Genomic DNA, 117,954 nt, shown 5'->3' with positions numbered 1-117,954 from the left:
CCCCCCCCCCCCACCCCCCCCCCCCCCCCCCCCCCCCCCCCCTGGCTAGGACCCCTCCTAGCCGCGATGCACCCCACATCGTACTCTCGAGAGTCAGCTGGTCTCCGCTGACCCGGCTGCTCCTGCCACATTCCGACTCCTCCCGGTTCACCCCATCTGCGCCCGTGAAAGATCCCCTTAAAACCCCCGAGAAAGACCCGCATAATCAACCCGCTCCCCCCCGTCCCGTCTCCCCAACTTAACGATATAAATACCCAATGGCAACTAAATACATAAATACTTAACTACATACTTAAATAACAAAATAATTAACTAGCTATCAACTAACAGTGTGCCCAACCATCACCCTCCATCAAACAGTATAAATAACCGCAGATAACCATAACCCGAAAAGGAAAAAAAAAGAACAAAACCCCCCCCCCCCAGCACCCAAAGAAAAAGGGTAAGAGGGGTAAATAACTAAGGGAAATTGGAAACGGGAAGAAACACCCCATAAGAAGTCAACGACCCACAATAGAGATTTCAACAGTACAAATATACAGAAACACCCAACAACTCGAAACCTTCAAGATATTCAGAAAAGTCAACCGTTCGAGAAAAAACACCCCAAACAATCCACGAAACTGTTACCCAGTTCCGACCTGGCCTGAAAAAGAAAAGGGCCACTTGCTCAATCAAGAGTCCCCCGGCGGCTACGACCGCCGGTGCTCCCAGGTTTTAGTTCGTGTCCAACTTTTCCTCTTGTACAAAGGTCCAGGCCTCCTCTGGGGACTCGAAATAATGATGTTGGTCCTTGTAGGTGACCCACAAGCGCGCCGGTTGCAGCATTCCAAATTTGATCTTTTTCGCGTGTAGCACCGCCTTTGTCCGGTTGTACCGGGCCCGCCGCTTTGCCACCTCCGCACTCCAGTCCTGGTACACCCTTACCGTCGAGTTCTGCCACTTGCTGCTTTTCTCCCTTTTTGCCCACCTCAGGACTTTCTCTCGATCACTTAGCCGCTGGAACCGCACCAGCACCGCCCTCGGGGGCTCGTTTGCCCTAGGCCTCCTGGCCATGACCCGGTATGCCTCTTCCAATTCCAGGGGCGCCGGACCGGCCCCTTCCCCCATCAGGGAGCTCAACATCTCCGCCACATATCCCGGGAGATCCGACCCCTCCAGGCCTTCTTCCAGGCCCAGGATCCTCAAATTTTTCCTCCTCATCCGAGTGTCCAGCTCCTCGAAGCGGCTCTGCCACTTCATGTGGAGTGCCTCGTGCACCTCCACCTTTGCCCCGATGACTGTGGCCTCCTCCTCCCTCGCGGTCATCTCCTGCTGCAGATCTTTAATCGACGCCTCTTGGATCGCCTGGGCTCCCACCAACCTGGTGGCCGTCGCGTTCATGGACTCTAAGAGCTCCACTTTCATCTCCGTGAAAAAACGGAGGAGAGCGGCCTGCTGCTCCTCCGCCCATTTCTTCCACTCCTCCGATGCACCGCCGGCCGCCATTTTGATTTTCTTCCCCCGCTTTTTTTGGGGAGCTGCTGCCGTTTTTCTTGCCGCTCCACTCCGGGTACCGACCATAAAATCGGTCTAGTTCTCCTCAGGGGACCTTCCCCCACCGGGATTCGTTTTTTCAGCGCCGTTGGGGCCCTCCAATTGGCCCAAAAACACCTTTGTTGCTGGAGCATCCAAATGTGCGGCTTAGCTAGTCATAGCCGCAACCGGAAGTCGAGATGCTCACCATTAAGTGACACAGAAGCCTGCTTGCTCGTTAATCCCACCAAGGTGTGAGTATCTGTGCAGTTGCAGGATGCGAGTGACAACTGTGAGACTTCCTTGATGCTTGTGTCTGAGATGTCTCCATCAGGGCTTCTCAGGTCTGTGGTGTGAGGATGGCTGGTCGACTGATTGACCTGCAGGGGAAGTGAGATGGCATTAGTGCAGGACAGGCAGAGTGATGAAGGAAAGATAACTCGCCTGAAGCCTACACCAAGGCTGCAGTTATTGAAGGTTCTCACTTTTGTCTGCTGCCCCTTCCTCACCCTCTGCACAGGAGTGCTCAGCTTCTCACTGGCCACCTCAAAGGCTATCTCCTCAAAGGGCATCAAGGGTTATCAGCTCCGGCATGACTCTGGCAGATTGTACCCCCTCACCCCAGTTGTGCTTGAGTTTGTCCTGCAATGTGACAGATGGGAGCGCGTGTAGGTGGGAGACCTGCCAGGTCAGATGGCGATGAAAGCCGGCATACATGGGAGCTGAGTGGGCACAGGGCTATGAGGAGCAGATTATTCACTGGGGGTGGGGGTGGGGGAGGGGGGGGGGGGGGGGGGAAGCATGGAGAGGCCGCCATCTTGGACCACTCCGCAACCTCCCGAGAGCCCTGCTCACCCGACCGTACGCTGGCCGCCACTACCTCCGACCGACCCACCGACCGCCTTCCGACACTCGCCTCCGTCACACTCGATCAGTCCCGGCCGCACCACCTCGCGAAGTCCACGATGACCGTCTGGGGGGGAGCATGGGGAGTTGAGGTTGGGAGGAGGATGCCATTAGGACCCCGTGTGAAGGGGAGTTTGTGGGACATGAAGAGACAGACTTACCCTGGTTGCACAAAGAAGGTCATTTGTCTTCTTTTGGTTCTATAGCCTCATCGTCTTCTGGAGCAAGCTGGCACTCATTATCATGGGGAAGAGTTTAAAATGAGCGCCCCACTGATTACAGAGATTAACTTTCCAGGGGCCAGCTTTTCAGAGGCAATTCCGCCACAATTCAAGATGTTCAAGATGGAGCCGGAGCGAGGCGACTCTCTGCAAGCTCTCCCCAACAGATCCACTTTTAACTTAACTTATACTCGTTCTAACCTTTTAAAAATTAATTCTAAATCTAATATTATTACTAACCTCTCTCTTTTATCTTCTCTTGCAGGCTTGAAGATCCTCCGAGGCCCTTGGAGACCTTTTGACCCGACCCGACCTGACCTCCGTGATCTGGAAGAAGATCGGGCCCAAACCGGAAGTGAAGCCCCGACCTCGATTTGGAACCGACCCGGGCCTCGGAGCTCCAAACCCGGCCTAACAACCGACGCAAGCCCCCGGATCGCCCGGCCCAGTCCCCGGAGCTCCCGACCCGACCCCCGACGGCAAGACCCGGCCCAACGCGACCCCGAGAGACCCGCCCAGTGACCCGACCCGGAGAGGCCCGCCCAGCAACCCGACCTACCTGGTGATGGAAGAAAGAAAAATCCACATGGAGGCCTCACCGTGCCGACTTCAAGATCCGACCCCAGGAGAGCCCAGGGAGGGAACAGACCATGGGACCTCGCCCAATCTGCCCCAGGAAGCCCCTGCCCACGACCCAGGACCCTAGAAACAACAGAGACCGCGCGCGAGGACCCGAACGCGCTGCAAGGTATTCCCGCGCCCGCAGAACGCCGGGACCCATCCGGATCGCAAACTCAACCCCCCAGCAACCCCACTGCCTCAATCAGCACCCGGGACCCTGCCAGACGCGACCCCAGAAATGTAAAGAGCGCCCTGGACCTCGCTAGCACCCTGGACCCCGCCAGATGCAACCACCTACCTTCCACAAGGGCTGACATCTCCCATCGGATCCCAGGATCATCCAGCAGCAGCCGCCGACCGAGAAAGCGAGGGAAACGCAGCGGTCTGCAGGTTAGACTGAAGCAACGTGGTTTCAAGACCCCTCTTCCCAGCATACTCCTGGCAAACGTCCATGCGATCGAAAACAAGCTGGATGAACTTAACGCCAGACTTACCTCTCAGAGGAAAGTAAGAGATTGCTGTGTGCTCTGTTTCACAGAGACATGGCTCACCCCCGCCTCACCAGACTGTGCCATACAACCTGAAGGCTACTCTATTCACCGGGCGGACCGCACGGCATCTTCAGGCAAAGCGAAGGGTGGAGGGGTTTGCCTCCTCATCAACTCCTCCTGGTGCTTGGATGTGGTGACCCTGGCGACATACTGCTCCCCAGACCTGGAATACCTGACCGTAAAGTGCCGCCCATACTATCTTCCACGTGAGTTCACTTCAGCCATTATCACAGCGGTCTACATCCCACCCCAGGCAGAAGTGAGGAAGGCGCTGGATGAACTGTACACAGTCATAAACAACTATGAAACAGAACACCCGGAGGCCTTGTTCATTGTGGCCGGAGACTTCAACAAAGCCAACCTCAAGAGCGTACTGCCAAAATTCCACCAGCACATCTCCTGTCCCACCAGGGGCGACAACACTCTTGACCTCTGTTACTCAAAAGTGAAGGGAGCCTACCGTTCCATCCCCCAACCACACTTTGGGAAATCAGACCATAAGACGGTGCTCCTTCTCCCGGCTTACAAGCAGAAACTCAAGCGGGAGAATCCAGCTAAGAAGGTTGTGCAGTGCTGGTCCGAGGAGACAGAAGAGCTCTTACGTGACTGCTTAGAGACAGTGGATTGGTCCATATTTAAGAACTCAGCGACTAACTTAAATGAGTAGGCCACTACCGTCACAGACTTCATCAGCAAATGTGTGGACGACTGCGTGCCAAAGAAAGCAGTACGTACGTTCCCCAACTGGAAACCATGGCTCAACCGCGAGATTGACTCCCTACTGAAGGACAGATCTGAGGCGTTCAAGGCAGACGACCCTGTCCTATACAAGAAATCCAGGTACGACCTCCACAAAGCCATCCAAGATGCCAAGAGAGGATATCAAACTAAGCTAGAGTCACAGACAGACTCTCGGCAGTTGTGGCAAGGACTAAACAACATAACGGGCTACAAAGCGAAGCCGAGCAGTATCTCTGGCAGCAGTGCACCCCTCCCCGATGAACTTAATGCATTCTATGCTCGGTTTGAGCAGGTAACCAACAATCCGCTGTCGAGTGCCCCAGCAGCCCATAATTCACCCATACCCACCATCACAGTTTCCGAAGTCAGATCGGCCTTCCTGAAAGTGAACCCACGGAAGGTGATGGGCCCGGACGGGATCCCTGGTCATGCACTCAGAGCCTGCGCATACCAGCTGGCAGAGGTATTCACAGACATCTATAACCTATCCCTACTCCACTCCGAGGTCCCCACCTGCTTCAAGAAGACCACCATCATACCGGTACCAAAGAAGAACCAGGCAACGTGCCTCAATGACTACCGCCCGGTGGCCCTGACGTCAGTTGTAATGAAGTGCTTCGAGAGGCTGATCATGAAGCGCATCACCTCCATACTCCCGGAGCGCCTTGACCCACTTGAATTCGCATACCGTCGCAACCGGTCCACATCAGACGCCATTTCCCTGGCCCTACACTCATCCCTAGAGCATCTCGAAAACAAGGACTCCTACATCAGACTCCTATTTATTGACTACAGCTCCGCCTTCAACACCATAATCCCAGCCAAGCTCATATCAAAGCTCCAAAACCTAGGACTTGGCTCTCCACTCTGCAACTGGATCCTTGACTTTCTGACCAACAGACCACAGTCAGTAAGAATGAACACCAACACCTCCTCCACAATAGTCCTCAATACCGGTGCCCCGCAAGGCTGCGTACTTAGCCCCCTACTCTACTCCCTGGACACACACGACTGTGTGGCAAAACTTGGTTCCAACTCCATCTACAAGTTTGCTGACGATGCGACCATAGTGGGCCGGATCTCGAATAACGAGGAGTCCGAATACAGGAGGGAGATAGAGAACCTAGTGGAGTGGTGTAACGACAACAATCTCTCCCTCAATGCCAGCAAAACTAAAGAGCTGGTCATTGACTTCAGGAAGCAAAGTACTGTACACACCCCTGTCAGCCAGTTTCAAATTCCTAGGGGTGCACATCACCAAAAATCTATCCTGGTCCACTCACGTCGACGCTATCACCAAGAAAGCACAACAGCGCCTATACTTCCTCAGGAAACTAAGGAAATTCGGCATGTCCACATTAACCCTTACCAACTTTTACAGATGCACTATAGAAAGCATCCTATCGGGCTGCATCACAGCCTTGTATGGCAACTGCTCGGCCCAGGACCGCAAGGAACTTCAGAGAGTCGTGAATACCGCCCAATCCATCACACGAACCTGCCTCCCATCCATTGATTCCATCTACACCTCCCGCTGCCGGGGGAAAGCGGGCAGCATAATCAAGGATCCCTCCCACCCGGCTTACTCATTTTTCCAACTTCTTCCATCGGGCAGGAGATTCAGAAGTCTGAGAACACGCACGATCAGACTCAAAAACAGCTTCTTCCCCACTGTCACCAGACTCCTAAATGACCCTCTTATTGACTGACCTCATTAACACTACACCCTGTATGCTTCAACCGATGCCAATGCTTATGTAGTTACATTGTATATCTTGTGTTGCCCTATTATGTATTCTCATTTATTTTCTTGAATTTTGTTTAATTCCCTTTTCTAATGATCTGTTGAGCTGCTTGCAGAAAAATACTTTTCACTGTACCTCGGTACACGTGACAATAAACAAATCCAATCCAATTCTCCACGGGACCCGACTGTTACACCATTAATAATACACGACGAGTGATAAACATAACTGAGGCTTTAATACACTACACAGCAAGCCTCCTGCCGCTGGACCCGAACTGGGTCTGGAGGCGGAGACTTGCCACTTTTATACAGAAGCCCGAGGGGAGGAGCCACAGGCGGAGCCAGCCTGGACAAGCCCAGGCATGTATGATACAGTACAATACATATAACACAATAATGTGGTTTACCACATCCACCCCCTGTTTAAAACAAAGAGTCTGGCGGGGGTGAAGTGGTCTTAAAGGTCAGGTCTGTCGGGGGCCTTGACCTACCGCCGTGATCGCCTCAGTCTCGGCTGCGGTGTGGGCGCCAGTGTCGAGGCATGCGCGTCCGGGAGCATGTTGTCATCTTCTTCTCCACTCAGATGTTGAGTCGGCGAAGGAGGGGGCGGTGTACGGGTGGGGGTGGTGGTGATGGTCTCCGGGGAGCCTGCAGGAGTCAAATCCCGTGGGGAGGCCTTGTCCAGCCGCCTGTCCTTGCGTGCCACGTAGGCATATTGGGGGTTTGCATGGAGCAGCAGAACCTTCTCGACGAGGGGGTCAGTTTTATGGCTCCTCGCACGCTGCTGGAGAAGGACGGGCCCTGGGACTGTCAGCCAGGACGGAAGCGAGACCCCGGAGGTGGAATTCCTGGGGAAGGCAAACATATGTTCATGAGGAGTCTCGTTAGTAGCTGTACAGAGGAGCGACCAGATGGAGTGAAGTGCATCGGGGAGGACCTCCTGCCAGCGGGAGACTGGGAGACGTTTTGACCGTAGGGCCAGAAGGACGGCCTTCCAGACCGTCGCATTCTCCCTCTCCACCTGTCCGTTGTCCCGGGGGTTGTAGCTGGTCGTCCTGCTGGAGCAATGCCTTTTCTGAGCAAGAACTGACGCAACTCATCGCTCATAAAGGAGGAGCCCCGATCACTGTGGATGTAGGCGGTGAACCCGAACAGGGTGAAAAGGCTGTGCAGGGCCTTGATGACGGTGGCAGAGGTCATGCCAGAGCACGGGATGGTGAAGGGGAATCTGGAGCACTCGTCAATGATGTTGAGGAAGTACACGTTACGGTCAGTGGAGGGGAGGGGCCCTTTGAAGTCCATGCTGAGGCGTTCAAAAGGGAGGGAGGCCTTTACCAGATGTGCTCTGTCTGGCCGATAGAAGTGCGGTTTGCACTCCGCGCAGACCTGGCAGTCCCTGGTCACGGACCTGACCTCCTCGATGGAGTACGGCAGGTTGCAAGCCTTGATAAAGTGGAAAAAGCAGGTGACCACCGGGTGACGGAGGTCGTTGTGGAGGGTCCGGAGTCGGCCTACTTGTGCACTGGTACATGTACTGCGGGAGAGGGCACCTGAGGGCTCATTGAGCTTCCCAGGTCGATACAAGATATCATAGATGTAGGTGGAAAGAATCTTGTCATTTTAAATCTTGCCCCGCTGTGTGTTATTGAACATGACGGCAACCGACTGTTGGACAGTGAGGAGTGTGAATTGCCTGCCGGCCAGGTAATGCCTCGTCTCACAGATTCTACGATGGCTTAGGCCTCCTTTTCGACGGAGGCGTGTGGCATTTCAGAGGCATGGAGAGTACGGGAGAAGAAAGTCACAGGCCTGCCCGCCTGGTTCAGTATAGCAGCCAGAACAAAGTCCGACAGATCGCTCTCCACTTGGAAAGGGATGGACTCGTCCACAGCGTACATCGCGGCTTTGGCGATGTCTAATTTGATGCGATCGAAGGCCAGACAGGCCTCAGCCGTCAGGGGAAAAGTGATGGACTTGCTCAGTGGGCAGGTCTTGTCCGCATAGTTGGGGACCCACTGGGCATAGTAAGAGAAGAACCCCTGGCATCTCTTCAGGGCCTTGGTGGAATGGGGGAGGGGAAGTTCCAGGAAGAGGCGCATGCGGTCGGGGTCGGGCCCTTGAACTCCGTGTTCCACGACATAGCCGAGGACGGCTAGGCGGGTTGTGCGAAAGACGCATTTCTCTCTATTATAAGTTAGGTTCAGGAGCTTCGCGGCGAGGAGGAAGTGCCGGAGGTTCTCGTCATGATCCTGCTGGTCACAGCCACAGATGGTGATGTTGTCTAGATACGGGAACATGGCCTGCAGCCTGTAGTTGTCAACCATTCAGTCCATTTCCCTTTGGAAGACCGAGAACCCCGTTGGTGACGCCGAAGGGAACCTTGAGGAAGTGATAGAGGCGGCCATCTGCCACGAAGGCAGTGTATTGGCGGTCCTACGGGCGGATAGGGAGCTGGTGGTACGCAGAATTCAAGTTGATTATAGGGAAGACTCGATATTGGGCAATCTGATTGACCATGTCAGATATGCGGGGGTGGGGTGGGTGGGTAGGAATCGAGCTGCGTGTACCGGTTGATGATCTGGCTATAATCGATGACCATCCGGTGCTTCTCACCAGTCTTGACGACCACCACTTGGGCTCTCCAGGGGCTCTTACTAGCCTCAATGATCCCCTCTTGCAGGAGTCGCTGGACCTCTGCCCTGATGAAGGCCCTGTCCTGGGCACTGTAGCATCTGCTTCTGGTAGCGACAGGCTTACAGTCCGGGGTGAGGTTTGCGAAGAGGCAGGGTGGGGCGACCTTAAGGGTCGTGAGGTGAGGGGGGCAGTGGTCCGTTGAACTTTAAGTTAAGGCTCTGGAGATGACACTGGAAGTTGAGCCCCAGTAATAGCGCAGCGCAGAGATGGAGGGAGGATGTAGAGCCTAAAGTTGGTGTACTCTATGCCTTGCAGTGAGGGTTGTGACAGAGTATTTCCACTGAATGGGATCCGGAAGCCAGGGAGAATTTCTGGATCGTGGGTAGGATGGGGAGGGAGCAGCGCCTTACCGTATCTGGGTGTATGAAGCTGTCTGTGTTCCCGGAGTCGAAAAGGCAGGCCGTCTCGTCCCCGTTGATCCGGATGGCCATGGTGGACTTCGCGAGGTGATGCGGCCAGGACTGGTCGAGTATGACGGAGGCGAGTGTCGGAAGGCGGTCAGTAGGCCAGTCGGAGGTAGTGGCGGCCAGCGTACGCTCGGATGAGCAGGGCTCCCGTGAGGCAGCGGAGTGGTCCCAAGATGGCGGCCTACATGAGTCACACGTGGCGGGTGAGGTGTAAGATTGCTCCAAGATGGCGGCCCCCGTGGGTCGCACGTGTTGGCCAAAATTAAAGATGGCGGCGCCCACGGGTCACACATGGCGGGTGGCGCGACAGCTGGGGGTGGCCCCGGCAGGCAGCGCTGCTCGGCCGAGAAGATTTAGGGGGGGTCGGGCCTGGAAGGCTTTTACGAAGTGGCCCTTCTTCCCACAGCCGTTACAGGTTGCGTTCCGTGCTGGGCAGCGTTGTCAGGGGTGAATACTCTGGCCGCAGAAGTAGCACTTCGGGCCTCCGCCATTGGCATGCCGCTGCATGGCGCAGGCTTGCGTCGCACCCGGCTCGGTTGATGGCTGTGCCCACGAGGCCCACGAGGGTGCCGCGCGGTCGGAGGTGTAGGCCCCATAGTCTAGGAGGCCACCTCCAGTGAGTTGGAGAGTTGTACTGTCTCTGGGAGGCCGAGTGTCCGCCCTTCTAATAATCGCTGGCGGATATAGTTAGAGTGCATACCCGCGACATAGGCGTCCCTGATCAGCAACTCCACGTGCTGGGTAGCCGATATCACCCGGCAGTCACAGTTCCGGCAGAGGATGCGCAAGGCAAGCAGGAATTCCGCGAGTGATTCCCCAGGGTGTTGGCGTCCCGTGGCGAGGAGGTGCCTAGCATATACCTGGTTAACGGATTTCACGTAATGTCCTTTTAGCAGCGTTATTGCCTCCGCATACGAGTGGGCATTCCTGATGAGGTTAAAGACTTTTGGGCTCACCCGTGCGTGAAGGACCTGCTTCTCCTGGAGGTCTGTAAAGTCTTTGTTGAAAGATGCGAGGTACGCTTCGAAGCAGTTTAGCCAGTGTTCAAATGTCTCTGTAGCGTCGGCTGCTTGTGGGTCCAGTTGCATGCGATCAGGCTTGAGTAGTTCATCTTGAGTGAAGAGTCCATCTTTAGAAGTTTAGTGTATTAAATTGATACACCATCAATAATACACAATGAGTGATAAACGTAACTGAGGCTTTAATACACTAAACCGCAAGCCTCCTGCCTCTGGACCTGAACTGGGTACGGAGGCGGAGACTTGCCAATTTTATACAGAAGCCCGAGGGGAGGAGCCACAGGCGGAGCCAGCCTGGACAAGCCCAGGCATGTACGATACAGTACAATGCATATAATACAATAATGTGGTTTACCACACTGACATTTTGAAAAAACATGGGGAAATTCCGTCCTTCGGTTTATTGCTAACAGCACACAGGACAGTTAACTGGCATACCCAATGAAAGACCAAACAATTAAATGATTGAATACTGCAGATGCTGAAAATCTCAGAAATAACTAATGAAAGGTTTTCAGATTCAAAAACCAATTCATGTTTCTCTGCTCCAATGCTGGCTGACTTGCCCAGTATTTTCAGTTTCTTTCATGTTAAGAATGACTTCCCATCCGCCGATGTCCCCGAATAATCATGACCAAGAAAATTATTGCAGTACAAATAGAGATGATATAACACAGAACACTGGAGCTCTGTCAGTGTCTGAGCTTTGGCGGTGCTGCTAAATATATTGTGGCCGCCGTTAAACAGCTGGCAGAATAGACCGCGCAGAAATTAAAAGAGTTTAAAATAAATAGTCCAGTTTCTGCACCCCGGCCCTCCCCAAGTGAATTGTCACAATTGTTAGGAAACGCGATTGGGATTAGTATTGCAATTCGGAGTGCAACTACAATTTAGATCTAGAACATACATTGTGGCAGAAAATGTTTGTTAGTAACAGACAAAAGTCAGATTTAGGGCGCAGCGAATTGGTGCAAAGCGAGCTGGTGCACTGTGTAATAGGGGTTACCACTGCTGGAGGCTCTTCATTGACCCACTGGCTTCCCAGAACCCAGCACGGGGATGGAACCCGAGCCTGGGGATGACGTCACGTTGCCCAGCAACACCTTCCAAACAAAGATGGCTGCAGCGGCGGATGAGGTGAGACAATCTCCCGGCTGAGCTAGCGGCCAGGACACAGCGACCATTCCGCTCCCCCCGACCCATTACTGCCCTCTCGCCCTACTGTCCCCCACACCCATACACTCCCCGCCCCCCATTGTCCTTCCCCAATCCACTCTCCCATTGTCCCCCACACCCATTAACTCCACTCCCTATCCCCCACTGTGCCCCAGATCCCGATCCACACTGTCCCCCAGACCCCATCCTCACACTGTCCCCAGACCCCATCCCCACACTGTCCCCCAGACCCCATCCCCACACTGTCCCCCAGACCCCGTCCCCCCACTGTGCCCCAGACCCCATCCCCACACTGTCCCCCAGACCCCATCCCCACACTGTCCCCCAGACCCCATCCCCACACTGTCCCCCAGATCCCATCCCCACACTGTCACCAGACCCCATCCCCACACTGTCCCCCAGACCCCATCCTCACACTGTCCCCCAGACCCCCTCCCCAAACTGTCCCCAGACCCCATCCCCACACTGTACCCCAGGCCCCATCCCCACACTGTCCCCCAGACCCCATCCCCCACTGTCCCCCAGACCCCATCCTCACACTGTCCCCCAGACCCCATCCCCACACTGTCCCCAGACCCCATCCCCCACTGTGCCCCAGACCTCGACCCACACTGCCCCCAGACCCCATCCCCACACTGTCCCACAGACCCCATCCCCGCACTGTCCCCCAGACCCCGACCCACACTGTCCCCCAGACCCCATCCCCACACTGTGCCCCAGACCCCATCCCCACACTGTCCCCCAGACCCTGTCCCCCAGACCCCATCCCCACACTGTCCCCCAGACCCCGACCCACACTGTCCCCCAGACCCCATCCCCACACTGTCCCCCAGACCCCATCCCCACACTGTCCCCCAGACCCCATCCCCACACTGTCCCCAGACCCATCCCCCACTGTGCCCCAGACCCCGACCCACACTGTCCCCCAGACCCTATCCCCCAGACCCCATCCCCACACTGTCCCCCAGACCCCATCCCCACACTGTCCCCCAGACCCCGACCCACACTGTCCCCCAGACCCCATCCCCACACTGTCCCCCAGACCCCGACCCACACTGTCCCCCAGACCTCATCCCCACACTGTCCCCAGACTCCATCCCCACACTGTCCCCCAGACCCCATCCACACTGTCCCCCAGACCCCGACACACACTGTCCCCCAGACCCCATCCCCACACTGTCCCCCAGACCCCATCCCCACACTGTCCCCCAGACTCCGACCCACACTGTCCCCCAGACCCCATCCCCACACTGTGCCCCAGACCCCGACCCACACTGACCCCCAGACCCCATCCCCACACTGTGCACCAGACCCCGACCCACACTGTCCCCCAGATCCCATCCCCACACTGTCCCCAGACCCCGACCCACACTGTCCCCAGACCCCATCCCCACACTGTCCCCCAGACCCCATCCCCACACTGTCCCCCAGACCCCATCCCGACACTGTCCCCCAGACCCCATCCCCACACTGTCCCCCAGACCCCATCCCCACACTGTCCCCCGGACTCCGACCCACACTGTCCCCCAGACCCTGACCCACACTGTCCCCCAGACCCCATCCCCACACTGTGCCCCAGACCCCGACCCACACTGACCCCCAGACCCCATCCCCACACTGTGCACCAGACCCCGACCCACACTGTCCCCCAGATCCCATCCCCACACTGTCCCCAGACCCCGACCCACACTGTCCCCCAGACCCCGTCCCCACACTGTCCCCCAGACCCCGTCCCCACACTGTCCCCAGACCCCATCCCCACACTGTCCCCCAGACCCCATCCCCACACTGTCCCCCAGACCCCATCCCGACACTGTCCCCCAGACCCCATCCCCACACTGTCCCCCAGACCCCATCCCCACACTGTCCCCCAGATCCCATCCCCACACTGTCCCCCAGACCCCATCCTCACACTGTCCCCAGACCCCATTCCCACACTGTCCCCAGACCCCATCCCCACACTGTCCCCCAGACCCCATCCCCACACTGTCCCCCAGACCCCATCCCCACACTGTCCCCCAGACCCCGACCCACACTGTCCCCCAGACCCCATTCCCACACTGTCCCCCAGACCCCGACCCACACTGTCCCCCAGACCCCATTCCCACACTGTCCCCAGACCCCATCCCCACACTGTCCCCCAGACCCCGACCCACACTGTTCCCCAGACCCCGACCCACACTGTCCCCCAGACCCCATTCCCACACTGTCCCCCAGACCCCGACCCACAGTGTCCCCCAGACCCCATTCCCACACTGCCCCAGACCCCGACCCACACTGTCCCCCAGACCCCATCCCCCACTGTCCCCCAGATCCCGACCCACACTGTCCCCCAGACCCCATCCCCACACTGTCCCCCAGACCCCATCCCCCACTGTCCCCCAGATCCCGACCCACACTGTCCCCCAGACCCCATCCCCACACTGTCCCCCCGACCCCCTTCCCCCCACTCCCCTGTCCCCCACACCCAATCCCCCCATTGTCCCCCACACCCATTCATTACACCCCATTTCCTCATTGGCCCCCAAATTGTCCTCCCCACTCCACTCCACCGTCCCTCCATTGTCCCCCTCACACATTCATTCCACTCCTCCGTCTCCCCACTGTCCCCCACATTGCCCACCCCATTCCACTCCCCATCTGCTCATTGCACTCCCCCGTTCCCCCACCCCACTCCCCCGTTCCCCCACCCCACTCCCCCGTTCCCCCACCCCACTCCCCCGTTCCCCCACCCCACTCCCCCGTTCCCCCACCCCACTCCCCCGTTCCCCCACCCCACTCCCCCGTTCCCCCACCCCACTCCCCCGTTCCCCCACCCCACTCCCCCGTTCCCCCACACCACTCCCCCGTTCCCCCACCCCCCACTCCCCCGTTCTCCCACAACCCACTCCCCGTTCCCCCACCCCACTCCCCCGTTCCCCCACCCCACTCCCCCGTTCCCCCACCCCACTCCCCCGTTCCCCCACTCCACTCCCCCGTTCCCCCACTCCACTCGCTCCTCCCCTACTCCACTTGCTCCTCCCGAACTCCACTCGCTCCTCCCCTACTCCACTCCCCCATCCCCAATGCTTTCCACACCCCTTCCCTATTCCACTCCCCCTCCCCCCCAATTTCACTCCCACTCCCCCACACTGTCCCCCAGATCCCATCCCCACACTGTCCCCAGACCCCGACCCACACTGTCCCCAGACCCCATCCCCACACTGTCCCCCAGACCCCATCCCCACACTGTCCCCCAGACCCCATCCCGACACTGTCCCCAGACCCCATCCCCACACTGTCCCCCAGACCCCATCCCCACACTGTCCCCCAGACTCCGACCCACACTGTCCCCCAGATCCTGACCCACACTGTCCCCCAGACCCCATCCCCACACTGTGCCCCAGACCCCGACCCACACTGACCCCCAGACCCCATCCCCACACTGTGCACCAGACCCCGACCCACACTGTCCCCCAGATCCCATCCCCACACTGTCCCCAGACCCCGACCCACACTGTCCCCCAGACCCCGTCCCCACACTGTCCCCAGACCCCATCCCCACACTGTCCCCCAGACCCCATCCCCACACTGTCCCCCAGACCCCATCCCGACACTGTCCCCCAGACCCCATCCCCACACTGTCCCCCAGACCCCATCCCCACACTGTCCCCCAGATCCCATCCCCACACTGTCCCCCAGACCCCATCCTCACACTGTCCCCAGACCCCATCCCCACACTGTCCCCAGACCCCATCCCCACACTGTCCCCCAGACCCCATCCCCACACTGTCCCCCAGACCCCATCCCCACACTGTCCCCCAGACCCCGACCCACACTGTGCCCCAGACCCCATTCCCACACTGTCCCCCAGACCCCGACCCACACTGTCCCCCAGACCCCATTCCCACACTGTCCCCAGACCCCATCCCCACACTGTCCCCCAGACCCCGACCCACACTGTTCCCCAGACCCCGACCCACACTGTCCCCCAAACCCCATTCCCACACTGTCCCCCAGACCCCGACCCACACTGTCCCCCAGACCCCATTCCCACACTGCCCCAGACCCCGACCCACACTGTCCCCCAGACCCCATCCCCCACTGTCCCCCAGATCCCGACCCACACTGTCCCCCAGACCCCATCCCCCACTGTCCCCCAGATCCCGACCCACACTGTCCCCCAGACCCCATCCCCACACTGTCCCCCAGACCCCTTCCCCCCACTCCCCTGTCCCCCACACCCAATCCCCCCATTGTCCCCCCACACCCATTCATTACACCCCCATTTCCTCATTGGCCCCCAAATTGTCCCTCCCCACTCCACTCCACCGTCCCTCCATTGTCCCCCTCACACATTCATTCCACTCCTCCGTCTCCCCACTGTCCCCCACATTGCCCACCCCATTCCACTCCCCGTCTGCTCATTGCACTCCCCCGTTCCCCCACCCCACTCCCCCGTTCCCCCACCCCACTCCCCCGTTCCCCCACCCCACTCCCCCGTTCCCCCACCCCACTCCCCCGTTCCCCCACCCCACTCCCCCGTTCTCCCACACCACTCCCCCCGTTCCCCCACCCCACTCCCCCGTTCCCCCACCCCACTCCCCCACCCCACTCCCCCGTTCCCCCACTCCACTCCCCCGTTCCCCCACTCCACTCCCCCGTTCCCCCACTCCACTCGCTCCTCCCCTACTCCACTTGCTCCTCCCGAACTCCACTCGCTCCTCCCCTACTCCAATCCCCCATCCCCAATGCTTTCCACACCCCTTCCCTATTCCACTCCCCCTCCCCCCAATTTCACTCCCACTCCCCATTGCACTCCCCCGTCCCAAAGCGCTTACCCTTCCCTCGTTCTGCTCCCCATTCCATTCCTCCCTCCCTCATCCTGCTCTCCCCTATTTAGCCCCCACCTCTTCCTATTCCACAGCCATCAGATAAGCTTTGCAACATCCAGCCTTGAATGGTGGTGGATATTTTTTTTTCCATAAATTTAGATTACCCAATTCATTTTTTCCAATTAAGGAGCAATTTCAGCGTGGCCAATCCACCTAGCCTGCATATTTTTGGGTTGTGGGAGTGAAACCCACGCAAACATGGGGAGAATGTGCAAACTCCACACGGACAGTGACCCAGAACCGGGATCGAACCTGGGACCTCAGTGCCGTGAGACAGCAGTGCTATCTACTGCGCCATCGAGCTGCCCCCAGTGGTGGACAATTAAACAATTCATGGGAGGAGGAGACTCCTCAATGATGGAGGAGCCCAGCACATCAGTGCAAAAGATAGGTTGAATCATTCGCAACAATCTTCAGCCAGAAGTGACCAGTGGAAGATCCATCTCGGTCTCCTCTGGAGGTCTGCAGTATCACAGATGTAATAATAATAATAGCGTCAGTCTTCAGCCAATTAGATTCACTACACATGACATTAAATAACGGCTGAAGGATACCGGATACTGCACTGGCTTTGGATCCTGACAATACCCCGGTAATGGTACTGAAGGCTTGTGCTCCAAACTTGTCATGTCTCTGGGCAAGTTTTTCCAGTAGAGCTAGAACACTGGCATCTACTCGGCAATGTGGAAAATTGCCCAGTTGTGTCCTGTACACAAGGATCATAGAACCTCTACACTACAGAAAGAGGCCATTCGCCCCATCGAGTCTGCTATGACCCTTTGAAAAACCACCCTTCCTATGCCCAATCCCCCACCCTGTAACCTCACCCGAAGGGGAAATTTAGCATGTCCAATCCATCTAATCGAGCACGGTGCAACCGGTGAATGCTGGGAGAGGCCTAGAAGTCATAGAATTTACAGTGCAGAAGGAGGCTATTCGGCTCGTTGAGTTTACACCGGCCTCTGAAAGAGCACCATACCTTAGCCCACACCTCCATCTTATCCCTGTAACCCAACTTAACTTTTGGACACTAAGGGGCAATTTAGTGTGACCAATCGACCTAACCCGACCTAATTTCTGGACTGTGGTAGGAAACCGGAGCACCCGGAAGAAACAGACGCAGACACGGGGAGAAAGTGCAAACTCTACACAGACAGGGAATCAAACCCAAGTCTCTTGCTCTGTAAGGCAGCAGTGCTAACCACTGCACCAACTGTGCCGCCCCAAGGAAACAAGACCAATCCAACATAGCCAATTACTGCCCCATCAGTCTCCTTTTGAGCATCAGTAAAGTTTAGGGTAAAAGGATCATTTGGGAAAGAGTAGGGCCCATTGAGGACCACAGTGGTAAGTTGTGTGTGGAGCTGGAGGACATAGGTAGGGTTCTGAATGAATACTTTGTGTCAGTGAAAGTGCCGGTATGGGTATAGAAATCAGGAAGAAGAACTGCGATAGAATTAAATAAATTCACTTAGAGAAAGAGGAGGTTCTGAGTGGTTTGTCATGCTCAAAAGTAGACAAATCTTCAGGACAAGAGGGAATTATCCCAGGCTGTTGAACGAGGCAAGGGAGGAAATAGCAGGGTCAATTATTGCCAGAGGACTGGAGGATAGCTAATGTGACACTATTATTCAAGAAGGCAGGAAGGGATAAACCAGGAAACTACAGGCCAGTCTGTCTAACCTCAGTGATAGGGAAACTGTTGGAAGTAATTCTGAGAGACCGGATTAATCTGCACTTGGGTAGGCAGGGATTAATCAAGAACAGGCAGCATAGTTGACTGGATTTTTCGAAGCGGTGACTGTCACAATATACATCCAGGTATATGATGGAGTGCAGACAGGCAGTGATTGACACACAGGATAACCAGTGAGCACACAGAACACAGCAGCCAATCACCAGACAGGACACGACCACTATAAAGCCAGAGGGCACCAGTTTTCCCGCTCTCTCGGGATCCAGCCACTGAGACAGTCAGAGCTCGTGAGCAGTAGCCAGTGCAAACACCATGTGGTAGTCAGTTAGTCTGGTCAGGCTAGCCTCAGGTCTCCAGTCAAGTCAGCATAGTGTCAACCCACAGTTAAGCATGTAATATAGTTAGATGTTAAATAAAATCGTGTTGCATCTCATCAAGTGTTGGAAGCCTGTCTCTCTCTACACTGCATCAAACGCACACATAGACCCAGCTTACCCAACACATCATGGTACCAGGTCTGGATGCTGAGAATTGATGGACTCACCTTGACGTAATCAGCATTGACCAGCAATCAGCCATCCGGTAACATGGACAGCATCCGCCCTCCTCCGCAGCTCCGCATCACCGGCAACCTTGGTGCAAACTGGAAGATTTTCAAACAGGTTTGCAATGACCGAGGGGACGGCGAGACCGACGACCAGCCTGCGCAGGTGCGTACGTCATTCGACCGCACTGCGCATGCGCGTTAGCGCACGGAACGCGCTGACGTCGGCATCATGACACGTCCGAATTGTGGCTCCACCCATTGAAAGTGGCAATGTCCGGCAAAATCACGTCGCTGTCTCCAGTGTGGCAAGCTTGGCCACTACGCAGCCCTTTGCAGATCTGCTCCACTGCCCAACATCCAGCGATCCCAGTCACAGCGCAGAAGCGTCCGTTCGATACAGCAGGCCATGACAGACTCTGACCCCGACAGCCCACCAGATCCTGACGCCGAGTGCCTCAAATCCCCATTCCGGGTGGGCATCATTACTAAGCATGCGCTGCCCTTCTCAATGATGGTTAAACACCTTCCAATCCTGAGCGTTGATCCAGACGACGAGTGGTGTGCTATCCTTACAGTTAACAAGGCTCGCACCCGTTTCAAGCTGGACACCGGCGCTTCAGCGAACCTCATTTCAAAATCCGACCTTGACATCATCCGCGTCAGACCAAGCATTCTTCCACCGGCCTGCCAGCTCCTCAACTACAATGGCAATGCCATTGCTGCTAGTGGCTCATGCCAACTTGGAGTATCCAATAGGTCATTGAAAGCGACGCTGCGATTTGAGATCGTAGGACCTGACAGAGCTTCCCTGCTCAGTGCTCGGGCCTGCAAACTCCTGAACCTGGTTCAACGAGTCCACACCATGTCATCCTCACAGGCGACGGCCTCACCTGATGAAAACTTCCAGGCTCAAATTGATGACATCATAGCGCAATACCATAGCGGGTTCGAAGGTATGGGCACACTCCCATACCGATACGAAATCCTGCTGAAACCAAACGGCACCCCTGTGGTTCACGCACCACGTCGGGTGCCGGCACCCCTCAAGGACCGCCTGCAGCAGCAGTTGCAAGACCTCCAGGACCAGGGTGTCATTTCAAAGGTCACAGAACCCATGGACTGGGTTAGCTCCATGGTTTGCGTCAAGAAGCCATCAGGGGAGCTTCGAATCTATCGACCCCAAAGACTTAAACCGCAACATCATGAGGGAACATTACCGATACCAAAAGGAGAGGAGTTAACCAGCGAGATGGCTCATGCCAAATTCTTTACGAAGCTGGACGCCTCCAAGGGGTTCTGGCAAATACAGCTGGACGCATCCAGTCGCAAGCTGTGCACATTCAATACCCCATTCAGTCGCTGCTGCTACAATCGAATGCCTTTGGCATCATCTCTGCCTCAGAGGTATTTCACCGCATAATGAAACAAATGATGGAGGGCATCGAGGGGGTGCGAGTGTACCTCGACGATGTCATAATCTGGTCCACAACTCCTCAAGAACACATCGATCACCTCAAGCGGGTGTTCCACAGGATCTATGAGCATGGCTTCCGACTCAACAGGGCCAAATGCTCATTCGGTCAATCAGAAATCAAATTCCTCGGCGATCACATCTCGCAGCAAGGCGTGCAGCAGGATGCTGTCAAAGTTTCGGCGATCAACGCCATGAAGACCCCAAAGGACAAGAAGGCGGTACTCAGCTTTCTAGGGATGGTCACTTCCTTGGGAAGTTCGTTCCCATCATGGCGTCCCACACCACAGCCCTCCGCCATCTTGTCAGAAAATATACGGATTTCCAGTGGCTACCCGCTCATGAGAAAGAATGGCGTGAGCTAAGGGCAAAACTCGCCAAAGCCCCGGTGCTAGTGTTTTTCGACCCCGCCAAGGAGACAAAAATATCCACTGACGCGAGCCAGGATGGTATTGGGCCGGTGCTCCTCCAACGGGATGACTCCTCCTCCTGGGCTCCAGTTGGGTATGCCTCTAGAGCCATGACGCCCACTGAGCAACGGTACGCTCAGATTGAGAAGGAATGCCTGGGCCTCCTAACGGGAATCAACAAGTTCCACGACTATGTGTACGGCCTCCCAAAATTCACGGTTGAGACGGATCACAGGCCATTGGTTCACATCATCCAAAAAAACCTCAATGCCATGTCGCCACGGTTGCAACGCATCCTTCTCAAGCTACGCCGCTACGATTTTGACCTGGTTTACACCCCGGGCAAAGAGCTCGTTGTTGCAGATGCACTCTCCAGGTCTATCACCACACCGTGTGAGCAGACTGACCTAGTATGTCAAATAGATGCGCAGGTGCAATTCTGTGCCTCCAACATCCCGGCCTCTGATGAGAGGGTCATTCAAATTCATGAGGAAATGGCCAGGGATCCTCTGCTCCAGCGGGTGATGCAGCACCTCGCGAATGGCTGGCAGAAGGGACAGTGTCCCCAGTAGGCGGCATCCTCATGAAGCTTGACAGAATTGTGATCCCACAGAGCATGCGAGATATGGTGCTCGGCTAAATCCACGAGGGCCACCTGGGGGTCGAGAAATGTCGATGTCGAGCTCGGGAGGCAGTCTACTGGCCGGGCATCAGCCAGGACGTTGCCAACATGGTCCTAAATTGCCCTACATGTCAAAAATGTCAGCCGGTTCAGCCTGAGGAGACTCTACAGCAACATGAGATGGTGACCTCCCCATGGTCCAAAGTCAGTGTTGACCTGTTCCATGCCAAGGGGCGTGACTATGTCCCCCTGGTCGACTACTTTTCCAATTACCCCAAAGTGGTCAGACTGTCTGACCTCACGTCGGCGGCGGTGATCAAGGCATGCAAGGAAACTTTTGCCAGACATGGGATACCACTCCCAGTGATGAGTGACAATGGCCCCTGTTTTTTCAGCCAGAAGTGGTCAGATTTTGCCCAGCTATACAACTTTCGGCACGTCACATTCAGCCCCCACTACCCACAGTCAAATGGGAAGGCCGAAAAAGGGGTCCACATCATCAAAAGATTATTATGTAAGGCTGCAGACTCAGGCTCCGATTTCAACCTGGCGCTGTTGGCATACAGAGCGACCCCACTGTCCAATGGGTTGTCTCCAGCGCAGCTTCTCATGAAGCGCACACTGCGGACGGCGGTACCAGCCATCCACATTCCAGACCTTGACAACTTCCCGGTCATACAGAAGATGCAGCAGTCTCGGGCCCAATATAAATCAGCATACGACACTCATGCCACAGATCTCCCCGATCTCCTCATGACCCGCCTTGCCACGAGGCCACCGATCTACCAGCAATCCTGCCGACCTCTGCAACCACCGCATTGGCGGCGGTCCCGCCCGTCCAAGTGCAGGCGGCCCCTGATCCATCCTTGAGGCAGTCAACCAGAATTCGTCGCCTGCCACAGAGACTAAACTTATAGACTGAATGTTGCATAACCTTGTTACCTCATCGTTTTGACATCTGTACATATCGTTTTTTTACTGTTTTATCTTCCCTATATCTGCATTAGTGACACCTTCCCATGTATATAAATTAGCATATTACGTATATAGTCAAGTACATGTACACATCTTCACGCACACGCACCTCAATATTTATTACCTGACCACAAACTTTTAAAACAAAAAGGGGGGAGATGTCATAATACACATCCAGGTATATGATGGTGCACAGACAGGCAGTGATTGACACACAGGATGACCAGTGAGCACACAGAACACAGTAGCCAATCATCAGACAGGACACAACCACTATAAAGCCAGAGGGTACTAGTTTTCCCGCTCTCTCGGGATCCAGCCTCTGCGACAGTCAGAGCTCGTGAGCAGCAGCTAGAACATCCACCATGTGGTAGTCAGTTAGTCTGGTCAGGTTAGCCTCAGGTCTCCAGTCAAGTCAGCATAGTGTCAACCCACAGTTCAGCATGTAATATAGTTAGACGTTAAATAAAATCGTGTTGCATCTCATCAAGTGTTGGAAGCCTGTCTCTCTCTACACTGCATCAAACGCAGTCCACATAGACCCAGCTTACCCAACACATCAGTGACCAGGTGTGTAGATGAAGGTAATGCATTTGATGTAGTCTACTTGGACTTAAGCAAGGCTTCTAATGAGGTCCCACATGTGAGACTGATAGTGAAGGTAAGAGCCCATGGGATTCAAGGAAATTTGGCAAAACTGGATCCAGAATTGGCTGAGTGGCAGGAAGCAGTGGGTGATGGTCGAGGGGTGTTTATCTGACTGGAAGCCTGAATCCAGTGGGGACACAGGGATTAGTGTTAGAGCCCTTGCTGTTTGTGGGTTATATAAATTAATTGGACATGAATGTAGGAGGGTAGGTCAGTAAGTTCGCAGATGAAATGAAAATTGGTGGGGTGGTAAATAGTGAAGAGGAGAGCCTTCAATTACAGGAGGATATAGACAGACTGGTCGGATGGACTGATAAGTGGCAAATCAAATTCAATCCAGATAATTCTGAGGTGATGCACATGGCCGGGACAAACAAGGCAAGGGAATACTTGATAAACATCAGGACCCTGGGAAGCATCGAGGATCAAAGGGATCTTGGTGTGCATGTACACTGATCCCTGAAGGTAGCAGGGCAGGTGGACACAGTGATTAAGAAGCCATATGGTATACTTTTTTTTTTTTAAATTTAGATTACCCAATTATTTTTTCCAATTAAGGGGCAATTTAGTGTGGCCAATCCACCTACTCTGCACATTTTTGGGTTGTGGGGGCGAAACCCACGCAGACACGGGGAGAATGTGCAAACTCCACACGGACAGTGACCCAGAGTCGGGATCGAACCTGGGACCTCAGCGCCGTGAGGCGGTTGTGCTACCACTAGGCCACCGTGCTGCCCTTCCATATGGTATACTTGCCTTAATTAGCCAAGGCATAGAGTTTAAGAGCAGGGAAGTTATGCTGGAATTGTATAAAATGTTGGTTAGGCCACAGCTAGAGTATGCTTTGCAGTTCCAAAATCCACATTATGGGAAGGATGTGACAGCACTGGAAAGGGTGCAGAGGGGATTTACCAAGATGTTGCCTGGGCTGGAGAGTTTTAGGTTTGAAGAGAGATTGGATAGACTGGGGTTGTTTTCCTTGGAGCTGAGAAGACTGAGGATGAATATGATTGAAATGTATAAAATTATGAGGGGAATAGAGTAGACAGGAAGAATGTTTTCCGCTTGGTGGAGGAATCAATGACCAGGGCCATAGATTTAAGGTAAGGGGCAGGAGGTTTAGAGAGAGTGTGAGGAAAAACCTTTTCACTAAGAGGGTGACGGGAGTCTGGAACTCGCTGTCTGAAAGGGTGGTGAGGCAGAGACCCTCATAACATTTAAGAAGTATTTAGATGTGCATTTGGGATGCCAAGGCATACAAGGCTGTGGGCTAAGTGCTGGAAAATGGGATTTGAAGACTTAGATGGTTGTTTTTGACCGGTGCAGACATGATGGGCTGAAAGGCTTTTTCTGGGCTGAATGACCTTTGCTGTGCTGTGGACCCTTGTGACTCCATAAAGTGATGGACAACAGGACGACCAAGTGGCATTTACTCAGCAATAACCTGCTCACTGACGCTCAGTTTGGGTTCTGCCAGGGTCACTCAGCTCCTGAACTCATCATAGCCTTGGTTCAAACATGGACAAACGAGCTGAATGCCAGAGGTGAGATGAGAGTGACTGCCTTTGACATCAAGGTAGCATTTGACCAAGTAAGATATCAAGGAGCTGTAGCAAAACTGGTGCCAATGGGAATCGGGGAAAACTCTCCGCTAGTTGAGTCATACCTGGCAGAAAGGAAGATGGTTGTGGTGGTTGGAGGTCAATCACCTCAGCTCAAGGATATTACTGCAGGAGTTTCTCAGGGTAGTGTCCAAGACCCAACAATCTTGGATCAATGACCAGGGGCATAGATTTAAGGCAAGGGGCAGGAGGGGATGTGAGGAAAAACCTTTTCACCAAAAGGATGGTGGGAGTCTAGAACTCGCTGTCTGAAAGGGTGATGGAGCAGAGACCCTCATAACATTTAAGAAGTATTTAGATGTACACTTGCGATACTAAGGCACACAAGGCCAAGTGCTGGAACTCCTTCATCAATGACCTTCCTTCCATCATAAGGTCAGAAGTGGGGATGTTTACTGATGACTACACAATGTGACTCCTCAGACACTGAAGCAGTTCATGTCCGAATGCTGCAAGACCTGGACAATATCCAGGTTTGGACTGACAAGTGGCAAGTATCATTTGCACCACACAAGTGCCAAGCAATGACCATCTCCAATAAGAGAGAATCAAACCATAGTCCCTTAACATTCTTTTTTTGACATTTGTTATCCCATCATTAAAGTTACAATGCCAATGCGCACAGTGGACAGGGCAAATCCTTTATGCATCTCATTGCTTGCTCCATAAACCAATTCAAATTCAAATTGAAACCAATTCATGGTCTCCATAAGGGAGACATACAAGATCCAAACTGACAAGAAAAGACGTTGCACCTCATCTTGAGCTTGATCTGACACATGATCTTGGCCAAAAGGCCGAGAAGCAGTGCCGCTTGACATTCAATGGCAATACCTTAGCTGAATCCCTTAGTATCAACATTCTGGGTTTACCATTGACCAGAAACTGAACTGGACTAGCCATAAAAATGTTGTGGCTGGAAGAGCAGGTCAGAGCCTCAGAAACCTGCACAAATAATTCACCTCCTAACATTGCAATGCTTGTCCACAAGCCCAGTGATGATGGAATATTCCCCACTTGATTACTATAGTGCAACTCCAACAAATCTCAAGGAGCTTGACACCATGCAGGAGAAACTACCGTACCTCTGCCCCCAGCTCTTCTCCCGCCCCCAACTCACCAGTCTGCCCCTTGCTCATCTCCCCCCCGCTCCTCTCCCACCCCCAACCCACCAATCTGCCCCTTGCTCATCTCCCCCCGCTCATCTCCTCCCCCAAGACACCAATCTGCCCCTCACTCATCTCCCCCCGCTCATTTCCTCATGCTCATCTCCTCCCCCTCATCTCCCCCCTCTGCTCATCTAACCCCTCCTCCGCTCATCTCCCCTGCCATCTCCCCCCACCTCACCCCCCTGCCATTTCCCACCCTCCCGCTCATCTCCTTACTGCTCATCTCCTCCCACTCATCTCCCCCCTCCACTCACTCCCCCTGCCATCCTCCCCCTCATTCATCTCCTCCCACTCATCTCCCCCACTCATCTTCATTTCTACTTCCCCGCGCATCTCCCCCCGCTGATCACCTCCCGCTCATTCATCTCCCCCCCACTCACAGCTCCGCCACTCATCCCCCCCCACTGACTTCCTAGCTCCTCCACCCTCCCTCCTCTCCTCCCCACTTCTCAAAATCCCCCCCAAACTCATCTTAGCTATCTCCACTCCCCTGCTGATCTTCCTCCCACTCATCTCCCCTACACCTCCACTATCTCCACTCCCTCGCACTCACATGTCCACTATCTCCACTCCCCTTCTCATCTCACCCCTGCTCATCTCACCCCCGCTCATCTCACCCCCGCTCATCTCCCCCCTACTCCCTCTCACCCGAGTACTTTCCTACCCCTCAACTCGCTACTCCCCTTCATCTCCTTCCCTTCCTAATACCTCTCCTCCCTCTCACCACCCCTCCCACCCTCTCAGCCCAGTCCTTTCCTTCCCTCTATCTGGTTATCCCTCCCTCCGTCTCACTACTCAATTTTAGTTCAAATCAAAATCTATGGCAGTTTGCGCATCAGCAGGTCGATTAGCTGGAGCGTAGAAATGTTTCTGCAATGCCAAAATAATTTGTATATTTTATAAAATATTCTTCATGTGTCAAATGTCTCAAAGCAATCCACAGCCCACAAATTAATTTGAAAGTAACATCGGAGTCAGAGGAGAACATTGCAACCACACTGTGCACAACAAGATTGTATGGACAGCAGTGAGACATGTTACCAGACAATCTGTTTCAGTGATGCTGCTGACCAGGTCCCTCGAAAAATTTCCCTCCTCTCCTTCACAACACTGGGCCTTTTACACCCATGTGAGAGGGCAGATGGTACCTCGCTTTGGTAACTGAATTGTGGCACCTCGGACCTTCCTCAATACTGCACTGAAATGTAAATCTATATTATGTAATGAAGCATGTGGAGTGGGATTTGAACCCAAGAGCTTTGGATTCAAGGATGAGAATTTTTCCAAATGAGCTACAATTACAGTCCCTCAGCACCAACACTAAAGGGAGATTGTAATTATTATATAAGACATTCTTATCAGTAGTTTCTATTAGAGATACAGATGCGTGTATTTATAATTGAAAGAAATTGATGCAACAACTGACAAAAAAGTGTCAGTCGTAAGTAAAGTTTGTAGACAGGAGGTCCATTTAGATGTGCAACATGGTAACACAGTGGTTAGCACTGTTGTTTCACAGCTCCAGGGTCCCAGGTTTGATTCATGCTTGGGTCACTGTCTATGCGGAGTCAGCACGTTCTCTCCGTGTCTGCGTGGGTTTCCTCCTGGTGCTCCGGTTTCCTCCCACAAGTCCCGAAAGACGTGCTGTTAGGTGAATTGGACATTCTGAATTCTCCCTCTGGGTACCCAAACAGGCGCCGGAATGTGGCAACTAGGGGCTTTTCACTGTAACTTCATTGCAGCGTTAATGTAAGCCTACTTGTGACAATAAAGATTAATATTATTAGTTAAGGTATTTAATGTATTCCTGGATAATATCTGTGGCATTGCGCATGGGGAGTCAAAATCTTGATGGTCTTTAGGTTAAATTTCTTTATCAACCTCTCCAAGACAATCAAAATGATTGTCTATATAGCAGATAAACTGTAACCCCCACAGCACTTTAGAACTTCAGCACTCTATTTAAATAGCAGTTTTTATGTGATGGTCTTTTCTTTTTAAAAATAAATTTAGAGTACCCAATTCTTTTTTCTTCCAATTAAAAGGCAATTTAGCAAGGCCAATGCACCTACGATGCACATCTTTGGGTTGTGGAGGTGAGATCCACACAGACACAGGGAGGATATGCAAACTCCACATGGACAGTGACCCGGGGCTGGGATCGAACCCAGGTCCTTGGCACCGTGAGGCAGCAGTGCTAACCACTGGGGCCACCTGCCGCCTCTGATAGGCTTTTACCTGATAAGCTCGAAAATTAAATGTAAATATAAGTTTTGTGAAGTTTTTGTAACCCAAGATACTGGCAAAAATCATTTTGCTATTGTGATGTATTGTAATTTGTTACTATTTCTGTGCATGTGTTGTGTAATTTCATCGAAATTCAGAAATTGATACCAATGTTTAAGTTAATTTTATTGCAACATTTTGATTTAAACAAAGCGGAACTAGGAGGGGTGGTAGGCATAAAGTAAAATGTGCTAACAGCAAAATGATTGGATTTAAAATTAAATGCAAATAATATCCTATTGCTTAAATTAAAAACAGGTTATACAAAATCAATTAAAGACCTATAAAATCAAGACAAAAAATGATCTCGATGAACTGTATCTGGCTAACAAGTAAGTATTGTTAACTATTTATCACTAAACAATCAAACATGAAATGTTAACTTCTGTAGGATTATTATGGACTACTCAGAAACACAGAATTGTTATGTCGCAAAAGAAGGCCAATCAGCCCATATAAAATTTTTAAATAGTGCACTGAGCCTGAATGAGTAGTGAGCAGATGAGCGGGGGAGAGATGAGCAGGGGAGTGGAGATGAGCGGGGGGGGAGGGGGGGGGGGGATTAGATGAGCGGGGCGAGATGGAGAATATCTCCCCTCAGCTTTCATACATTATGACAAAATTTGCAGACAACTCAAAACTAAAAAGTATGGTTAACTGACGAGGTCAGCATGCAAGATATAATAGATTAGAAGTTTGGGGATTTACTGGCCTCGTCGCATCCCGAGTCGCGTGCAACAAGGCTTATGGGTCACACTCTGGCTGTTTAAGTACAGAAGATCGGATAGGGAAGATAAATATCAGAGATGGAGATGGTGGGGTGGAAAGCAACAGGTCAGTGGTCACACATCTGCAGCTTATTGATTGTGCCAAATAGCAGGATGAGGGTGAACTTTCAATTGAGAAGTGACATAAGACAGGAACATAATGTCATTGTCAATGTCCTCAGCAGTGCTGGATGCCTCTGGCTTTGTCACAGCCATCGCTAAAATAGAGAAAACAGAAATGCAGACATTCACATTCCCTTCTGATTCAGCTTTTCTCCTTTCACTTGTGTGTACCTTGTCTTGCAAGAGAGAAGGAAGCATATCTGATTGTGTTACATTGTGTTTGAGTGATGATTCTGTCTTATCTGAATAGCTGGAGATATGTGGAGCCAGCGCAAGGTGGGTGTCAAACTGGCAGCATTGGTAAATGGTTGGGACTGAAGTGAAATATCTGAGTGTTTGGTGTGGTTCATGAGTGTTGGGAGGAGCTATGGGGTGGTTGATGGGGCTATGTTCCTTTGAGCAGCATTGGAGGCTGGTGGAGCAGTGGGGAAGAAAAATCACATGTAGATGCACTCACTGACCTTGAACACACGTGAGACAACATTTGACTTCTTGTGGGACTACAGCAGATCCTCAGGTTCCAACACAGTAGTTGACCTTTCCAGGGGCCGATGCGTACTCAAGTGGCCTCTTTCTGCACTGTAAATTCTATGATGACCTCCCTGATCACTACTCCCAATCCCTTCTGATGGTGCCTCTTTAAAGTCTCATTGTTTTCTTGTTTTCTACAGAACCAAGGCATCTTTCCTCTTATCCGCTCCACCACTAAGGCCTCCAACACTGCATCTGTAATGATGGTGCTCCCTCTCTGTCCTGATGTTCCTTTTTCCTTGTGTAGAATTGTAGTGATATTACCTAGCAACAACCTCTTGTCATTCAATGAAACCTCCCTTTAAAAAGAGACAGATCTCCGTTAAGAACAGAAGGCTGGCTGCGACATGTACTATCAGCACAATGGCTGGAATGTTCCGGCCATTCTCGCCAGCGGGATCTTCCAGTTCCTCTGACGGTGAATCCCTGCCACAGTTTGGCGGCAGCAGGGGTTACATAGAATGAGAAATCCCATTGACAGCAGTGGGATGGTGATGATCCCGCTGCCGGCTAATGGTGGGTCACAGCAGGGGGCGGGGGGGGGGGGGGGGGGGGGGGGTGCGCGGGGACAATCCCGCCCAAATGTCTCTTCTCCCCCTGCTGAGTGGCAGAGGAGCTACTCGACCTACAATACAGTAATAGACATGAGGTGGACACACCAGATTTGCCTGCCGCTCTCCCCTAATGCAACTAGCTTCGGCAGGTTTTAAATCCTGATCCTCTACATCCAATAAGTGATACAGATGAATCTTTAGAACCAAATCTTTCAAAGTTTTGAAGCAGGAAACGTGATAAAACTGGTTTTAAAAGAATATTTATATTTTCTCTGGCATTATGATGTTATTAGATTTCTGTAACGATTGAGGAATTATGAAGATTGCAAGATTATTCATTGGCATAATGTCCTCACTTTTTAGATGCTGTTATCAATTTGGCCTCACGGTGACTAAGCCTGTTTTATCATCAGAATAGACTGTGATCGTATGTACAGCTCAATGGGTTTTTTTGAAAATTCCTAAAGACATAGGGGTGGCACAGCACAGTGGTTAGTATTGCTGCCTCACAGCACCAGGGACCGGGTTCATTCCTTGCCTTGGGGGACTGCCTGTGTGCAGTTTGCACGTTCACCTGCTGTCTGTGTGCATTTCCTCCGGGTGCTCCCGTTTCATCCCACAATCCAAAAATGTTCAGGTTAGGTCGATTGGCCATGATAAATTGCCTCTTAGTGTCCAAAGATGTGCAGGTTAGGCGGGGTTACAAGGATAGGGCACGAGGGAGTGGATCTGGATGGAGTGCTCTTTCAGAGGGTTTGTGCAGACTCGATGGGCCAAATGACCTCCTTCTGGACTGTCGGAATTCTATAGTGCTGGATTCTCTGTCGCATCAGGAACTTCGTTACCGGGGGAATTCCAGACAGGTGTCTCTCTTCTGAGGGGCTTCCAGGCAGCGGGGTCCTTGTAATTAGGGGTTCTCTGTGGGGCTCTCTTTAATTAGGGATTCTCTGGTGGAGAGTCTCTTTAATTATAGGGCCTCAGGTGGGGGACTCGTCAATTAGGGGATCTCTGGTGGGAGTCTCTTTAATTAAGGGTCTCTAATTGGCTGTGCTAATTAGGGGGTCTCTGGTGGGTGTTTCTTCAATTTGGTGTCTCTAATGGGGCACTCTTTAATTTGGGTGATCTCTGATGGGGGTCTCGTTAATTATGAGATCTCTGGTGGGAGTCTCTTTAGTCAGGGGTCTTTGCTGGGGGTCTCTTTAATTAGGAGTCTCTGGTACGGGGGGGGAGGTTCGGGTCACTCTCATACTGCTGGGAGGTGGCAGTGGAGGGAGGGGCAGTTCCCAAAAAATCCCGAGGAGGGGGCTGAATTGCATTCGGGGAGAAGGGAGACCCAGTCCCAGATCTCACTGTCTGGCCTCCCATTCAAAATGCTGGCCCGATAATGGGATTCCCTAGGGAATCACTTGCAATACTCGTCATGTAAAAATTAGCTTTAGAAGGATTTGGAATTGTTTCCTAATTTGTGCTCCGAAGCTCTTTTCAAGCATTCATGTAATTCTTTTTGAAAGTCATTATTGAATCGCTTCCACTTTCCTTTCAGGCAATGCATTCCAGATTATTGCAACTCATTTACATAGAACATCCAGCGCAGAAGGAGGCCATTTGGCCCATCGAGTCTGCCCTCACTTCCACGCTATCCCCGTAACCCAATAACCCCACCAAACCTTTTTGGACACTAAGGGCAATTTATCATGGCCAATCCACCTAACCTGCACGTCTTTGGACTGTGGGAGGAAACCGGAGCACCCGGGGGAAACCCACGCAGACAAGGGGAGAACTTGCAGACTCTGCACAGACAGTGACCCAAGCTGGGAATCGAACCTGGGACCCTGGCACTGTGAAGCCACAGCGCGAGCCACTTGTGCTACCGTTTAATAGGAGGTTTTTCCTCATGTTGATTCTGGTCCTTTTGCCAACTCCCTAAAATTTGTGTTCTCTTGTTATTCACCTTTCTGCTTGTCTCCTTAGCCCAGGCTTCAGTTTTGCTCACAATTTTATTGTGTGGCATATAATGGAAAGTGCTGGAAAAGCTCATTAGGTTTGGCAACATCTGTGAAGAAAGAAGAGTTAATGCTTCGAGTCGAATGTGACTCTTCGAAGATGAAGTGTCAAATTGGACTCGATGTTAACTCTGTTTCTCTCTCCACGCATGCTGCTGTATTTTCTTTGACATTTTTAAAATTCAGCATTCCAGTAATATTTTCCTTCCATTATATGGTACTTTATCAAACACCTTTGAAAATCCAAGTTCACAATGCCAACTTTCACCCACCCTCATCTTTACTTCAACAAAGGACTTGATCAAGTTCATCAGACATGATTTACCTTAATGGTTTCCGGAGAGCCGAGGGAAAGCAAAAGGGAAACGTCTGAAAAGCCAAGATCAATTATGAAAGACAGGTATAGCTTTAAATCAATTAGCACACCAAATGTTTGGGAAGATACTGGAATAAGGCTGGAGTATTACTTTTAAAAGTATTCTAAAGTGTCTGTTTATGTTAATATTATGGCACTTTTTAACCAATAAGGTAAAATACATGTTTGTTATCTATCTGCTTTTTAGAGGGCTAACCGAAATGCCAGATCTGTCAAGATACAAAATGTTAAAATATTTGTGGGTGAATCAAAATAAGGTGAGTGGCCATTTTTGTAGTTGTTACATAGTTTACAGATTATGCTAATTTATAGAAGTATTTCAGAATAACAATTACAAGCTCTTCTGGTTGTTTTAGTCAGCCTGACAGCTGATGGCTGACATCAGTGATGAGAACTATTAGAAACCAGAAACACAGTTGAACCATCTTTCCTGTCTCCAGCGTCAAAAACTGCCTGAGTTAGCAAACTTCACTGCTGACGTTATACTTGCTATGCATTATTTCCATGAAATTGTCTATAGCTGACAGCATTTAATTAGCATTTTGCTAGGTTTGCAGGTTGAAACTGGTGAGATTATAATGGGCTAAAGTTATATATAGGCTGAATGGAATGAACGTCTCCTCCTATTTCTTACTTTTATTTTTAAAGTGTAAAACAATGTACCAAGAAGGGTAAGCCATCTTGCTAGTTGTGATATTGTCCACTACGTGATGCTAGTGTGTAAACTCCTTCAGAAGACTGGATTAACGGCATAGTTTTTTATAAATCAAGGGGCCGGATTTTCCGTTCTTGAGAGTAAGTGTGGACGCCGGGGCAAGATTAGTGGACTTGTACGACATCAAAACTGGTGCTGCACCTGGGCCAATTCACCAACCGTTAAGGGGCTAGCACCTGCACCACGTAGAACATGCTTGCCTCCAATGAGAAACAGTTGGATTCGGCTGTTTGTGATTGACACTCAGGAGACTGACAAGCTGCAGCCACATATACACACTTCACTCACCTCACACACCATCCCAGCCAACAAGATGGCCGTGAGGAGAGCGGCACCCCGTTTCACCGATGCTGAACTGGCCACCCTGCTAGATGCAATGGAGGAGAGGTGGGCGACCCTGTACCCTGGGGTGGGAAGGAGGCCACCAGTCACTGCCATTTGCCGTGCTTGGATGCAGGTGCCAGAGGTCATGAGCACCGTGGACATCACCGTCCGGACTGGCCAGCAGTGCCGTAAAAATGGCAGAACATCCTCAGAGCGACCAGGGTGAGTAGACAGCACTGTGCCCCTGGCACCAACCTCCATTCAATACACCCATAAACCCTCCCCCCCCCCCAACCCGGAGGGTGGCCGAACCTGCCCCACATGCTGGCACCAATACCGGCAACCATAACCATGTGCCCTGGCTACTGAAGCCACCAGCCCCCCCCACCCCTGGGCTGTATGTGGTGGACTGTCTAACACTGTGCATTCCCCCCCCCCCACCAAGGGAGAAAACTGGAGGGGGCTTGCTGGACCTATGGCCCCTCACAGACGGCACTTGACATAGTTGGTGGGCCTGGAGAGAAGGCAGTCGCCCAGGCGGAGGTCGACATTGGGCGAGGAAGTGAGATCCCACTGAGTTGTGGTTCCGCATGGCATGTGTGTCACCCTCCCAACACCATAGCTTGCCCACAGTCCCACTCCACCACCACCATTACCTCACAAATCCCTCCCCCTCCCAGTCCCTGACGCAGTCACAAGTCCTGTCTTGTGTCTTGTAGGAGTTCCTGGTGTCCCCCCCGACCCCAACCGGAACCACAAGAGGGGAGCAGCGAGGTCAAGGACATGGACAGCGACTAGAGCCCTCAACCCTCATCCCATAACACCCCGGAGCTCGTGTCCAAGGAAGACACTGACTTTCCATCACAACTGTCTCCAACACCCTCCACGATCCCAGAGACACTGACCTTGATTGGGCATTATAGTGAAGAGGCTCCTGGGGCACTATCTGGTGCGCACCACACATGGGCTGCTGGTACTGACACTGGTAGGACTGGCTGGAGGAGGGGGTTGGGTGACAGGGGGTGATGGGGGGTGACCAGGGGATGAGCTATGGGGCCATGGTGACCCACAACGAGACAAGGGTGTCCAGGCACAGCCCACCATTGACGCGGCCTGCAAGGAAGCCATCTTGCTGCGCACTCAAAGATCAACCACCATGGCCCATGGTTCTGCAGAGTGAGACTGGTCGTATGGGTGCCTCCACCCCACCACCTCTGGGACTGGGCCACCTCGCTCTGTCCCTGTGACATGTCGGTCAGCACCCGGGCAATGCCACCGATGCACCGCCTGCACAAATTTATCCAGGCGTTGGACATCTTGACTCATGGCCAAAATCTTCACCCCGAAGGCCACCACCATAGACCCACCTTTGCGATGTTAGTCTGCACGGCATACATGGTTGGCACCATCTCTGCCCTGCAGGCGGTTGGACTCCTCCAACTGCACCTGCAGGTACTGGATATTTGCTGACAACCCCTCATGTAGTCCCTGGCTCTGCGACTGCATCTCCACAATCGATGGGACCATCCATTCCAGAAGCCCATCTGGACAGCAGCTAGTCCCAGGGGTCGTGCCTCTCCCTTTCCTGCCTCCCCGCTCTCCCTCATCAGCCACGCCGCCTGTTTCCCGATTTTTAAAAGCACAAGAGAACGTCACTGTCAGGAATTCCGCCGGCGGAGGCAGAGGATAGCAGAGGTCCCAGAGAATTCCGCTAATGGCTTTTACTATACATGCAGAGTGGAATGGCATTGACGCCATTGTTGAGGCACCGGAGAATCGTGATTTGGTGTGAACCTCGTGATTTGGCTGGCCTCAATTTCGGCGTCAAGATTGATTCTCCACCTAATCGCCTTTTTCGATTTGGGCATTGACCAACAGAGAATCCCGCCCAAGATATCTGTAATTAACTTCCATGTGCACAATTGTGTGTTTGACAGAATTTATGCCCAAATGTACAATAAATAATTTCATTTTAGTAATAGATTCAGCGCTCATCCAAATCCCTTTCCTGCAACCCTATTCCAAGATCCTTATCGATTTACTCTTTGACTGGAGTAAACATTCGAGCCCTCCAAATCTATACTTGCATGGTTGTCCTGGAGTCTCCTGAAATTGAAGATTAATCTCCAAGACATGCCTGCAAACAACTTGGGAATAAAATCATTCAGCTATTTAATGTGCTTTAGTTTTCATTGACCCATTTTACTTATTAGTGAGCAACGTTTTGAAGATGGGGGATGGGAAGGGGAAGCTTTACTAAAAGCCAATTGGTTGACAAAGAATCTGTTCGCATTCTAATCGGTCATGGGAAGATGGTGGGAGTATGGTGAGGGGAGTGGTTTGTGGGCTGTAGGTCATGCGATGAAGTCTCCCAGAATGTACCTCGTCATAATTGGCAACTCTACACTCAGAACAATTGATGCTGCTATTTACACAAGGACTTCCACAGCGGTAAGAATTTGTTTGGAGACTCCTGGTGCAATTTTTATGCCACATCTACTTAAGACTACCTTCTGAATATGTTGTGGTTACAGATGACAATCAGGTTGGAAGAATATAGATTGGGTAAGCAAAGGGATTTTGAACCTGAATACTGAGCAATTCTCTTTATCAAGCAAAAGATGGAGTATCCCGTGCTGGCCTCCCTGAACAGGCGCCGGAAAATGGCGACTAGGGGCTTTTCACAGTAACTTCATTGAAGCCAAATTGTGACAATAAGCAATTATTATTATTATTATTATTAATGCTTTATAATTTCTGTAAGTCACAACAGATAATATAGGCAACATTGCCATCAAAGGTGTGAACAGTTAGGAACTTGTAAAGTTAGATGACATATCTTGAACCTTTTTGTTTAAGGCAGCACAATGAAGTCACAAACAGCTGATTTAAAAATGTGGGAAGCATCTCATTTGAAGCCATCAACCTTCAAATGAGAGGGATTTAGCACACACTGGGCAAGAACTTTGAGGCTTTTTTTGAGCAGACTGGGCATTGTATTGAGAGTTGGCGCTCGATCAGGTGACAGCAAAGGACACCTTAAACTCATACAATTCATTCACTAAAATGAGTAGGTCGCCAGCCATGCTGTGCTTTTGATTGGCAGCTTGTCGTATGGAAGTTGTCACTTTTTAGCTCATTCCTAGCAGGGGAAATGCATTTTAACTGGACAAGTGCAGAAGAAGGTGTCAGGGTTCATTAGTTTTTGAACAATGCTTTGGGGTATTGGTGAAGCTTAGGCAGCAGGAGGGACAACTTTTATTTACCTAGTGGCAGGTAATTTTCAGGTGAATTGCTGACATGAGTGGACAGAGTGCATTAATCTCCCCAGAACTTCAAATCAATGCAGAAAAACGTTCAATAACTTCATGAGGATAGCTAAGGTAAGCTCATAACATTTCTATTGTTACTCTTTGATTAGCTTTGTATCATCTGTTGCTCCAAAACTCTTTTTGTTCCTTCCCTCTTCCATGATTTCCAGTATTCTTTCCACAATTACTGTAATATTCTTCATTTTTCATCCTTCAGCTCTCACCTCTTTACACATTGCACAGAACATACTCTCGTTACACTCTTCTGGATTTTTCCTGTCATGTAGCAGAGGCACTGCCACTGCAACCCCCATACTGGTTGTAGCCTTTATGTGGACATGCCACTAACTCCCCTGCCCTTTGTGAGGATACAGCAACATTCTCTGCAAAATCCAAGAACTTACCAAAAGACTCCTGACTACTTCGAGAATAGACATTTTGCAATAGCAGAAGTGATTACAAATCCTCTTTCCTGCAAGTTATTGTCACAAGTAGGTTTACATTAACACTGCCATGAAGTTACTCTGAAAAGCCCCTAGTCGCCACACTTCGGCACTGTTCGGGTACACAGAGGGAGAATTCCAAATGCCCAATTCACCTAACAGCACGTCTTTCAGGACTTGTGGGAGGAAACCGGAGCACCCAGAGGAAACCCACACAGACACGGGGAGAACCTATCTATTCCGCACAGACAGTGACCCAAGCCGGGATCGAACCTGGGAACCTAGCGCTGTGAAGCAACAATGCTAATCCACTGTGCTATAGTGCTGCCCCCCTCTTGCAGGTGAATGCTTGTTCTTTGGTGAGTGACCAGCAAATTTGCCCAGTGGGTATGTGATATCCTAATTTGGAAGCTGGGCTCACATCAACCAGTTACTGACGATATGTTATTTTATTTAAAATATTTTTATTAAGGTATTTGAAAAGTTTTATAATAATATCAATAACAATGACATAAACATGGAATAATAAACATGACCACCCCCAACCCAATCTTCACACACCCTAACCATAAAACAACAATCGGCCCTCTCTCCCTTGGAATTCTAGCATCTGCTGACATTTTAATTTTCCCTGAGAAAGTCGACGAACGGTTGCCCCTCCGGGTGGACCCGACCATTGACTCTCTTAAGGCGAACTTTATTTTCTCGAGACTGAGAAACCCAGCCATGTCACTAACCAAGGTCTCTACACTCGGGGGCTTAGAGTCCCTCCACATTAGCAAGATCTGTCTCTGGGCTACCAGGGAGCAAAAGGCCAAGACGTCGGCCACTTTCGCACCCTGAACTCGCGGCTCTTCCTGACACTCCAAAGATCGCTACCTCCGGACTCGGCACCATCTGTGTTTTTAGGACCATAGACATTGCCTTCGTAAAACCCTGCCAAAACCCTCAAGCTTCGGGCATGCCCACATGTGGACATGATTTGCTGGGCTTCCTGTGCACCTCGCACACCTATCCTCTGCCCCAAAAACCTTGCTCATCCTAGCCGCTGTCATGTGTGCCTGGTGGACTACCTTAAATTGTATCAGGCTAAGCCTGGCACATGATGAGGATGTATTAACGCTGCTTAGGGCAACTGCCCATATACCCGCCTCTATCTCGCCTCCTAGCTCGTCCTCTCACTTGCCCTTCAGCTCCTCCACCGGAGTGTCTTCCACCTCCGAAAGCTCCCGGTAAATATCTGAAACATTCCCCTCTCCCACCCAGGTACTGCAGACTACTCTGTCCTGCATCCCCCGTGGCGGCAGCCGCGGAAAGGCCGGAACCTGATTTCTCAAGAAGTCTCGCACCTGCAAATACCTAAACCCGCTCCCTGCCGGCAATTCAAATTTATACTTCAAGGCTTTCAAGCTGGGAAAGCTCCCATCTATAAATAGATCCCCCATCCTTCTAATTCCTGCCCTTTGCCATCTCCAGAAGCCACCATCCATCCTTCCCGGTACAAACCGATGATTATTAGAAATCGGGGTCCACACCGATGCTCCTTCCACGCTCTTATATCTCCTCACTGCCTCCAGATTCTCAGAGCTGCCACCACCACCGGACTTATGGAGTATCGGGCCGGTGAGAACGGAAGAGATGCCGTTATCAGTGCTCCCAAAACTTGTATCTTGGCATGATGCCGCCTCTATCCGCTCCCACACCGACCCCTCCCCCGCTACCCACTTCCTAATCATGGTTATATTAGCCGTCCAGTAGTAGTTGCAAAAGTTCAGCAGCGCCAACCCACCTGCCCCCCGACTGTGCTCCATCAACACTTTCTTCACTCGCGGGGTTTTACCCACCCAAACAAAGCCCAAAATAACCTTATTCACCCGCTTGAAAAAGGCCCTCGGGATGAAGATGGGGAGGCACTGAAAGACAAACAGAAATCTGGGGAGGACGGACTTCCGGTTGGGGCTATGCGGAGCTAAGCCGCACGTTCGGCAACTCCCGCCAGGAACGGACTTTTGGGCTCTTTTAAGGGCCCCCAGCGGTACTTGCTCGACGGTTCCCGACGTGGGAAGGTGTCTGCAGCGGATCCCCAGTGGTCTGTGGTCTTGACCAGGAGTGGGGCCAGCAAAATAGCGGTGGCAGCACCTAAGAAAAAGCGGGGGAAGAGAATCAAGATGGTGGCAGGCGGAGGCCTTGAGGAATGGAGGCAGTGGGCGCAGGTGCAGCAGGAGACTCTCCAGCGTTGTTTTTTTTTTCTGTTTTTATAAATTTAGATTACCCAATTATTTTTTCCAATTAAGGGGCAATTTAGCGTGGCCAATCCACCTACTCTGCACATTTTTGGGTTGTGGGGGCGAAACCCACGCAGACACGGGGAGAATGTGCAAACTCCACACGGACAGTAACCCAGGGCCGGGATTCGAACCTGGGACCTCAGCGCCGTGAGGTGGTTGTGCTAACCACTAGGCCACCGTGCTGCCCTCTCCAGCGTTGTTTTCAGGAGCTAAAGGTGGAGCTGCTAGACTCGCTGAAGGCGAATGCAGATAAGCTGCTGGTGACGCAGGCAGCCCAGGGGGTGGAGATCCGGGAGCTCCGACAACAAGCCTCCGAAAGAGAGGATGAGGCCGTGGCCCTCGCGGTAAAGGTGGAGATGCATGAGGCGCTCCATAAGAAGTGGCAGGAGCGGTTCAAGGAGATGGAGAACCAGTCGAGGCGGAAAAATTTGCGGATCCTAGGCCTCACGGAGGGGCTGGAGGGGTCAGACCTGGGGGCCTATGTGGTTGTTTTGTTGAACTCGCTGATGGGAGCTGGGTCCTTCCAGGGGCCCCTGGAGCAGGAGGGGGCCCACAGAATACTGGCCAGGAGGCCCAAGCCGAATGAGCCGCCACGGGCGGTGCTGGTGCGGTTCCACCGGTTCGCTGACCGAGAGTGCGTGCTTAGGTGGGCCAAGAAGGAGCGGAGCAGCAAGTGGGAGAACACGGTAGTGAGGATCTACCAGGACTGGAGTGTGGAGGTGGCTAAGCGGAGGGCCGGGTACAACCGGACGAAGACGGTGCTCCACAGAAAGAGTGTGAAGTTTGGCATGTTGCAGCCGGCGCGTCTGTGGGTCATTTTCAAGGACCGGCACTTTTATTTTGAGTCCCCGGAGGAGGCGTGGGCCTTTGTGCAGGCTGAGAAGTAGGACTGAGGGTCGAGGGTTTGTAAATAACTGCTAACCTTTGGTGGGAAGGGTCTCTGTTTTATGCTGTTTTATGCTGTTTTAAGCTGGTTGTGTGTTGGTTCTTGGGCGGGTGGGGTGCTGTTTTTTTTGTGTGGGCAGGGTCGGGCAGAGGGAAAGCGCGGGCTTTTCTTCTGTTTCCCGTGCTGAGGGTGGATGGGGGCGGGGTCGGAGCTGAGAAGCGCAGACTTTTTTTCCCGCGCGAGAGCGGTAAGGGGAGGAGGAGGGTCTGCTGATGGGTCTGGGGGAGGAGGAGTAGTCCCACGTTTTGGGGGGGGGGGGGGGGGGGGGGGGTCGGAGGTGTGGCGGGAGTTGCCGGGGTCAGCAGAAGTTAGCTGGCTCACAGGAGTGCTTCAGAGGGAGTAACGCGGCTGGGAGGGGTCCTAGCCTGGGGGGTGGGAGATGGGGGATTGGGGGGTACCGGGTTGCTGCTGAAATGGCCAGGAAGGAGCTGGAGTATGCAGGGGGGGCCGGTGTGGGAGTTTGCCGTCGTGGGGAAGGGGCCGAGCGGGGGGCACTGGCCTGGGGCGGGCAGGGGACGGGTTATGGCTACTCGGCAGGGGAGGGGCGCAGGGAGCCCTCTGATCCGGCTGATAACTTGGAATGTGAGGGGGCTGAATGGGCCGGTCAAACGGGCCCAGGTGTTTACGCACCTGAAGGGGCTGAAGGCGGACGTGGCTATGCTCCAGGAAACGCACCTGAAGGTGGCGGACCAGGTTAGACTGAGGAAGGGCTGGGTAGGCCAGGTGTTTCATTCGGGGCTGGATGCAAAAAATCGGGGGGGGTGGCAATTCTGGTGGGAAAAAGGGTGTCGTTTGAGGCGTCAAAGGTGGTGGCTGACAGCGGAGGGAGGTATGTGATGGTGAGCGGCAAATTGCAAGGGGAGCAGGTGGTGCTGGTGAATGTCTATGCCCCAAATTGGGACGATGCGGGTTTTATGCGGCGCATAATGGGCTGCATTCCGGATCTAGAGACGGGGGGCCTGATACTGGGGGGGGGAGGGACTTTAACACAGTGCTGGATCCCCCATTGGATCGATCCATGTCCAGGACGGGCAGGAGGCCCGCGGCGGCTAGGGTGTTGAGGGGGTTTGTGGGTTAGATGGGAGGGGTGGATCCTTGGAGATTCGCGAGGCCAAGGGCCAGGGAATATTCATTTTTTTCCCACGTGCATAAAGCCTATTCCCGGATCTATTTTTTGTCCTGAGCAGGGGGCTGATTGTGAGGGTGAATGATGCCGAGTATTCGGCCATAGTCATTCCGGACCATGCCCCGCACTGGGTAGACCTTGAGCTGGGGGAGGAGAGGGACCAGCACCCGCTCTGGCGCCTGGTGGTGGGACTGCTGGCGGATGAGAAGGTGGGCGGGCGGGTTCGGGGGTGTATCAAGAGGTACTTAGAGGCCAATGATAATGGGGAGGTCCGGGTGGGGACGGTTTGGGAGGCATTGAAGGCGGTGATTAGAGGGGAGTTGATTTCCATCCGAGCCCATAGGGAGAGGGGAGAGCAAAGAGAGAGGGAGAGGTTGGTGGGGGAGATGGTGAGGGTGGACAGGAGATACGCGGAGGCTCCGGAGGAGGGACTGTTGGGGGAGCGATGTAACCTTCAGGCCAAGTTCGACTTGCTGACCACCGGAAAGGCGGAAGCTCAGTGGAGGAAGGCACAGGGAGTGGTGTACGAATATGGGGAGAAGGCGAGTAGGATGCTGGCGCATCAGCTACGTAAGCGAGACGCGACCAGGGAGATTGGTGGAGTGACGGATAGGGGAGGCAATGTGGTGTGAAGGGGGGTGGACATTAATGGGGTCTTCAGGGACTTTTATGGGGAATTGTAACGGTCCGAGCCCCCAGGGAGGCCGGGGGGGGGGGGGGGGATGGGGCGCTTTTTGGATAGGCTGAGATTTCCGAAGGTGGAGGAGGGACAGGTGGAGGGGCTGGGAGCGCCGATCGAGCTGGAGGAGCTGGTCAAAGGGATAGGTAGCATGCAGTCGGGGAAGGCGCCGGGGCCGGACGGGTTTCCGGTCGAATTTTACAAAATGTATGCAGACCTGCTGGGCCCCCTGTTGGTTAGGACCTTTAACGAGGCAAGGGAGGGGGGGGCTTTGCCCCCGACTATGTCACAGGCGCTGATTTCCTTGATCCTTAAACGGGACAAGGACCCCCTACAATGTGGATCATATAGGCCGATCTCGTTGTTAAATGTGGATGCCAAGCTGTTGGCGAAGATCTTGGCCACAAGGATAGAGGACTGTGTGCCGGGGGTCATTCATGAGGACCAGCAGGGTTTGTGAAGGGAAGGCAGCTGAACGACAATATACGTAGGCTTTTGAATGTTATAATTATGCCGGCGGTAGAAGGGGAGGCGGAGATAGTGGTAGCACTAGACGCGGAGAAGGCCTTTGATAGGGTTGAGTGGGGGTACTTGTGGGAGGTGCTGGAAAGGTTTGGGTTCGGGGAGGGGTTTGTTAGTTGGGTGAGGCTGCTATATGAGGCCCCGATGGCGAGCGTAGCCACGAATAGGAGGAGATCGGAGTACTTTTGGTTGTACCGGGGGGACGAGGCAGGGGTGTCCACTGTCCCAGTTGCTCTTTGCGTTGGCAATTGAGCCCCTGGCCCTGGCGTTGAGGGAGTCGAGGAATTGGAGGGGTCTGGTGCGGGTTGGGGAGGAGCACCGAGTGTCATTATACGCAGATGACTTGTTGTTTTATGTGGCGGACCCAGTGGGGGGAATGCCGGAGGTGATGCAGATCCTTAGGTAATTTGGGGGCTTTTCTGGGTACAAGCTCAACCTGGGTAAGAGTGAGCTGTTCGTCGTGCACTTGGGGGATCAAGAGGAGGGGATTGGTAGGCTCCCGCTGAAAAGGGCGGGGAGGAAGTTTTCGGTACTTGGGAGTCCAGGTGGCTAGGAGCTGTGGGGCCCTTCACCAGCTTAACCTCACTAGGCTGGTGGAGCAAATGCAGGAGGAGTTCAAAAGATGGGACATGTTGCCGCTGTCACTGGCGGGCTGGGTGCAGTCCGTCAAGATGACGGTGCTCCCAAGGTTTTTGTTCCTGTTCCAGTGCCTCCTCATCCTTATCCCGAAGGCCATTTTTAGGAGGGTCAACAGGAGTATTACGGGATTTGAATGGGCTCATGGGACTCCGAGGGTGAGAAGGGTGTTTTTGGAGCGGGGCAGGGATAGGGGGGGGGGGGGGGGGGGGGCTGGAGTTGTCCAACCTCTGTGGGTACTATTGGGCTGCCAATGCAGCGATGGTGCGTAAGTGGGTAATGGATGGGCGGGGCAGCATGGAAGAGGATGGAGATGGCGTCCTGCGTGGACACGAGCCTGGAGACGCTGGTAACGGCGTCGTTGCCACTCCCTCCAACGAGGTATACACGAGCCCGGTGGTGGCGGCTACCCTCAAAATTTGGGGGCAATGGAGACGGCATAGGGGGGAGGTGGGGAGCTCGATGGAGTCCCCGAAACGGGGGAACCACAGGTTTGTTCCAGGGAGCATCGATGGCGGGCTTCTGGGCTGGCACAGGGTAGGTATTAGGAGGTTGAGGGACCTGTTTGTGTATGGGAGGTTTGCGAGCCTGGGTGAGTTAGAGGGGAAGTTTGGACTTCCCCCCGGGGAACATGTATAGGTACATGCAGGTTAGGGCGTTTGCCAGGCAGCAGGTGGAGGGGTTCCCTCTGCTGCCCCCACATGGGGTACGGGACAGGGTGCTCTCAGGGGTGTGGGTTGGAGGGGGGAGGATTTTGGACGTGTACCACGTCATACAGGGGGTGGATGAGGCCTCGGTGGAGGAGCTGAAGGGTAAATGGGAGGAGGAGCTGGGTGAGGAGATTGAGGAGGGGACGTGGGCAGATGCCCTGGAAAGAGTGAATTCCTCCTCTTCCTGTGCGAGGCTTAGCCTCATACAGTTCAAGGTGCTGCACAGGGCCCACATGACCGGGACGAGGATGAGTAGGTTTTTTGGGGGCGAAGACAGGTGTGCTCGGGGAGCCCAGCGAACCACGCCCATATGTTCTGTGCACGGCCAGCGCTGGGGGAGTTTTGGAAGGGGGTAGCAAGGACGGTGTCGAGGGTGGTGGAATCCAGGGTCAAGCCAGGCTGGGGACTCGCAATTTTTGGGGTTGCAGTGGAGCCGGGAGTGCAGGAGGCGAAAGAGGCAGGTGTTCTGGCCTTTGCGTCCCTAGTAGCCCGGCGGAGGATTTTGCTTCAATGGAAGGATGCGAGGCCCCCAAGCGTGGAGGCCTGGATCAATGATATGGCGGGGTTCATCAAATTGGTGAAGGTGAAATTTGCCCTGAGGGAATCAGTTCAAGGGTTCTTTAGGCGGTGGCAGCCTTTCCTGGCGGAACGGTAGGAAAATAGGCCGGCAGCAACCCGGGGCGGGGGTGGGAGGGGGGACGGGGGGGACGGGGGGTGGGGAGGGGGGGGGCAGGAGGGGAGGGGGTTGGGAGTTTGTTTTGGGGGAAGGGAGAAATGTGTATATGTGTTTATTGAATATGCCAGGTGTTTATCTATTTCTTCTTTTTGTAGTTACTGGTGGGTGTGGGGGGGAGGGGAGGGGGGGGGTTGCGGGTTTGGTTTTGGGGGTTAGTGTGTTTTTCTTTTTGTTGTTAATACTGTTTTCTTGTTGTTATTTTCTGTTTTTCATATGTTTTTGAAAATCTCAATAAAAATTAGTTAAAAAAAAAGAAATCTGGAGAGGACTGTCATTTTTTCAGTCTGTATCCTTCACGCCAGTGATAGATGGAGCATGTCCCATCTCTTAAAGTCCCCTTCCATTTTCTGTACCTGCCGGGATAGGTTTAACGTGCGCAGTGCCTCCCCCTCTGGGCCATCTGGATTCCCAAATACCGAAAGCTCCTTCCTACCATTCTAAACGACAGCTCTCCCAGTCTCTTCTCCTGTCCTTTTGCCTGGATCGCAAACATCTCGTTTTTCCCCATGTTCAACCGAAAAATTGCCAAATTCCCACAACATTCGCATTTCTTCCCCCAACCCCTCCAATGTGTCTGAAATATACAAGAGCAGGTCATTTGTGTAAAGCGAGACCTGATGCTCCACCCGCCCTGCCCCCCCCCCCCCCCCCCCTCCTTTCCCCAATCTCCCGAACCAGCCCTTTCCAGTTCCTAGAGACTCTTAACGCCATGGCCAGTGGCTCTATGGCCAGAGCAAACAGCAAACAGAGAGGGGTACCCTTGTCTCGTCCCTTGGTGTAGTTTCAAATACGCTGACCTCAGCCGGTTCGTATGCACACTCGCTACTGGTGCCTGATAGAGCAACCGCACCCAGTCAATAAAGCCCTCACCAAACCCAAACCTTTCCAGCTCCTCCCACAGGTATTTCCACTCCACCCAATCAAAAGCCTTCTCCGCATCCATCGCTACCACCACCTCCACCTCCTCTGCTTCTGAGGGCATCATAATAACATTCAATAGCCTTTGAACATTGGCCTTGAGTTGCCTGCCCTTTACAAATTCCGTCTGGTCTGCCCCTATCACCACCCGGGACACAGTCCTCTATCCTTGTGGCCAGTATCTTAGCCAGCAGTTTGGCGTCCACATTCAGTAGAGAAATTGGCCTGTATGACCCGCATTGCTCTGGATCCTTCTCTTGTTTCAGAATCAATGAAAATGAGGCCTACAACATTGTTGGTGGGAGGACTCCCTTTCTCTTGCTTCATTAACTGTCCTCACCAGCAGTGGGCTCAATATCTCTGAAAACTTATAGAATTCCACCGGATAGCTGTCAGGCCCCAAGGCCTTGCCTGACTGCATGCCCTCCAGCCCCTCGATTATTTCCTCAATCTCAATTGGGGTCCCCAGCCCTTCCACCAGATCCACATCTACCCTCGAAAACCTCAACTGATCCAAAAACTGCCTGATCCCCTCCACCCCAGCCGGTGGTTCCAACTCATATAGTTTACTATAAAAGTCCTTAAACACCTCATTCACCCCCACTGGATCCAGGACAGTATCCCTGCCACTACTCTTTCCTTTACCTATCTCCCTGGCTGCCTCCCTTTTCCTGAGCTGGTGCGCCAACATTCTGCTTGCCTTTTTCCCGTACTCATAAATCGCCCCCATTGCCTTCCTCAACTGTTCCACTGCTTTCCCTGTGGTCATCAGCCCAACCTCCGCCTGTAACCTCCGCCACTCACTCAGTAGCCCTGCGTCCGAGGCCTCCGAGTATCACCTGTCCACCTGGATTATCTCCTCAACTAACCTATCCCTCACAGCCCATTCCGCCTTTTCTTTGTGGGCCCGTATTGAGATTAATTTCCCTCTGAAGCCTTCAAAGCTTCCCAAACCATCGCTGCAGAGACCTCCCCCGTATCATTTGTTTCCAGGTAATTTTGGATGGACTTGTTAACCCACCCACAGATCGCTTTGTCTGCTAGCAACCCCACATCCAGTCTCCACAGCGGGCATTGCCCTCTCTCCACACTAACCCGTAGATCCATCCCAATGTGGGACATGATCCGACACTGCGACTGCCCGAGTACTCAGTATCCACCCTCCCCCCCCCACCCCCGATGCGAGAGTATACCTTGTGGACATGTGAGAAAAAAGAAAACTCCTTTGCCCTTGGCCGTGCAAACCTCCATGGGTCTACTCCCCCTATCTGTTCTATAAACCCTTTCAATTCCTTTGCCACGGCCGGCCTCCTCCCTGTCCTGGATTTTGACCAGTCCAATTCCGGATCAATGACTGTGTTAAAATCTCCTCCAATAATCAGGTTATGTGACTCTAAGTCTTGGATCTTCCCTAACACACACCTCATAAATTCCACATCATCCCAATTCGGAGCATATATGTTCACGAGTACCACCCGCTCCCCCTCCAGCTTCCCACTCACCATTATGTGCCTACCCCCCTTGTCTGACACGATTCTTCCTCCCTCGAATGCTACTCGTTTGTTGATCAAGATCGCTACCTCCCTGGTCTTTGAGCTGATGACATGTTATAACCAGACCAGGCGCTTCCAGTGTATGCAGAGAACTCCAGTGTGAGCACCCTTCTCAGTAATGTGCACCAGATGGACAGTGCCAGAAACAGCTAGAGGTACAGCCTGTCCCACTATAAAGGCTTCTATAGTGCCATCTCCAGCAGTGTTACACATTCAAATTTCACTTTCATATTTCAAGTTGCATGGTCAGCAATAAGATTAATGTTGAAGAAATTCCAAAGCAAATGACCTCGAAATCATATTAATTTCCATTTCTAAAGGTGAACCTGAGGTGCACCTGATATAGAGCTTAATGCGTATGAGACGAGGTTTTGAATTTTGGGCCATTGCTTTGCCAACAGTGGCTCTCATAGGGCATTAAAGGCAAAAATGATTGTAATCAACAAAGGAAGAGCCACCAGGAATGTTAAGATGATCAGAACATTTGGATGGGAGAGCAATCAGAATGGGGGCTGAAGCAGTAATGGAGCGGGAGCACGAGTGGTAGCCAGCATCAGCGAACAGCTTTACTGTGAGATCAGGAAGAGTACTAATGCTTCCAACTTCACATTCAGGTCATTGTTTTTTTTACAAATTTATCTTTTTTTTTTAAATAATTTTTATTGAAGAGATTTTTTACATGCAAATACTTACCCCCCCTAACCATAGACTATTACACAATATTCCCTCTTAACAGATATCCCCCCCCCCGCCTGACCCCCCGCGCGCGCTGTCCCTCCCCCCCTCCCCCCCCAAAAAACAAACAAAGCAACAATTAACATCAAACATGAACTGCGAACAAATTTGTCCGCATTACAACCTTAAATAACCCACCACCCCCGTTGTTGCCACCCCCCCCCCCCCCCCCCCCCCGGGTTGCTGCTGCTGCGACCTCTGCACCCTATCTTTGAGCCAAAAAGTCGAGGAAAGGCTGCCACCGCCTGAAGAACCCTTGTACCGACCCTCTCAGGGCGAATTTGACCCTTTCCAACTGGATAAAGCTTGCCATGTCATTAATCCAAGTTTCCACGCTTGGAGGCCTCGCGTCCTTCCACTGTATCAGTATCCTTCTTCGTGCAACTAGGGACGCAAAGGCCAGTATTCCGGCCTCTCTCGCCTCCTGTACCCCCGGCTCCACCCCAACCCCAAAGATCGCAAGTCCCCATCCTGGTTTGACCCTGGATCCCACCACCCTCGACACCGTCCTTGCCACCCCCTTCCAGAACTCCTCCAGTGCCGGACATGCCCAAAACATATGGACATGGTTCGCTGGACTTCCCGAACACCTGACACATCTGTCCTCACCCCCAAAGAACCGACTCATCCTTGTCCCCGTCATATGGGCTCTATGTAGCACCTTAAATTGAATGAGGCTAAGCCTCGCACACGAGGAGGAAGAATTAACCCTCTCCAGGGCATCAGCCTCTATCTCTATGTCCCATCCTCTATCTGCTCTCCCAGCTCCCCCTCCCACTTGGCCTTCAACTCCTCTACTGATGCCTCCTCAGCCTCCTGCATTACTTTGTATATGTCCGATATCCTCCCCCCTCCGACCCAGACCCCCGAGAGCACCCTATCGCTCGCCCCCTGCTGGGGAGCAAGGGGAACCCTTCCACCTGGCGGCTAGCAAATGCCTTCACCTGCAAATGTCGAAACACGTTTCCCGGGGGGAGCCCGAATTTCTCCTCCAGCTCTCTCAGGCTCGCAAACCTCCCATCTACAAACAGATCCTTCAGCTGCCTGATGCCCACCCTGTGCCAGCTCTGAAATCCCCCGTCCATGTTCCCCGGGATGAATCTATGGTTCCCTCTTAACGGTGCCTCCATCAGACCTCCCACTTCCCCCCTGTGTCGCCTCCACTGCCCCAGATCTTGAGGGTGGCCGCCACCACCGGGCTCGTGGTGTACCTCGTGGGAGGGAGCGGCCATGGCGCCGTTACTAGGGCCCCCAGGCTTATGTTGCCACAGGACGCCCTCTCCATTCGTTTCCAAGCTGCCCCCTCCCCTTCCATCATCCACTTGCGCACCATCGACACATTAGCCGCCCAGTAATACCCCGAAAGGTTGGGTAATGCCAGCCCTCCACTCTCCCTACTCCGCTCCAAGAAGACCCTCCTCACCCTTGGGGTGCCGTGCGCCCACACGTAGCTCATGATGCTGCTCGTCACCTTTTTGAAGAAGGCCCTAGGGAGGAAGATGGGCAAGCACTGAAATAAAAACAAAAACTTTGGGAGGACCGTCATTTTAACGGACTGCACTCTGCCCGCCAGCGACAGCGGCACCATGTCCCACCTTTTAAATTCCTCCTCCATCTGTTCCACTAGCCTAGAGAAGTTCAACTTGTGGAGAGTCCCCCAGTTCCTTGCCACCTGCACCCCTAAATATCTAAAACTCTTTCCTGCTCTCTTCAACGGGAGTCTCCCGATTCCCTCTTCCTGGTCCCCTGGGTGTATCACAAATACCTCACTCTTACCCAAGTTTAGCTTGTACCCCGAAAAGTCCCCGAATTCTGCTAGCAGTTCCATCACCTCCGGCATTCCCCCTTCTGGGTCCGCCACGTATAGCAGCAGGTTGTCCGCGTATAACGATACCCGGTGCTCCTCCCCACCCCTTGTCAGCCCTCTCCACCCCCCTGAGCCCCTCAGTGCCATCGCCAACGGTTCAATTGCCAGTGCGAAGAGCAGGGGGGACAAGGGGCACCCCTGTCTGGTCCCCCGGTGGAGCCCAAAATACTCCGATCTCCTACCATTCGTCACTACACTTGCCGTCGGGGCCGAATATAGCAGCTTCACCCATTTAATAAATCCCTCCCCAAATCCAAACCGCTCCAGCGTCTCCCACAGGTACTTCCACTCCACCCTATCAAATGCTTTCTCCGCGTCCAATGCCACCACTATCTCCGCCTCCCCCTCCACTGCCGGCATCATGATGACGTTTAGCAGTCTCCGCACGTTCGTATTAAGCTGCCGCCCTTTCACAAAACCCGTCTGGTCCTCGTGTATCACCCCTGGCACACAATCCTCTATCCTGGTAGCCAGGATCTTTGCCAGCAGCTTGGCGTCCACATTCAGGAGCGAGATAGGCCTATATGACCCACACTGCACGGGGTCCTTATCCCGCTTCAAGATCAGAGAGATCAGTGCCTGCGACATTGTCGGGGGCAGAGCCCCCCCCTCCCATGCCTCGTTGAAGGCTCGCACCAGCACAGGGCCCACCAGATCCGCATATTTTTTGTAAAATTCCACCGGGAACCCGTCTGGCCCCGGCGCCTTCCCCGACTGCATATGCCCAATCCCCTTGACTAGCTCCTCTAGCCCTATCTGCGCCCCCAGCCCCCCTACCAGCTCCTCTTGGACCTTGGGGAACCTCAGTTTGTTCAAGAAGCCCTCCATCCCCCCTCCCCTCGTCGACGGCTCTGACCGATACAGCTCCTTATAGAAGTCTCTGAAAACCCCATTTACTTCTGGCCCCTTCTGCACTATGTTCCCACCCCTCTCCCTTACTCCCCCAATTTCTCTAGCCGCATCCCGCTTGCGGAGCTGATGCGCCAGCATCCTACTCGCCTTCTCCCCATACTCATAAACCGCGCCCTGCGCCCTTCTCCACTGTGTCTCCGCCTTTCTGGTGGTCAACAGGTCAAACTTAGCCTGCAAACTACGCCGTTCCCCCAGCAGCCCCTCCTCTGGTGCCTCCGCATATTTCCTATCCACGTCCAGAAGCTCCCCCACCAGCCTCTCCCTCTCCTGTCTCTCCCTCCTTTCCCTATGTGCCCGTATGGAGATCAGCTCCCCCCGGATCACCGCCTTCAGGGCCTCCCATACCATCCCCACCTGCACCTCCCCCGTGTCATTAATGTCCAGATATCTCTCAATGCTCTTCCGGACCCTCTTACACACCTCCTCATCCGCCAGCAACCCCACATCCAGACGCCACAGCGGACGCTGGTCTCGCACCTCTCCCATTTCCAAATCTACCCAGTGTGGCGCGTGGTCTGAGACCGCTATGGCCGAGTACTCCACTTCCCGTACTTTCGGGATCAGTCCCCTGCTTAATACAAAAAAGTCAATTCTAGAATAGACTCTGTGGACATGGGAGAAAAAGGAATACTCCCTCGCCCTCGGCCTCCCAAACCTCCAGGGGTCCACCCCTCCCATCTGCTCCATAAACCCCTTTAACACTTCTGCCGCTGCCGGCCTCCTACTCGTCCTTGAACTCGATCTGTCCAACACGGGGTCCAGCACTGTGTTGAAGTCCCCCCCCATGATCAGGCCCCCTGCCTCCAGGTCCGGAATGAGGCCCAGTAGGCGCCTCATGAAGCCAGCGTCGTCCCAGTTCGGGGCATACACGTTAACCATCACCACTTTCTCCCCCTGCAGCCTACCCTTCACCATGACATATCTACCCTCTTTATCCGCCACCACCTCCGCCGCCACGAACGACACCCTCTTCCCTACCAGGATCGCCACCCCTCGGTTCTTTACGTCCAGTCCTGAGTGGAACACTTGTCCCACCCACCCCCTTCTCAGGCGGACCTGGTCCGCCACCTTCAAATGGGTCTCTTGTAGCATTGCTACATCCGCCTTCAGCCCCTTCAAATGCGAGATTACTCTCGTTCTCTTGACCGGCCCATTCAGCCCCCTCACATTCCAAGTGATCAGCCGGGTCGAAGGGCAGCCCGCCCCTTTCCCCCGCCGACTAGCCATATCCTGTCACCTGCTCGCCCCGAGTCAGCCCTCCCTTTCTGACCCGCTCCCCATGGCGATGGCGCCCCCCCCCCCCCACCCCTCCAGTCCTCAACTTCTCCTCCCTGGCCTTTTCAGCAGCAACCCGGTGGCCCCCCCCTTCCCCCCTCCTCCCCCCCCCCCCCCACCCCCCTCCCCCCCCAGGCTAGGACCCTTCCTAGCCGCGACGCACCCTCCATAGTACTTCCGTGAGTCAGCTGGTTTACGCTGACCCGGCTGCCCCTGCCACACTCCGGCTCCTCCCGGCATGGGGGACGTCCCCCCCCCCTTACCACCCCTCCTTGACCCCGCTCCAGCGCGGGAAAGGGAGCCATTGCTGACCACGCCCCTTACTCCCACCCCCCTCCCTCCTCTGCCCCGTGCGCGGGAAACCAGAGGAAAGCCCGCGCTTTCGCCCTGCCCCTCCCCGCCCCTCCATCTTCAGTTCCACCCCCGTCCCCGATCTCCCACCGATAAATACAAAACAACCAAAAACCCCACAAGAAACACATACCCCCGGCACTCCCCCCCCACCCCGCCCTCCCACCATAACATTATAAATAACAGGAAAAAGAGAGAAAAAACTGGTATAGAGAACAAAAAGGGTCCAAAAATACGGCCAAGTGAAAATCCAACCAACAGAAAGCCACGTGTCCAGCTTAAAGTACCAGAGCGGCAACGACCGCCAAGTATCCCCTGGTTCTAGTTCGAGTCCAGCTTTTCTTCCTGGACAAAGGCCCACGCCTCCTCCGGGGACTCGAAATAGTGGTGCTGGTCCTTGTAGGTCACCCACAAGCGCGCTGGCTGCAGCATCCCGAATCTAATTCTCTTGGCATGCAGCACCGCCTTCGTCCGGTTGAACCGGGCCCGCCGCTTTGCCACCTCCGCACTCCAGTCCTGAAAGATCCTCACCGTCGAGTTCTCCCATTTGCTGCTCCTCTCTCTCTTGGCCCACCTCAGCACCCTCTCCCGGTCACTGAATCGCTGGAACCGAACCAGCACCGCCCTCGGGGGTTCGTTTGCTCTTGGCTTCCTGGCCATTACTCTGTAGGCCTCCTCCAATTCCAGGGGCGAAGGGACGGCCCCTGCCCCCATCAGTGAGCCCAGCATTTCTGCCACATACCCCTGGAGGTCCGACCCCTCCAGCCCTTCTGCCAGGCCCAGGATCCTCAGGTTTTTCCGCCTCATGCGGGTATCCATCTCCTCCAATCGGTTTTGCCATCTCAGGTGGAGTGCCTCGTGCACCTCCACCTTTCCCACGAGGACCGTGGCCTCCTCCTCCCTCACAGTCATCTCCTGCTGCAGCTCCCGAATTGACGCCTCTTGGGTCGCCTGTGCCCCCATCAGCCTGGTGGTCGTCGCGTTCATCGACTCCAGCAGCTCCACTTTCAGCTCCGTGAAGAAGCGCAGGAGAGCGGCCTGCTGCTCCTCCGCCCATTTCCTCCAGTCCTCGGGTGCGCCGCCGGCCGCCATTTTGGATTTCTTCCCCCGCTTTTTTCGGGGAGCTGCTGCCGCTTTTTTTCCTGCCCCACTTCGGGTGACGACCATAAATTTGACGGGCTTCTCCTCTGGGAACCTTCCCCCACCGGGAATTGCCGTTCCAGCGCCGTTAGGGGCCCTCCAATCGGCCCGAAAACACCTTCCTAACAGGAGCAGCCAAACGTGCGACTTAGCTGGTCATAGCCGCAACCGGAAGTCCTACAAATTTATCTTTATCAGGTCCTTTTAAGGACCTCTGGTTAGGTGACATGAAAACTGGGTTGCCTGAGTTCAATCTGCTCAGTACCAAGGACACTCAGTTGGCCAAAGGGGCCTCATGCTTTCTTTGCAAAGCAAACAACCTAACGTCTTATTCAGGCATTGGCCCATGCTACCTATTGGTTTGGCATGCATCTGTCTATTAATGAGTGGACACCTCCTGTATGCCATAGCAGAGGCTTCGGGGCCATGTTAGTGCTCAAAGAAATGGGTGCGGTGCCATCAATTTTCAAATGCTATGTGTTTATGTATTATGAAAGAATCGTTTTGTTTAGTTTCTTTGCTAGCAAGAAACCCATATTTTTTATTTGTCCATGGGATGTGTATCTTACTGGGAAGTCCACCATTTATTGACCATTTCTAATCGCCTCTCAAAAAATAAACATTATTTCATGACATTAAAGGAGAAATGTAATTTTGAAGGAGAGTTTTACAAGTTTTAGTTTTTGCAATGCTGTGCAAGAAATCATACTGAAACATTTGTACTTCTGTTATGATCCTGGCTGATGTTATTATTGAACAAGTCAAATCCTAAATTGGAACCTAGCTTGATAGATCCTAACTTCATTCCATTTTTTAAAACTGTGGAGGAAAGTTATTGAACAAATTCACAGGAGTCCGCACATATTTGGATTGTGGGAGGAAAGAAAGCACCTGGAGGAAATGCTGATGGCAGGGTGGACAATTGGTTAACACTGCTGCCTCATAGCACCAGGGACCTGGGCTCAATTCCGGCCCTGGATAATTGTGTGGAGTTTGTACGTTCCCCCTGTGTCTGCATGGGTTTCCTTTGGGGGCGCTGGTTTCCTCCCACAGTCCAAAGATGTGCATGTTAGGTGGATTGGCCATGCTTAGTTGCCAGTGTCCTTAGTGTCCAGAGTTCTACACATTATGCTCCGGGGAGTGGACCTAGGTCAGGTACTCTTTCAGAGGGTCGGTGCAGACCTGATGGGCTGAATGCCCTCCTTCTGAACTGTAAGAATTCTATGGCTCTATTCCATTGTTCCAGGAAACCCATGCAGACATAGGGAGAATGTGCAAGCACCACAGTCATAGAATTTACAGTGCAGAAGGAGGCCATTCGGCCCATCGAGTCTGCACCGGCCCTTGGAAAGAGCATGCGACCTAAGCCCATACCTCCACCCTATCCCTACACCTCCACCCTATTCCCGTAACCCCAATAAACTTTTTGGACACTAAGGGCAATTTAGCCTGGCCAATTCACCTAACCTGCACATCTTTGGACTGTGGGAGGAAACCAAAGCACCGGGAGGAAACCCACGCGGGCATGGGTAGAACGTGCAGACTCCACACAGACAGTGACCCAAGCCGTGAATCGAACCTGGCACCCTGGAGCTGTGAAGCCCCTGTGCTAACCACTCTGTTACTGTGCTGCCCTAAGTCACCCAAGGTTGAATTCCACACAGGTCCCTGGTGTTGTGAGGCAGCAGTGCTGATGAGTGTGCCACCGTATTGCCCATGTTAAATATGTTTCTGCCTTCTTTACTTCAATTATTTCATTATTGAATGTTGTGTTTTGATGTTTCAGTAAGACATTTGTAGAAGCTTGTAAAATTTAATGTAAAACATTTATGAACAAACATAATTTTATAAACACAAAACTTTGAAACCAGTTAATATTTAACTTAATGTTTAACTTTATCAGCTGAACAATGACATTAAACTACCTGAAATTTTACAAAGTTCTTGCAATAAAATATATTTCCTCACTTAAACACAATGGTCAATAAAATATATTTTCCCACTTCAACACATCAGTTCTGTCTAATTGTAAAGAGGAGAGAGGGAGGGAGGGGACAGGGAAAGGAGAGAACGGGAAGAGAGGCGAGGGTTTTGACATATTAATTGTTAATTTTACAAGGCCAATGTCAAAAAGCAGCAGCTGCTGAAGCACAGTGTCCTGGCACACATCTCCTCTGACATCATTTTTGGACATCCTTTGTCAGTACACTCTTAAGGGTGGTAATTGATTTGCTGCAATACCTGTCAGGGAGATAGTTCACATTAGCTTACAGGAGGCTTGTATATGTCAACTAAGGCAATAAACTTTTTTTAAAGCATTTGAAGTAATCACTGAGGTTTTTAAGGATTTCACTTTGGTGTAATAGGGTTCCAACTGTTGGAAAAAAAATATCAAGGCCATACGAGATGTCCTTAGAGCCAAAAATATTAGTGAGCTTTAAGTCCTTTCTCTGTGTGTTGGCTGGGATGGTGTGTGTTAGGGAGTGAAGTGTGTATATGCGACTGCAGCTTGTCAGCCTCCTGAGTATCAATTGCGAATCTGGCGAATCCAGCACCATTTCTTATTGGAATCGATTGTGCTCCACGTGGCTCCGGTGCTAACCCCTTAACAGAAACATGAATCCAGCTGCAGGTCTTTACAATTCAGCTCCCTGGCCAACACTGTAATGGTATGTATAATCTAAGGAGAGTAAAGGGTTAACAATATGATGTTCATGTATATCAAACTAGATGGCATCACTGAGTAGTCTTAGAAAAGGCTGTGTCTCTAGGCATTCTGGGAGAAGCTGTCAGAGAAGTTGATGTTGAATGATAGTGTGAAGTTGAGTTAGAGTGTAGGTTAAATATTAGAGAGATAATTAATTACTGTATCATAGATTTAATACTAATATTTTGTTAGCTGTTACTCAGTAGAGTGTGCAAACCAATCTAAGTAGTGTAAAATAAACTAGTTTTGATTTAAACATAAAGCTTTATGTTCTTTGTCAACACTACGACTTTGGCTATCTTGGAGAACAATACAAGGAAAATAACAAACACTGCCTGGGGTCCTGCGCCCAGGGTCCAGAACATTCTCACCGTTGACCGGGGCTTGTGCGCTCCCATGCAATTGGCACTGAGCTAGTCACATGGTCAGTGGAGCCCAAAGAGGTCACACTACCACATCCCTACTCCCTTAATTCCCTTTGTATACTACTCCAAAACTATGTACAAAAGTTACAATTGTAACAGGGACAACCAAGAAAAGGAAGTATATCAAAACGTCAATCGGTCCTGCTGAACCTCTGTAGCCCAGCCACAGGCTCGGCACTCTTTTGGGCGATCGAGTGTTCCACAGTCGATGCCACCTCAGGAGGGACCACGTCGATGACAGGTGAACTAGCCTCACTGGGCTCGACTGATGCAACAGGTCGAACAGAAACGGTGTGAAGGGTGGTGGAAGGTTGCACAGATTGTTGTATTTGGCAACGTTGCACTCATTCTTCAATGGCTTTGTCTATGCCTGACCACTAGATGTAACTGCGTGCCAATACATTCACCTGCTTCTGTCCTGGATTGGTGCTGTGCAACTCTTGAAGGAGGAGCCCGCTGGCCTGAAGCAGGACGATCACCATGGTCCCCACAAAATCATGCCAACCTCACAGGTCAACTCATCTTGACGAGTGGTGTAGGGCCCTTAATTGTTCGGCCTTCTCGTAAAACCAGCCAGACTGCATCATTTGATTGACCTTTGAAAGAACATGGTCCAGCTGCGGATGTGCCCCGCGGACAATGGCAGGGTGAGGCCTTTATGGGTTTGATTGTAGCAAACATCTGAGACTCCTCGTTCAAGTATAGTTGCAGGTAGGCATGACGGGTGTGACTGAACAGGTAAGGCCCAGCTTGATTGACTGATTGACCTGGGAGCCTGGTCATCTTATAGTTCCCATAAACCCTTATCGACTGATCAGGTTTGAGGACAGCGAGTATCAGCACTGCCCACTCTGAAAACTGAACCAGCTTGTTTATACCCAGCTTTTCCAATCTCTTTAGCTCTGCTTCAACCTTCTGATGCAATGCATAGGGCACTGGTCTGGCTCAGAAGAACTGGGGTGTCGAATCCAGATTAGATATAGCTTCACTTTTACACCCTTAATTCGGACAAATTCTTTGTAGAAGGTGTGTTCATACTTCCTTAAGACATCTTGGAGGACGTGTGGTGGGGCAGTGTGAAAGCGCGGGCTTTCCTCTGGTTTCCTGCGCTGCGGGGCTGGGGATGGAGACGATGACGGGGGGGGGGCCTTAACTGGTTCTTCCCCGCGCTGGAGCGGTGCCTGGAGGAGGGATAGGATGGGGGATGATCCCACTTTGGGAGGGCTCAGGTTTTTGGCGGGAATTTCCGGGGTCAGCAGAAGTTAGCTGACCCACGGAAGTACAATGGAGGACGGTTCGCGGCTAGGAGGGTTCCTAGCCTGGGGGGGGAGGGAGGGGGGGAAAGGGGAATACCGGGTTGCTGCTGGCAGGGTCAGGAAGGAGCTGGTGGGGGCCGGGGGGACAGAGGTGAGGTGCTTTCGCTGTGGGGACTGGGTCGGGCGGGGGGTGCTGGCCTGGGGCGGGCAGTCGATGGGCTATGGCTAGTCGACAGAGGATGGGGGCGGGACGCCCTCTGATCCGGTTGGTCACCTGGAATGCGAGAGGATTGAATGGGCCGGTGAAGCGGTCGAGGGTACTTGCTCATCTGAGGGGGCTAAAGGCAGATGTGGCAATGCTTCAGGAGACCCACCTGAAGGTGGCGGACCAGGTCCGTCTGAGGAAGGGATGGGTGGGGCAGGTTTTCCACTCTGGGTTGGATGTGAAGAACCGGGGAGTGGCGATTCTGGTGGGGAAAAATGTGTCGTTTGAAGCATCTGAGGTGGTGGTGGTGGTAGGTATGTTATGATTAGGGGCAGGCTACAAGGAGAGAAGGTGGTACTTGCTAGTGTGTATGCCCCAAATTGGGACGATGTGGGCTTTATGAGGCGTATGCTGGGAGGGGTCCCGGATCTAGAGTCTGATCATGGGGGGGGGGGACTTCAATACGGTGTTGGATCCTTCACTGGATCGGTCCAGCTCTAGGACGGGTAGGAGGCCGGCGGCGGCCAAGGTACTGAGAGGGTTTATGGACCAGGTGGGAGGGGTGGATCCATGGAGGTTTGTGAGGCCGAGGGCATGGGAGTACTCTTTCTTCTCCCATGTACATAGGGTCTATTCTCGGATAGACATCTTCGTGGTGAGTAGGGGACTGATTCCGAGAGTGGAGGAGGCCGAATATTCGGCCATTGCAATCTCCGACCACGCTCCGCATTGGATAGAGTTGGAGATGGGGGAGATGCGTGTCTAACGCCCGTTGTGGCGGTTGGATGTGGGGTTGTTGGCGGAGAAGGAGGTGTGCAGGAGGGTCCGGGCAAGTATTGAGGGGTACCTCGAGGTGAATGATACGGGGGAGGTCCAGATGGGGATGGTCTGGGAAGCCCTGAAGGCAGTGATTCGTGGGGAGCTGATATCCATCCGGGCACACAGGGAGAGGAGCGAGAGGAGTGAGAGGGATAGACTGGTGGGAAAGATGCTGGAGGTAGACAGGAGGTACGCAGAGGCACCAGAGGAGGGACTGTTGGGGGAGAGGCATAGCCTACAGGCTAAATTTGATTTGCTGACCACTAGAAAGGCGGAGGCACAGTGGAGGAAGGCACAAGGGGCAGTGTACAAACATGGTGAAAAGGCGAGTAGAATGCTGGCTCATCAGCTCCGCAAGCGGGATGCGGCTAAGGAAATTGCTGGAGTGAGACAAGAGTGGGAATGTGGTGCGGAAGGGGGTAGAGGTGAATGAGGTCTTCAAGGACTTTTACGGGGAACTGTACCGGTCGGAGCCAACGGTGGAGATGAGGGGAATGGAGAGGTTCCTCGACGGGCTTTCTTTCCTGAAGGTGCAGGCTTCAGGAGGAGCAGGCGGAGGGGTTGGGGGCGCCGATTGAGCTGGAGGAGCTAGTTAAGGGGATCGGGCAGATGCAGTCAGGGAAGGCACCGGGGCTGGATGGGTGCCCGGTGGAATTTTATAAAACGTTTGTGGACCTAGTGGGCCCTTTGCTGGTGCGGACACTTAATGAAGCGTGGGAAGGGGGGACTTTGCCGCCGCCGATGTCGCGGGCGCTGATTTCTTTAATCTTAAAGAGGGACAAGGACCCCCAGCAGTGTGGTTCATACAAGCCCATAGCTCTCCTCAACGTAGATACCAAGGTGCTGGCAAAAATCCTGGCCACCAGGATAGAGGACTGTGTGCCAGGGGTTGTACACGAGGACCAGACAGGGTTTGTGAAGAGAAGGCAGCTGAACACGAATGTGCGGAGATTGTTGAATGTCATCATGATGCCGGCGATTGAGGGGGAGGCAGAGATAGTGGTGGCGCTGGATGCGGAGAAGGCCTTCGATAGAGTGGAGTGGGGGTACTTATGGGAGGTGTTGGGGAAGTTTGGATTTGGTGAAGGGTTTATTAGATGGGTGAGGCTACTGTATGAGGCCTCGATGGCGTGTGCGGCCACGAATGGGAGGAGGTCGGAGTACTTCCGGCTTCACCGAGGGACCAGGCAGGGTTGCCCCCTGTCCCCCTTGTTGTTTGCATTGGAAATCGAGCCGCTGACAATGGCGTTGAGGGATTCAGAGTGGTGGAGAGGTTTGGTGCGAGGTGGGGAGGAACATAGGGTGTTGTTGTATGCCGATGACCTGTTACTGTATGTGGCGGACCCGGTGGGAGGGATGCCGGGGGGTGATGGAGCTGCTAGCTGAGTTTGGGACCTTTTCATGTTATAAACTAAATTTAGGCAAGAGTGAGGTGTTTGTGGTGCACCCTGGAGACCAGGAGGAAGGAATTGGTAGGTTCTCGCTTAGGCGGGCAGGGGAGAGTTTTAGGTACCTGGGGGTGCAGGTGGCCAGGGACTGGGGGACTCTTCACAAGCATAATTTCACCAGGCTTATAGATCAGATGGAGGAGGAGTTCAAGAGGTGGGACATGCTGCCATTGTCGTTGGCGGGGAGGGTGCAGTCTGTCAAAATGACGGTGCTTCCGAGGTTCTTGTTTCTCTTTCAGTGCCTGCCCATCTTCATCCCCAGGGCCTTCTTTAGGAGAGTGACTAGCAGTATCTTGAGCTTTGTGTGGGCATATGGGACTCCGAGAGTGAAGAGGGTTTTCCTGGATAGAGGTGGGCTGGCGCTGCCCAACCTTTTGGGGTACTATTGGGTGGCCAATGTGTCAATGGTGCGTAAATGGGTGATGGAGGGGAGAGGGGTGGCGTGGAAAAGAATGGAGATGGCGTCATGTAGAGGAACAAGCCTGGGTGACCTGGTAACGGCGCCGTTGCTGCTCTCCCCTAAGAGGTATATCACGAGCCCGGTGGTGGCGGTGACCCTAAGAATCTGGGGACAGTGGAGACGGCATAGGGAGGAAACAGGGGGCTCGATGGAGGCTCCATTGGGTGGCAATCATCAGTTCATCCCGGGGAACAAGGATGGAGGATTTAGGGGGTGGCAAAGGGTGGGCATCAGTAAATTGAGGGACCTGTTTATTGGCGGGAGGTTTGCGGGCCTGGGGGAACTGGAAGATAAATTTGGGCTTCCCCAAGGGAACATGTTCAGATACTTGCAGGTAAAGGCGTTTGCTAGGCGACAGGTAGAGGGATTCCCTTTGCTGCCCTCGCGGGGGGCGCTGGACAGAGTGCTTTCGGGGGTGTTGTGTCGGAGAGGGGAAGGTGTCTGACATCTATAAGGTAATGCAGGAGGTGGAGGAGTCGTCAGTGGAGGAGCTGAAGGCTAAATGGGAGGGGGAACTTGGGGAGCAGATAGAGGACGGGACTTGGACGGATGCTTTGGAGAGAGTCAACTCTTCCTCTTCATGTGCGAGGCTTAGTCTCATCCAATTTAAGGTGCTGCACCGGGCCCACATGTCCGGGACTAGGATGAGTAGGTTCTTTGGGGGTGAGGACAGGTGCACCAGATGTTCGGGGAGTCCAGCGAATCATGCCCATATGTTCTGGGCATGCCCAGCACTGGAAGAATTCTGGAAGGGGGTGGCGGGGACGGTGTCGAGGGTGGTTGGATCCAGGGTCAAACCAGGGTGGGGACTCGCGATTTTCGGAGTTGCGGTGGAGCCGGGAGTGCAGGAGGCGAAAGAGGCCAGTGTCCTGGCCTTTGCGTCCCTAGTAGCCCGGCGGAGGATCTTGCTGCAGTGGAAGGATGCGAGGCCCCCAAGTGTGGAGACCTGGATCAATTACATGGCGGGATTTATAAAATTGGAAAGGGTCAAATTTGCTCTGAGAGGATCAATACAAGGGTTCTATAAACGGTGGCTGCCTTTTCTGGACTTCCTGGCTCAAAGATAGGTATCTTGGTCAATAGCAGCAGCAACCCGGGGGAAGGGGGGGGGGGTGTTCCTTATTATAGTTTCTATTTTTTTCTTTTTTCTACGGTTATGTAATTTAACATTGTGCTAATTTAAGTTGTTGTTAATATGTTGTGTTGTTCATTGAGGGGGGCTGAATGTTTATGATTGTTACCATTATTGTTATTGTTGATATTTTAGTATGGTTCGATGTTGTTATATAAATTCAAAATTTTTCAATAAAAATTATTTTTAAAAAAAAGACATCTTGGAGGACACTCACAGATATTTTGAAGATTTCCAGCCAGTTGAGCCTAATCTTCTGTTCTCTTCACAGCAGACTGGGTCTCTGTCCTTCCACGACAACCAATTGCAGATTGGCCCCTTGTGCTCTGTCGGTCATGTGGCCCATGGAGCCCGCCCCCTTAAAGGGGCCATTTTACAACATTTACAAACAGGATCTGTTTCTGATCTCTGTCCTTGTCCATTACTTGGGTCTGCCTTCCAGGAGCTCTTTCTGATTCCTGCCCTTGTCTCTGATTTTTAACTTTCCTCTTGGCTTGGGAACATTTCCCTGACCCCCTCTCCTTGTCCTGCTCCTTGTGATGCACCTCTGTAATGGTGCACCGGCTCCAGATCAGAGAACCTGTTTTTTTCACCGTTTCACTTTTTTTCCTTCTTTTCTTCTGAATGGGGACTTCTGAAATAGCTAAGTTCCCGACCGAAAGAATGTCAAAGACATTAACTGCGCATGTGCAGCCATTTCCTGGCCAGTGCATGTGCAGGAGGCCCTGAGCTCAGAATCTGATTTCAAAGCAAGTATTGTGTTTCAGCAGGTAAGTTAAACCCTTATGAAATAGCTAAGTCAGACTGTGATCAACTTCAGAATAGCTTTCTGGTATGTTTTGTTGTCATAATTTAATTCATCAGAAAACAGCAATCAATTAATTGTCTACATCATGTTTACAAATGGAAAGAAATAGTCCTGTAAAATGACCATACCATATCTGCTTTTCAATCAATATTTTATTAAGTTTAAATGGTCACTGTTGATTTTCTTTGCTATTATTGAATCATTCTTTTATTTTTGATTATTATAGATTAAAAATCTGGATTTCCTGAGACTGAATATTCACCTCAAAGAATTATACTTGAGCAGCAACCTGATCTCTGAAATAGCAGGTGCAATACATATTTTCATGAGTACAACCCATCTTGAATTGTGTTGCTTGATGACTCAAATATTTTCTGAGAGTTTTTTCAGCTTTGTCTAACATTGCCGGTGGGATGAGACCTCCAGTGGCGGTATGTAGAGAGCAGTCGCACGTTGGGTGGCTCCCACTAGAGCTTGCGTTTTTTTTTTGCCCTTTTCACCCAGTTTGGGGGGAAACTTTATATAAATAGTCTCCAGGAAGATTGTGGTAATTTGAGGATATTGAAACCCAATGGAAGAATACAGGACAAAAAGGAATGAGCGCCAGTCCACCTGAGAGCTTGAGTTTGGTGCAGAGTTCTGTGGGAGGAAAGGTGGTGGGTGCAAGCTCGCTGGGTGAGGGTGCGCCCAATACGGTGGACACTCTGACCGAGGAGATGGTAGGGAGTTTAAGCGGCAGTTTTCTAAGTATTTTGAGCGGCATGGGAAGGAGACAATGGGAACGCTCAAACAGTCAGTGGACGATACATTGGCCCCGATAAAGGAGGCTCTTGGAACAACATTGATGGCGGTGCAGGACTGAAGAGAGGGGGTGGGGGAGGCATTGTCACAGCACAACGGCCAGCTTGCATTGATGAGTGAGGAGCTGCAGAAGGTTGAGGTAAGTAAGGGCTGAGAGCCAAAGTGGAGGATCGCGGTGGCAGAATCTTCAGATCGTGGGACTGTCTGGAGTACTTTTCGAAGATGTTCACAAGTTGTTCGGGGAAGATGAGAACACCTCCCTGTTTGAGCTGAATAGGGCTCATCCGGCTGAAGCCAATGACGAATCATCCACCAAGAGCTGTGATAGTCTGTTTTCACAGCTACCAGATGAAGGGGAAGGTGCTGAGATGGGCCAAGCAGAATCGAGAGGTAAGGTGGGAAGGCAGTGGTACATACCACCATGGTGGAGCTGGCAAGACGGCGAGTGGCCTTGAACAGGATGAAGGCAGCACTTTATAAGTTTGAGGTGGTATACCCGGCGAGGTTGAGAGTTACGCATAACTCCAAGGACCATTGCTTTGAGACGGCGGAGGAGGCGGAGGCATTTGTGAGGGCTGAAGGATTGGGACTGAATGGAGTTGGACTTTGTTTTCTTATGTTATGGTTGGGAGGGAGGGGATTATTTGGGGACGTTGGTTTTTTCCTCCCTTTTGTTTAGGGTTTAACACATTTGGTGGGCATGGAGGGGGGAGGGGGGAGACCATCGGTCCGAATGATAATGTGGAGCGTGCAGGGGGGGTGAAGCGGGCGAGAGGTTTCTCGCATTCGAAGAGCTTGAGAGCCGATTGTGGTGCTGTTGCAGGAGACCTATTCAAAGGTGAAGGATCAGGTTAGACTTCAGAAGGGTTGTATAAATCAGGTGTTCCACTCGGACTTTGATAGTGGGTAAGAGAATTAGGTTTCAGATGGAGAAGGTCGTGACAGGTCGGGGGGGCAGGCACGTTATAGTAACGGGTGGGTGGAGGGGAGGTTGGTGGTGTTGGTTAGCATGTACGCCTTGAATTGGAATGATGTAGGTTTATGAAGAGGATGTTGGCTGCCATACCAAGTTAGGACACACATCAGTTAATTTTAGCTGGGCGGTGGGATGATGTTGGCAGCGTTTATGAAGGAGATGGGGGAAGCGGATCCGTGGAGATTCTTACATCCAGGGAGCAGAGAGTATTCCTTTTTTCGCCAGTGCATAACGTAAACTCGGGAATTGACTTCTTTATTATGGAGAGATTATTGCTGTCAGGGATCAGGAAAGCGGAATACTCGGTGATTGTTATTTTAGATCATGCTCCTCACCTAGTGGATGTGGTCCTTAAGAAGGGGCCTGCACAGAGGCCGCGTGGAGGTTGGATGCCGGGCAGCTTGCGGATCCAAGTTTTTATGTGAGGGTGGTAAAGGTGATTGATGATTATGTGGGGTTTAATAAGAATGGGGAGGTCTCGCCACTGGTGGTTTGGGAGGTGCTGATGGCTGTAGTAAGGGACAGAATTATCTGTATAAGGCGCAGGTGGAGAGGGAGGCAAGGGAGGAGCGGCAGCGGCTGGTAGGTGAAATCTTGGAGGTTATTGGGAAGTATGTGGAAGATCCCAATCCGACGCTTTTAGTCAGTAGAAAGGAACTGCAGATGCGGTTTAACCTTTTGACTACAGGGAAAGCGGCACGCCAATTGAGATGGGCTAAGATGTAGGAGTACAGGGAGAATGTCAGTCGTTTGCTGGCGGGACAGCTCCGCTGGCAGGCAGCCTCGCAAGAAATTGTTCAGGACCAGGATGGGGTGAGGGGGCTGGTGGTGGTGCCAGAGTACGTGAACAGGGCGTTTGAGGAATTTTATAACAGGTTGTCTAGGTTGGAGAGTCGAATATGAGGGACTTCTTGTTGGGGGGTGGGCTAGAGTATCCTAAATTGACTAATACGACTATTACATGTGAGAACACCACCCACCGGGGTACACAGTGCAACTCGGCCAACGTTGTCTACCTCAGACGCTGCAGGAAAAGATGTCCCGAAGCTTGGTACATTGGCGAGACCATGCAGACGCTGCAACAACAGATTAACTGACATTGTGCTACAATCGCCAGGCAGGAATGTTCCCTTCCAGTCGGGGAACACTTCAGCAGTCGAGGGCATTCAGCCTCAGATCTTCGGGTAAGCGTTCTCCAAAGTGGCCTTCAGGTTGCTTGACAACGTAGAATCGCAGAGCAGAAACATATATTCAAGTTCCCCACACATGAGTACGGCCTCAACTGGGACCTTGGATTCATGTTGCATTTCATTCACTCCCCACCATCTGGCCTGGGCTTGCGAAATCCTACCAACTGTCCTGTTGAGACAATTCACACTTCTTTACCTGGGGTTTACCCCTCTCTCTGGCTCTGTAAAGACTTAATTACCTGCAAATGCTCGCATTCAAAGTATCGTCTAGCATCTTTGGCTTTGTCTATATAAATGTTTCTGGAACCTACCTCTCCATTCACCTGAGGAAGGAGCAGTGCTCCGAAAGCTAGTGATTTGAAACAAACCTGTTCGACTTCTTTCTAATTTGGAGAGGACAAGAAGGCAGGATTGGAGAAGCCAGTGGGGATTGAGGCGATAGAGAAGATGCAAAATGGGTAAACCACTGGGGACCGATGGGTAGTCGGTGGAATTCTATAATGGATAGGTTGGCACCGCTGTTGGTGAAGATGTTTGAGGACCCAGTGGCTAAGGGGTTGCTCTGGAGACGATGGGTCAGGCATCTATTGAGCTGTTGTTGCAAAAGGATATCAAGATTTTGCCAAAGTGTTGCCACTTTGGCAAAATGTTCCACTTTAGCAATGTTCCAAAAGCTAATGTTTGAAACAAACCTGTTGGACTTTAATCTGGTGTTGTAAGACTTCTTACTGTGCTCACCCCAGACCAACGCCGGCATCTCCACATCATGGCCACTTAGATTGGAAGAGTGCCTTCTGCAGGTGATTGGGGAGGCTCAGACAGAGTTTGTGGAGGTCAGGCACTTGTCCTTGAATATATGGCGCTTGTTAAATGTGGTGCACTCCCCTTCAGAAGGGGGGGGGGGTGGAGCTGGAGGTGGCGCTGGGTGCGGAGAAGGAGTTTGATTGGGTAGAGTGATTTGTTTGCGGTATTGGAGTAGTTTGGGATTGGGCCTACGTTTGTAGCGATATTCCCACTTCTGACAGCGCCCTTGCCTGGATGAGTGCAGCTCCAACAACATTCAAGAAGCTGAACACAATCCAGGACAAAGCAGCCCACTTGATAGCTGTCTCTTCTACAAACATTCATTCCCTTCACCACCAAAAAACAGTGGCAGTCATATGTACCATCTTCAAGATGCACTGCATCTCACTGAGATTTTTTAGACTGCATCTTCCAAACCCACAACCACTACCATTTAGAAAAACATGAGCAGCAGGTACCTGGTAGATCCCCTCCAAGTCTCTCACCACCCTGATGTGTGTGTGTGTGCTTGTGCCTCGATGCATGTGTGCATGGAGGTGTGTGAGAGGATTTAGAGCAGGCATTTGTTTGAGGGGTGAGTGCAGGCATGTGTGTGTGAGAGGTGAGTGTGGACAAGGGGTGTGTGTCTCGTGTAGTGTGTGCAAGGGGTTAGTGCAGGCGAGGGGTGTGCACGGGCGAGGGGTTTGGGTGTGGGTAGGTATGAAGGGTGAATGTGGGTGTGTGTGAGAGGATGTGTGGCACATGTGAGGAATGAGCAGAGTGTGTGAGGGGCTCGTGTATGCATGAGTGGTGTGTGTGAGCAGCTTGCGTGTGTGAAGGGGTGTGTTTGTGTGTGTGCCTTATTATTCCTTGTGTCTGATTAAAGCTCGTAGTCTTACAGTTGAAGTAGGTGCTTTATTTGTATGAGTTTGTTCTCTGTCCAGCGCTTCTATTATGCTACATCTGAGCTGCCTGTCTGTGTCCTGCCCATCAAGGGTGCCCCTGGCTTCCTGTCTGTCTGTATTTATACATCTCCTGTGCTCCCTCTAGTGATTGCTTATTGGATTGCATTTACATTGATTCCTTGTATATATATACAGATCACTACATGTGCGTGAGAGTGAGGCGCAAGTGTGGCTATGTTGGAGGATTGAATGTGGATGTGAGAGGGACTAGTGTGGGTGTGCGGGAGGGGTGAGCGTATGAGCACACGAAAGGGGTGAGGGCGTGGGAGGGGCGAGTGTGTGTGTGGGGGGAATGAGTGTGTGTGCAGGAGGGGTGGGTGTAGATGTGCGGGAGGGGTGGGTGTGCATGTGTGGGAGGGGTGAATGTGTCTGCGTGAGAGGGGCGAGTGTGTGCATGTGCAAGAGACGCGAGTGCATGTGTGCGCAAGATCAGTGAGTGTGTATGCATGAGAAGGCTGAATGAGTGTGTGCGCGAAATGGGCGAGTCTGTGTATACATGAGAGGGATGAGTGTGCATGTGTGGCTTGATGGATGTGTGTGTGAGGGGCGAGTGTGTGCACGAGAAGGACGAGTTTGTGTGTGTGGGAGGGGCTAGAGTGCATGTGCAGGAGGGATGAGTGTGTGTGTGTGTGTGTGCGCAAGATGGGTGAGAAAGTGCATGATAGGACGGCAGTGGATGGCACAGTAGCACAGTGGTTAACACTGTTGCTTCTCAGCTCCAGGGTCCCAGATTCCCGGCTTGGGTCAATGTCTGTGGAGTCTGCACGTTCTCCCCGTGTCTGTGTGGGTTTCCTCCGGGCGCTCCGGTTTCCTCCTGAAAGTCCCGAAACACGTGCTTGTTAGATGAATTAGACATTCTGAATTCTCCCTCCGAGTACCTGAACAGGCACTGGAGTGTGGCGACGAGGGGCTTTTCACAGTAACATGCAGTGTTAATGTAAGCCTACTTGTGACAATAATAATAAAAGATTATAAAGGACGAGTGTGTGTGTGAGATGCATGAGTGTGTGTACGAGTGAGAGGGGTGAGTGTGTGTATGTGTGTGCATGAGAGCGGCAAGCGTATGTGTATATGCGAGAGGGGTGAATATAGAACATACTGTGCAGAAGGAGGCCATTCAGCCCTGTTGCACGTTTTACTTGAGTGTATTACGCGTTTTATTGGAGTGTATTAACACGCCTCCGTTTAAAGGCCGTGTGCTTAACACTACTACAGCTCTGTGTATGTAATTATGCTCGGAGTCGCCAGGTGCCGTATTTAGACACCTCACAAGTATATCAAGGTCAGGTTCAAAGTAATAAATCTGTACACCGATTAGTAAGTCCAAACGATTGATATTTATAATAACCAATATAATAAATACACATGCATACGCTAAAGAGACTAAGTTACTTCTAAACGAAACGACTAAAATACTTATCTAAACAGGAACAGGCACGGTCAGGGAGCGAGGCCTTCGTCCCGTTCTTGGTCTGCAACTCTCAGAGTGTTAAAGGTCGTCAGGGTCTAGCAAGTCTGGCTCACGTAGCGATCGTTGTGGTGAAACTTACAGTTCGATGGCTGGTGGCTCAACGGCTGGTGATGGAACTGGAGTCAGGATGCGATGTATCAGCAAAGCGATGAAGACAGCAGAGAGCCGGAGCCAAAACAACAGACCGGACCATGTGCGGGGTCTACTTTTATAGGTCCCCCCCAAAGTCCGTGCCTCTTCGGGGCGGTCTCTACCTGCTGTATATCGATTGGGCCTTCTCCCAATCGATATTTTCCAAACCCCCCAATCTGAGGGTCGCTTCTCGATGGGTGGGGCGGTCTCTATGGTGCTTTGTGATGGATACTTATGGTGCCGTTTCGTCTGGGCGTCTACTCAAAGTATCCATTCATACCTAAATGTTTCTATTGTGTGGGCCTAGATCTGGATCACCTCATTACTATGTAAATCGTTGTTGCCATTTACACCTTTAGCTGAGATTCTGCACCTGGCCATAAACTGGTTTCTGTACGTGCAGAATGCTAATTAGCCTTCTGCAAACTGCTTGTCCTTGCTAAGACTGTTTTCTCCCTGCAGCCTTAGCAGTTCTCCATTTTGTAGCCCAGTGTCCATCTTAGGTGGCTACAGCCCATTGAGTCTGCACCGATCAACTTAAGCCCTCAGTTTCCCCATAACCCAATAACCCCTCCTAACCTTTTTGGACACTAAGGGCAATTTAGCGTGGCCAATCCACCTAACCTGCATGTTTTTGGACTGTGGGAGGAAACAGGAGCACCCGGAGGAAACCCACTCAGATATGGGGGGAACGTGCAGACTCCGCACAGACAGCGACCCAGCAGGGAATCAAACCTGGGACCTTGGCTAAGCCACAGTACTGACCACTATGCTACTGTGCTGCCCTATATGTGTGTGTGCGTGTGGAAGAGGGCCGAGAGTGTGTGTGCATGTGAGATGGGTGAGTGCGCGTGTGTGTGAGTGTGTGAAATGGCTGAGTGTGAGATGAGTGAGTGTGTGTGAGAGTGGTGCGAGTGTGTAAGTGTGCAAGAGGGGTGAGTGTGTATGTGCAGGAAGGGTGATTGGGTGTTCAGCTGGGGCCTTCTCTATTCGTAATTCCTGTCTCCACATTTATAGTAGAAACTATCTGTGTGAATTTGCCATGCAGAAATTGTATCTTCATCCATGGAGGCAATGCAGTGCCATTACTAGATCATTAATTTGTCATGGAAATATATAAAGATAAGGATATTAGAATATATTACTTTAAAATGGGGTCTAGATTATGTTGCTCCTCCTGGTTCAATAACCTCCCACTGACGAACCCTTTACAGTGAAACACTGGGCGCGATTCTCCGCCCCCACGACGGGTCGGAGAATAGTGGGAGGGCCTTCCCGACATTTTTCCCGACCTCCCGCTATTCTCCCCAGCCCACGGCCGCCGCACGACACGAATCGCTGCTCGCCATTTTTTTACGGCGAACAGCGATTCTCCCCAGGCCGATGGGCCGAGTTCCCAGGCCTTTATGGCCGTTTTCACAAACGCAAACACACCTGCTCTCATTGTTCGTGAAAGCGGCCGCAAAATTCCATTCCCGACAACCATGGCACCGATTGGCACGGCCGCACCATGGCCGTTCCAAGGGTGGCATGGGCACCGATCGCGGGCAGTGGGTCCGAAACCCACGCACTCTTTGTTCCTCCGCCGCCCCGCAGGATCAGTCCGCAGGTTTGACGCATATGCGTGATGACATCATCCATGCATGCGCGGGTTGGAGCCGTTCAATCCGCGCATGTGCGGCTGACGCCATCGTGCGCGTCAGCTGCCGTTACCCTTGGCGCGCGGGCTTAGCGACGGTCGCTAAGCCTGCGATGCCATGGTTCACGGGGCCCCGCTGCTAGCCCCGACCAGGGAGCAGAATCAGGTCCCGGGAGGGGGCGCGGAGGCTGCCGTGAAACACGGCCGGTTTCACGGCAGCCTTTACGACTCTCCGCATTTGCGGAGAATTGCGCCCACTATACTTGGCCTTTACCCATATGCAGTGGTCAGTTGAATTTTTATTAATTTTTGTCCTGGCACGTGGGTAAAACTGGCATGGCCAGTTGGCCTGTAAGGTCATTTCAGTGATATTGCAAGCAAACCACAAACTGGAGTCACATGTAGACCAGACCAGGTAAAGATGACAATTGCCCTATTCTGAAGGACGTCCATGAACCAAATGAGTAATTGCAATAAAACAACACACAAATGACCAGGTCTGTTGAGATATATTTCATGGCTTATCATGCTAAGATTTGAAGTCACGGAGGAGGATCTTCTGGCCGATTCTGCTGACGGTAACCCGACTGCTGTGAGTTCCATGATGCAAACGCCAGAAAACTCTATTGACAGCAGCGGGACCAGAACAAATCCTGCCACTGGCCAATGGCTGGCTGTCTCCGCTGCCGCAAAACACACTGAGGGGAGGGGGGAAGATCCCGTCCACCATCTTGAATTTGCTGGTTCAACATTATAATCATTAGGTGGTAGGATTCTACAATGTGATTTCTAAGCACAATGTTTTCGATGAGCTGAAGTTAGTAAGATTGACATTTTGTATTGTAGGTGCACTGAAAAATTTGACATCATTGCGGATATTGATGTTGCAAAATAATTGGCTTCATGGCGTGGACAAGGTCGTAGCAGAGATCAAGAAATCGAGTTGGCTACACACACTGAGTAAGCAACTGTCTGTCCCGGAGGTATCACACTCGTTTTATATGGTGGGCCTGATCTAATATCCTGAGTGTTGATGCAGGTCACATACGGCAATTAGAAATAAAGTTGAATCATATTGGAAATTTCTTGCAGTTAGATTATGTTTTAATAAAAATTGTCATAATACCTGTAGGTTGTTAAATGGCTCTCTGCAGCTTAGTTTTCTTATTCTGTTGATTAATCTGAATTGATGGATACAAAGTAATATATTCAATTAATTTGTGTCAATGACCTGTAAACAAAATGCTTAAATTACTGAATCATAACAATTGCTAAAGTGCAAATATGCTTATTGTTCTGGAACTTCTTTGGTCGACAATTCCAGTTTGTTTTATTAGCACATTGTTACGACTCCCTGGGCTAGTGAGCAGTCAATTCCAGCCCCCTTGACCCGGAGTCGCAACACAATTTAAATGAACAAATCATTAAAAAACACCCAAAGTCTTTGACCCTTGACTGCCCAATAACTACAGTCATCAGGTTTGTAAATTTAAACAATTAATTTTATTAACACCAATAACTATAATTCAATATGCAGCAAATACAACTGGTTAACTGATATCTAATTCCTAACCTCCCCTCTTTAACTGCCCCCCACCCTCTATATATACATACACACACGCAGACAGACAAACACACAAGACAGACTAACAAACACAGAGGGGAAAAGAGGAGTGTAAAAATAATGATGAAATAAAAATGATAAGAGTCTTTGTTTCAGATGGTTGTCTTCTAGCACACCTTCCTTCACTTTAAGCTTTCAGCTCGAGGTTTCTGCTTTCAGTCTGTAATGGTTTTCACTGTAGATTCATTCAGGTTCTTTGTTGGTTCAGAAATACACAGCTATGCAGCTTTTGTGGAGAAAGAGAGAAAGTCACTTACACAGCTTCTTCTCTGAGCATCCAGGACATAATTATCCTTTCCTTGGTTCTCTGAAAACCTTCCAATCACTGCCTGTTGCAGGGCAGAATAGGGCCTTTTGGCCAATTAATTGGCCACCAGCCAACTAATCGAACCGAGTCCCTCCGAGCTCTCGGTGCCAAAATGTCTGAGTTCTATTGTTCAAAGCTAACATAGTATACTATATTGCAAGTTTTTAGTTCCTCACTCCCTCTGCTTGAAATAGGAATTAAAGGAATCAACAGGAAGGGTCCTTACATGTACAAGTATTGAAGTGTAGCTCTCTGTATCCTAACTCTTACTGTTTCCTCATGACCTTTGTGCTTGTTGATGTGCGCTCTTTGTCTCTGTAATCTTCTCCAGCTGCTCTGCGGGCTTCCATGATCTCAGCGTTCCTTGTATTCTCGCCCCTTGCACATCCCAATTTTAATTGCTCCACCATTGGTTGCAGTGCCTTCAGCTATCCAAGCCCAAAGCTCTGGAATATCGAACCCTTTTTCATTTCTTCTTCCTCCTTCGAAAACCCTCCTTAAAATCCACCTTTTTGTCCTCAGATGGGTCAGTGTCACGTTTGTTTGCTAAGGTTCCTATGAAATACCTTGGAATCTATTATGATGTTACAAGTGCGGGCAGCACGGTGGCGCAGCGGATTAGCCCTGCAGCCTCACGGCACCGAGGTCCCAGGTTCGATCCTGGCTCTGGGTCACTGTCCATGTGGAGTTTGCACGTTCTCCCCGTGTCTGTGGGTTTCGCCCACAGAACCCAAAGATGTGCAGGTTAGGTGGATTGGCCACACTAAATTGCCCCTTAATTGGAAAAATAAATTGGGTACTCTAAATTTATTTAAAAAAAAGAAAAATGATGTTACAAGTGCTATATTATTGCAAGTGGCTGTTATAAGCTTCAAGTTGTCCCAGTTCCAGGAAAGTGTATCAAGCATTATGCTTAAATTTGAAGATTTTTCTGGTTTAAGAGTGCAGTGTTTCTGTAAATTGGAATTACACTTTTACAACATGAGTTTTAATGCAACAAGGGTACTGAATGCGGTATAGGGCTCAACGAAAAGTAAAGTTTGGAGTCCCAGGGCTGAATTCTCCGCCTCCTGCCACCGGTAACAAGAATTGTGATCGGGCGGAGAATTGCACGCAATGGAAAAACTGCGATTTGCGCCTGGCGCAGAGTCCATTGCGATGTCTGGTCCCCTGCTGGCAGCGTTAGTGAAGTTCATGCCCTGGGCCCATGCAAAACCATCATTTGCATGGACTTGAATATAATTAACGGCTTGGATACTTCATGCTCCACCCCTCTGCGATGCTCCACCATCTCAGGCAGAAATCATGTGGATGCGTATTGGTGCAAGTATTTACAAGCACCCAGGCTGTTTAGGGGGAGTGAGAAGGTAAGAAAACTCTCAAAGGCTCTCAAAAGTTGTCGGGCTTGTTGGGGGCTGGCTGAACGGGCCAAGGGGAGTATCCAAGTCTGCTCAGGGTGTCCTGGCTCAGACAACCATTGCTGCAGTTTGTTATTTAGATGCACCCGTTTGGTACTACTTATAGGTCCCTAGCTGTTCACACTGCTCACTGTATCCTGTAAATACTCTGAGTATCTCTGGTCATCTTGGAACCCACCCAGTCAGCCACTCTGGAAACTTGGTACCCCATCAGTAGCATCAACAGGATGGGTATGGCTAAGCTCAATCACCGGCACATCAAGTGTTGGCACTCCTCCGTGCACTCATCAGCACAGCCCCACAGCACAGGTAGCAGGAGATTAGCAGAGCTCACCACAAACAAAGGACACATGCACCATGGCCTTGGGCACTCTTTCTGGCACACAGCGTCTCTCCGAGTGGAAGCATCCCCAGTGACACTATCAGAGCCCATCCCTCAAGACCACCAGCTGTCTCCAATTTCTGCCTGTGCCTCATGCCTCTGCTCCCATTCATCCTGCCCCAGCCAGCAAACCTGACCAACTCTCTGTCACAAGCTGTGTGCTCCACTCAGGCACCATATCACACTGCAGCTATGCTCCCAGCAGATGCAAACTTCTCTCGCTCACCCCATCTGTAGGTCCTGCCCACACACAAGCCTCTAAGCATGGAGGCGAATGATGGCACGCAGTGACCTTCTTTACCACGCAACCAGGTGCCACCCTGCTGGTGGGATAATGCACAATCTACTCAGTTAGGAGTCCCACAGTAGACTCCACTGGGGGAAAGAGGACACTGGCCACAAAGCCAATCACTGACACAGGGAGCGGCAGCCACTGGTACCCATGTTGACAGGAACAGGTTACATGGTCACTCTGAGGATAGAGGATCCCCACATCATAGGCCAGGTGCCACTCAGGGATTGGGACAGGGGTGCTGTGCGGACGACAACATTTCAAAGGGGCCATGTGAGGGGTGGGTGTTGGGTTGAGGGGGGATGTGTTGAGTGTGATGCAGCAGTACAACTCAGGGTGCCCCATGTAACCTGGTGGCTTGGGATGATCAAGGGAATACTCATCTCGCTAACATTCTCTGTATCCTTTCCCCCCACAGGGAATGAATTTTGGAATACAGACTGCTATGCTCACAAACTACCTGGCAGCTGCTTGCCGTTGTGGATGCACGGAGGTTGGAGGAGCATGGCCAGCTCAGGGAGGACCCTGTACAAGAGGAAACTGCCCCAGAAGAGCAGGGGGCCAACCAGTGAGGCTCCAGTGCTGGCTGTTCAACAGGCCAAGGAGGAGGTGCAAAGGAGGAGTCACATCAGGGCACAAACGTACCATCAGGCGCTGTCCCTCGAGGAGCTGCCAGACTGCCTTTGCCAGCGCCAACTCCGGCTCACCAGGGAGACCGTGTACCACCTGTGGCAGATGGTGGCACACCCGGCACCTTGGGGGATTGGAGGAGGACGACCGCTCCTGGTGGCCGTCAAGGTGGCGGTCACCTTGAAATTTTATGCCTCTGGATCATTCCAGGGCTTGATTGTGGACCTGTGTGGGATCTTGCAAACATCCGCACACAGGTGCATCTGTGCTGTTAAGGATGCCCTGTGAGCCCGGGCGTCGGACTACATCACCTTCAATCTGCAAAAGGAACAACAGGATGCTGTATACATCCTGGCGCAATCTGAGGTTCCTGGCACCTTTGAAGTGCTCCTTCGGGTGAGGAGTTGGCTCTCGGGCGACAAGGGTTACCTGCTGAGTTTATACCTGTGCAGAGGCCATTATAATGACGCTCATGTACCAACCAGAAGCAACCTTGAGTGATGTATCAGCATCCTCAAGATGCACTTCTCGTGACAGCCTCCCCAGACAGGCGCCGGAATGTGGCGACTAGGGGCTTTTCACAGTAACTTCATTGAAGCCTACACGTAACAATAAGCGATTTTCATTTCATTTTTCACTTCCGATGGCTGGTCTGTTCCAGTGGGGCTCTCTAATATAGCCTCAGATGTGCCTCGGGCTTCGTGCTGGCCTGCTGCGACCTGCGACATTGCGCAGCAGAGGGGCGACATGTTCTCCTCAATAGCATTCAGCAGTCTGTCCATTTGGATTCCCGGAATCACGGTGCTGATGGTCTCTAGGCTATTTGCTTGGCTGGAATGAGAGCATGTGGTGAGCGGAGTGCTGATAAGCAGTACCAGCTTGTCACGCTCTTTAGCACAAATTCTGACCCCAGCGAATCAGACACCAGTGGGAATGGGAATTGCTCTCAATTCGTGTGGGCCAAGTGCTGGCCCAGTTGCATGCCTGAATCGCGGAACGATTAGCCTCCTCAATGGGAACGCGAATTGCATGCTATTCAGTTCCGGTGGGAACACCAGTCTCCCAAATGATTTAAAAGACCAGGATGGAAACACTGATCTAATTTGTTGAGTTTAAGCCAATTCCAGTGGTTGGCCTGAAGAGACTGATGAGTGAGCCACGAGTTACCTCTGATTTCCACAATGTGGATACTCTGAGCCAAGCTGCTGCCATTTTCTCTGCACCCCCAGTGAGCTGAGGAAAGCCAAGGCTCTTAATAAAGGGGTGTCATTACTGAACAGCTGCAGGGGCGGCACGGTGGCGCAGTGGTTTGCAACTACTTAGGCAACATCACCGTGGTAACATGAGGCAGGAGCAAGTTTGGTAGAAATAAACGTAAACTTTATTGGGAACAAAGACTGAGATGTTTAGAGCCTCGGCAGGACTTTACTACCTGGAGCACAATACTGGTGTCACCCATGGGTTGATTGGCACGAGGCTACCTGGGAGGGGCAACCACTCACATGACTGCATTTCCTCCCCCCTTATGTTTGTCACACAAATTGTTACACAAATTGCACAACACTTGTAATGCCTCTTGACTTCAATCCAGGCAAATGCGAGGTGATGCATTTTGGAAGATCAAATTCAAGAGCGGACTATATGGTCAATGGAAGGGTCCTGGGGAAAATTGATGTACAGAGAGATCTGGGAGTTCAGGTCCATTGTACCCTGAAGGTGGCAACGCAGGTTGATAGAGTGGTCAAGAAGGCATACAGCATGCTTGCCTTCATCGGACGGGGTATTGAGTACAAGAGTAGCCAGGTCATGTTACAGTTGTATAGGAGTTTGGTTAGGCCACATTTGGAATACTGCGTGCAGTTCTGGTCGCCACATTACCTGAAGGATGTGGATGCTTTGGAGAGGGTGCAGAGGAGGTTCAGCAGGATGTTGCCTGGTATGGAGGGTGCTAGCTATGAAGAAAGGTTGAGTAGATTAGGATTGTTTTCGTTGGAAAGACGGAGGTTGAGGGGGGACCTGATTGAGGTATACAAAATTATGAGAGGTATGGACAGGGTGGATAGCAACAAGCTTTTTCCAAGAGTGGGGGTGTCAGTTACAAGGGGTCACGATTTCAAGGTGAGAGGGGGAAAGTTTAAGGGAGATGTGCGTGGAAAGTTTTTTACGCAGAGGGTGGTGGATGCCTGGAACGCTTTACCAGCGGAGGTAGTAGAGGCGGGCACGATAGCATAATTTAAGAGGCATCTAGACAGGTATATGAACGGGTGGCAACAGAGGGAAGTAGACCTTGGAAAATAGGAGACAGGTTTAGATAAAGGATCTGGATCGGCGCAGGCTGGGAGGGCCGAAGGGCCTGTTCCTGTGCTGTAATTTTCTTTGTTCTTTGTTCTAAATCAAGTCTCTCAGGTGCTGTGCGGGAAAGGTAAGAGCGAGGCAGCTTTTCTGGGAGAGATTCCAGAACAGGAATGATGCAGCCTTGAGCCACAGAAAAAGATGGCTTACTGGAACTGGGTGGTTCTGTATTCGACAGCTTGTTGGATGTATAAGGACTAACAGCTAAAGGGTGACCACACACTTCAGAGGTTGACAGTAAAACATCAATTGCAGATTGGTCTTGCATTTGAATGTGATCCACACGTTTGCGGCGCTACTTTGTCCTCAACTTGAACTTTTCCTTTTAAAAATAATTTTTATAATTTTTTCCAATTAAGGGGCAATTTAGCGTGGCCAATCCACCTACCCTGCACATCTTTGGGTTGTGGAGGCGAGCCCCAAGCAGACACGGGGAGAATGTGTAATCTCCACATGGACAGTGACCCGGAGCCGGGATCGAACCTGGATCCTCAGTGCCGTGAGGCAGCAGTGCTAGCCAATGCACCAACGTGCTGCCCATCCTCAACTTGAACTTGAAATGACAATGGAGCTGTTTCTGAAATGATGGCTCCTGGAGTCCATGGTCCACTTCCAAAGTTATGCACATACATGGGGTTGCCTACTTTGGAGTACGAGCCCTGCTGCGTAAGTCATGTTTAGTTTCTGATTGTTTTGTTTCTGTCTCACTTTCCCCTCCTAATTGGGAAACACCAAATCCAAATGTGTGTGTAAGCAGTGTTTCATCGGCAGGTCTGACTGTGTTTCCTCGGCAAGTATGACTGTGTTTCTTCAGCAGATCTGATTGTGTTTCCTCAGCAGCTCTGACGGTGTTTCCTCAGCAGATCTGACGGTGTTTCCTCCGCCGGTCTGACTGTGTTTTCTCAGCAGCTCTGACGGTGTTTCCTCCGCCGGTCTGACTGTGTTTTCTCAGCAGCTCTGACTGTGTTTCCTCGGCAGGTCTGACGGTGTTTCCTCAGCAGATCTGATGGTGTTTCCTCAGCAGATCTGATGGTGTTTCCTCGGCAGATCTGATGGTGTTTCCTCGGCAGGTCTGACGGTGTTTCCTCAGCAGCTCTGACGGTGTTTCCTCCGCCGGTCTGACTGTGTTTTCTCAGCAGCTCTGACTGTGTTTCCTCGGCAGGTCTGACGGTGTTTCCTCAGCAGATCTGATGGTGTTTCCTCAGCAGATCTGATGGTGTTTCCTCGGCAGCTCTGATGGTGTTTCCTCGGCAGGTCTGACGGTGTTTCCTCAGCAGCTCTGACTGTGTTTCCTCAGCAGATCTGACGGTGTTTCCTCGGCAGATCTGACGGTGTTTCCTCGGCAGATCTGAAGGTGTTTCCTCAGCAGGTCTGACGGTGTTTCCTCAGCAGGTCTGACGGTGTTTCCTCGGCAGGTCTGACGGTGAAGAGCCAGTCAGTGTCTGTGGTGTTGTCCGAAAATTCAAAAGGAATCTGGATGAATCTTGCTTGAGAACGACTTCTCTCTGGGCTAAATCGTTGGCTTTTAAAGCAGACCAAGCAGGCCAGCAGCACGGTTCAATTCCCGTACCAGCCTCCCCGGACAGGTGCCGGAATGTGGCGACTAGGGGCTTTTCACAGTAACTTCATTGAAGCTTACTCGTGACAATAAGCGATTTTCATTTAATTTCATTACTCCCTTCAATGACGTACTTAAACTTGTGCTCCTTACAACAGTAGCTGAAGCACCTGTCTCCACCTCCAGCTGCAGTTGCTTGCCATTCATGTACATTGTCACTGCAATGGGCACAAATTTAGCACGTCATCTGATACAGAGAGTATACAACAGCAGCTTCAGCTTCTGCAGTGTCAGTTGACTGGATCAGGTTTGCACTCTGCTCCGCTGTTGGTTTATTGTTTATTCTGCACTGCACAGCCAGGTATCCTCTCTTGTGGCAATAGTAGCACTCTGTCTCTTTAAATCTGCATGTATCTGCTCCATGATTCCTTCCACACCTACAGCAAATGTGTACCCTGTTAGCTGACACATTGTATTATTCCCCGCTGACAGGGAATTGTGCTGAAAATCCGCTGTGCCGCCCTTTGCGCTATGCTCAGCTGCAGACTTCAGCCTAACATGGTGCAGTGCTCCATTATTCACGTGCTGCAAATTACAAATCCTGGGAATCTCTTGCTGTACTCTCCATAGCGAGTTTTGAAGTCAATGTCCAATTCAGCAGGAAAATGACACTCTATAGCGTTGTCGTTCATCCCGTATACCAGCCTGTCCCACAGCACATAACTCGACATCCCCAGACTCCTGATACCCAGTGAGCGGTTTCAGGTTCACCACAAAGGCAGCAATAGATTCTCCTGGAGCATGAACGCTTGTATTGAACTTGAAGTGCTGCATAATTACAGATGGTTTTGGCTGAAAATTGGGCTTCACAAGCTTCACTAATTCATCATACCACTTAGTATTGGGTGTATCCGGGGCAGTGACATTCCTTACAGGCTCAGCAGGATAGCACTATGTTTACTTTTGTCAGTAATTTAATTCGCCATGAAATAGATACCAAGCCTCTCGACATATTGGCTCCAGTCATCAGTATCTGCATCGACCCTTTAGAACAACGGCGTAATCAGTAAGTCTTTTTTCTATTTACTTCTGCAAGCTGTATTTTCTGTGCTTTTGCCACTTTAATAGTTGTCAATTTTTTCACTCGGCTCTCTGCGCAGTTTGCCGGTTGTGTTTGTGCTTTTCCGGTCACTTTCTGACTTAGGCAGACTCCCCAGCGATCATTTAAGGTAAGACCATTTTTTTTTTTTTGCAGGTCTAATTTATTTTGCATTCGTCGGCATTCCCGGTCTTTAATCTTCCCTTGCTTTTGAAGTCTCAGCAGGCGCAAACTGTCAACTCTTCAGTAATGCATTTTTTTGTTTAACTTTTAAAACTGTGTCCTGATTCAAAACAAACACTGCAGCGACTTGTTGGACTACCCGGCAATCCTTTATTCCATTCTTTGCAAATCAGCAGGTGTTTTTTTTTCCCCTCCTTTATTTCCTGCACTCTTTTTGTAATCCCCTTGAAGCCTGCCAAACTTTTAAAACTTCTCTGCTGGTTTTTGAAGTTTGTGATACTCGTAGCAACTAAGGCAAAGCATCAGTCTAATTCATCCTTGTCGCCAGTGTGATAACTTGAGGCAGGAGCAGGTTTGGTGCAAACAAACGTAAACTTATTGGAACACGCATTAAGATGTTTACAGGCTTGTCGCCATCTTACTATGGCACGGCGTCACCCATCAGTTGATTGGCAGAAGGGAGGAGCAACTACACCCATAAGTGCAACTAGTTTTGCTGCTTAATGATTAACTAATATGATTGTCAATAACAAAACTCCGAACACCAGGTTAAGTTATAGCCACAAGCACCCGATACAAAAGTTAAAGTAATGTTATGCAGCCCCATTAGGGATCACTGACTGTTGACCAGGTGATTGACACCCTTTACCTGTCTAATGATGAACTTTACAGACATTTTCTTTTGTCACACTACTTGTTAACGTTAAACTGCCTTCAGCTATGATTTTTAATTGTTCCCCCTTAACATATAACAGTTTGGCCCAGAATAGTTTGGAGGAATGATGACTGGTTTAAAGTGAATGCTATTATTAGTGTGCGAATAATGTGTGGTGAGGAAGAGGTAAATTGAGTTGCAAATCTCCAGGAATTTTTGTCTTGCAGAAGCAGCAGCTTGCTGTCAAGCTCCCATTATTATCAATAAATTGCTGCATTTACACCGTTAAAAATAAATTAACCTGACTACAGAAAATTATGGCCAGGATTTTACAACCCTGTCCCAGCATTTCTCCCCCTGGTGGCTGTGGTGGGCAATTTAAATTGCCGTTTACTTTGGTCGACCCTAATATCCTGCTGGATGGGAAGACTTGGTAAAGTCCTGGCCTATGTTTCCCATGTAATAACAGTAGGACCCTTTAAATGAAAAAATGTATTACTGTAATGCCACTCAACCACTCCAGCCCAGAAAGGGAACAATTGAAATCATGGAGTTTCATTCCTGCAGGTACTAATTTGTTCCTAAAGACTTTTTCTCACTTTTCCTCTTGCTCTTTTTTTTTCTGTTAATCTAATCTTTCTTTCCCTCACTTTATTTGTGTGATTTGACTCTGACTCACAGTATTTCCTGTTGTTGTCCCGTTAGATCGCGCCCACCATATTTAAATGCTGTTATAACTGGGTGTGAACGAGGCTATGTCAACTGTAGCAGGCTGGGAGCACCGCATACTAATCGGCGCCTGGCGTGAACCCCATTTAGGGGCTCTCTCACTATTCTCCCGATGTAGTGGGATTGTGCCAGTTGCAACACAGCAGGAAATTCGCCACTTTATATCACGAAAGCTTGTCAAAATCTTGTTTTAAGAATCATTTGTTAAATCCATTTTTAAATTATTTGTTCATTCATGAGATCTGGGTGTCACTAAGAAGGATTTGAACTCATTTCTACAGTACAATAGTCCATGTCTCTGCATTTGGGCTACATTTCTTTATATCTGAATTTTGGCAAGTAACATCTCAACAGTACGTGTCAAATGACGATCTTTACAGATATAGAATAAACTTAATCATGTAGGACTTAAGTATCATTGTATATGAAGTCAACTAACACAAAACAGATAGGAAATCAAACCTATAACTTCCCTGGTCTGTATCACTCCACTAAACTTTATTGCTGATATATCAGAAATACATATTTCCTTGGTTAGCTTTTAATGAAGATCTTCATTTGATAACTCATTGAGATATATGTTTAATATTTTGCTATTAGCTGAGCCATTAACAAGGCTCCGAAAGAACAGTTCACTTTGTGAACCTACTCCCCATCACCCCACACATTCTTCCTTTTTCAATAATATTTGAATTCCCTTTTGAATGCTTCAATTGAACCTGCCTTCACCACATTCTCAGGCAGTGCCTTAGTCACTCGCTGTCTGGAAAGGTTTTCCTCATGTCTTTTCGACCAATTGCTTGAAATCTGCACCCTCTCATCCCTTACCCTTTCACAAGTGGGAACAGTTTCTCTCTGTCTACTCAGTCCGGACCCTTCATGATTTTTTTTTTTTAAATTTAGATTACCCAATTATTTTTTTCAATTAAGGGGCAATTTAGCGTGGCCAATCCACCTACTCTGCACATTTTTGGGTTGTGGGGGCGAAACCAACGCAGACACGGGGAGAATGTGCAAACTCCACACAGACAGTGACCCACAGCCGGGATCGAACCTGGGACCTCAGCGCCGAGAGGCGGTTATGCTAACCACTTGGCCACCGTGCTGCCCTAACCCTTCATGATTTTGAGTGCTACTATCAAATCTCCTCTCCATCTTCTTTTCTCCAAGAAAAGCAGTCTTAATTTTTCTAATCATTCTTCATAATTGAAGTTCCTCATCCCTGAGGATTCTCATTAATCTTTTCTGCACTCTCTCCAATACCTTCACATCTTTCCTAAAGTGTGGCACCCAGAAATGGATGAAATACTTTGCGGAGGATGAACTAGTGTCCTATACGAGTTCAACATAACCTCCTTAATCATACTACGCCCCTATTAATAAGGCCTAGGATACTGTATACTTTATTAATTGCTCTCTCAAACTGTCCTGCCTTCTGCGACTTACGCACATATACACCCAGATACCTCTACTTCTACAATCCCTTTAGAATTGTGCCCCTAATTTTATACTTTCTCTCCATGTTCTTCCTACCAAAATGAATCACTTCACATTTCTCCATATTGAACTTCATCTTTACTTGTCCTCCCATTTGTCTATGTCCTTTTGAAGTTCTACACTATCTTCCTCACAGTTCACAATGCTTCCACGTTTTGTATCATCTGCAAACTTTGAAATTGTTCTCTGTACACTAAGATCTAAGTCACTAATATATATCAGGAAAAGTAAGGATGCCAGATTTGGCCCTTGGCAAACTCCACTACAAACCTTCCTCCAGCCTGAAAAATATCCATTAACTACTACTCTCTTCTGTTGATTCTCTATCCATGTTGCTGCTGTCCTTTTTATTCCATGAGGTATGCTCACATGTCTGTTATGTGGTACTGTACCACATGCCTTTGGATGTCTTGCACCACATTAACTGCATTGTCTTCACCACATCTTTGTGCTATTTCTTCAAAAACTCTAGCAAGTTAGTTAAATATGACTTTCCCTGAAGAAATACATGCTGGCTTTCTTTAATTAACCTGCATTTGGCTGAGTCACTGTTAATTTTGTCCAGAATTATTGTTTCTAGAAGTTCCCCACCATTGAAGATAAACTAACTGGCCTGTAGTTATTGGGCTTATATTTACAGCTTTATTTGAACAACAGTGTCAAGTTTTCAATTCTCTGTTCCACGAATCTAAGGAAGATTGAAAATTCTCCCATTTTATGAAACATTTGCACCAAATGAAAACAGTGAAACTTTCTTCCTGAGTTATCAAAGAATCAAAACATTCTTGAGCATTTAAATATCAAGCTGTGAACATAAACGTAGTGGGCAGGATTCTCCACCCCGCACGCCCCCACCAACAGCAGGATTCTCCGTCCCGCCAGCCGGCCAATGGGGTTTCCCATTGTGGGCAACCCCACGCCATCGGGAAATTCTGAGGAGTGGGTGCATTGCCAGTGCAACCGAGAATCCCAACAGTGAAGAATCCAGCCCAGTAATTTCACTTTTCCTGGTGTAATTTTAATTCGTAAATTTCATTCTCTTTCAGACTTATTCAATAATCCTTTGACGCAGGATCATGATTATCGCTTGTATGTCATCTATCATCTGCCTTCAGTACAGCTGCTTGATAGACAGAGTTAGTTATTCAATAAACATCTTTAGCTTTGAAAGTTCTAAATTCTGATTACTGTTGAAGTCCCAGTACATACTTCTGCCTTACTTGTACAGTTATTACCCAGAAGGAGCGGGATATCGCTTTTGGTAACTACAACCAAGATCGATTCCGAATCCATCAATCTTTGGCTTTTGGGCAAAGGAAACCATATTTCACTGTTCAAGAGATAACACCAAATAAAAGTTATCGAGGTGAGAACTAGTCTATTACTTAAGTAAATTATTATAATTAATATGTAGAATTTGTTTTTGTCATGTAAGAATACAATGGCTGCAAATTTTGCAACTGTATTTTGATGGATAATTTATTAAAAGTGCCTTCATAATTACTGTTGCGTATCCTGTAACACTGTTTGCTGACCATTGATGAGACTGGATTGTGAGCATGGCAGGATTAGAAGGAATAGAAGTGTTTATGTTAAAATAAATAAATGTCAGTTTGGAATTCATCACAGATAAGCTCCTACACAGGATTATTTAATAAATCAAATTCCAGGCATCTAAAGGCTGAGAGCTACTTATACATTTAATCTGACAGTGGGATTCTCCGTTTCAGAGTCTTAAGGGGTCCCGTCAGCAGAGAATCAAGACTGGTTTCCACTGGCGTGAGGAGTTTCACTCAGACGCTAGTCCCCTACCTCTGCCATGAAAATTCATGCATGGCGGCAAGCACGCAGGTTTCCTTTCCCGGTCTCGGGCTGCCATTTTGAATGAGCCCCCAATCCCAGCGTACTCTCCATTGATTCTAACCGCAATGTTTATAAACACTTTTGTTATGATTGACAGCTCCTGACCACTTCAATAATGCTAACTGCAGTTACAAAGGAGGAAGCAATTAGCTGCTTTGAAGTGGTCAGAAGCTGTCAATCATAACAAAAGTGTTCATAAACATTGTGGTTAGGATTAATGGAGAGTACTTGAGATGAAGGGAAAGATAAATAAACAAAGCCCCTAGCAGCTGTGTCTGAACCATTAAGCTGTCAATCACAGGCTAGTGAAAGGTACTGATCTGTAAAATTGAATCGATGCTTAGCATTTCAAAGGATCTCAGAGAATTTGAAGCCTTTTAAGGGATTTTTAGGAAGGTGCTTGTCATAATATCCACTCATGTATATCATGAGATGCAGACAGGCAGTGATTGACACACAAGATAACCAATGAACACACACGACACAGAACAACCAATCACCAGACAGGACACCACCACTATAAAGCACACAGGGCATTAAGGCTCTCTCTCACACAGGACAGGGAGATAGTCACAGTGCACAGGCCAATAAACATCATCACCATGTGATAGAGAGCTAGTCTGGTCAAGCCCAGTGGGAGGTTATCAGTTAGTTAATAGAGTGTCAACCCACAGCAGATTATGTACAGCAATTAACAGGTTCAATAAAACAGTGTTGGACCATCTGCTGTGTCGGAAGCCTGTTTCTCGTTTTACTGCATCCAGTTGCAGTCGATGTTAGACCAACACAGACAACACATCAGCGCTGACACTTCAAAAGCTGCTGTTTCAAAGGCATAGGGCTGAGGGAGCAGATGTTAGGAAAGGGAAAGATGTTCCTGAACTGATTCTTCACTGAACTGTCTGGTCTGCTCATCAGCTGTCAGGCAGATCAGTTCAGGGTGATGAGGCCACTTCAGAGTTTGAAAAGTCAGACCAGGATGATGCTGTCGAACAGAGGGCTGCCTGAGGTCACTATGCCAAGGTGATCTTCAGGTTGCCCAGGGTTGAAGGTGCAGTACAGACATGGCACCCCCATCCCAGTGGAGGGTCCTGGGTTCAAGCCCTCACCCATAGCCCTCACCCACCCTACCCCCAGGACATTTCGGGACTCCTCCCCTCTGCAGACTGGCTGTGGCAAAGGGGCACCTTAGCAATGGGGTGACCCACCCCCCCCCTTGATGTCCCATAGGGATCCACCACACCAGGGTTGCGCTTTACCATACTTACATCAAAATCCACCTGGTGGGTTCCCCGCTGTGGGAGTCAGAGCAGGGCTTCCAGCCCGTTGATTTCATGCTGATGCAGGCAAATCAGCACTTTGCATGTTCCCGACAAGGCAGGTTGCTCGCTACGGGTAGCAGCATGGGAGTGGAGTCTGGGGACGGGTCTGCTACCTGGTGTTGAATCAGTTTTTTGGCCGACGCTCCATTCTATGGGCAATCAGGATTCCCAATCTCAGCAGCGGAGAATGGAGAATCCCGCCTGAGTGTTCTTGAGGCCCGTGTTCCTTAAATCTGCCTTTCCTAAACTGTCTTGTTTCAATGAGGATTCTCTCTCAATGTTTTATTGCAGAACTTGGCTCACCTCCGTAATAACCATTACTTTTATAGGGGAAATGTTTTTGGATCCGCACATGTGGGCCACCAGCAGCAATATAACTGGATTCTACCACAACCTGTAACATCAAGACATGGCATATCCCTCACTCTACTGTTACTATTGATCCAAGAGAATCAACCCTGATGAATGTAGAACAAAGCTCTGCAGTCCTGCCACACCCAGTCCTGAACACTGATGGACAATCAAACAACTGACAGAAGGAGAATGCTGCATGATTATCAAAAACGGCCCTAGGGTTGCTGGCACCCCGGGCAAGCTGAACTTCGGCGCCCTTATACATACTCTAAAATTCTTCGTATTTTGTAATCATTACATAAAAATTATGAAATAATTTGTCACGCACTCCTTGATGGCGCTCCCAAGCACATGGCGCCCCGGGCGACTGCCCGAGTTGCCGGTACCTTGAGCCGGCCCTGATGATTATCCCCATCGTCAGTAATGGCTGAGCCCAGCACATGATTACAAAAGACACAGTTGAAGTGTTTACAACCACCTTCAACTAGACACGCTGAGTAAATGATTCATTTTGGCCTCCTTTTGAGGTCCCTTCTTCAGAAATGCAAATTTGCAGCCATTTTGGGCTGGATTCTCTGCTTAACGATGCCAGGGGCTGATTTAGCTCACTGGGCTAAATCGCTGGCTTTTAAAGCAGACCAAGCAGGCCAGCAGCATGGTTCGATTCCCGTATCAGCCTCCCGGACAGGCGCCGGAATGTGGCGACTAGGGGCTTTTCACAGTAACTTAATTCAAGCCTACTCGTGACAATAAGCGATTTTCATTCATTTTTCATTTTCAGAAGTGCGAATCATGATCAGGCAGAGAATCGCGTGATTTTGAATAAATGGGGGCTGGATTCTCCGATTCTGGGCTGTCCCCAAGCTGGCATTTTACACACAAAGCGACCACCAATTCCGCATTTTGCTGGGGACTAGCAGGACGGCAATGTAGACCACCTGGCTCTAGCTGCTGATACGTCCCGGAGAATTGCTGGGTCCATGGTGTGTCACGTGGCGGACTCGGCCCGTGAAATAGTGTCCCCATTTGGCCAGCTTGCTTGCCCTGGACCCCTCCCGGCCCCGAATCATGTCCCCCCTGCCCGCGGATCGGCCCTTCCCCGACTGTGGCAGCGCTGGACTGAGTCCGTAGCTGCCATGCTGAGTTCCCGACAGATGAGACCATTAGAGACCCACGCCATCAGGAACTCGGCCGGTCGGGGGTGGAGCATTGGGGGGGGGCGGGCCTCAGGCAATGCCCTGAGGACGTCTATATGTGGCACGGTGTACTCCTAGAGTACGCCGCTTTGGAGGGGGAGGGGCATCGCAAAAGCAGCGCCGCCCCCGATTTGGTTGGAAACTTGGATTCTCCGGCCGTTCGCCGAACACGATTTTGGCGCCACCGACCGAAGAACCCAACCCTTGGTTTTTGTGCCCGGAACCAATTTTGACGACATGTTCCAGTCCATTGCTGGTGACAAAATCGAAGTTTGCACCCTGCTCCAGCGGGTCCATGCAAAACCGTCATTTGCATGGATTTTAATATCACTATTGGCTTGGACACTTCATGCTCCACCCCTCTAGAATTCTTTGCCCTTCGCAGGTAGAAGCCAAGCGGTGTGAATTGGTGCAAGTATTTACAGGCGAGACTTGATCACCATAGTTGTTGAGGGCAAGCAAGAAGGTAAGAAAACTATTAACTCTCCAAAATTGTCAGGCTTGCTAGAAATCTGATGCCCTCCCTCCTACACCATTTCTCCAGCCACATATTTAATTGACTAATCCTCCTATTATGCTCACTAGCACTGGAACTGGGAGTAATCCTTGAGGGCTTGCTTTTTAATTTCCTTCCTAACTCCCTGAAATCTGCCTTCAGGACCTCATCCCTGTTGCTACCTATGTTGTTGGTACCAATGTGAACTGCAACTTCTGGCTGACCCCCCACCCCCAAAGGATGTCCTGCAGTCGCTCCATGATGCCTTTGACCCTGGCAACAGGGAGGCAACACACCATCCTGAATTCTTATTTTCTGCCACAGAAATGCTTGTTTGATCCCCTGACTATGGAATCTCGTCGCAGTATAGTTCTTCCGTTCTTCTTCCTCCCATGTATAGCTGAGCAGCCCACAGTGCCACAGGCTTGGATGTGGGGAAGGTGAGCATTTATCTTGTGGTGTCACCAGGGTTGTGTGCTGGAAGGACAGTACTTTGCTGCAGTTTCTGGATAAGAGCTTTCTCTACCAAGGTGGCCACAGGAAGTCACATGGGAGACTGATGAGGAATGGGTGCAACGAGAATCAGCTGTGCAGCCTGATCAGGCTATATAAGAAGAGTATTGAGCCCTGTTGAGGTGAACCCCACTGGGGGATGAGAGGAGGCTGTCTTGGAGAGTGGAGGGACTTGCTGCGTGCAGACCAGTGTGTAAAGTTTAGCTCACTGACAAGCAAAATGTTTATTTCCCTTTTTCTGTTTTGGCGAGTGAATGAAGACCTGTAGGTAAACATTCACCGTTATATTATATCTGGACAGAGAGTTATTGAAGTGGAAAAATTCTACTCCACCTATCGCAACCCCAGCCCACATCACAATCTCGAATTGCCTTTGAGGATGTGGATATGAGCCATCTTTTTGACAACCTTGTGGCTTGCTAGGTCACTTCAGATAACATTTAAGAATCAACCACATTCTGGTGGGTCTGCCATCACATTAGTGCCAGAACAGGTAAGTATGGCAGATTTCCTTTTTAAAGGGCATTTGTGAATGAAATTAGTTTTTACAACCATTACTTTTCACATTCTGGCCAATCCCTGTGGTGTGATCCTCGTCTCCACTCCCTTTAGTCCAAGAGACACAGACATGAAAGGATATGGTGGACAATTGGTTTAGCCATCCACTGCCAGATCTGAACGGTCCTGACAATGGGCTCCAGCATTTCAGCTAAACCTGCTTCTTATTCCAGGATCATCCGAGAATGCAAAGATAATCCCAGCTTTTTTTCTCTATGGCAAACTTCTCTCTTCTGTCCCCTCCATCCTCAGCTCCAACAAGCGTGAGGAGCTCATGGACAACTTTGTCCCGAAGCTTGAGACAGGAGAATCAGCTGCCTTCCACTAGCACACCTGGCCAAATGTCATTCCATGCTGCCCAATCTAGAATATGCTTTTTTTCGCCAGTTTCTCTCCTGTCTCCTCTCGTGCCCTTTCTGAGGATATCTTCTTCATGAGACCCACTTCCTGTTCCTGCAAACCCATTCCCATTAAGCTGCTCATCACGTCCCCTCCAGGCCCTATGCTAGCTGATGTTGTACAATTCACTTTTTTCAACTGTCTTCCCTCTCTCATTTAAATATACCATCACCAGCCCTCCTCAACAAAAACCTCGATATTTTTGTTATTTATGCTCTTTTCCTCTCCACAATCCTTGAATATGTTGCCACCTCATAAATCCATTCCTATATTTTATCCGATTCCATGTTTGAATTCCTCCAATCACGTTCTTCCATCTGCCACAGTATGGAAAGAGCTTGTATCGAAGTCACAAAGGATATTCTATGGGCACGATTCTCCAGACTTGTTAGGCTCTCGCTCAAGCGAAATGAGGCCGGTGAATAGCGGGAGAGGCCAAAATCGAGGACTGCGCCAGGCGCCAAACAGTTTGATACAACCAGCAAAATTGGGCTCTTGACGTAGTGTGGCAAGAAACAAATTATCATCACTTAAGCCCCATTTCCATACAATTAATGGGAGCCACCCCATGTCCAACGGCCTCCCGACATTCAGCGGCCACCCCAGCAAGTAGTCACGCTGGCGCCGATCAGTGCTCCTTTTTAAAAACGTGAACCTGGCGGAAGGGCTTCTGTGGGGAGCCGAGGAAGTGAGTAGCCATCTTGGCTCACAAGCAAAGATCCCAGGGTGTTGGGCTTGCCACCCCAGTGCTCGGCAATGGGTGGGGGACCCTCGGCTGGGGATGGGGAACGCTCAGCTGGGGGTGAGCCGCCATGGGAGGGTGAGGGGGACTGGGGGGTGTCAACAGGGGGGGCAACTACGCATGACAACACTTGATCATGTATACCCATTCCTGGGGCAGCCCTTGTCCCTGCCTGTCTGCCCCACCGACCACCCATAACCTCCACCGACTGCCGAGGCCTCTGGCCATGCGGTGAAGGGTGAAGGCTATCGGGAATTAGCAATCTTGGTTAAGTGAGCACTTCACACAACCTAAGTGGATCCTGGTGGGTGGGCTGGACATGTACCATGTGGGAGCCGTTCCGAGAATCCCAACTACACCTTGATGCATGGACACTGTGCTTGAACACTGCGGGAGGCAACACCATACACGCAACTGGCAACATCCGAAGACCTAGAGGATGGGATACAGCTCTGGGGACATGTCCATGACGAGAGGGTGGGTGAGTCACATGGGAGGGGGAAATTCCTGGAGAAATGGGTCAAGGGTTCAGAGTTCGGCCCGCATTGCAGAAGAAAGTGAGAGAAGCATCATACTGGTTGTGCACAAAGATGTTTATTGTGTTTGACAGTTCCCCGCCTACTCGATTGTGCCCCCCTCCCTTACCCTCAGCCCCCTCACCCCTACCTACACCCTGTCCCCCACTGCTGTCAGTGATCCTCAATGTGCTTTGCCCTCCGAGCTCTCCCATTACGTCTAGGTGTGTCCCAAGGATGCCACATCTGAGGTGAAGGCAGCCAGCTGCTTGCCACTCCCATGTGTCATGTGGGAGTACCTTTAAGAAATGGGTGTTTAAAAACTATAAATCGATCCTTTGGTGATTTAAAACTTATAACTGCTCTCAGTAATGACTTTAACCTGATGTGCTTCTGTTTAAAGTTTTTTTTCAGTCTTATGGCTGTTAAAAGGACAGCTTCCCAGGCCCACATCCCCGATTCTTGAGGCCGGTCTTCTGGGCCATTGTTGCGAGAAGGCTGGGGTTGGCTGAGCACTGTCTTAGCATGGGCTTTCATGCTGCTCAACCTTGTTAGCTGGGTGCTGGCGAGCATGGTCCTGGCGAATCTGCTGGTGAGCTGTCATTTGCAGCGAGAAACCCACGAGGTCTTGTTAAGTGGGCCCATGCCGGCAACCAATTTCCCACCTATTGTCCCCCCCCCCCCGCCCCCCACCCGCTCGGGCCCACACATATGCAAACTTAAACAATCCCAACCTAATTGCCCAAAAGAAACGCAAAGAAAATCAGAAGATCCAACATCGAACATTTACACCTCAAACCCCCATCAGTGCCAATGCAAATTTTAACTCCAGCAGCTCGTCCGCAGACCCCATATTGATATAGAAGGCATTACAAGTAACGTTCAAAGACAAAAACTTTTCTTTCTTTTTTCAAAAATGTAACAAAAAAGAAACAGAAAAAAAAAGACATGAACACTGCAGCAAAGTTCAGTCCAAATGCTCAGTCCGCTACCAGCCCTTTGCTTCTAACGAAGTCCATCGCTTCCTTGGGTGACTCGAAATAGAAATGTTGCTCTTTGTGAGTAACCCAGAGACGGGCTGGATACAGTAGTCCAAACGTTACCTTCTTCTTAAAAAGGGTTGATTTTATCTGTTTGAACCCTGCTCTTCTCCTGGCCATGTCTGCGCTCAGATCCTGATATATATGCAGGAAGCTGTTCTCCCATTTACAGTTCTGTGTCTGCCTAGCCCACCATAGAATACACTGTGGAATCTCACCACCATCGCTCTCGGGGGGCCACCTACACGCGGCTTCCTCACTATCTCTGCGCCCTGTCCACCTCCAAGGGTCGGGTGAATGTCCCCTCTTCCAGTAGCTTCTCAAACATACCCGCTATGTATGCCCCTGCGTCCGTTCCTTCGGATCCCTCTGGGAGACCCACGATTCTCAGGCTCTGCCGGTGGGACCTGTTTTCTAGATCCTCCACCTTCTCCTGGAGCCTTTTCTGTTGGTCTCTCAGCATCCCAACCTCCACCTCCACTGCTGTTTGGTGTTTCTCCTGCTCAGTCAGTGCCTTCTCCACTTTCTGGATCGCCCGATCTTGAGCATCCAGTCTGAGTTCCAGCCGTGCAATTGACTCCTTAATCAGGTCCAAGCATTCCTGTATCTGCTTGGCGAAGCCCTCCTGTATAAACTGCATCAGCTGCTCCGTCGACCACTGGGTCGTTGAGCCACAACTCCGGGCGTCCACCACGCTTTCTCCCATTGCAGTATCAGCCCAAGCCTTCTCTGTTCACCTATTACTTCCTTTGCAAGCACTCCTGGTCCGCTTTTCAATGCACTGATGTAGGATTCCTCATCACAGTTGCATCCAACATCAATTTTCCACTTCAGATCCGACAGAAAATCGGGGAAAAAGGTCCAAAATTCCGACCCGAGTGGGAGCCACCATATGTGCGACCTACTCCTTAATAGCCGCCACCGGAAGTCCTCTCCACATCCATCTTGACGTCGTTGACCACACCATCCTTCTCCAATGCCTCCCCTGTCGTCTCGCTGCGTGGGACTGTTCTCACCTGGTCCTATTCTTAACTATCTAATCAAAGCCAGAGAATCACTGATTGTTAAAGTAGGGTGCTCCTTCCATGGACCAGTGCAGACTCGATGACTGAATGGCCTCTTTCTGCAATGTAAATTCTATGAGTCACTTGCAATGGCTGCATCATTGCCTCTGTGGTATCCCCAAGGATTTATTCTTGTCTCTATCCTATTTCCCCCTCAGGCCCTGAGTCACATTAGCCACTATTGCTGAATTGTCAGGCTGCCTGTGCAACATCCAATACTGGATGAGCATAAATTTCCTCCAATGATATACTGAGAAAACTGAAGTTACTGTTTTCAGTCACTGCTCCAAACTCCGTTCCCTAGCTACTCACTCCATTCCTATCCTCGTTAGATAAACACTATGCAACAGGCCCCTTGTACAAACATACCAAACTGACAGGTAGGAAAAGTTCAGCTGTTCCAAGGGTAACCGGAGGCCCCATCTGACTGTTCAGGTGGACATTGGAACACCCCATCACGTATGAGATGAAGCGCAGAGAATTCTCCTAGTTTTGTGGCTCAATCCAATACCAACAGCATACGAACCGATGAACATGTTGGGGTGGGTTCTTCATTACCCAAAGCTGTGATCAGGATTCCCGATTGGGTGGAGAATGGAGCATACCCAAAAATGCCATGCTCTGATTCCAAGGCGGCGGCCTCAGCGCACTACCCACCCCTTGCTGGCAGGAAGATGAAATTCAGTGATTAGCATCCATTTCAGTATAACTAAGGGGCTGAAGCCCTATTCACCACCCCCCACCCCACCCCACTACGCACTGATCCCCAGAGCAGGAAATCTACTGGGCAAGCTTTGATGCAAGTTCTCCCCAGCATAGGCCTGAAGCGGTGGATCCCAAGGTGAGTCAAGGGGACCTGTGCATAACTGAGGTGCCTCCCAAACCCACAGCATGCATGTATGAGTGTGATCCGACCCGCTCCCCCATCGACCCCCCCATCATTTGCCCCCATCAGACCACCCCACCGCATCACTCCACGCCCACCTCCATACATCACTCCTCACCCCCCCCCACCTCGTGACCAAGTACTTTCTGCTGTGAATAACAGGAAGTGAAATCACTTAGCTGCTTTTGAAGTGGTGAGGAGCTGCCAATCATAACAAGAGTTTTTATAAACATTGTGGTTAGCATCAAAGCTGGGTATTCGATAAGCATTCAAGTGTGAAGGGAAAGATAGATAAACAATCCACCAAATATTTGTCTAAAACATTGGCTTCCTCCTGTGGCCTAATGATGGGTCACTGAGCTAGTAAACCACAGACCGAGAGCAATGCTATGGGGTCCCGGTTTTGAATTCCAGCAAGGAAGATGATCAATTGCCCTGTGCCAGGAATGAGTGAGCTGAGAAAAAAATGGCTAGTGCAATGTATTGCTGTGTGAAATTAAATGGAAGTTGCATTTCAAAAGCTGTCAAGGGATTTGAAACCCTTCTGAGTGTACTTGGCTTTTAAGGAAGCCTCTGACACATGTAACAGCTACTGCTTGAAACACTTTTGTCTGAGGCAGCAGGTATTAGGGAAGGGTCAGTTAAAATGCAATGATCTTTCACTGTACTGCCTGGGCAGTTGTTCATTTTTCAGGCAGGGGTGACTACTGGGGGTGTCTCAGATCGGGGTGGAGTGTCTGATGGGGTCTCTGATCAGGGATATGATGGGTAGGTTTGGGGGTGCTGGTTGGGAGGGGTAGGGTCACCCTCAGGCATGTAGGAGGGGGGCTCATGGTGGAGGGGTGGATGCCCCTATTTGTCAGAGGGGGGGGTGTGACAGGATTATAATGTGGGTGGTCTGCCGCCAGACCTCCGGATCCGGCTGCCCGCTGAAACTGGCGGCCTAATACCGGGATTCCAGCAGAATCCGGTGAGCTCTCCACCATGCACATATTTGCATGGTTAAGGAGAGCGACCCGCAACTGGTCTCCGTTCCCAGAGGCAACAGTGACTAGTCCCGGATTCTACGCTGGCAGGAGCACTTAGTCTCCAGAACGGAAAATCCCATCCTTCACTCCTCTAAGTTTCTGTTCTTCAGTTAAAGTTTTGCATAAATTGGCTGCTGCGCATGTTTGCCTTATGATAGTGATTGCACTGAAAGAGTCAGGCACTTTTTGGGAATCACTGGAAGGCCCTGAGGATCTGAAAAGTTTATTGTGGCTAAAATGTACTGGCAAACCCATAAAATCAGCCATGATCTTCTTAAATGGCAGAGTGGGCTTGATCAGCCGAATGACCTACTCCGCTCCTATTTCTTAAGAATTTTGATTATCCAATGTTTATTAATAGCTGAAACGTTTGTGGATGACTTCTTGACAACTTAAACTAAGTGAGAATTACGACTCATATAAATTTCCACTAGATGGCAACATTTCATTCTGAAAGACAATGGCCGGGATTCTCCATTCCCCACTGCTATAATCGGGAATCTCGATCGGGCGTAGAATCCCGCTTCAGACCAAAAGCGGGATTGATGCCAAGTGGCACACCCCCTCTCCCCCGTCTCTGCTCCCGCCCCACCGGCCATAGCAGGATTCCAGACCCGGCCAGCGGCGGGAACATGCAAACAGCTCCTTAGCATTCAATGGAAGCCCGAAGGTCCACCCTCCCAGCCCTGAGTTACACGGGCATGATTTGCCGCAAGTATTTGCAAATGGGGATTTGGCGCCATGGTCTTGCCTTTGAAGGGGAGCAAGGAGGTGAGTACCTTAATCATTGCCCTCAGGCTTACTGAGGCGTGTATGTCTGGAGCTCCAGGACTAATGGGGGTCGACTTGGTAGCAAGGGTGTGGACTTGGGGTGTCTCCCTCAGGATGGGGTTACCATAGCTGAATGTCCCGTTATTGGTGTAAAAGACCAGCAACTCATCCCTTAAATGTTACTTACAGGTTCCTGACTGTTTAAACTGCTGGCTGCTGCCAGTATCCTGGAAATGCTCCGAGGTCCCCTGATTATGTAGATATCCATCTACCCCGCCCATCTGGAAACCCTCATGTATCAGCAGGGGATGTGCATGATAATGCTCAATTGCTAAACCACTAGGTGTTAGGAGTCCTCATTGCACTCCTCAGATGCGCAGCTCCACAGCAGAGGAAGCAGGGAATTAACAGAGCTGACACCACACAAAAGGACACATCACCGGTGCCCGGCCATTGGAACCGTCCCTGACGCACAGCCCCTCTCAGAGTAACAGTCTCACTAGTGGACTGGGTACGGCAGAATTTAAGGGTCGCTGAGCAGTCAAACTCAGGATGATCATGTAATTTGGGGGGTTTGGATGGTCAGTGGAAGCACCACTTTGCTGACAGCCCCCACAGAAATGGAATTTGGAACTCAGTCTGCCATGCTCGCTATCTACCTGGCTGCTGCGCCAGCGCAAGTGCACGGTGGTGAGAGTGCCAGTGCCATCCGAGAGAAGACCCTGCACGACAGGAGCCTGCCCCAGAACAGCAGGACCAGCCAGTGAGGCTCAAGAGCCAGCCTTCCACCAGGTCGAGGAGGAGATACAAAGGCAGGCCCACATCAAGCCATGTTTTTACCGCCAGTCCTCACCCTTTGAGGAGCTGCCGGCCCGTGTGTGCCACCATTGATGCCACCTCACCAAGGAGACTGTGTGTCATCTGTGCCAGATGGTTGCGGATCTTGCACCACGAGGACTAGGAGGACACTTGCTCCCGTTGGCCACCAATTTGACGGCTGCCCTCAACATCTGTGCCTCTGGCTCGTTCCAGGGTTTGAGCGGATCATGTGTGGGATTTTGCAAACAGAAGTGCACAAGTGCAACCAAGGTGTGATGGATGCCCTATGTGCCCAGGCAGCTATCGCCATCCACTTTGTTGGATTCAATCTATGTTGGATTTACTGCCATTGCTGGCCTGCACCAGGTCCAGGGAGTTATTGATGGCACTCATGTCGCCCTTAAAGCATTGGCTCGGCAGCTGGCACCCTTCATTAACAGGAAGGAGTTGCATTTCCTGAATGTGCAACTGGTGTGCGATCACCAGCTGTACATTGTGCACATCTGTGCCCGATACCCAGGCAGCGTACATGAATCATGCATCCTGGTGCACTTGGAGGATCCTGGTGCCTTTGAGGTGCTCCCTCGGGTGAGGGGTTGGCTAGTGGGCAACAAGGCTTACCCGCTGAGGTCATGGCTGATGACACCTGTGCGGAAGGCCCCAGATCGAGGCGGAGAACCGTTAAAATGATGCTTACTCAGCAACCAGGAGTATCGAGCAGTGCATTGGCTGTTGAAGATGTGCTTCCACTTCCTGGACCGCTCTGGTGGGGTGTGCTTGCCAACACATCCCCAGAGGATCAAACGTATAGTGGTAGCCTGCTGCATCCTGCAAAACATGCGCAGCAGCAGGGCAACATGTTGGAGGAGAGGCACGAATGGCAGGCTTTGTGGTGATTGTAGATCTGACTAGATGCAATACAACTGAGCAAGCACTAGAGGGAGCATGGGAGAGCTATATATACACAGGGACAGGAAGTGACGACACACTTCACGGAAGGCAGAACTCGTAACAGGACACAGACACAAGCAGGCAGCATTCGAGGTAGCCGTAAGTTAAGCTCTGAAGAGAGAACGAATTCACAATAAAGCATCTTCTCCACATTTGAGACTACGAGCTTTATTAAGACACGAGGAACAACACAGGCTTCACCGGACATGTGTCCAGGAGAGAACATGGAGCCGGCCTGACAGGCCGGGAAATTAGTCCTTCTGGCCGCAGAACCAGGGAGCTCCTGATTGGCCAACTATCGGGCCAATATATTGCTCACTCCTTAGCTTTTCACCCCTTCCCACAACCACTGCTCTGCTCTGCCCCCCACCCCCCTCCCCCGAGGGCCATTTCAGTGTCAGGGTGTTGGTTCTGAGTTGGCAGTATCAGCGGGACTTGCCTGCGGGATGGAGGATGGTGACTTGTTGAGAGATGTGCTTTGGTGCACCTCATTGTCTGGAAGTCTGACTCTTGTCAATTAGATGACATACATCTGTCCAGCCAGATGATCCCTGATGTGTGATGGGGACTCCTTCTCATGGCCACCATATTTTGGGAGAGGGGGCGTAGTGGGGCGAGATGGAGCAAGCTTTGGGTTCATGGGCTAGGGATGCTGTCATACCAGGCTGTCTCACACTGTGGCTCCCATGGCCTGTCACTTCTCGGTGAGGGTGGATGCCTATGGGATGTCTATGGTTCTGATGCTCCCTGAACCTTCTCCCCACCTGTCCCCTCAAGCCGTCATAATGTAAAACCCAGCCATGGCTCAACCTTCCCACCCATGGGACAAGAGTGAGAGGCAGATTGGACTGGTGGTGGAAACGTGTTCAATGGTGCATTATTTCAAATTTGGTGCCCTTCCCCCTGACTCACTATGTCCAACTGCACGTGATCTTTCTGATCCTCCGAGGCTCCTTCTAGGTTTTGCCCCAGGTGACACTTCAGGAGTGGATCTGGCCTGCTGCTTGTATCACCCTCTGCCCTGTGATGTCCCTGGTGGCCGTCCTCTGGAAGGCCTGGATGGGCCCGGCTGCCTTCCTAGTGTCACAGGTGACGACGTGTCAGCCTGTTCTGCCGGCTGCACATCAGAAGTGTCAGGCACATAGGATTCAGAAGGGATGCAGTGTTCCAGCGACTCCCCTGTGGTCCTGGGATGGGTCCCTTTGCTTCCTCCTCAATCGGGGTGCTCACTGGCCCCCGGGCTACTCCAAGGGATGGAGGGGTAGCTTCACAGGCCTCAATGTTATCTGGTCCTGCCAGTCCTGGAGGCCCGTCCTTAACTGAACCATGGTGTCGATGCCCTCAGCCATGGTAGTCTGTGACTGGGACATGTCCCTCAGTGAACGAGTCATGTTCTTCATTGCCTGTGTCATGTTCCTCTGTGACTGGCGAAGGTCAGTAAACATCTGACCAATGTTTTTGATGCCCTCAACCATGACTCTTTGAGTGGGCCAAGCTCTAGAGTGCCACAGCAATGCCCATCTGCACCTGGGACATGTCCGCCTATGGCTGGGTCCTCCTGTCCAGCACCTCAGCCATGGACAGTACAGTATGCCCCCATGCCTTGGATATCCTAACACTTGGCTCTGGCTTCTTGTTTCAGGTCTTCCACCGCGGAAGCCACCCTTTCAGTGTTGGCCTGGATGCCACACATTGTTGGCAATATCTCATGCGCTTGAAGGTAATTGAACCCCTCCAGTTGCACTTGTAGGCACTGGAATATTGCTGACACCCCCTGCTGTAAATTCTGTCTCTGAATCTGTACTGCACCAATGATGGGATCATCTTTTCCAGAGGTCTGTATCTGCCTTGGAGGCAGCTGTTCCCTGGTACGGGCAGCCCTCTGACCGGCCACTCTCTTGGGAGTCACTGCCTTCACCAATGTGCTGTTGCATGTGTATGGTACGCACCAGAACGTGACCCAGGAACCTGACTACTAACATGTCCCACTGAGGTGATAGTCTGCCCCGGTGGATGGTTCTGGTGAAAGCAGTGCTGTGAAGTCAATGTCTTTCCCGGCGGTCTGTTCTGGGCTGTTCTGAGGGTCTGGAGGGGAGCTGTGACCCAGAACGGCCTGGCCTCGTCTGATGGGGATCCTGGAAAGCAAAGGACATTGGGTCAGCTTTGGGGACGGACTTTTTGTTTTTACTTAGCTGGTTTTGTGTCAAGTTTTAGCTATTTAAGCGCTTGTGTATGATATTTGAATGATAGGTTCCCAACATGAAGACAATCAGTTGCATTGGAGATGACCGATTAAGCTGCACCAGATGCAGTCTGCACCCAATTGTCATTCTCTCTCTAACAAGTGTCAAGACCCTGCGTTAGCAAATTGCAAGGATGATTTATAACAATTTGCACTGTTCCCCCATGAAAATCTCCCATTAGCATCCAAGAAGCTAGAACCCACCCATATTGCTTAAATGCATCTCACTGCAAAACCAGGACAAGATTCATAACAGTAGGCAGCATGGTGGCGCAGTGGGTTAGCCCTGTTGGCTCAAGGCGCTGAGGTCCCAGGTTCCATCCCGGCTCTGGGTCATTGTCAATGGGGAGTTTGGACATTCTGCCTGTGTTTGCGTGGGTTTCACCCCCACAACCCAAAGATGTGCAGGGTAGGTGGATTGGCCATGCTAAATACCCCCTTAATTGAAAAAAAAATTAATTGGATACACTAAATTTATTTTAAAAATGAGTCATAACAGTCATACTGATGGTAATATCACACCGCCCAATTAATATTCAACAGAGCCCAATCAGAGAACTTGGGCTGGATTCTCCGATTGCCGACACCAAAATTACATTTGGCTATTGGCCGCAGAATCCGTTTTGACGCCAAAATCGGGGGGAGGTGCCATTTTCCAGATGCCCCGCCCCGTCCAAAAGGGCATCATTGGTGAGTACGCCGCATGCTGTTGGGACAGCCTCAGGACGTTACCTGAAGGCCCTCCCCCGATGCGCCGCCCCTAGATGGACCTACTTGCCAACGGCGTGTTGCGCTTGTGCTCTCCGTTTTCATGGACCATGCGTGGTGGCTGCAGTCTTTGTCCAATGCCGCCACAGTCGGGGGGGGGGGGGAGCCCTCCGCTGGCTGGGGGTTGGAGTTCGGCGGGGGCTGGGGGGACTGGTGAGGGGTGGTCCAGGGGTGGCGAGGGGGTTACAGGAGGGCACTATCTGGCAGGCCGGGTCTGCATGTGGCCGCCGCCATGTTGGTCGGCGTGACCGCCGCAGGGCGCCACCATGCGCAGGCACGGACCCGGCAATTCTCCGCCCGTATCGGCAGGTAAAGCCAAGGGCTATACGTGGAGCAGCTGCTAGCCCCCCACCGGGTGAAGCATCAGTCCGGGAGACGCCGCTGACGTTTTGGTCATAAGACTAGACACATGCTCCGGACCTAGCCTCAATATCGGAGACTCCAGCTCCTTGTCTCTGGAATATTCAAAAGTAAATTTGCAGACATAAAATCAGAGACTTGGAAATCAGTATTATTTGTATTTCATCATGTGGATGCTACCAACTAAAGAGGGTTATTAACTAATCCTACTGATTATTATCTTTCATTTTAGGTCAGAAGATATCGATTCATGAACAGAAAGGTCAGAAAATATATTCTCTGCTTTCAAACTGGGTCACTGTCAATACTGGTTCTTCATTGTCTGTCGCTTTCTTGCTGCATTTTCTAGCTAAAATCAGAAATTCATCTTGTGCACATGAATCCATCCTCATTACCTAGTACAGTACTAGTTGAATACAACATCATGTAGTGTCACTATGCTATGCGTCACAGGATATTCTCGTTAGCAGTATTTTACAAATAATTTTATTACGAGAGCTTTCATGCCCATTGTGTTGAGATGTGAAATTGCTAGAATACTTTTCACTTTTTGTGTTAAACACCCATAGGCCAGGCACGGTTATAGGCTTACTCTGTCCCAGAGATATCCCAAAGCAGAAGATTAGCTCTTACACGAGGTAGTGTTGCATATCTGTTCCCGTATCATCTATCCGCATGGTTTCTCCAACTAAATCATTGGGAAAATGTTATCTGATTTGTACCATTTGTCAGAACTGCTCAAGATAGTTTGACTTCAAACAGCAGATATGGAAAACTTCTATCACATCAGTTGGGTTAGATTTGAACTCATTTCCCAAAGGTTTAATGTCACCCTATCTTCTAAGTTGAGTCAATTTTAAGAAACTCAGTCACATACAACACAAATCAATCTGGTTCAGGTATTGTTTTGTTGTCTTTACACTCCATTCTCTCCAATTATGCCAAGCACAGCTCTGCATGTACATGTTTAACAGACGTGTAAAGTTTTGCTTATCGTTCTAACATTAAGCTTTGAGATAGAACAATGAGAAACAAGCATGCGAAGCCTTGCAAGATTGTAGTTAATACCTATTTTTAAATAAAACTTTCTTTGATTTTATTTCAGATGTTTTGAAACGTGAGAAAAAAGTGACTAAGTTAGTATCTCTCAATTTACACTAAGAAATTTTGGTAGTGATATTTTTTAAATGGTTTAGGTTCAATGCATGAAAGCAGCTGCAGTTATGGAGCAAGTTCAAATTTACAGTTTTTTAAATATGCTTCCTTTGCCGTCCGCCACATACCAGGAGATAAGGGCAAGTATGTAATTGGGAAGACCAGTTCCTCAATATGCAGTCTAATTTTTTTGTTTCTGTTGCTAATTGTCCCAATGCAAATTGAAGCAGCACCAGATGCTTAAGACCCCGAACTCTGGACTGGGGTACATACTGGAATTTAATGTACAGTGCAAAAAGTGTGTTCATCACTGTGACAATTTAAAGTCCATCTCAGTAAATACTCAAGGAAAAGGAAATCAAGAAAATCTAAATCATGAGCATAAGTTATCTAAATGGAAAGCTTCATAATTCCAACCAAAGATCCTCACAAGCTGCAATACCTTATTTATACAGCCATATATTAAATTCAGCACAGTGGAAACAGTAATGAGAAGAATTTTGATAAATAATCGGCAGAATTCTCCATTCGTGAGGCTAAGTGTTGACACCGGGGCAGGATTCATGGACTTCTTAGACAGAAAAGCTGGCGCCGCAGCTGGACCGATCAAGCGGCCGTTGAGGGGGTAGCTCCGGCGCCACATGGAACACAATTGATTCCAATGGGAAATGGTGCCAGATTTGTGATTGACGCTCAGGAAACTGACAAGCTTCAGCCACATAAACACACTTCATTCCCCACACAAATATCATCCCAGCCAACAATACGGCAGTGAGGAGAGCGGCATTCTGCTTTACGGATGCCGAGTGTGAGATCCTGAGGTGAGCAACCCTGTACCCTGATCCAGGAAGGAGGCTGACAACCATTGGCGTTCATTGTGCCTGTGGACAAGTGGCGTAGGCTGTAAGCGTCATGATCAAGACCGTCCGGACCGGACAACAGTGCCGGAAGAAACTGCATGACCTCCTCAGGGTGCCTAGTGTCTGCAGGGAGCACTGTGCCCCTGGCACCAACCCTCATAACCCCACTCCCCCACCCGGAGGGCGGCCGAACCCACATCACATGCCAGCAACCCCCACCCTGCATCACATGCCGGCAACCCCCCACCATACACCACATGTCAGCAATCATACTGGGTGCTTTGGCCACTGAAGCCACCAGCTACCCATTCCATGAATTGCATGCATTGGACTATCTAACACTATGCATTTTCTGTTTTCGACCCCACCAGGAGAAGACTGCCCATAGCCGCCAGGAGCGGGAAAAGACTGGAGGGGGACCACCAGACCTGCGGCCCCTCACTGCAGTGGAGCGGAGGGTCCTGGACGTGGTTGGCGGACCTGAGGAAAGGGCAGTCGCTGGGGCGGAGATCGGTGTTCGGCAAGGAAGTGAGGCCTCACTGAGTTGCGGTTCCCCCTGACATGTGTGTCAACCACCCCTCCAACACTACCCTTCCCCCTCATACAACCCCCGCCTGCAGTCTAATTATGAGTCTTGTCTTCTGTCTTGCAGGAGCTGCTGGTGCTGGGGCGGCCCTTCTGGTGTCCACAGCCACAGCCCCAGGTGCCGAACAGCGATGAGGATACTGACGCGAGCCATATCCCCGAGACCCAGGACACCCCGGAGCTCGAGTCCAGTGATGACAGGACTTCCCGTCACAGCTGTCTCCAACACCCTCCACCATCCGAGACATTTACCTCGGTTGTGCACTTAAGTGAAGAGGCTTTTGGGACACCTCTGACACTCTCTGGTGCGCATCACACACCTGCTTCGGTTCATCAGGTGGAGGTAGGAACTCTCACGTTGGAGGGCCCCAGGGATGAGCTACCATCCAGATGGGTTATTGTGCTTCTGAAACGGACAGCCCCATTGATTGTGGAGATGCAGTTGCAGCGGCAGGGACTACATGAGGGGTTGTTGACAAGCATCCAGCACCTGCAGGCACAAGTGGAGGCACCGACCATGTGTGCCACCCAGGCCAACACCACACAGATGGTGTCCGCATTGGAGGTCTTGGGGGTGAGGATTTCGGCCATGGATCAACATGCCGAAGGCCTGGGGCAATCTGTGCAGGCAGTGGCCAAAGGCACCTGGATGTTGCAGCAGCATTCCTGAGCGTGGTCCCGTCACAGCGGGCCATGCTGAGAGCGTTTGCGGCATTGCCCAGGCACTGGCCGATGTGGCAAAGACAGAGGGAGGAGGCCCAGTCCCAGAAGAGATGGAGAAGTCACTGGCTTATGTGGCACAGACCAAGAAGGGGTGGCAAAGTCAATGGGTGATGTGGCACAGTCCCAGATGGAGATGGTCCACTCCCTGTGCTCCATGGCCGTGAGCATGCAGACCCTGGCTGAGACGACAGCAGGCCTCCAGGACTGGCAGTGGTGTGGGAGCCTCCGGGGATAGCTCCACTCACACCCTCGTCCCATGGAGCCACCGGAGGAGGAGGTGATGTAGCCCGTGCCGGTGACTCCCGCATGGGAGGTGCAGGAACAGCGCAGCACCTTGGACCCCTCCCCCCACCCCGTCCAGCCTCCCCTGTTCCCCTATCCCAGGTGCATCTGCTGGGCCACAGGCCGAACAGGGCAGCACCATGCTTCCTGTGACACCCATGCAGCAGCTGGGCCCATCCAGACCCAGTGGCCCCAGAAGATGCCTGCCAAAGGGGATCAAGATCGCAGGGAGTGAATCACAGCAGACCGCCTCCGCTCCTGATGTACCATCCAGGGTTCCACCTGGATGCAGCGTGAGGGGCGTAAGGACAGAAAAGTAGACACTAGTTAAGTTGGCACAGGTGCAGGCCACAATTTAGTGATCGTGACTCGGGCATGTATCAGGGTATATGTTTTCCACATTGAACACCTGGCACAATGTTACAACCTGCCTCGGAGTGCTGTCAGAAGGGTGTGAGGGGTGGGCTTGTCTATGCTAGCCACAGAGTGGTGTGGCGGGGTGTGTGTGTGGATGGATGGACACTGGGGATGGGCTTGGCTCAGGGATCCCAATTCAACCAGCGCTCAACGCTCTGATGACCCATCGCCATCCCACCACCCCCCACCACTACCATTCCCACCTCCGTCACCCCAGGGATTCGATGGCACAGTGTGATTGAATGACCAGCTCGCATGCAGGATCAGCCAGGTGAACGATGGAAGGTCCTACCGTTTGCAGGTGTTAGGCGTTGTTGAACAATGCGGAGTACCAGAGTTCATCACAGAGCAGGTGGGCTATACCTGCTGTTACTACCAACCCAGGGACCACACCCCGTAGTGGCAGGTAAGTAAGTATCACGGATGGGGTTGCAGGCGGAGGGGTAGTTGGCCAGGGGAAGTGTGGGGGTGGGATGCGGTGTCCGTGACCTTGGCCAGTCCTACCCCTGCCCCCCAGTTGGTGAACATGGAGGCGATCAGAGCATCCTGTGCATGCTGGCCCTGGTGAACACGTTGTGCAGCCTCCCCTGCCTGCCCAGGCCCAATGTCCTGCCTATCCTCGCCCTCCCCCCGCATCTTCATCATCAGACGAAGCCTGGCGTTCGTCCTCCTCCTCCAGCACGTTGCCCCTCTGTTGCGTGATGTTGTGGAGGGCGTAGCAGGCCACCATGATGGGGGTGACCCAGCCAGCGCCTTACTGGAGAGCCCCTCCAGAGTGGCTCAGGAACGTGAACCGCATCTTCCGGAGGCTGAAGCTCCACTCGATCACAGCCCTGGTCGCGTGTGGCATGGGTGTTGTAGCGGGTCTCCATGTCTATTTGTGGCCTCCGGATAGGCATCACCTGCCACGGCCTCAGTAGATAATCACTGTCACCCAGGAGCCGACTTCCCAACTCTTCTGAGGATATGACTTCCTCATATCCCAGCACCTCAAAGAGGCTGGGAATTGTCTGTGCCAGGATGACAACACCAGACCCATTCGAGTACTGCCTTCTGTAATTGTTTCTCCGGCACCCAAATGCATATCTACTCCCCCCCCTCCCCCCCCTCCCTCCCCCCTCCCCCCCCCTCCCTCCCCCCCTCCCCCCCCCTCCCCCCCTCCCCCCCCCCTCCCCCCCTCCCCCTCCCCCCCAAGTCTCCACACCCCCCCTCCCCCCCCACCAACACACAAACAGATGCCTACTTATGTGTTGTAAATAACTTTGCCAATTGTACAGAGTTGCTGCTGTTGAGGTGGTGCATACCTTACCAGTTACTTTATTTTATTTTTTATCATTACTTTTTTTTTTGTTCTTTGTGATATGTTTGTGTATGCCTTTCTCTTCTATATGTGTGTGTGTGTGTATATATATACATCATATTCTGTGTACATAACGGCAAATATACTTTGTTCAAAATCCCAATAAAAAACATTTATAAAAAAAAAAGTGTGCCAGGATGAAGGCATTGTGCACCCTGCCCGGGTATCGGCGCAGACGTGCATGATGCACATCTGATGGTCACACACCAGCTGCACGTTCATCGTGTGGAACCCCTTTCAGTTTGTGAAGAGCGGCCTATCATCTGCAGGTGCTCATAGTGCGATATCCATACTCCCAATCACCCCTTGCACCCCGGGAATCTCGCCAATGGTGGCAAACCCCGCTGCCCGGGCATCCTGGTGGGCTCGGCCCACATTGAAATGGATGTATTGAGCCGACTGGGCACATAGGGCCTCCGTGGCAGCTCGGGTGCACCTCTGCACCAAGCTCTGAGATATCAGACAGATCCCTAGTTGCCGCCTGGAATGACCCCGTGGCGTAAAAGGTCAGAGCAACCGTCACCTTGATGGCCATCAGGAGCGGGTATCGTCCGCTATTCCCCCACGATGCCAGGTACGCCATGATCTGACAGATATGTCGCACTGTCCCCCTGCTCAGCCAAAGTCTTCGACGGCATGCCTGGTTCTGCAGGTCCTTGAATGACAGGCGCTGCCGGTACACACGAGGCCTCCTCTGCACCTCCTCCTCCTCAGCCTGTTGGGCGGCTGACTCTCCATCCTCAGTGGCTGCCTCCTGTTCCTCTAGGGCTGGTTCCGCTGCTGCTGCTTCCTACTCAAGCAGTTCCAGTTCATACAGCTGCAGTACATCACCCAGGACTGCGGCGACTAGGAGGAAGGCCACCATTGCTGGCTGAATTCCAATATCCATTGTCTGCAGGGGGTGAAAGGCCGGCATGTTAGCGTGGTGTGTTCCCTCCCATTCTCAACCAGATTCAATGGGCTACATGGTGGCCCCGGTTGGCACTGCGGACCATGCCGCTGCATGTCCCCTCCACACACCCCTGGCCCTATTGGTGACCAGGGGCACCTCTGGCCCAGATCCCATTGCTGCTGCCGGGGGGCTGTCAGCTGGCACTGCCCTTATCAGTGGTGTGCTCCATGGCCCCTGTCCATGGCTACTGTGATGGGCCTTGTGATTTTCCGCTGGCGGGTGGGGCCGGTTTGGGGGGGGGGGGGTGGTTGGTTGGTATGGCGTGTGCGGGGGGGGGTGTTGGGTTCATGGGGTGGGGACACCCCATACAGCCAGTGTCAGGTCCCCCCCATCCCTCCTCCCAGCAGCCTGGCCAGTGTCAGGAATGACAGTCCACGATCATGCATGTCCTACCTGCTCTGTCTCCCTCCTGTTTCTCGATTTTTAAAAGCACAAGTGAACCTCACCATCAGGAACTCCCCCTGTGGGGTAAAGAATCGCGGAGGCCCTGGAGAATACCGGGTCAGGCCCGCTAATTATATGCTGACGGCATTTACTGTACATGCGGAGTAGAACGCATTGATGCCGCTGTCGAGGCACCGGAGAATTGCAATTTTGTGTGAAACCGGCGCCCACCATGATTTTGGCATCAAAACCAATTCTACGCTGAATGGCATTTCCCGATTCCGGCATCGGCCAACGGAGAATCCCGCCCAATAAACTTCCACAATTGCCATATTTTTTGTATTGGAACACTGCTGATGAAGAAACCATTGTGTCATGTCAAAACCAGGTCGGAAACCAAGTAGAAATGGTTCCCACTCCAATTTACATTCTGTTAGTAAGTTTCCTGATGCTGTTATGTACCATAATAAATCGAGCAAATAGGGAGAGGGTTCTTCTTCAGTTGTTAGATTATTGGAACCATTGATCAGTTTTTGTTAGCTTTCTAGATTTCCATGTTTTTCTCTCCTTTATCAACATTTTCAGAGCTACTCTCTTGAAGTTTATTTTCCCGGAAAGTTTACACACTATTTTTGAGATTTCATCACAAACAGCAGATAAGTCAGATTCTAAGTGATTGCAAGTACTTCCATAGTAGGTCCCAAAACTCCCTCATAATTTCAGGTGATGAATGCATTGATTCTCATTAGATGGGCCTTCAAAATTTCTCTGCTGTCTCTGCAGTTGTCTGGAGGGAAGGCAAGGTGGTTGGTGTGGTATGGTCAAGTTAGAACTATTCTTCTATGGTGATGTTGTTTTCTGTTATCCAACTTGGAGTCAGTCTTTTCCTGGGCTCCTCCAAGCTGGCTAACAGAATGATGTATCCAAAGTGGCACAGGACCGAGGAACAAGGAATAATCAAGCCTTCCTCAGTACCATACTGCAGCCTTCATGAACAATTTATCAGGTATCTAAATTAATTTAAAAGCCAATTGCCAAGTTGTTACCAGAGCCTAGTATTCTGTCCTTCTGACACAACTAGAACCGAAGTGTCCACTTTCTTTAAAGGGGGAAATCTGCCCATGATAATTAGTGAAAATCTGGGAACAGGCAAGAATATCATTTAGTCTCTATTCACATGTAATTTAAGAGTAGCTAAGAGGAAAATCTGTTTTCTGTATTTCCTACCAAATGTGTCTTAATCACAGAATAGTTTTGACCTCTCAATTTATCTTGGGTAGATTTGATGTTTATTGCAATAGCAACTCTTTGACATATTTGATTGTCCATTGAATGCAAGTTCACTTTTTTCCCTGTTTTTTGAAATGTAAAGTATAAAAAATTGTCAAAATGATATTATTTTGTTTTATTTCCATTTGGTATATTTTAGAGATCCTTACAAGAATGTTGTTGATTCACGAATAAGAAGGAGATCGATAATGCAGTTTTCCACTCTGGACTGGAATAAAGTACCTAATGCACAACAGAAACGTTTGGGAGATGAACCTTTGCAGTCCTCGCAAATAATTACTACCCAATTTAGATAACTGCAATGCATTAAAGTGGATTTTGCATTGAACCAACATGCCAAGATGTTTCTAAATTGCATTCAAAAGAGAAATGCCAAAGGTTCAAAGAGCGAGCGTCACTACCTTATTGCCACTTAAATCATAGAAATGTAATGTACTATTTCCCAAATCTTTCTCCACAATTATTTACCCATAACATTTGTACTTTTCAAGAATGCGGGTAGAAGTATCTTCCTCTCTGAAGTCCAGGGCAGCATCAAGCACTTTTTGATCAGGTAACGGGGATGAAATACAACCTTTCATACATTGCACTAGTTTCATTTAACATATATTTGCTGAAAAAGTTTCATTTTACAGATATTTGCTTTGTGAGATAGATGTCAGTTATTGTCTGGATATGTGAACCAGATGTGCACCAGCATTACATATAATTGCATACGTATAATCTTTGGTGTTTTAGTTTAATAAGAACAGTACAACATACATTTTCCATCTGTCCTGTGTTTAGTAATGAGTTCCTTTAAATGAAGCAGGGTAATCCTTACTAAGTGTCATGCATATTAAATTCCCATCTTGGGACTATAGGAAGTGTATTCAGTTCCAAGAAGATTAATATATCATGCACAATATTATATACTGGATTAAAATCAGTAATTGTTTCATGCTCTATTTCAGAGATGGGTTTTGCCATGTTAAAGATTCTACATCTCTCTAGGTGGTCTGAATTTCAGATTGTTAAAAGAGAAGCTATTAGTACGAGTAAATGGGGAAGCTTCATTTTCAACCTATTTTTCAAGCAACAAAATATAACTAGAAAACCACTGGCTCCTCGGTGTACATGAACCCACAATCTGGCAGTTCACTCACTTTTCTCTGAAGTGATCTTTTAAATTTGAAAGAAAAAAAAGTTAATAAATGATTCTAATGTGCGGGCTTCAGTGCAAGGCACTTCAACCAATATATTTTGTTATCTCTCTTTTTATAATCCTGTGCACTTCTTGTGATGCAGCTCTAAACCAGCAGAGACATTGGGTAGGATTCTCCGTTGGCTGATGCTGAAATCAGGAATCGCGATTGGGAGGAGAATAGGTTCCAACGCCAAAATCACAGTGGGTGCCGATGTGACGCCAAATTGCAATTCTCCGTCACCCCGACAGCGGCATCAATGCAATTGGAACATAGGCCAACCCCTTACATGCCCTCTGGCCCCAGGCAACCCATCAGCTGTATGGGTGGGCTCGAGCACAACCAGTTCCATCTTGTTGGCTGGGATGAGTATGCGTGGGGATTGTAATGTGTATATGCGGCTGCAGCTTGTCAGCCTCCCGAGTGTCAATCACGGACTCCGCGAATCCCACACTGTTGGAATCGATTGTGTTCCACGTGGCGCCGGCGCTAGCCACTCAACAGTTACTGAATCGGTCCAGGTTCGGCAGCAGTTTTGTTGCCCTGGAACTCCACAAATTCTGCCCCAACATCAACACTTAGTCTCAAGAATGGAGAATCCAACTCATTGTTTGTTTTTGGTAATGGTTGATTAGAAATGCTCAGGTCCACTGGTTTATACTGATAAATTAGTTCTTTAACTCAAGTTGGATTCAGTTTTATAAAGATAGAGGTGCTTTGGAAATTTTCATGGTTGCATTCATTTTTCAATTGTTGAGTTCCTACGACATGAGAAGTTCTCCAAGATTACGGGCGCAGTTCTCCGCTCCCCCGCGGCATCGGGAAGGCCTTCGTGAACTCAGCCAAGTTTCACGAAGGTGTCGGAGGCCGCTCCTCGCACCCTATTCACCCCCCCCCACCCAGGGGGCTAGGAGCGGTGTTGTGAGAAACTCGGCCGCCGGGCCTTGACGCTTGCGTCAAAGCGGCGCGCCGAGAATGACGCGACGGCGCGCCTAAGTGACGTCAGCCGCGCATGCGCAGGTTGGCCGGCTCCAAACCGCGCATGCACGGTTGCCGTCTTCCCCTCCGCTGCCCCGCAAGACGTGGCGGCTTGATCTTGCGGGGCGGCGGATGGGAAAGAGTGCGTCTCATGGAGACGCCGGCCCGACGATCGGTGGGCACCGATCGCGGGCCAGTCCCCTCCCGAGCACGGCTGTGGTGCTCAATCCCCTCTCTGCCCCCCACAGGCCCAACTTACCTTTCGCGCTGGCGTGAACAAGTCGGGAACGTCAGGCCGCTCGGCCCATCTGGGCCGGAGAATCGCCGGTCGCCGTTTTTCACGGCGACCGGCGATTCCGCGATACGCCATTTTGGGGGGGTTGGGAGAATCGCGGGGGGTGCCAGGGCGGCGTGTCGTGATTCGCCCGGCCCTCCCGTGATTCTCCCCCCGGCGTGGGGAGCGGAGAATCGCACCCAGAATGTTCAAAACTTTAACCTTATTACTTTTTAAAAATATATACTTTTGCTGAAACAAAAAGATGGGTGCTGCAAGTCACCACTCGGTTGACACTTTCTTTAGGCGCTGGTAACCCCCGGATTACAAGAACAAAATAATTATTTTCTCAGCTTCTGTAATTTCAGACCACATTGTTCAGACCCCTTGTAATCACTAAAGACCAGGAGGCTCACACATCAAATCTCATTTATCTGCAAAGCTGCTAACAGATTTGTATCACACCTGGGACTCCCCAGGCCCATTTCAATAGGGAACCAAAGGGACATAATTTTCGAGCAGAGTTGGTGGGTCTCCCAAGGCAATAGTTTCCCAACACTAGACCCTCAATATGGACGGTAACTCTTTCAACAACTGGCACATTATCAGTCCTGAAATAAAAGCCAATTCTAGATGGTGGATAAACATTCCTTGTGAAGTAATTCTGGAGAAGGAAGGTCACATGATTCAAGTGACCATTTTGAAATCTCTGGGCTGGATTCTCCATTTGGGAGACTACGCCGGCGTGAAAACGGTGGTGTTTTACGCCAGGAAAATTGGTGCAAAACGGCCACTGATTCGCCGTTTTGCTGGGGGTTAGCAGGGAGGCTGCGTAGAGCTCCCAGCTCCAGTCCCCGGTCGAACCAGGAGAGTATGAAGCTCGGATACAACTCTCTCTGGAGTCCCCCATCGTACCCCAGCACACTACACCCATCCAGCCACCGCAAGAGGCTGCAGCCCCGGTGCTCCGCAGATCTCAGCGGACAATTCGACCGCCGGACAGACTGACTTTATAGACTAGACCACCCCCCCCGCCGAACTTGATTTTTTTTGCAGGGGGTGAATCTGGTGAATGTAATATAGATGTATATATGTTAATTCACACTGTCTTTATAAGCGCAGTAGCGCTATCCTACCACTAGGGGGAGTAGCGCTGGGAGCACTCAGGAATTTGTACTTGGCTCCGCCCACGACTTCTCCCCCTAGTGCTGCTGTATAAATACCCGTGTCCAGAGTCAGCCTGAGTTCACTACGAGTTCATCGACAGGTAACAGGCTGGCTCTGAAGTAAGTCGATTAAAGTCTAGATTCACATCGGAAACACGTGTCTGGTGAATTGATGGTTCCATCAATTTAATCGACTTAAGAACAGTAAAGATCGAATATGGAATCGGCCCTCAAGCCTGGACACCTGGAACTCAACCCGCAGGATGCAGAGGCTAAAGAAATCTTCTCCCACTGGATCCGGTGCTTCAAGGCATACCTGGCTGAAGCAAGCACAGCCAAAACTACAGAGGATCAGAAGCTAAGTCTACTGCACGCGAGGGTGAGCCACAGAATCGCGACGAAACTAAACTCGGCCAGTTCATATACTGCAGCGCTAGCAGTTCTCGAAAAAATGTATGTAAGGCCCATTAATGAAGTTTACGCTCACCATGTGTTCACGACTCGCCGCCAGCGGCCTACGGAATCACTCGCCGAATTCCTAAGAGAACTTAATAATTTGTCCAATGACTGTAATTACCAAGCGGTTACCGCGGCTGAACACAGGGAATTAGCGGTACCCGATGTCTTTGTAGCGGGCCTCAGGTCTAACTATGTGCGCCAACGGTTGCTGGTAAAGGGGGCCCAGGACTTAGAAAGGACTGTGGAAGCTGCTACCACGATGGAGGTCTCCTTCCGCAGCCTTAACTCGTTCCCCGCGACCCAATCATGGGCCCCCGACCAGCGACTCCCCCAGGCCTGTGCTACGCGGCCGCCCAGCCACTATGCTGCTCCAGCCAGCCACTATGCTGCTCCAGCCAGCAACTATGCTGCTCCAGCCTGCCATTTCTGCGGCCAGAATCAGCACCTGCAGCAGCTGCGGGCGAAAAGGTCATTACGCAAGAGTGTGCCTCGCAAAAAGGGCCCCAGCTTCCAACTCCCCAGCGACTCGCAGTAATCGCTCCCCTCACTCGCAGCTCCGCGGGGCCCGAAACGATGTGGCCTATGCCCCGACTCCGCCCCCTCCAGCCACGTGCGATCCATGGGGGCCGCCATCTTGGAAAACCTCCACCATGTGGCTGGCCACGTGCGACTCATGGGGGCCGCCATCTTGGACACCATCTTCCTCACCGCCCACCACGTGCGATCCCTGGGCCCGGTCGGCATCTCCGCGCTCGGACAACTCAGCGGAGGAATTCGAATTAGACTATGAACTCAGAGGGCAGTCATCATGGGGCCACTCCAGCACAGCTGATCGAGCCGCCGACTACCCGCAACTCAGCACGGTCACCCTGGACCAATCACGACCAAAGAATCTACGAAACTCGATGGCAGAGGTCCATATCAACGGGTACAAAACACCATGCCTCTTCGACTCCGGGAGCACAGAGAGCTTCATACATACAGACCTGGTAAGACGCTGTTCGCTCCCCGTTTTCCCCGCGCAGCAAACTATCGCGCTCGCTTCAGGCTCCCACTCGGTCCAGATCCAGGGGCGCACCGCCGCGACACTCACAATCTGAGGCGCTAGTTACTCGAAATTCAAACTCTATGTTTTGCCCGAACTCTACGCGCCACTCTTATTAGGCCTAGACTTCCAATGCAACCTCAAGAGCCTCACCCTCAGCTTCGGAGGGCCCCTGCCCCCACTCATGACCTGCAGCCTCGCTACGCTGCGAATTCCCCCCCTCCTCTCTTTGCCAATCTCACAAAGGACTGTAAACCCATAGCCACTCGTAGCAGGCGGTATAGCCTGCAGGATAGGGTATTTGTCAGAGCAGAGATCCAAAGGCTACTCAGTGAGGGGGTTATAGAGCCCTGGAGAGCTCAGGTGGTGGTCGTTAAGACCGGGGGAAAATTCCGTATGGTGGTCGACTACAGTCAGACCATAAATAGATTTATGTTCCTGGACGCATATCCCCTCCCCAGGATTGCAGACATGGTAAACCAGATCGCCCAGTACTGGCTCTTTTCCACGGTGGATCTGTAGTCTGCATACCACCAGCTCCCAATCCGCCCGGAGGACCGCCACTACACAGCATTCGAGGCCGATGGCCGCCTCTTCCATTTCCTCCGGGTCCCTTTCGGCATCACTAATGGGGTCTCGGTGTTCCAACGAGCAATGGACCGAATGGTGGACCAGTACGGGCTGCGGGCCACGTTTCCGTACTTGGACAATGTCACATTTGCGGCTATGACCAGCAGGACCACGACGCCAACCTCCACCATTTTCTCCAGACGGCACAGAAACTGAACCTCACGTACAGCAAGGAGAAATGCGTTTTCCGCACATCCAGACTAGCCATCCTCGGCTATGTCGTGGAAAACGGAGTCCTGGGCCCTGACCCGGACCGTATGCACCCCCTCTTAGAACTCCCTACCCCTCATTGTCCCAAGGCCCTCAAACGGTGCTTGGGATTTTTTTCCTACTACGCCCAGTGGCTCCCTCAATATGCGGACAAAGCCCGCCCACTCTTTAGGACCACACGATTTCCCGTCAGCCGAGGCACGCCAGGCCTTCGACGGCATCAAGGAGGACATCGGCCAAGCGGGCGTTGGATGAATCCACCCCATTTCAGGTAGAGAGCGACGCCTCAGAGGTAGCTCTTGCAGCCACGTTAAATCAGGCAGGGAGACCAGTTGCATTTTTCTCCCGTACCCTCTCTGCTTCAGAACTCCGACACTCTTGAGTCGAGAAAGAAGCACAAGCCATTGTGGAGGCTATCCGTCACTGGAGGCACTACCTCGCAGGTAGGAGGTTCACCCTCATCACCGACCAAAGATCGGTTGCCTTCATGTTCGACAACTCGCAAAGGGGCAAAATAAAAAACGATAAAATTCTGAGGTGGAGGATCGAACTCTCCACCTACAATTATGATATTAAATATCGACCCGGGAAGCTCAACGAGCCTCCGGATGCCCTATCCCGCGGGACATGCGCCAGCGCGCAGATCGACTGATTAAAAGTCATCCACAATGACCTCTGCCACCCAGGGGTCACCCGGCTCGCCCACTACATCAGGGCCCAAAACCTGCCTTTCTCCAACGAGGAGGTAAAAGCGGTCACCAGGGACTGCCTGATCTGTGCGGAGTGCAAACCGCACTTCTATAGACCAGACAGGGCCCACCTGGTCAAGGCTTCTAGGCCCTTTGAACGCCTCGCGATTGATTTCAAAGGGCCACTCCCCTCAACTAACAACGTTTACTTCTTAAACGTCGTAGACGAGTTCTCCCATTTCCCATTCGCTATCCCATGCCCCGACTTGACCTCCCACACAGTCATTAGGGCCCTGCATAGCATCTTCACCCTGTTTGGTTTCCCCAGCTACGTACACAGCGACCGGGGTTCGTCCTTCACGAGCGACGAGCTGCGTCAGTACCTGCTCAAAAAGGGCATTGCCTCGAGCAGGACTACCAGCTACAACCCCAGGGGGAAAGGGAGAACGCGACGGTCTGGAAGACCATCCTACTGACCCTCCGGTCTAGAAAGCTCCAAGTCCCCCAGTGGCAGGAAGTCCTCCCAGACGCGCTCCACGCTATTAGGTCCCTTTTGTGTACGGCGACCAATCAGACCCCTCACGAGAGGCTCTTCATTTTTTTCCAGGGGCACTACCACGGGGGTCTCACTTCCGTCATGGCTGAGGACACCAGGCCCCGTACTCCTGAGGAAGCACCGTCAGGGCGCACAAAACCGACCCCCTTGTTGAGAAGGTGCGCCTGCCCCACTCCAACCCCCAGTACGCATTCGTTGAGTTCCCTGACGGCCGCCAGGACACAGTATCCCTCCGGGATCTGGCACCCGTCGGATCCAGCGCCCCCTCTACCCCCACAGAAGGATCTCTCACCCTACACCCCATGCTGCCGCCCCCTCGCGCTCCCGAGCCCACAAGCTCGCTCCACCAGTTCTGCGCCCCCGCACCGGCCAGCCCCCAGTCCCTGGTCGAACCAGGAGATTATGAAGCTCGGATACAACTCTCCCTGGAGTCCCCCATCGTACCCCAGCACACTACACCCATCCAGCCACCGCAAGAGGCTGCAGCCCCGGTGCTCCGCAGATCTCAGCGGACAATTCGACCGCCGGACAGACTGACTTTATAGACTAGACCACTCCCCCGCCGAACTTGATTTTTTTTGCAGGGGGTGAATGTGGTGAATGTAATATAGATGTATATATGTTAATTCACACTGTCTTTGTAAGCGCAGTAGCGCTATCCTACCACTAGGGGGAGTAGCGCTGGGAGCACTCAGGAACTTGCACTGGGCTCCACCCTTGGCTCCGCCCACGACTCCTCCCCCTAGTGCTGCTGTATAAATACCCGTGTCCAGAGTCAGCCTGAGTTCACTACGAGTTAATCGACAGGTAACAGGCTGGCTCTGAAGTAAGTCGATTAAAGCCTAGATTCACATCGGAAACACGTGTCTGTTGAATTGATGGTTCCATCAAACAGGCAACCAGAGAGAGAGAATACAGACAAAGGGAAAAGCGCTCATTACTGCAGGCTGCCAAGACCAGGCCTGTGCAGTTGTCCAATCGGAGATTGTTAAACCTTCTCATGTGTCACGGGCACATGTTTACTCTATTCAGATTCAGAACCGCCACTTCTCAATACACTTTAAAACTCCAAACCAATACACTTGTGACTCCTCAACTCCTTTGTGTGATCTCCAACTCTGATTAAATGCGCTGTCAGAAGTGGGACATGAGGGGGTCTTCCGGTGACATGTAGGTGGAGGTTGCATGTTGGGTGGCTCCTGCTAGATCTTTCATTATTTTGGCCCTTTTCACCCAGATTTGGGGAGAAATTTTATATGGTTGGTCATCAGAAAAATTGTGGTAATTAGAGGATTATGAAACCCAAAGAAAGAACGTGAGACGAAAGGGTACGAATGCTAGACTGCCTGAGAGCTTATAATAATAATAATCTTTATCAGGTCATGGCGGCAGAATATGCAGGTTGTGGGTCTGCCCTAGGGGTTGGAGGGCTGATGGTGTACGGAAATATTCGGCAAGTTGTTGGA

The 117,954-nt window shown here is 51.1% G+C and overlaps 1 protein-coding gene across 1 annotated transcript; it reads left to right on the top strand.

Annotated features, from left to right (window-relative positions):
* Nucleotides 1–11,511: 11,511 nt before the first annotated feature.
* On the top strand, nt 11,512–109,629 carry LOC119966173 (leucine-rich repeat-containing protein 72). The gene is made up of 10 exons (XM_038797473.1): nt 11,512–11,559; nt 28,177–28,250; nt 32,460–32,529; nt 62,946–63,027; nt 71,523–71,636; nt 84,449–84,538; nt 84,631–84,768; nt 101,522–101,551; nt 102,395–102,425; nt 109,437–109,629. Exons 1-10 carry the CDS (start codon nt 11,539–11,541, stop codon nt 109,591–109,593), a joined length of 807 nt encoding a protein of 268 aa, XP_038653401.1. The 5' UTR covers nt 11,512–11,538; the 3' UTR covers nt 109,594–109,629.
* The last annotated feature ends 8,325 nt before the right edge of the window (nt 109,630–117,954 follow it).

The sequence above is a fragment of the Scyliorhinus canicula genome, chromosome 5, assembly GCF_902713615.1.
Source record: "Scyliorhinus canicula chromosome 5, sScyCan1.1, whole genome shotgun sequence".
Taxonomy (NCBI): Eukaryota; Metazoa; Chordata; class Chondrichthyes; order Carcharhiniformes; family Scyliorhinidae; genus Scyliorhinus; species Scyliorhinus canicula.
The sequence above is the reverse complement of the archived record's forward strand: the minus strand, read 5'-3'. Positions and strand labels throughout refer to the sequence as shown.

What these genes read in the sequence shown, in the direction of transcription:
- LOC119966173 (XM_038797473.1), top strand. Translation starts at nt 11,539, where the DNA reads ATGGCTGCAGCGGCGGATGAG. An exon ending in GAACTGTATCTGGCTAACAA is followed by an intron (nt 28,251 to 32,459) that starts GTAAGTATTGTT and finishes TCTGCTTTTTAG; the next exon opens with AGGGCTAACCGAAATGCCAG. An exon ending in CGTGAGAAAAAAGTGACTAA is followed by an intron (nt 102,426 to 109,436) that starts GTTAGTATCTCT and finishes GGTATATTTTAG; the next exon opens with AGATCCTTACAAGAATGTTG.